This window comes from Diadema setosum, chromosome 1, assembly GCF_964275005.1.
Source record: "Diadema setosum chromosome 1, eeDiaSeto1, whole genome shotgun sequence".
NCBI classification, from domain to species: domain Eukaryota; kingdom Metazoa; phylum Echinodermata; class Echinoidea; order Diadematoida; family Diadematidae; genus Diadema; species Diadema setosum.
The window spans coordinates 45,795,021-45,925,500 of record NC_092685.1 but is presented as its reverse complement, the minus strand read 5'-3'; the positions used below and the strand labels follow the sequence as shown (position 1 = coordinate 45,925,500).

At 38.2% G+C, this 130,480-nt stretch overlaps 4 protein-coding genes across 4 annotated transcripts; 2 read left to right on the top strand and 2 right to left on the bottom strand.

The window, feature by feature from the left end:
- The first annotated feature begins 10,004 nt into the window (after nucleotides 1–10,004).
- On the top strand, nucleotides 10,005–32,400 carry LOC140231316 (proton-coupled folate transporter-like). Its single transcript, XM_072311469.1, has 6 exons — nucleotides 10,005–10,923; nucleotides 17,850–17,915; nucleotides 18,342–18,515; nucleotides 19,007–19,090; nucleotides 21,106–21,265; nucleotides 31,512–32,400. Exons 1-6 carry the CDS (start codon nucleotides 10,014–10,016, stop codon nucleotides 31,600–31,602), a joined length of 1,485 nt encoding a protein of 494 aa, XP_072167570.1. The 5' UTR covers nucleotides 10,005–10,013; the 3' UTR covers nucleotides 31,603–32,400.
- A 13,335-nt stretch (nucleotides 32,401–45,735) lies between these two features.
- LOC140231306 (large ribosomal subunit protein uL4m-like) lies at nucleotides 45,736–85,634 on the bottom strand. The gene is made up of 9 exons (XM_072311459.1): nucleotides 85,524–85,634; nucleotides 82,530–82,635; nucleotides 81,895–82,072; nucleotides 81,089–81,140; nucleotides 79,991–80,108; nucleotides 78,830–78,987; nucleotides 76,160–76,218; nucleotides 52,035–52,114; nucleotides 45,736–47,363 (listed from the first exon to the last, which is right to left on the bottom strand). Exons 1-9 carry the CDS (start codon nucleotides 85,593–85,595, stop codon nucleotides 47,146–47,148), a joined length of 1,041 nt encoding a protein of 346 aa, XP_072167560.1. The 5' UTR covers nucleotides 85,596–85,634; the 3' UTR covers nucleotides 45,736–47,145.
- A 250-nt stretch (nucleotides 85,635–85,884) lies between these two features.
- LOC140231295 (differentially expressed in FDCP 6-like) lies at nucleotides 85,885–87,476 on the top strand. Its single transcript, XM_072311448.1, has 2 exons — nucleotides 85,885–86,236; nucleotides 87,258–87,476. The coding sequence occupies exons 1-2, from the start codon at nucleotides 85,985–85,987 to the stop codon at nucleotides 87,474–87,476; spliced, it is 471 nt and encodes a 156-aa protein (XP_072167549.1). The 5' UTR covers nucleotides 85,885–85,984.
- A 21,391-nt stretch (nucleotides 87,477–108,867) lies between these two features.
- Nucleotides 108,868–129,404, bottom strand: LOC140231286 (adenylyltransferase and sulfurtransferase MOCS3-like). The gene is made up of 12 exons (XM_072311435.1): nucleotides 129,286–129,404; nucleotides 126,754–126,904; nucleotides 126,130–126,222; nucleotides 124,438–124,558; nucleotides 123,606–123,680; nucleotides 122,681–122,798; nucleotides 121,512–121,620; nucleotides 119,922–119,984; nucleotides 118,706–118,869; nucleotides 114,508–114,658; nucleotides 113,886–113,990; nucleotides 108,868–111,559 (listed from the first exon to the last, which is right to left on the bottom strand). The coding sequence occupies exons 1-12, from the start codon at nucleotides 129,376–129,378 to the stop codon at nucleotides 111,408–111,410; spliced, it is 1,395 nt and encodes a 464-aa protein (XP_072167536.1). The 5' UTR covers nucleotides 129,379–129,404; the 3' UTR covers nucleotides 108,868–111,407.
- Nucleotides 129,405–130,480: the final 1,076 nt, after the last annotated feature.

Sequence of the window (130,480 nt, the reverse complement as noted above, 5' to 3'; positions counted from 1 at the left end):
GCCAATATTGTTCATTTGAGACAGCACACCAGGCCAGGGAAGGAAGGTTCACGGTCTCGGTCGACAGGCACCGTTTAGCAGATCTGTAAGTAAAATGACGGCTAAAATCGAAGAGAAGACCTGACGTGGGTCATTTGGTGGCTAGCTGATGCCCCGGCTCCGCTGTCTCAACCAGGCATGCTCTCACGGCACTGGCGCTGCTGTAACTCGTTACACTTGTTTTGAAGGGTAGATAGATCCGATCCTAACTACCAGACCTAGACTTGATGCCGTCAGCCTCGCAAGGATGGCATCGCATCCGCTGCTTCTATGCTGTTCCAGTATCGAGTTGACAAATACCGGTATATTGGCCTCGGTGAAGAGCTGCAGACTACCGAACTTCTAGCTAGATGGAGCAACGGCTGTTGCCAAACAACCACTTCGGATCCTTCGACAGCTAGCTGTGTGAGCTATAAATGAACGTGGATTGTGGGACGTGTGTGTGCGATCGCATCGCCCATCATTACAGTGAGTGATAGTGATAGGCGCTAGGATAGCTAGCACGCATGCATGTGGAGCGCGAGCAGGTTCAACTCCGCGATATTTGAGACAGCAGCACCGCGCCGCACGCTTGTTTATAATTGCGAGTACGTATTCCGATGTGCGCGTACGTAGTGGGATCCCGTATTCACTGTGGAGCTAGCTACAATGGACCAAGGGTAAACTCCCCGAAACCAGGGAGGTATCTGTGTGAGACGAAAACCTCCTTTTCGAAACCATCCTCGGCGTGTTGAACGTTCGTGTTCGCTCGCAGAACTTCTCGCACTTCTATCCTGGTTTGGGGTGCCCCCTTTTAATTCTTAGAAAGAAGAAGAAGAAGAAGAAGAAAAAAACAACAACAACAACAACGCAAACACGACCAAACAAAACAAAAACCAGCTGAAACATAAACTGGAAAAATGCTAAAAATTACAATGAAACAAACCCGTGGCTTTCCGAAGCCGCCGGGAAGGGGGAGGGGAGGGTATGTTGGCTCCTTGACTCTCTGGGATGTATCCACCCCTCCCCGTGCACTCGAAAACGTTCCGCCCCCCCCCCCCCTTGGCCCCTGGACTCTGATACTAATACATGATCTCTAACGTTTTGCCACATCCAGTCTCAGTAGAAGTGATAACTTGATTTAATGGAGTTCATTTCAGTTTGTTATCATTCTTCCTTCTTCTTGCAGAGTTTCAGTAATTTTCTTGAAAGGTGATCTGTGTTTAACCCTATAAAGTCCCTTTACCCAATTTCAACCAAATTTGGTAACTTTTCCTAAAAATTTTATTGCAAACATTTTGATATATAATTTAGCTATGTCCGATATTGCTGGTTGCCATGGCAACCGTAAACTGACAACCATGTACGTCAGATTTTGATTTTTTTTTTCTGTTCCAATTTCAGTTAACAATATAGTAATGGATGAAATGGCAGGTTTCTTGGCTGTAAGTTACTGAATGACCAACATGTGAAGTAATTATGGTTGTGAATTACCCTGATATGATCCTCTTATTGTCTCCTCTATTTTTATACGACATAGGCATCAAACAATAGATATAATAGAAATGATTGAAAATACAGAATTTTTCAAAGACTGCCCTTTATTTTGTGTAATTTTACACAAGTTTTGCATTGTTTATCATATCAATCTGGAAACTAAAAATTGCAATATTATGGGAACACAAAATGTAATACCAATCCATGTAGCCATACCTATAAACAATACATCAAAGGTCTCATACATTTCTTTATATTGTAATGAATAGTGCCCCCATGGGTTGACCTTGAAAATTTTCAGCCATATAAATTAGTGAAGGTTGACTTGCTATTCATAAATATAAAGAAAAATGATTCTAGCATATTTCCTATGTATTTCATTATATTTTCGTGAATAGTGCCCTCAATATGTGACCTTGAGAAATTTCAAACGGTGGGTCATGTAGAGTATGAGTTGCTCCACCCATGTGCCAAATATGACGGTGATGCATCTAAAGAAGTTTTATAAGGGCACAATGTGCCCCCCCCCCCCACCCCCCTTGGGCCTGGAGCTGGAAGCTTGAGCTTTATAGGGTTAGCCTAATGACCTGTGCTTTTCTAACATACCACCTCTTTCCTGGAGTTTCAATGTCTTTTGAACTTTATGAATTTGCGAATAGTGTAATTGTTCATAAAAATGTATACTAAGTAGTCCCCCCCCCCCCCCCCACTCTGTGGGAGAAAAAAAAAAACTTGATACATGTACTTAGAACTACACTGAATACAAGTGCACTCACGGGCGCGCTCCCACAGAGAGCAATGCATGCCCTTAAAAACTTAGGTGCTACACATGCAGAGAAAGAAAATTGTATCTTGATATTCAAATCTCTTTGATCCTACTACATATCTTGAGCACTATCGGATTGAATGTCAGGATACTGTTTTCACCAGACGCCCTCTGCGGCCATCACAAATTACCGTTCGGTAGCAATGTCACTCGCGTAAAAATTATTTTTTTTTTTTCTGTTGCGAGCACCGCCATCGGACGGTGGTACTTGTCTAAGGACACAATCAGGGAGTGTGCTTCACTCACACGCAGCACGAGTAATTCATTTTGTTGAGAAAACTGTTACAAGAGTGGGAAAAGAAAGAGAGAGGTGGGGACGGGGATTTAAAAAGAAAAAATCACCGAAGAAAGTTTGCAAACACGAGATTTTCTCTCCATGAACAGATATAGTTGGACGATCAATGTGTATTATGGTAATCGACCCAAATCCCTTTAGCATCTACTAAGTATTTCCACTGCTGCTTGAATCGAGTGGATCGTGTTTATAGTTCCCTATACAGTTTCCTTCCACATGCTCACTTCGTAATTCTCGAAAAGACATGACCCAAAACAAAACAAAAAGGTGTAGAGATTGTAAGACCGGAATAAGTAAGGATCTGACCCTATTCTGATTTTTTTTTTAAGGTTCATCTTTAAGACTTCAGACAGCTCCACAAGGTAGAAACCAAGACCCCGTTTTTAATGCATGCTGCAATCGATGGTATTAACGTCGTATCAACACTTACCAATCAAAGCCAAGAAATCATTGATGGTTTGTTTGTTTGTTCATTTTTCATCTGAAAAGATGGCTGGATAGCCAATAAACAGCTACACTAAGCTGGTCTTCTATGGGGCCATAAGGATGTGAGGTGAGACCACTTCACCGGGTTAAACACCTTGCTTTTTATGCGATAGAATGAAGCGGAATCTCATTACGCTTGAGTTGTGACTCTCTCACACACGGGACCTCCATCTTAATGTCCTATCCGAGGGGCAGAGTGTTTTGCCTCTTGTTAGAGGGGACGGTATGGTTACACACACCGGGTATCGAACCCGGGTCGCTTGGGTCGGAGGCAGAAGCGCTACCGACGGCGGCCAACTCACCCCCCTACCACTGGCTGTCATTGATTGTAAATTTACCATAATTTCATAACTCGCTCGGTCGTGATAACAAAATTTTCAATATAGACCAAACACAACATGATAATTGATGGCAAAAAAAAAAGAAAAAAAAAAGAAGAAACAAAATTATCTCTGATGTATTTTGGTTCTGGAATATGCTTTTACCTAGCTGTATGTGCCAAAAAATAATTTAACAAAAAAATGCTGAATTTCATATATAACATAGGCCTACATGAAAAACTGTGAGGACACGATATCATCTACTCGCTCATTTAAATACTAATAAGGATTGGTCAAGAAATGTTTTTCCGGGAAAAAAAAAAGAGAGTTAAATATCAATATGTCATAAAGTATCTTTCTTGTTTCTTATTAGATTTTTGCCATTGGAACGTTCTGTATGGATTTTAATTTCTTTCTTTTGGAGTTTATGATTTTTTTTCTTTTTGGATGGATTTCCTCTTTAATATAATTCCTTCCTAAAATACCATAAATGTTGGTTATGCACGCCCAAACATTGTTACATTTAAGATAACTGGCAGACATTTCTTTTTCTTTGGGGGCGGGGACTTTTCGTATTGGCTAACTTATTGGTTTACGGGTAACGAAGGGTAAACATTTCGTTTTCATGATAAATATGTCCACATTCAAATCATCTGTGTCATCGTGTCCATAAACTATTGATAACCAATATAATTTTTCAATTTTAGGGTAATTTAGCATACAAACTGGTTGCCTACACTAAGCTAAATTCTATCAGAGATGTAAGTGCTTGATGGCAGCAATTACTTACTACTAAAGTACTAGTAGTAGTAGGCGCCTACTCCATTTACCAATAGGGCCTACTTGAATCCGTTTCATGAATTCATCACATGAAAGTCTTTACATAAATCTCAAAATGGTCAAAGTCACTCATGTGTAGCTGTGTAGAGAAGTAAAATCCATTTTACGAAGTCACTTATAAGTACACTTGTACTACAGTATGTCTGATGACTTTCATTAATCGGACCCTGGGGTTTTATTCTCGGAGTGAAGATCGGCTCTTCTGGCTCTCATCCAGGGACCACCCAGTTTAGCGCCGGATAGCAGATACTGGCGCGCTGCGCAAGTCGTCATTACAATACATACATGTGCTGCATGCAGAATCCGTTGCTCGTGCCTAAGCGCCTGCGTGGCCCGTGTCATGCCTAAGGAGAAAAGCCGTGTGCCCGTGTGTAGTAACTGAAGAAGGTATGATATCAAATAGAAAGCCTATTTAGAGTATGGTATAATGATCTGTGACATGATCTGTTGGTAGTGATGATGTTGTCATGTAAAAGCTTGTATTTTAAATGACCGAGGTCCTCAGTGAGGAGTGTTTATCAACCGCTTCGCGTTTATAGTCCCATACGTTTACATTTGTGTGTGTATTGCATGAATCGGAGTTAACGTCTCCGTCGCGCGGCGCCTCGTTTTGCAGCGCGCAGCGATGAAATTATACTATAGAAACGACTTTCTTTTACTCTGCAGGCTGGTCAGAGATGCGGGACAAAGCGACTGATGTCCTTTCATGAAATAATGCGGCGTAACTGGCTGCAGAATACCCCGTCACGATTCAGTACTGACAGTAGTCAGTAGTATGACTGGATCTAGTATGTAGTAGGCCTAGATTCTAGTGACGTAGTGTGTATGTAAAGTATGTTAGTGACCCCGCCGGGGCACGGGCGCTCCTTTTGGCTTAGCTCCTTGAAGTTGTACACAGCAGTTTAGCGTTGGGGCTGGTCGCAGTTATATGACTAGAAGTAGAAACATGTAAACATGGCAAGTTAAATTACCATCCATGTTCAAAGGTTAATTTTACTACCAACCATGTTTTCAATGATATGATATCCATATTATTGCTAATATTGGTCAACCAACGTCGCGTCAACGACCTATAAATTAAAGTGAAGTGTCACACAAGCAATTTGTAAATTGTAGGTCAAGGTTGTTGGTTCACATGTAAATTTACATCATAATTTCAAGTATTTGTAGGTACCTACAGTGTAGCTACTCGATAGTTCATAGGTCGTTAAACAACATGCTGTCATACGATTTTCCTGACGTGACGGGGTATTCTGCAATTAGACCCCTATTCCATTATTAATGCGCAATCTGCATATGAAACTGGTTGCATTTTAACAAATGCCAGTGCAGAAAGAGAGAGAGAGAAAAAAAGTAAATTTAATGGTGTGGAAGTTTGATTACAAACCTGAGCTCGGTGAGTTTGATGCCATTTACCCAGGCATTAGCTATTTGGCAATTGTGCACTTTATACGGCCCTATTATCGGTACCTCATTCCCCGTACGCCAAGGTGATATCCCAAGAACCACCGCGCACTGAGCAGCTGGCAAGCTTCTCTCTCCGTTTGACAAGTGATAAGGTTACTAGAAGCCCACCTAACTCACTGCGCTTCTAGCTGCGCAGCTGACACATCAAACACTGTGCGATCGCGATATCGCGTGCCTTTGCTCTCTGTTGCAGGATTATTGAGCTTTACATTTGTAATGTTACATCGCACAAAATTGCCATGATCATGGCGCAAAATGTGAGAAAGTTAGCAGTAAGTCTGTGATACAATAGCTTCCATTTCTGAACATCCTGGCTAGCCACAACAGTTACATTATTTTTATGCCTCCGTCATCCATCCCGTCCCCATCACAAATCCCACAAACCACCCACACTGGTGAGGATTGTGTGTGTGATACACAACCCTGTCACTGTACACAAGTGCGTGCTTTGCACGGCTTCTGGTCGGGGCCGATTGGGCGAGTAAATCGGATAAGTCTGTAGACGATATGAACACAACAAACTGACGAATTGGGATAAGATTTTGTATTTTTTTCATTATTTCACAGAATAGTTTCGCCAAGGCAGTGGACATACATGTAATGTCCTCTGCGATAAGTTAATTATTGATCCCCTGCTTGAGATAATAACGCAGCGTCCATTCATTTAAAATGATGAATGAAGGACGAAAGTTTACCACTGGTTGTGTTCTGTTGTGTGCCAATGCACAGCACCCTGTTTGTCTCTTCTCAATCATGCTGCGCAGGGAAGGGCGTTTGAGCAACTATGTGGCATGCCGTAAGTGCTTTCATTAGGCTGGGTTCACAGAGAAGTATACGGTATTCGCTATTCGTTATTCGCTATTCACTATACGCTATTCGGGCATGGCGGGTCATATAAGGTATCCCGCGTGTCCTACTTTGAATATTCTTTTGGCGCCGTCAAGTCGACCCAGTACACCATCACCCGCACCATCAACTCCTTATCCCATGCAGGGAGGATTTTTTCCTCCTACACAATCATCCCAGCAATCTTATTAACCGTTTCTAAACTGAAATTACATTGGAACGTACCATTTTTGTTACAAGAAAGCTATAAATTGAGTATATGAATAAAAAACTGACCCAACTCCACTAGGGGTCATTTTGGGTAAATCAATTGTAACTGATTTTTTTTTTTTTATTATTATTTGTTTCATAACATTATATTTGATCATGATACACAACACTGCATCAGAAAATCAATCTACATGCTTAAATATTTTTGCTAAAGGGCAAATCCAGACCAAAATTTTCATCATTTCATAAACGAGAGATGGTATACGCTGCACGAAAATCAAACAAGCACGATTCCCACTATACTATACTATAGGCAGCTATACGGCATTTTCGAATAGTGCCCTCTTATGTGACCCGGTATAAGGAAATCCTATCGTTCGATTCAAGCTGTTGGCGTGCCCTCGAAAACGTGCACCATATACCCGAAGAGTATACTCCTGTGTGAACCCAGCCTTACGCACACTCATGTTGACACATACGCACACTGCATCCCAACGCGAAATCTCACACACATGCACACAGCACAGTACCAGAACTGTCAAACCTGTGGTGCTGATAGGTACTCAAATTTGCACGCACTGCTCGATTAGGGTAAAATCTCGCACCGATAATATAGGGCCATAAAGCGCACAATTGCCAGGTTTTCCACCTGCAATGATCCAGCCGACTTAAAATGTAGACCGAATTGGGATCTGAAAACAGAGGCAAAGCCTGCATTTATACTATAGGTATACATAGGTACAGTAGATCTAGACTTCATACAACTTACAGGTTTATCACAGAAGGCTTGCTTGTGCTGCAACAGTAACACATTAACACTCAGAAGGGGAAATCCAGTCCAAATATAAGTTAGTCTGATAGGAAAAAGTAAAATATTACAAGTTCAATAGTATAAGTTTGATCAAAATCAGATGAAAAATAAGGAAGTTATGACATTTGAAGTTTCCCTATATTTTCGGGAAACTGTTCTTGAACAGTCAATATGAATATGCAAATGGCAAAGTGAGCATGTAATTCCCTAACAACTTACCATATAGTTTGTACGTAAAATTGTGAAATTTCCCATTTTTTACTCAAACGCAATTATGATCGAGGCTCAAATCCTCATATATCTAACTGATCACTATTCTGAAGTTATTCAAATAGGAATAAAATCATGTTTCAGACTTCAATGACACAAACATTGAATTTTTGTCATTTTTTTTTTTAATGCGATCAATGGAAAATTGTGAGGTTATGACATGGTTAGCTCACTCATTTGCATTCATTCATATCCACCGTAAATCCGATTTCAGTCAAATTTTTACCATTGAACTCATAAGATTTTACTCTTTTTTTTATAATCAGACTAACTTATATTTGGACTGGATTTCCCCTTTAACATTGTGGATATATTCCGTAAAGTAGAAATATGTCAACCTTAAACTCTACATCAGTCGACTCTATGAGGTTCATTATGCTCATAAATACCTGCACCAGGGTTTGACCTGTGCCAAAATTCAACCCCGTGCAAAAGCGTAGGTTTGTACATGTAGCCGATGGTCGAATTTCGAATTTGCTTATGGTCAAATTATGGGCAGCTTGCTTATATGTTTGTGGGATATATTTCTTAAAAGCTCTTATGTGCTACATAGATTTAAAACTTGTTGATTGTTGGGGAAGGTGACTTAAAGGACAAGCTAATATACATGTAGATTGAGTGAATGCAGCAATATTAGTAGAGCACATCTTTGAAATTTTGAGAAAAGTCTGACAATTTATTCATAAGTTATGAGTTTTTAGATTTTTTGTGCAGTCACTGCTGAATGAGAAGATTACTACACTTCATGATGTCACATGTGTAGAATAATAAAACAAAAATATAATTCCACAAAATTTAATTTAAAAAAAAAGTACACTCTCCAACTTTTTACTGATGTATGTTAAGGGCAATATTATTTCCCCTTCATTCTGAAAGAGGAAAGTCAAGTGTTCTTTTATTGTGGGAGAAAAAATTACTTTCAAAATGAAAATATGTTGAATTTTCTTTATATTTTCTTTATATTTTGTGCATGGGACATCACAATCTGTGGTATGTAGTCTTCCCATCCAGCTATGGTGGCTCTGAAACTCTAAAAGTTCATAACCTTAAAATTTTTCATAACTTTTGAACAGATTGTCTGATTTTCCTCAGACTTTCACTGATAGGTTCTACTAAACATTGCTGCATTTTCTCAATCTGCATGTATCAATAAGTGACATTGTCCTTTAACATTCACAGACACTATATAACTTAGGATATATAGACCTTAAAATGCTATGTCAGGTTTCCTGTACAATACAATTATGCTATATAGGGCGTATAGTCTTTCCAACACATTCAAGAGGTGTAATTGGAGAAAGTCCTGTACTACTAGTATGGTCTATGAGGCTGCTGCCAAAGTCTGAATTCAGTGGATACTAAAACCTTTTTTTTTTCTTTTATCATCCATACATATGAGAAGAAATGCCAAAGTATCTTATTTTTTTTTCATTGTCGATTCGGTACAAAAGAAATATAAAGTCAAATGTTTGCACGTGCTGGTCGGGTCAAAAATAACTTTATGATTCAAATTTAAAAAACAAATTTTGAATATGAAAGCTTTCCTTGGACACAGCAGCAAAACTATCATATCACTCTTTCATAATAATATCAATATTGAACTGCTATATTTCCCTCTGGTCCTCGGGCTGTTTATTCTTATTCTTATTTATTTTTTTTTTGTGTGCAAGTTTTCCATGAGATAAAACGGTCATCATATCAGGAAGTTTAGCCAATTTCTGTGGAATAAATATTTGGTGAAGGAAAGGTGCTACATGTAATTGACTTACAATTTGTAGTTATGTATCATTGGAGTGAATTGTAATACAGGGCTGCACACTAACCCATTTTTTTTTCTACTGACGGCCAACCTGTCTGTCCGACCAGTAGGTACCCGGTTTTTCAATTTTCTACTGTTCCATTCCTGAAAATGTGACTGGTCCGACAGTGATATTTACTGGTCAGGGACCATTGGACAGTACCAGTGTACAGCGCTGTGTAACATTTGAAGGCTTACAGTGTATAAATATAGTCCTGGAAATAGAAAAGAAGTTAGAAGCTGATTATAAATAGATCTCTTTTTTTTTTCTTTCTCTGTCATTGTCTTCTTTCTTTGTAAGTTGTCCAGGAACCAGCTCGGCATCTACCATGATGGAACAGCTGCGGAGGATCATCACTGTTGAGCCAGTGCTGTTCTTCTTCATGCTGGGGTCCTTCCTGCAGTACTTAGCCCTGCAGCAATTACTGTATGAAAAGGTGTGCCTCTTTGAAATCAATGACACATACGTGTGCCAACACCTCCCAGCATTCAAAGATGAGGAGAGCATTGTGCAAAAGTCCACATCGTACTGGTTAATCATTCTAAATGTGGCACTCGCTGTGCCAGCTATTTTTTCCACGGTCATGCTGGGATCTTGGTCGGACAGAGTTGGCAGGAGGGCACCCATGATTTTGCCGTGCGTTGGCTCCGTGGTTAACGGTGTCTGTCTCCTGTTCAGTGCATTGTACATGGACCTTACCATAGGCATCATGATTCTGGGTTCGGTGCTGATGGGACTGCTTGGCGCATACCCAACCCTCACCTCGGCCGTGTTCAGCTACCTTGGGGACATCACCCAGGAGAGGTCGCGGACGAAGCGGTTTGGCTTCCTGGAGGCCATGACCTTTGGTGGCAGCTTCATTGGTGTTTTGACCTGTGGGATTGTCATTGACCACCTGGGTTTCGTTGCAGTGTTCATCTACTACATCGTGTGCAACATCTTGGCAACCCTCTACATTGTCTTCTGGCTGAAAGAATCCTCTGAACTGATCAAGGACGATGCCACGCGAGGGTCCAGCATGAAAGATGAGGTCCTCCATTCTGGAGGGACCATGGATGGGGCGCCACAGGTGCAGGAGGATGGGACACGGTCGTGTGGCGACTCGTGCACGCAACTGTGTCGTCTCAGAAATCTGGCAGAGGCATTCAAGACTGTCGCAAGAGAAAGACCGAACACGCAAAGAATGCAGCTCATCCTTCTCATCAGCTGCTTATTTATCTTCCAGGTGATTGGTACAGGTAAGTTATCAAATACCAAATGCCATCATCCCCCACAAATAAAAAAGAGAAAAAAAGAAAAGAAAAAGAAATTCAGCCCACAAAAGTCCCTGATGATAATTTGGAGATTCTACCCAGATATTTCAGTGAATGTTTCCATCACTCAAATGCTGGTTTTGATGAAAGCAATCAAAATTATTATAGACGATTGAAGGGAAATTTGATAAATGATAAGAAAGTCATTAATGAGTGTTGGTTAATATGCATTATAGACTCAAGTTGCAAATGTTAATAACAAACAAGGGTATTACTTGCAACCACATGTAAATTAGGTGAGTTAATGATGCATTGCCTTACAACTCAGCCATTTTCCTGTCCACACTTCTTGAGTAATTTTTATTTTTGTTACACAAAATGATGTTACAACTCTATCTTTTTTTTGTCAAACTGTTGAGTTTTTTGTAAGATACTGTAAGAGCTGAAATTTTCGCGTACAGATATTTTCGCGAATTACTACTAGGAGGACATTTTCACGTGTTGTTAATTTCGCCGTTGCGAGGTCTAACTGTACTTATCTATTCGCACGTTATTTTCGCGTGTTGTTATTTTCGCGGTTCAAAGGCGATTCGCGAAATTCGCGAAAATAAAACCACCGCGAAAATTTCAGCTCGTACAGTAAGTGACCATCAGTAGGGAGGCAAGGGATATATATTCAATAAATTATCGACATATTTTTGTCCCCGCCGAACGAGTTTGAGCAGGGGACTATGAAACGGGCTCCATACGTGTGTGTGTCCGTGTGTTCATCCGTCCGTCTGTGTGTGCGTCCATGTGTGATCAAAATGTTCAATTTGCTACTTCTCTGTCATTTACCAGCCAACTTTGATTCTGTTTGCTTTATATGATTGCACTACATGGGAGCTTTGAAACTTCAACACAGAATTTCAGTTGTGACCTTTGACCTTGACCTTTGACCTATATTGTACATTTTGCTTCAAAATGCTACTCCTTCGCCATTTCTAACCCGATTTCGATTCCGTTTGCTTTATGTGATGGCAATAGGCGAGGGCTTTAAAACTTGTACACATAATTTTGACCTTTGACTTATTTGACCTTTGACCTTGACTTTTGACCTATATTGTACATTGCTACAAAATGCTACTCCTTCGCCATTTCTAACCCGATTTTGATTCCGTTTGCTTTATGTGATGGCACTAGGTGAGGACTTCAAAACTTCTACACAGAATTTTGACCTTTGACTTCTTTGACCTTTGACCTTGATTTTTGACCTATATTGTACATTTTGCTACAAAATGCTACTCCTTCGCCATTTCTAACCCAATTTCGATTCCGTTTGCCTTATGTGATGGCACTAGGTGAGGGCTTCAAAACTTCCTCACAGAATTTTGACCTTTGACTTCTTTGACCTTTGACCTTGATTTTTTACCTATATTGTACATTTTGCTACAAAATGCTACTCCTTTGCCATTTCTAACCCGATTTCGATTCCGTTTGCTTTATGTGATGGCACTAGGTGAGGGCTTCAAAACTTCGACACAGAATTTTGACCTTTGACTTCTTTGACCTTTGACCTTGATTTTTGACCTATGAAGTACATTTTGCTACAAAATGCTACTCCTTTGCCATTTCTAACCCGATTTCGATTCCGTTTGCTTTATGTGATGGCACTAGGTGAGGGCTTCAAAACTTCTACACAGAATTTTGACCTTTGACTTCTTTGACCTTTGACCTTGATTTTTGACCTATATTGTACATTTTGCTACAAAATGCTACTCCTTTGCCATTTCTAACCCGATTTCGATTCCGTTTGCTTTATGTGATGGCACTAGGTGAGGGCTTCAAAACTTCTACACAGAATTTTGACCTTTGACTTCTTTGACCTTTGACCTTGAGTTTTTACCTATATTGTACATTTTGCTACTAAATGCTACTTCCGGCGGGGACATATATTACGCACCGCGTAATTTCTACTTTTCCTTGTTAACAGATAATTTTATGCACAAACCAGTGGGAAGTTAAAAACGTGTGATGTTTATGATAGTCCAGCTTAGGGCTTGACACTAGTAGTGGCTCGATGGACCCGGGGCCACTAAAAATTGGTGTTATGTCAAGCCCTGGTATTTTCTTTTATCAAATGTATAGAATGTCTACTATTGTCCTTGTTTTATTCTAATTGTCAATTTCAGCTAAACATGAAATGGCAATGCACTTTGATTTCCCTGACTGATGACAATTTTCTATGTTATATCATTTATGTCTCAATTGGGACAGGTAAAAAAAAAGTTTATTGAAATTTCTACTTTACAAATGGATGAAATTTCTATTATTATCTTTGTACAACTTTATTCAACATTTGTTAATGTCCACTTGAGCATGAAGTTGAAATGCTGTTTAATTTTCTATGAATGATTGTGTGTTTTCTTACTTCATGCAATGTATAGTAATAACGGACAAATACAAAAGGTAACAGTTTATTGAATTTTTGCAGACCTGACATATAAACCAAATGTTAACCCACTTTGTCAAAACAGAACCTTAGAGGACATCAGTATCTAACATTGTCTTGAAAAAACAAAAACAAAGCAAAACAAAACATTTTTATGCTGTTGTTGGCTGCTGTGTGAATGTACCGTACACTACCATTTATCTACTGTGTTATCATGAAGGACTTAAAATTACATGTATTAGGACAAAACAGAATAGTTGTAACCTGATGATTAAGGCTTGTTATATTTAACGGAAGTGACATTCAAAAGTTGCTACATGCAAACTAAGCACTACATTCCATCATGTTTTCATAGTCATTCAATCACAATTCATACTGTAAAATCCAGGAATGCAGCTGTTGGTTGCTCTTTTTAACTTTTGATATCATATTGCCTTCTAGGCTGCATTTCATTAGAAAAAAAAAGTTGCTATGATCTTAGCAACTCTTGCTGCAATGGCAAGTATCATGGTTTTGACAAGAATCCTGCTTGCTGATTTTGCTGTTGGTGCAAGAAGTTGCCATTCTAGCAATAATTGTTGTCATAACTTTTATGAAATGAGACCCTGGTGTACAGTATGAAATAAAACCAACAACCCTGTTTCTTGTGATTGTAAAGAGATGCTTCATTATTTCGATCGTTACATACCACCTATACAAATGGTGTGTTGAATATTTATTGTCTTTTTCATAGAAACAAATTATGTAAAATGGGTTTATTGTAAAAGTCTGTGTATCTGTACATATTTTATGGACTTGATTTTGTGTTATTATGGGACAATGCCACAGATTTCTGAAATACAATTTTCATATAGAAACTCCTGTTTTGTCAGTGTTTTGTTCCAGAATTAAAATATGATATTGCTCTTGTGTAATGTATAGACTATTTGTGCATGACATGATTCCACTGCTTAATTAGGAATCTGTTTGGTCAGGGGCAACCAGTGTTCACATGTTTGCGTTGAAAGTGTCCTCTCTGTGCAAAGCAAAGTCACTTGAAAGTGATTGTACATTGAATGCAATCTCGTCTCTGTGGGAGAGATACATCTTGTACATTGTATATTGCAATCTGTCACTGCTTGTCATTACTCATACCCGATGATAATGGAGTGTCACAGGAATGGGCATTCTATGGGCCCATCTCTATTTTCTAGCTGTGAGCAAAATTGAACCAATTTGCACCCACAAAGGTGCTTTTACAGGGCCAATCAGACAGACCCTCCCCCCATCCAGTTACCCAAGGATAGAGCCTGGACTATCCTCAGCCGAATAGTGTACCATTCTCCCACTATTTGGCGGTCAGACTGATTAGATTACAGGCAGTCACAAAAGCTTGCTGGAAGGAGAACCAGGGAACCATTGTATCACGCTTTTCAAGGAAAGGAGATTGCCCTATTGGCATTATGGCAGTGACTGAATAAAGGTAGAAATGCAGTCAGCTTTTCTCCAAATGCATACATTCATTCAATTGTTTTGACCTTCATTCACTAAAATATAATTTGCATGATGACATAACCACAGCAATCTGACGCATGCCGCTACCACGCCAATGGTAAATGCATTTCTCCTTTTGAGTTATTGATCATGGGTGAAAGGTCAAGTCAGATGCTGTTTGCCAAGTTTTTGCTTTTCTTTCTTTGAGATCGTCATCAGAGGTCAGCTTTGGGAAACCGAACACCAAAGTTTTTCTTCCCACCTCATGTTTGCGCCTTTTCATCTGGCAGAGACCGAGGGTATCCAGTTCATGAAATCGAACCCCTAAACTTGGAGGGAGACATTGAAAAGAGTGGCCAAAGGGGATGTGTTGGCCCCTGCGTGTCCTGTCCTTGGGAATAACCGCAGAATTAAACAAATGTTTGGAGGGGCATTGGGAACAGAGAAAGGAGATTCACTTTGGTCAACCTCCTTGGCCAAGATGAAAGGGCCATGATGAGAACCAAGCTCATTTGATGATATGTGACCGTGCACCTCAAAACGAACATAAAGTCGCACACACTGATTTTGCGTGAGGACTGAAAATAAGTGAAATGGGTCAACCTAGCCGAACTTGACTTTTTCATATTTTCTGAAAGAGCGGGTCTTCTTTACATTATGCCAAAATTTGGTATCATAAAACGGGCAGGAAAGTGTGTTTTTTAGCAGTTTATCTCAAATATTTTTGGTAGAATAGTGTGATTAGGTGTGTCTTTAGAATCCTTTTTTCATTTCTGAAAAACCTTGTCCATTCTCTTCACTTGCAACTCTAGTAACTTTTGAAAGGATAATGCTACTGCTTTGAAAGTTGGCATTAATTATGGACAGAATGTGTTAATGAGGCATGCTCAATTTCAGTTTAATCTGATAATCACTTCATTGTTGTTGCTCTGGTGGTTTACTTCCTGTTTTTGCCCCATTCATCGCACAGCCAGCACGGTTTGGTAAAGATTAAGCGCTTGAATAGACACTGTACTTCAGAGCCTCTTTTCTCAGTTCACACTTTTCCTGAGTTTGTGCTTTGTTTCTAATATTTAGATAGGTTAGGAGAGTCCATTTGATTTGAGTTATACATCATTTTAAAGCTAAAAGTCTGCTCTTTCAGAATATGGTCTTAACTAAAAATTCATGTCTGGCGACTTTTTGTTTGTTTTGAGGTGCAGGGTCACATGGGATAGTGTCAAATGTTGCTGATTGGACACACAGGGTATTTACTCTCCTCTGCCATCTTTCAGAGGTGGTGCAACCCTGTACGTTGTAGCTGTCAGTTGATAGTCATCAACTATTTCGACAGCATTTACATTTTATGGTCATTTTCTTCAGGATAGGATGAGTCAAATTTTCATTAAAATATTTGCATACTTTGCCACTGAATTGCAAGTATTCTGTGGATTCCTTGAATTGTAACTTTTAAAACAGTGCTTGTTTTGGATGATAAGACATTTCCTGATTTGCTTACCGGGGTATGCCATGGAATCATCTGAATTTACATAATATTGTGCAGTCATGACAGTAAGTTAAAATTGTGATGTAACTTTCATACTTGCAACGGTTTTTAGTTGTATACATTGATTTAAAAAAAAAAAACATTTATAATACGTGACCATGCATCACAAAACCAACAAAAAGATGTGTGCACTGATTTTATGTGAGGACTCAAAATAGTTGAGATGGGCCAACATAGTCAATATTTAAGTTTTCTGAAAGAGCAAGTCTTCTTCTACATTATGGTAAAGTTTGGGATCATAAAACGAGTGGGAAATTGCTTTTTTAGCAGTTTTTCTAGAACACTTTTTTTTTTCTAGAATAGTGTGATTAGGTGTGTATTAGAGTCTCCTTTTCATTTCTTAGAAACCCTTGATAACACACTCTCTACTTTCAGTTCTAATAACTTTTGAAAGGATGATGCTACTGCTTTGAAAGTTGGTATTAGTCATGGATATAATGTTTTGATAGAGCATGATCAATGTCATCATAATCTGATAATCCCTTCATTGTTGTGAATTGTTTTTTAATAAGAATGATAAAAGGATATAACTTTTAATTACACTACATAACAGTTAAAAGTCAAAGATCAGAAGCTGACAAGAATTTACCTTGATATACAATATCATATATATGCTTATGTTCATGTGATTGTGATTCTTCAAGGTTCTTCAAGGAAAAAGTTGTAGATTTTCCCCATCAGTCAAGAAAAGAAAAAAAAATCACATTTTGGTTCCATATTTCTACAGATGATATCAACTTTGATGCTCTGAGTAAGACTATTAATACATCTGCTTTTTTTTTTATTATTATTTCTTTATTTCCTTGCTATCCTGTCTCCCAATGATGTTACCTTTGCTGTGGTGCACACATTATAGCAAAGAGTTACAGTTTTAAAGAATCAAAATTTAGCTGTTGGTACTGGTGTACATATAAACGGATGAATCTATGATTTGTACACAGTGTTTCAAAATGCCAGAAATCATATGGTATACTTAATAATATGTAACAAATTATACTTGAATTATAACTGTGATGTTTGTGTGGTGTATGAGAGGTTTCTTCTTTTGATGCAACCACTTCTGTGCACTTCTCTTGCACTAACCAATGTGTGACTTGCCAGCAAATCAATCTGAACTTCAAGATTTCAAAAGAATACATCCATAGGGGAAGGAGGAAAAGAATAAAGATCAAATGCCGATGCCTCTTGGTCAGTTCAGTAGGCAACCTCAACGATTCTAGTGATCCATGTACAGACGAGGGGCAGGGCTTTCACCCTGCTGGCCCCAAGGGTTGAAGTCATTGATAGAGGCGCTACTACCATCTGACACACTTGGGAACCAAGTCTGTCATTGTTTTCTTTTGTTGTTGTTGTTTTTTGTTTCCACCTGGTTTTGATTACCCAGATACTTTCAGCGTTGGCTCATAACACTCTGCCCCTGCCATGAAACTTCTCTCTCGTTTCTGTATCTCTCCTGTGCAGGTGAAAATGACACCACGGTTCTCTACCTGAAGAAAGAGCCGCTGAACTTTACTTCGTCGCAAATATGTGAGTTTACAAGATTAAAGGGAGAATGGGGGGATAGTCTGTCCCCCTTCTCAACCCCTACACACCACTTTAGGATCATTCTTCAGAGCTTGTCAAGTAGAAAACTTTAACAATAAATTCAAGTGCTGCTGCAATGTGGGATATTGAACTTGGTTCAGGGTATAGGGGCTGACATTTCTGGTCTGTACTTTTTTTTGAACATGAATATAGATATAGAATTACTCTTGATGACAATTATGATCATCTTACTGAATACTGTGAGTCTACTGCATCAGTATCCTGGTTCCTTTACAGATCATGTGAACTGTCACCAGTGTAAACAAGCATTGACCTGCTAGTGCAATAGATGCAGATGCAATTGTTCATCCCATGGTAATGATCAAAATGCTTTCACTTCCCTTCTCGTCTTCTTTTACCTCGCGGCAGCGTACTACTCGGGAACTAAGAGTGGACTCCAAACCCTAACACTCTTCACCCTTATGCCATGTCTCCATTGGCTTAGTGTTCCCGACTGCTTCATCGCCGTGGGAGCGCTCTGCTTCCGCATGAGCGGCTACGTTGTCTTTGGTCTCGCTCGCACCCTTTGGCAAGTCTTCATTGGTAAGATTAGCTTGCCCATCACTTGTCCCTCATTCCCCACTGGCAGTCCATCCTAAATGAGAAGGGAAAAACATAAGACATTTTTGTGAAGTTTGTTTTATGTTTAACCTCTTCTGTGCCAGGGATTTTGTACAGTGTATGCAATGCTACTAGTGTTCTGTGTCAGTTCACAGCCAAATCACACAGAGGATTAATAACTTCACTCGTAAGGTCATTCTGGACTTACGATGTTTTGAGAAGAATTCAGATATTTCTATAGACTCTCTTTTCCCTTTTCTTTGTGACTACATTTATAAAATCTCTGACAGTAATTAAGAATCCCCCCCCCCATGATCTTGATATTTCTGCTTTATTGTGTCATATATACTATGCTTTCTTTAAGTGAAATGTGAGTTATAAAAAAAGGAAAACAGAAACATTCTTTATTTTTGTTTGACAGCTGTCTGTACAAATAATTGTTCGTGTGAGATTTTGTTTTGTTTTCGTTTCAGTGACCTTTCTGCTGGCTCCATCTGGTCTTCCTGCTGCTACGACGAGGGCCATGATGTCCAAGATTGTTTCCCCAGCTGAACAGGGTAAGCAGCCCTCCAACATGCTCATGTTTCACCCAGAAATGACCTCTACCCTAACAGAATTTAAATCAAATCAAATCAAATTTAAGGCCTCATGTTTCAAAGACCTAGAAGTTTTTACCAACAGGTGAGTATTAGGCCAAGTTTTTGACAGAATGCAGCAAAAATAGGATACTTTGTAGTAAGAATGAACCAATCATCTTCAAAAAAGGACTGAAATCATCAAGTGTGACACACTGAATGAGCCATCATAATGTTTTGTAGGATCTCCAGGATTCTAACTTCCAGTTGAATTCCATCGTAGTTCATACATGCTAAAACTCAGAGAGCAAAACATCAGTATTCCATACTCTCCCATCAAGTTAGATAGATAGATAGTTTGTATAGTCAGCACATTTCCAGTGCTAGACCATGACTCACTTTCACATTTCATCATCAACAAAGTGTTTCATTTACAACCATTTTGTTCCTGAGATCACAAGTCTAAATGCATTACATTATCTTAAATTTCAGAGAGTTTTGTGCCTTCTGTAAGCACTTCATTCTTGGTTTTTCTCTCTATTCCTAGTGCATAACTCAAGAACAGCCATCTTTGTGGTTGCACTGGAGTTATGACACATTGAAATTGATCATGTGACTTTTTTATGATTTTAGGATAGATTAGAAATCAGTTTGTAATATTTCAGTATTATATTGGATGGAATATTTAGTACTTATTTGTAAAACTTATAAATTTATTTAAACCTGCATTTGTGTAGAATTTGAAAATCGATATAACATTGATGTTGACTTCAATCAATGTAAGTGTCCCCCATATTTTCTTCTTTTTTTTAAACATATTTTTTTTTTAATATATTTCTCTTTTGCTCAGCTATCTTTACTCTCCCTGTTTCTTGTGTGCATATATTTATGTATGTATGTGCGTGGCATGCAACATTGAGATATGCCAGTGACAGTATGAAGTGTTTTTATAGATGATGTATCTAACAATGTGTGGGATGTGTTTGGTAGAAAGGGGCCTCTTCATGAGGCCCATAGATCACGTCTGCGCAATTCTCCGTGCGTGTTTCGCGTTCTTCTCAATTCATGATTCGAGAGCTCGTAAACCCCCGCAGTAGTTAAGTGATCGGCGTTTATTTTGAGTTTCAGTGTTTTCAACCCCCAGTATGAGCGGGCGTGTTTAGTTTCAAGGAATGAAGAATCCTCTTTCTCTTTCTTTTGGGGAAAGACTAGAAGTGAAACGGGAGAGTATTGCCAATGCCATGACAGTCATAGCAAACATTTGGGGTTTAATAGAACAGAATTCTTTTTAATGTGTCTGTGAGGGCAATGAAATATCGGCGCTCAATCCAAATCGCTGTGAGTGATTATATCACCGACAGAACACGACACTGTTTGCTTTTGTTTTTATTTGGTAATGGGTTCGACTTGAAAGAAAATTTACAGAAATCGGTTGTGTTTATCATCAGCAGGGATTGGTGGGGATCAGTGGTTTTGTGACTTGTGTGCCAATTTGATGGCGTCCAGACGTTAAGTTTGGGACATTACAGAGTAGTAGGGCACATAGAAGCTTATAAATCTCTTGAACAGGCAAAAATGTGACATGGAGGTATCAGTTCTTATGCATTTCTATTATTTTTTGAAAATCATTTCAAGAATTGCAACTTCATGCATCGCATCTGTTTTATCTTTTGATAATTTTGTGAAGAAAAAGAAAATTAATTCAGTATCAGATCTTTTGCATTTCATTTGTCTAATCATATCAGTGAATTGCAACTTCCTGCATGGCATATGTATTATCTTGATAATTTTGTGAAAAAAACCAACAACGATCAAACATGCATTTCTTGACAGTTGCAATGATGAAGGTGAATATTTATGTATATGATACACTATGTACATCATGCTGTAGTATTTCAATACACATCCCCCCCCCCCCCAGAAAAAGACAAACAACAACAACTTCTTTTCTCCTGTTTTTGATCATTTATCCTTGTCACTGACTGCTCCACTTTCAGGGAGCCTATTTGCCCTGACGGCTGCCCTGGAGACGGTGACCGGCGTCGTGGCAACCATCGTCTTCAACGCCCTGTATCCGGCCACCCTCCACATTGTTGGCGGAGGATTTGTCTTTATCCTGATGGGAACCATCCTTCTTATACCAGCCTGCTTGCTGTTGTAAGTCGCCTAACATCTTTATTACTTCAAGGGATATAGAATACCAAAGTGTGGTTTCATAGCCATTCATCACCATGGAAACTGGTTGTAAACAACCTCACCTGGCCTGAGTGTTTATGCATGCACCTGGTTCTAATACAAGCTATGACAAAAGATTGTGACATCTTTGGTATTCTGTTTACCCCAAACATATAAATGTGAATTCAGTAAAGGAAAAAAAAAATCGAAAATTAAAAAAAAAAAAAAAGAAAGTGGAAGAACTCATCAGTGAAGTCTGAGGAAATTTACACAATTCCATCTAAAGTTACACATTTCGAAAGTTGTTGTTGTTGTTTTAATCTGTGTGTTGTCATCACCCGACAAGAAGGTTACAACAATTTGCAATATGTGTGTCATGGTAGTGGAATGACAGTAGCTACAGATGTTTGTGAAATGCTATTAGCCGGGTTCACACGTACACCAATTAGCGGGATACAAATCTCGAGATTTGCATCGCGATCGTCATCCCGAGTTTTTTGCACGTGTGGACAGAAAAAACCCGAAAATTAGCGGGATAAGCATCGCGATGCTAATCCTAAGAAATCTTGCGCTGGTTCATCAATTAGCGGGATAATTGGCCCCGCGCTGGTACGTGTGAACGGTCGGGATTAGAATCTCGAGTTTTTATATCCCATCATGCAATGCGCACATCACAGCAGCGAGGCCTCTGCGAAGGACAAAGGGAAGTGCGCGCAGGTAGTGATAGAGAAGGGCGCTGTGTGACCCAGTTTGCAGGCTTTGCTGTTATCTCTATCGGCAATTAGCGGGATAATTCGGTACGTGTGGACGCTCGCCAAATTAGCGGGATACCGATCGCGATCGCTATCCCGCTAATTTGGTACGTGTGGACGCTCGCAAAAAAACTCGAGATGTGGATCGCGATCTTCATCCCGCTATTTTGTACGTGTGAACCCGGCTATTGAGTGAGTGAGCAAGCAAGCAAATGATGGAATTTTTCTTTCACATATTTCCATCATGACTATTACTTATTTTGCAAGGAAGACTATATTTGTTGACTAGAAATGTAATCATAGCTTATTCAATGTGTACTTACAGAAGGAGGGAAAATAATAATAAAAAAAAAAAAAAAAGGTTGGGAGAAGAGAGAGAAGGAGAGAATAGAGAAGTGAAACAGGCATGAGTATAGAATAAAAGATGGACATAAATCATCGAAAAAGAAAAGAAACATATAGACATTTATAGCAGAGATAGACAGGTATACAGGCAGATATATAGACAGATGAATGGATGGATGGATGGATGGATAGATAGAGGTACTTACTATATGGAAGGATATATGTAGAAAGCATGGCAAAATATTATTTATCAACTTCCATGTAATTTTATCCACTGACAGTAACCAGATATAGTATTACTGTGATGTATGAGTGTGCAGATATCATTTTTTTTAATCACTCTTTCCCTCCCACTGACTATATGTGTATTTATATCTAATATGTAGAGTTATATTGAAATATACTTATCAGTGTTTGAGAAGTACCGGTGGTTCTTCTGAACTACTGTCTACCCATACTTCCACACCATCCTTTGCAAAGGGGCTACAATACTACCACACCTTAGAATGCAGTTCAGCATCTGTAGGACTTCTCTTGGCACCCTGCGCTGTTTTCACAGGATGTTCACTTTGCTCACAGTAGGCACAGGTCACTGTTCTGATGTTTATTCTCAGGAGTATGTGGGATTCCAGGGGATTTGGGAGTGGTGTTGCCTATTGCAAGGGACTGGGGGATGGTACTTCCAGCTAGGTTTAGAGATGAAATCTATACCTCTCACGCCTGTAAATAATTCTCTGTAGGCAAGCATGTGTGAAAAATAAAAGAATAAAACAATTATTAAAAAAATGTACATGAAAGTTGTGGTATCTTTCATGTTTCATATCGAAGTGAACCAACTTGTAGAATGTTATATTTTGGGTCCATGTCTTTTTGAAAAGATTTCTCGGTGAAGGAAGTCATCATTTCAAAACAGTGGGGGAGAAGATTTGTATGTGTCATCATGTCAATAATTTGCCAGATGTTTACCCAAGTTGCTCTTATTTCTATATTTTGAAATGCAAGGAAATGTTTGTATCTATAGTATCTACTCTATACGGTCAATATTTATTGCATTTTCCCCCTATCTTTTTATTTTGTTCAAATATCTATTTGAAAATAGACTAGAATGCAAGGCAGCTGTAACAAACAAGCACCTGAATGCTTGTGATAGTATGCTAATTGTGGTTACCGTAATAATAGTATTGAGTCAAGAACAGTTTAAGGGATCTTAAAACCAGTCATTTTTCTTGTGTTTGTGAGAGAGTTTCAGAAATCAAAGCATTGCATGGGATGTACTGTGTGGAGTAGATGAATGGCTGTTACTTGTATTTCACAGGTTTTCTTGATTTTGACTGGAGACATTCCCCAGTTGAAATATCTGCAAGGGAGCAGTCAACTGTAGTTTAAGTGGTTGTTCTATTTAGTACTGTGTTGACAGGTGAAAAGACAATTTAAGCAAGAGTCAGTGTCAGCCACACAGAGAGTATTTCCTTCATGATAAAACAGTTTTTTCCTTTTATGCAGATTGATATTTAAATCTAAAACAACTGCATTTATGGCTTTGTTGTCTACATGAAAATGCTAACATTAAGTAAATTTGTAGTATTGATATATTTCTACTCTGACAATATGAAGGATATAAAAAAAAAAAAGCCTAAACTGCCAATTCCCAAATCTGTGATGACATTTCATTCAAAATAGAAGCATTCGATAATGGAATATTAGGATGAAGTCACACAAAGTATTTTGCTTGTGCTTCTTTTTAGTGTTGTACAGTGGACTCCTGTTATAACGAAGTCCTCTGGACCAGCAGTTTTCTTTCGTTATATCGAAATTTTGTTAGAACTGAAGAAATAAACAATAAAAAAACACAGAGTGGATAACGTTGCGGCTCTTATTTTTACTTCGTTGTAACTGGAATTTCGTTATAACCGTGTTCGTTGTAACGGGAGTACACTGTATTTGAAAAAAAATATATATATAAAAAATGAGTGTGTTTAATCATAGTCTGTTTTATCAAATAGCCAGGGATTATATGATTCTGTGTCGGGCTGTCCGTGCACTGTCATGCATGATGGGAAGGTTGCGTGCATGCCGCCACTGAGCTGTTAAGAATCACGCTGACAATTGACGAGTCAATCAGTGATACTGTTGGCCGCCGGACGGTCGGTGGCGCCGCTACTCCAGAGCGCAACTTTCTAAATGATGGGTGTTTATTGAGAATCTATTACCACAGGCGTTACAAGATATTCGCTGTCCTGCCCCCTTCCGAAGTTAAGTAGCCATAAATGTCCGAATGCCTCATCACCCTATATTATATTTATTATTCCCTTTTTTAGCAACAAGCCCTCTGTCAAAATATTTAGCCAGTGTCCACACTTACTTGTGCATGCCAGCCAACCTGACACTGTTTACAAAACCCTGGCAAATTATTGCCCCATGAAAATTGCGCAAATTTTTGCGTGAACAAGTTGCCATTCATGATTGATAGTCGCTAGTGCCATGGCATGGAAGAAGAATTACAGACACCTAAAATTTTCTCCGCCTTAAAGGACAAGTCCACCTTCATATACATGTGGATTGAGTGAATGCAGCAGTATTAGTAGAACACATCAATGAAACTTTGAGGAAAGTCAGACAATCCATTCAAAAGTTATGAATTTTCAAAGTATCTGCACAGTCACTGCTGGATGAGAAGACTACCTGTACTGCAGTGTATGATGTCACATGGGTACAACGATATAAAGAGAATTTCACAAAAATTTCACTTTTTGAAAAAAGTGCATATTTCCTCGACTCATCACTGACGTATGTTAAGGGTAATATTATTCCCCCTTGCCTTCTGAAAGAGGGAAGTCAAGTGTTCTTTTACTATGTGAGAAAAATGAAAATATCTTGAATTTTCTTTGTATTGTTGTACACATGTAACATCACAAGCTGTAGTAGTCTTCTCATCCAGCAGTGACTAAGCAGAAACTTCAAAAATTCATAACTTTTCAGCAGATTGTCCAATTTTCCTCAAACTCTTGCTAATGTGTTCTATTAATATTGCTGCATTCACTCAGTCCACATGTCTATGAAGGTGAACTTGTCCTTTAAGTCTTTTTTTTTCCATCTTTCCCTTGCCCCAACACATTTCTTTTCTTTATTTCTCTCTTTCTTTTATTTTAGCTTCTCAATTTGTGACTGTGACTGTCTTTCATCTTGTCTATATTTCACTCTTTTCCAAACTGCACATTTTCATCTCTTGAAAATAAGATTGCCCAAACAGAATATAAGCTTGCCAAGGGCTATCAGCCAAGTGTTACAATAGAGTCCAGAGTACACTATGTCAACTTCCCATTTGTTGGTTTGAATGCTTGCTTTTTAAAGCAGTGGCAGGTTTAGTACTCATATGCCTCTGACCGAGTGGAATTCCTTCCAAGACCCGTAAAGGCAACACCACTACCGGGATGCTGAACTCGAGGGATGAAGGGAACCATTTGAAAAAGTGACTCCACCCGCCCCCACCTCTAACCTCCGTTAACAACTCAGTCCCCCCCCAAGCTCTCGGTACACCCCCATCTATTCACACCTCCTCTAATTTCTCCCCTCCTACTATTTCTTTTGTCGGAAGGGATAGATTAATACCTATTTTGCGAAGTTGACCCACCGGTGAGGGACCACATTTCAGGATTGTTTTATTTGTTGAAAGTTTTCCTCCTCTGGTTCTCTACCTCACCTCAGCAAATTGAGTTCATCAAAGAAGGAAAGGTGGAGGGGGAGGGGAAGGAGAGGGCGAAAACATGTTGGACCTTGTAGTCACTTTCCTACCTCTTCCTTCACCCCCTGTTTGCTGAAATGACACCCACACTGATGACAGGAACTGTTTAGGGGCTACCCCCTCAGTGGCCTGGTCCGAATCTCTGAATGGCAAACTACCGTCCCCGTTGTTGTACCCCAGTCCCTCCCCCTTGTTTGTATCAACTAAAATATTGCTACGGAAGTCGTGGTGTCAGGATCCACTACTGGAAGTGTTTGTGGGGCGGATGCCTTCCAACTGTGTGGTCCTTCGTGGCTGCCTCTTTTTTTTTTTCCTTCTTGTTTTTTTGGTGTTTTTTTTTTAAATAAAATTGTACCTCTGTCAACATCAAGTATACCAAAAGTGGCTATTGAGTGTTTCCATTGCAATCCTAAGTGTGTAGTGTATGTTTTGTTAGTTTGACATGGGGGAGGGAGAACAATGATTTGTTTTCTTCTTCTGTTGAGTTTGAAAGCAATGAATCACGTAAACTAGAGGTGTGCATGTGAACAGGAGATATATGAAATGCAGACCTTCACCTTTTCAAAATATGGAGTGTAATTCATGTCTGATGACTTTCATAGACATGTCTGAAGTCTTAGTTTTCTCTCTCTCTCTGTCTGGTCTTCTCATTCATTTATGGAATGCAGACTTTATTTTTAAGTTTGTGTTTGTTTGTTTTTTAGAATGTCGTAGATATAGATTTTAGGTAGCACTTTAGACAGTGCTTTACTGAAGCAAATTTTTGTTTCAGTGGTCAAAATGGACTGACAAAATGACTGACATTATTAGAGTAGATTTAAGGACAGACATCAGGACGAAAAGAGGCTGAAAAATACTTTGTACTGTCATTGCAGCTAATTAATGTAAATGTATGTTGTATTTCATAATGATGAGGGACTTCACAATTAGTCAAGTAAGTCTAGCATGACTATAGATTTAGTTTAACATAATATGTTACAATCATAACAAAACACAGACCAAACAAACATTTGTGACTGATCATAGAGCATTGAGACACTCAAATTCTAAACAGGTTTGAGCTGTGAGAAAGTATGTTATTTTACAGTGAAAAAAGTTGAGTTTTGTAAGTTGAGTTTTACAGAAAAATAAACTGTTCAGAACAGCTATATAGGAAGAATATATTGGATATCAATCATTAAATATTTAAACTTTGCAAAGTTTATCTTATTTAGATTTTTGGTTTAAAGTATTTCAGTGTCATATTGAGATATGCCTCTTGTCTCTGAAGTACTTAGAGGAAATTTGCCAATGAATGGTTGTGATGGTTGCCATAGAATTCTCTGTATTACAAACTAAACTTTATGTAATTGCTACTGTTCTTGGACTTTAGAAAATATAAGCATAGAGAGTACTCATTACTGTTTTTATGTAAATGATTAAAGACATGGAAAACATGGTTTGTGTGTGTGTTTATTGCGAGGAAGGAATTGTATGCAATGTTTTAATATCAAGAAATGGTTTACCAGTATGCCAAGCCATATCATACAGTCATGTTTGTGTGACTCTGATAATTCTAGGACCTCCAGAGTCTTTGTGAATTCCCTTTAGATTCACATCATTGGTAATTTATATCCCACAGAAAGTTTATGTTAAAGTTTATAGGGTAGTTTTGAAATGTGCTCCAACAGTTGCAGGAATGTATGACAGAAATTGTATTAAAAAAAAAAAAAATTCCCATAGGCTGTGATGGCTGCCTGATACATCAGTCTTCATTACAACCCAAATATTCCCAAAATGTGATGGTATGTAGTTGGGTAGGAGAATTAAGGCTTCCTTCATATTTTCCCCCATTTCTTTAAGAATTTAGGAATGCCAAACTGCAGAGAATCAAACTTGTTGTCGTCACTGTTACATGCACACACGTGGTAACGATTGACCAATGTTGCATGCCGAGTCATAGTTCATCACTAGAGGTCGCGTGTGCTGATCAAAATCTTATCTTCCCGACTTTTCCTTCCGCTGTGCAACATGGTGTGTCGTGCTGGTGGTAGATTGAATAGATTTTGCCCAACGATGAGCCCCCCCCCCCCCCCCACTTTCACTTATTTTGGTCACCTCAAGGGGGTCATGGGGTCATGACCTTACCCCCAACAGATGGAAGGTCATGAGGTCACTGTGAAGAGTTCATCAAGGTTTATGGAGATGGAGAATAGTGCACGGTTAGGTCGCTGTGGATCTAATCATAGCATGAATCAAAAATACAGTGATTGACATACAACCTGTTGATTGATAGAAGCAAAACATGGAAAAATGTTTGTTGATTACATCATAGCATCTGTCACAGAACTTGGTATTTTGATTTGATTTACCCATTGACCTCAACTGACTTAGATCCTGTGTTGAGACATTTAAAGTAGCGATGAATAGTTCCCAAAAATTGTGTGGTGTTTGTTAGATATTGATACTTCCGTGGCATCATCACTGTCATAAGCAAAGATAAAGGTGTAGTTGGGATGGCTTCTTAATTTTCCCGACAGAAGAGTAAATGTGTCCAGGGGAAAAAATATCAATATTAGTCAAAACCGGCGACGGATTGTTGCACCAATGCAGTCTCATATCTGGTGATGGAATTCATTTTTGAAGGATGTCATGAAAGCTTTTAACACTCCATATTTACAGGTATTTGTAGAATGAATGTGTGAGCTTATCAAAAATACAATTATTAAAGCAAAAAGGAAATGCTACATGTATGTATTTGTGTGCAGAGTTACTCCCACCATAAAGAAAATGCTTTGATGGTGTATTTTAAGGACCAGATGAGGGGGATAGAGACTCCTTATTTGTCTGCAAGCTTTATCAGCACAATTATTTTAGGATTCTTTTTCCCTCTCTCTCTCTCTCTTTATTATTATCATTTTTTTTTTTACATTGTGGGTTTTATTCTCGTTAATTTGGGACAAATTTGTTATGCTAGGATAGCCAGAAGGTCTCTTCTGGGTGTTTTGATTGACACGGTCCCCTGTCCTGGCAAATGAAACTCATCCAGTGTCTTAATCAGCTCGGTGTGACGCTCTCCCATCCCTCGCCCTTGGGAGGACCAAATGCGATGTGGCAGCTAGCACGATCTGGGAGTCCACCCCTGGCTGGGCTCCCCGCTGGTCCTGGGTCCCCTAGCTGACCGGAGGTGGGGGGAGCAATGGATCCTTTGTCTTGGGGACACTCTCTTAGCATAGAGCCGGCAGAGATAGGGTTTTGGGGGATGGTGGTGTAGAGAAGTGTTACTCTTAAAAAGAAAGTGAATGTTATTTTTAGAATGTGGAGATGACATGGAGACATGTCGCTCATCCAAAATGTCTTCCTTTGATCCTGTGCCGCGTAAGGCAATGTCGTGTTGAAAAAGATTTAGTTTAAAAAAAGAAGAAGAAAACAAGAAAAAGATTCAGTCTACTGCTTACTACTACTGTCACTTAGAAATGCTGTCACTGTAAAATTCACCATGTCTGGCCTTGTTCCGTCACACTGCAGTGATATCTGACAATGTAACAGCACTAGAGAAACTTCTAGGGGTTCTTTTTTTTTGTGTGTGTGTGTATTTTTCTCAAGTACAAAGTATTTGCCAATATGCCGGTAATTCCCATGTGCAACAGTCTGAGCAGTCTGCCTCAACCACCTATGTCACTCAAGCAGCAGCCTCAATCCCAATATCAAGTGAAAGTCACTTGACCAAAGTTGTGTGTTCTCTGGCGCGAGTGTTCTCACCGCCAATCATCACAAGAAATTTCAGGCAAATTGAGAAAAATCACCGTCTGATGTGTGATTTGTTTGTGTGTTTGTTTGGTATAAATGTTGTGCTCTTGAGTGTTTTCTAAAGGTGCATTTGCTCTTCAGCTTTGACTGCCATGTTTTCTATTATCTTGAATTTTCACTGTCAGAGTGAATAGCCTTTAAGAGATGTATTCTCTTTTTTCTTGTTCCCATTCATTGGATGTCTTCTAGTAGTACGTGTGGGCCATTTATCTTCCCATAGCGTGTTAATATGTCTGTCGTCAAGTGCAGATATGTCAACACCCATGTCGCAGGAGTTTTGGCCATGATTCCAATGTGTTTGTTTTTTTCTCAGATGTTTTAAACAATGGAATCAGAAAGATAGAGACAGGCAAATTGTGAATGATTTTGTTTTTACATTTACTCAAAATCGTGAGTTATTCCTGTCAAGGACTTGTTTTGTCAAGTTGGAATCCACGTGTGGGGCTGTGTAGTACTTGTGATTATTGCAGTTTTGACGTATTTATATCTCCACATTGCTCATGCTCTCTTGCTATTTCATCCGACATTGTAGGCCTATACGGTCTTGTTACATTCAGTGAGCTAATGAATTATAGCTTTTCATACCTTTTTAGTCTTATTTTTTTTACCTGCTTCTGTATTTGTATGTAAATGTTATCGTTGTGGTATTTGCTTTTCTTCAGGAAAATATTCTCTTTCAAGAGGGTAGTTCAGAGGGTAGTGTGGGGGTGGGAATAATTGCAGTATGGGTAAGTAAATGAATATACCTCTTCCTGGGATATAGTATTAGCAATTTTAATCCTTTGTATATGTTCAAGGGGGGGGGGGGCTATTTCTAGAGGAAAAATAGGTAGAGAAATAGAGAAAGTATTGTGAGTGACATCGCAATTGTTTGTTTCTTCAACCCAAACGGAAGGATCCCATGGGAAGCCATGTTTGATATTTTGTATTATACTGGTACCATTTTGATCAGATACGGCATTACTTTTTCAGTTGAACATACTTAACTTTTAGCATAGATTGCCCATATTTGAGGTGGAAATGAAATTTTCTGCAACTTTACTCTTAGTTTACTGTGTAAAGGCATCTTGAAATCTTTGTAGGATGATGAAATCTAGCCCAGGTCATAAATGTAACATTACAATCATGAATTTAATATTGTATGTTTGTATCACAAAAAGTTGTCTTCCAAGTAATAAATGAGCTTTTTGTATTTCAACTCACCTCTCACCCCCTTCCTTTATTTTGCAAAATGGGGGATGTTTGATTGAGATATATAACATACATTAGAGTTGAAAATGAAATGAGCAAAGATAATGGGATTCCATTGGGCTTCGAACTCAAGACCTCCAGATTGCTAGACTGGTGCTCTTACCGACTGAGCCGTGGAAAGCCCTAGTGCATTGTTTGTCCATGAAACCACCAAATTTTAATTACTCGTATACTCAGAAGCTATTATAAAGCTTGCATCAACACAAAGGATAGAAATCAACTTTGGGATAAATGTGAGGGATCACCAAAGTCATGCAGCTTTTTGTATTATATTTGTTTGAATATGTAATATATGTCAAAAGTTCATACCTGATTTATTGATATCTTGATGATTTCTCCTTCTTTGCAGGGTGATCTGGTATGTTCAGAAGCAAGGCGTCCCCTACCAAACTTATCAGGAAGGTAATGGATCCCAGACTGACTTATATGGAGACACATAGCTTGAGTTCCCCTGCCATCCATTTGTCTGTGTTTATATGCACCATGTGAGTCAATATTACACCGCGCATCCCTCCTCTGCATCTGAACTCTTTATGTGCCACGTTCGCACGTCCGACTCAGTCGTCGGCATGCCAACTTCGCATATTCTGCTCAAACGCACAATCCCGCCCAAACCGATCGATAAATTGCCAAATGCCATAGTACAATGAAAGCGTTTCTCGCGCTTCTGTTCCTCTCACATATAGCTTGAATTTTATGTGGTGATTGACTAATAAGTGGTGTTACGTACTGTATGTGGGTGTAAATTCTTAGTTTCTGTCACTATTTTGTCTGCAAAAGTCATGCTTTTACAGTAATTTAGATACTATAGTCATTAGAAAGAAAAAACAAACATAGATTTGTCATACAAATTACATCAAAGGAAAGCTTGGCATTTTCTTCAAAACTTTACTAACTATACATCCAGCTTAACAGAAATCTGTAGAAATTACATAGAGTTGAATAACAGAATGTTTTCTCAAACCATGACAACGTTGTTGTCTCAGAATAATGTGGCACACAGGGGGTTTCCACCATGGCACCTGAAGAGTTAAATTCCCTTTCAGAATATCTGTTATTTTATGTATATATCTCTTTTCTTTGCTTTTTTTGCCTCTCAATGTATCACTCTGTTTCTATCTACAAATATATTCTCCACCTAGTCTGCTCAACAGTATTGTCTGCAATCCAACTTATCATGCATCTATTGTATTTCATCCCTATCTGGATTTTAGTTGACCATTAAATTGATCAAAATCTGCATTGCTATTCTTCACTCTTGCTTGAATATGTCTCTGTTTTCATTTTATGATTCTTTCTTTAAAAATTCTATATTTGTGCCACCATTACTTCTTCCTTTTTTTTTTTCTTTTTTTTTTTTTGCACCATGTAGACCGTATGTGTGTATTGTAATGTGAGTATTGTGTTTGGTTTAGTTTATTTTGCTTTGTTTGTTCACCTGTCACACCATTTCTCTGTTTGACAGGCTCTGTAGTTCTGCTCCTTTTTTTCCCCTACAGATAATGTTATCATCCTCGTGTGTGTGCTTCACTTCCTGAAAGCAGAGTTTTAGAGAATTTGAAAAGCTGAAAAGCTCTCGCACCCAATGGAGTATGACGTTAAATTAATCAACTCAGGTTTTTGTACATGGTAAAACCAGCTTAGAGCAAAACACATGAGCTAGATTAGCATTTTAGTCCAGCCTATAAGAATAGCTTTTCCTGACCCCCTATTTGAAACTTGCTACCTAAAACTGACTGACAATGTAATTTATGTCGATTTGACATCTTCTCTGACAGCTCCAAAGCTTGTTGCCAATTTTGCAAGCCCTCCCAATTTCTAGCAAAGCTCACCATAAAGTGGCATTTTTGTCCCCGCCGAACGAGTTCGAGCAGGGGACTATGAAACGGGCTCCGTACGTGTGTGTGTCCGTGTGTCCGTCCGTCCGTCCGTCCGTGTGTCCGTGTGTCCGTCCGTGTGTCCGTCCGTGTGTGATCAAAATCTTCAATTTGCTACTTCTCTGTCATTTATGAGCCAATTTTGATTCTGTTTGCTTTATATGATAGCACTACATGGGAGCTTTGAAACTTCCACACAGAATTTCAGTCATGACCTTTGACCTTGACCTTTGACCTATATTGTACATTTTGCTACAAAATGCTACTCCTTCGCCATTTCTAACCCGATTTCGATTCCGTTTGCTTTATGTGATGGCACTAGGTGAGGGCTTCAAAACTTCTACACAGAATTTTGACCTTTGACTTCTTTGACCTTTGACCTTGATTTTTGACCTGTATTGTACATTTTGCTACAAAATGCTACTCCTTCGCCATTTCTTACCCGATTTCGATTCCGTTTGCTTTATGTGATGGCACTAGGTGAGGGCTTCAAAACTTCTACACAGAATTTTGACCTTTGACTTCTTTGACCTTTGACCTTGATTTTTGACCTGTTTTGTACATTTTGCTACAAAATGCTACTCCTTTGCCATTTCTTACCCGATTTCGATTCTGTTTGCTTTATGTGATGGCACTAGGTGAGGGATTCAAAACTTCTACACAGAATTGTGACCTTTGACTTCTTTGACCTTTGACCTTGATTTTTGACCTATATTGTACATTTTGCTATATTTACATATATTTACATATATTACGCACCGCGTAATTTCTACTTTTCCTTGTTGGGTAAGAAATGCCTGTGTCAAACTCTGAGACAGAAAGTAATACTTTTCAATTAATTGCTGCTGCTGTTGCACTAAAAAAATAAATAAAAAATAAAAAGTAAAGAATAAAAAAACCATCACAATGACATGAATATTCTACCATTTGTTCACTATTATGTTCATTTGATATGAAGCTGTCTTTACATGTGATACTTTGCGCTTTATAGCTGATAGAATTTCATCCCAAGGATGTAAGATATACATGTACATTCTTCTTTTCTTTACTGATTTTTGCTGTCTTTTTGCTGTTCTGTCAGTTCCCAAGTATTTAGTACAGTATGTTCATTTACTGCAATATAAGAACTCACTCAAAAAAGGTGAAAAGAGGTGAAAAAATATCATTAAAAAAAATATGTCAGTTTGCTATTGAAATGCTCCAGCTGCATTGCACTATTTTTTTGTTTGTTTCATTTTATCTAATCACTCATCTTGAGAAGTGGTGTTTGAATTTGAGAATGTCTGAATGATTTGGGGAACTTGTATTTTCCCACAAAGAATAACTTTTCATCAGCGTGATCTGACGTCTTTATCATTGTCCAACTTGCAGAATTATTACTATGCTATGTTACTAAACTAAGTTATTTTCATTCAGATGAACCTTCTATTTTGACATCTAACAAAATGATGAGATTTTCCACATCAGAAAATAAACTGAATTAAACAATGAATATGGACAGAAAGTCAGAAATTGTGTCTTTAGCATTGAATTTATACAAAGTGTGGAGGAGCGGGGCATTGTAGATGAGGATATGACTAGAGAAGTTGAAGGAGGCAGAGAAACTGGTTTCATGGCAGATCAACTTCCTGTCATATCCATATTAAAGGGAAGGTAAACCCAAAGAGCAATGTGGATTGAGTGAAAGCAGCAACATGAGTAGAACACATCAGTGAAAGTTTGAGGAAAATCGGACAATCGATGCAAAAGTTATGAATTTTTAAAGTTTTGGTGTTGGAACCGCTGGATGAGGAGACTACTAGAGGATATGACGTATGAGTGGACAACAATACAAAGAAAATATAAAGGAAATTCAACAAAAATTCACTTTTCTAGAATTATGAAAGAGCAGTGGACCAACCGCTTTCAGAAAGCAGGGGGAATAATTGCTACCCTTAACATATGTCAATATCAAATTGATGGAATTTGTATTTTTCATGAAAAATGGATTTTTGTAGTGTTTTCTTTATATTTTCTTGGTATTGTTGTCCACTCATACGTCATAACCTCTAGTAGTCTCCTCATCCAGCGGTTCCAACACCAAAACTTTAAAAATTCATAACATTTGCATCGATTGTCCGATTTTCTTCAAACTTTCACTGATGTGTTCTACTAATGTTGCTGCTTTCACTCAATCCACATTGTTTTGGGGGTTTATCTTCCCTTTAACACATCCCATTAGTCATAATGGAAAGAAAGAGACAGACAGACAGACAAAGAGACTGACAGACACACAGACATACATACAGACTGATATTTAAACAGAGATGAATAATGTTCAGGGAGGAGGTTTGAGCAGGAAATGAAACCAAGCAAGTGATAACATTTTGCTTTCAAGCAACCTAACAGTATGTTCCTGATTTTTGTAATGGACATGAAAGTCAGACTAAAGGTCATTTCCACCTTCCCTTTTTCCTCCCCCACTTTCTTTTTTTTTAATCATTATTACTATCATTTCAGTGATGATGGTGATGTTTGAGTGTACTCCAGGAGTTTGTTTCCCTTCCGAGCTGTTAGAGAACTAATTCACAACATGTGTGGTGTCTGGATTCCAGGGCATCAAGGGAGTATGGACCAAAGGCGAGGGGTGGTGTTAGTTGTGGGAATGCTCCCTGTATACCATATCGCGGATCTCCCTTGGGTACTTGTTGTTTCAGTTGTCAGTGTTTCTTCCATATCTTCTGTAGTGTCTGTCCCCCCCCCCCATGAAGGCTTGAATTAATAAGATAATGCTATCATTGTCATCACACTTGTTTTTGTGTGGTCTTTGGCTGCACAATTTTTATTAATTCTTTATGTGCCAAGTTGGCACACCCGATTCAGTCAGTGTCATGCCAAGTTTGCATATTCTGCTCAAACGCACAAACCGATCAATATATTGCCAAATAGTGTTTCTCGTGATTGTATTCGTATCACATGTAGCTTATACTTTATGTGGTGATTGACTTTCAAGCGGTGTATGCTACTGGATTTGCAAGTATTAAATTCTAAGTTTCTGTCACTGCTTTGTGTGCAAAAGTCATACCTCTTCGATACTGTAGCTACTGGTCATTTGAAAGAAAAACAATCATAGATTTGTCATACAATTTTCATCAAAGCAAAGCTTGGCATTTTCTTTACAATTTTGCTCATTACTTGTCCAGGTTTACACAAATCTATGAAAGTCACATAGATTTGAAAAACAATGTTTTCCCAAAGTGTGTCTACATTGCTGTCTCAGAATGATATGGCACACAGGATGTTTACACCATGGCATATAAAGAGTTAATGTAATCCGGGGAATTTAATTTCTCCTCCAAGTGCATCTGAGGTGAAGGATTTGCCAAAAATTTTCTCCAGTGTATTACAGATGAAAAACTATCCTGCTAAGGTCCAACAAAACCAGTAATATCTGTTTGGGCAGTGACATCACAAACTGTCCCAGTCGGCACTATTGTGTTGGGTTTACTCACACATTAGCACAGTAGCAGATTCCACTTGAAGCATCTCTTTATTGGACAACAACAACAACAAAAAGACAATCCCCTATTTTATCTTTACTGGCTGGTACTCTCCTCCAACTTGACTGTACTTTTTCAGTGGTCATCATATCAGTTTGTGACCTTTTTTTTTTTTTTTCAAATCTTATTCTATTTAATTTTTGTGTATCTCTGGATGTTCCCCAAGACAGACTTTCTGGATGAAGACGAAGTAGTGATCCAGCCGGGACGCTTGAAACTTGAGGACCAGACGGAGTGCTGAGAGGAGATCTCATGCTGCTCTAAGAGGAATTCTTTTTCTGTCTGTCTGTCTGTCTGTCTGTCTCTGTGTTCTCTTCCTCATCTTCATCATTATTATCATTATCATCATCATTTTCCTTTGTCGTCTTCATCATCATCATCATCATCATCATCTTTTGTCACCTTTCTCATCTTCATCATCATCATCATTATCATAATATTCATATTCATATTCATTATTATCATCATCTTCATCATCATCTTCTTATCTTGTTCCTACTTGTCTTCTCTCTTTCCTCCTCCTCTTGTGTTATTTTATTTCTTCCTCTTCAAGACATGAAAAAAAAGAAAGAAAGATGGATGTTACTTCCATTTACAATCACGCAACATCAGTACTGAATCCACTTGATTTCTTTGCCTGGCATTGTGAGTGAAATCTCCCATTTCAACTCTCTATGAATCATTTGTGGTTTTATTTCTGTTCGTGAGTTTACAGGTATATGCACAATAAATTATGATACAAGACAACCTTCTTGTGAAGTTAGAAAGCTTTTTATTTTATTGCTAACTGAAGTCTGCAAGGTCTTCAATGTAACTTGGAGGTTTGGTTAGAGTTATTACTTTTTCTTGTAGTAAAAACAAAGAGTTTATTTTTTGTTATGAGTTATCAAATGTGGCTACATGGAGGATTTTTTTTTTTTTTTTTTTGTGGTGGTGGTGGTGGTATTCCTACTTGCAGATACAGTTCAGAATCTATTTTTCTACGTGGTTGTGACGAAATATGGACTTACGTGAACAGTATGGATGGACTTATTTGAACAGCAGTAATTTTTTAGATTCTTTTGTATGAATTTGCCATTTTTTGACAATTGTTGGTGAATCCTTTGCAAGGATGTGTTGAGGACGTGAAATATATCTGTGGATTACATCAGTCAGACTGGGTAAATCTACAGGACTAGTGCAACAAAAGGGGACTGGCAACAACAACAAAATACTAGAAGACACCCATTTTGCAACATGGCTCTACAAGTGTGCTTGTAAGTACAGTCTATTTGTCTGCTGTTTATTAGCATTTACGAAGGGCATTATTTGTCAATCAGGTGCAGTGAAAACAACTTGATGCAGGAATAATTAATTTAAACAGTAAATATGTAGCACCCGCTGCTATGAAAGTTAAGAACCATCACTGGCTATTGGGTGGAAGCTTGGTAGTCTACTGAATGCATGATGTCTGTCTAGCAATCAGGAGGTATGTGTTCAAATCCCACCTGTGTATGTATGTATGCCTATGATTTTTATCATGGCTATTACCTGTAGGTGCTCTACACACTGAATAATTAGTGTTTATTCATGTTGATGAAGGGCAGTTTGTCAATAAGTTGCAATGTGAAATAATGCAAGAATCATTCATATGACGTACAGTGTTTGGCTTTCTCTGTAGAGTTGTGAACACAAATGACATTAAATATGAAGCAGTGAATTCTGCGAAAATGGACAGCTCCAACAAAAGATTCCAGAACATTCTAGTACTGTTGTTGACTACCAAAAGGCAAACTTCTCACAAGAGAGTAGATTTCAGAACATTCGGCTCTGTCGTCGACTCCTGGAAGGCAAACTTCTCACAAGAGACACATGATGTTAATTATGATAAGGTGTCATTCAGTATCTACTCATCACGGCATGTATGTGGCTTCAATTTCCACACCGAGAATACTTTCATCATTTTTAAAGAGTCGTGCAGTTTATTCTACAGAATTCATCTTCTTCTTTTGCATACCCAAGAATGTTGGTGAAAACTCTTGTCGTTTGAAGACTCAGAAATTTGTATGTGGTGTTGTTACATGTAGGAATCAGGATAAAAAAGAAAAGAAAAAAGGGGGAAAAAAGCCACATTGTTTGTGCATAGATCTGCTATCTTTTGAAGTTTTAAAATCATGTCTACTTGACTGCCAGAACATTTGATATCATTCGTGTTTGAATATTGGCTGGGACATGTACATGAATATTCATTGAATGACAGTACTTGAACAATTTTTGGAAATATTGCTAATCCGTTGTCTCTGTCTGCCAACTGAAAGCATCAACTTCTTTCTGAGTGTGATTTTAGTGTTCCTTGCACAGGGTAATGATGTCTGTCTTTCTTCTGATATCAAGACTGCATCTACATCTGTAACAGTCTTCCATTTCAAATACGCCAGGTGTTAGAGAGTGAAATAACTCACAATCGTGAAGATTGATATGAATTGTTGCCACTTTGGCCATACACACCTGATAGCATAGTATCCCTAGGCAAGAAATGTTACAAGTTGTTTTGAAAAGAGATATCCAAGTTTTGTACCCCAATAATGATGTTAAGGGGTAGATATACTGCCCAATTGGCCAGGGAAAAAAAGTAGTTTAGTTATAATGGTAGTGATGATAAAACCAACAAAATAATCTCCTGAAATGATATTCAACTGTATCTCTTGCAATTCGTTTTAAAAAAGGCAAACAGTATGTGAGGGTGCATTTCATTTTTTCTTCCATTTTTGAAGTATTGTAGTAGTATGGACATTGATAATGATAAAGAATATTGTTCTAAACACAGAATGCTTCATATCTTTATTTTACTACATCTTGTTATTTTAATGTGATTGTTATTAAATAACAAGTACTCAGGCAAAGTTTTTCTCAAATGGTTGTGTATGTAAAAAGCCAGTGAAAGAAAATCTGAGTTAACCAAGTATTTTGAGCTTTTCCCAATATTCAGTGCCTCTTCATTTGTTTGATCGTTGTGTATTGATAGCAAAATGTCTATTTTGTTAAACTGTTCTATAATGTAATATCTTTCATTGACAAGAAATGCTTTTGGACAGACCACGTTGGACATGAATGACATTGGAATATGAGATATAAATATATAAACTATTATATTGAAGTACATCGATATAAAACTCATATGTATTAGTATTTTATTGGCACAAATTACTAGAAATGCATTTTTATCCATTTTGTACATCAAGTGTCTGGATTGTATGAAGCTGCTTATTCAGACATATTTTGCATATAATACAACTTACAGTATCATACATGACAGTGTAACATTTATTGTATCATTACAGCTACCATCATTTCTAATAAAGACAGCCCGTCCTTATTGTACTGGAAACTGATCATTGTGAAAAGATTTCAGCAACAGAAGTTTTCATTATTTGATTACACAGTATATTTGTTTCCTGATTGCCACATCATCATTGTTGCTCTCGCTGCTGTGTGATCTTTGAAGTTTTGATGTATAGATAAATATTTTAGCCTGTTCAATACTTCCTCAAATTCAGAAACGCATAGACAGGTTTAAAAGCAATTTCTCACTGAAGTGTGTATTAAAGAGAAGATGTGGAGGATAACTTTACCAAAAATGGAAGTTCTTTGGGCAGTGAGATGAAGAATGATGAATCAATGATAAGGAAAGCTTGAGTAAAATCTACATTGTAAACAAGCTGTGGTGCTACATGTGCCTATTACATTGAATGTCAGTAAACCCTTTCATATGGAGTCAGATGAATGCATCAAAGCACTAGTATTTCGTAATTTGTAAGACCATTACCCCACCCATGGGCATTTATCAATACCTGTATATGCAAAAAGAAAGTGAGGAAAAAACAAAACAAAACAAAACCCATAAATGTCATGGTGCTTGTATGTATCTCTTTGGATGAGGAAGTCATTCCCTGTTGTGCCAGAGCACATGTGAGATGATTTTTATTGCATGTTCTGTCAAAATGTTTGTTTGTTTGTTTTGCATGTTTATGTTTTTGGAAACTGCAGAACTTAAAGAACCTGCAAATATGTTTCGAGCTGCTCAGCATGAAAATTTAATGGTGCAAAAATAGTGACGTTGATTGTATTAACATTACACTGCCAATTTGTATTTTAAATGTGAACAGTAATACACAGGTGATTGAACAATAATAACTTTCAAATGGTGACTTTCATGTTTATCCAGTTTGCTTGAATGATCAATTTTCTGCCTTAGGTCTTGCGTCGCATTGCATTCAGTATTAAGTGCTATATAAATGTTATTCATTATCAATATTATCATTATCATACATGCAAAAGTACAGACAAACCCTGTAATAAAGAACTTGCTTACAACAAGGCTCTGCTTTTAACCACATGAATTTGGCCGTTCCTGTTTTCCAGTATTGTATTTAGCTGGTTTCTTTAATAGTATGTTTATCAGGTATCCATTATAACGAGGTAAAATCGGTGACCTTGTTATAATAACAGGGTTTCTCTGTAAATTGCTCTTTCAGGATAATGATTTCTCAGCTTAAACTGCAAAAGCAAAATTGCCAAAACACCGGAAGTTTCATACAGTTATCTTCAATATGCACAGACTAGCTTCATGACTTAGGAGCATTGCTTGCCCATGTGCATACTGTAGAGTCCTTGCATTGATACGCTTGTGGACATCCAGGGGCTAATGATTTCTGTTGCTGAACTGTCTTGATGAAATTCTGAAAGAGGAGTGAATAACTTGATCACAAAGTAGTGGTTTATTTTGGATAATATCATTTCATGGAATGCCAGAAATCATCGTCCTCATACATATGACATTTTCTGGTTTCCCATTCAATACCATCCAGTGTAATTTACCTCGGTAATATTTTTTTTTACCGTTTCCATCATGTGATATTCAGGAATTAATGGAAAATGTGGCATTATAATCAAAGAAAGCTTTCATATTAAAACATTCAGAAAAACAATGCCTGATGCTGTCCATGGACTCCACTTCTGTCAGTTGAAATATGAAGTGCAACTGAATGTGCAAAGGCTGTATTGGTGTCCAAGGTTATGTGTGTTTGTGTGTGTGTGTGTGCATGTGTGTGTGTGTGTGTTTGTGTGTTTGTGTGTGTGTGTGCATGTCGCTATATATTTTGTGAGTGTAATTCGCGAATTGTGACTTGTTAGACAATTATGCGAGTGGTTGCATTCGCGATGGAGCTCCACAGTGACGGAAGAAAAAATAAGTACTTTTTCTTTTCAGGAGAGGAGTTAGTGATTTCATACTTTGGAAAGGATTTATGTATGAAAGGTAATATTTGGAATATCACCAATATCAGTTGAATTGCAAATTCACTAAAATAAAAATAAAGCAAAACATATCATGTACAGGGATACAGTATATTTAAGGACAAGTTCACCTTAATATACAAATGTGGATTGAGTGAGTGCAGCAATATTCGTAGAACACAGCAAAAGTTTGGGGAAAATCAGTCAATCCGTTCAAAAGATATGAATTTTTGAGGTCTAATTGCCGCCATCGCTGGATGAGAAGACTACTACAGCTTGTGATGTCACATGCATAGAACAATGTAAAGAAGATAAACAGAAAATTCAACATAATAAAAGAGCACTTGACTTGCCTCTTTCAGAAGGCAGGGGGGAAAATATTACCCTTAACATTTGTCAGTAACAAGTTGAGGGAATGTGTACTTCCCCCCCCCCCCCCAAAAAAAAAAAAAATATATTTTTTTTTTTGAATAGAATTTTCGTTATTTATTTTCCTTATATCGTTCTATGCATGTGACATCATAAACTGTTGTAGTCTTCTCATCCTTGTCCTTTAATATGTTTCAGTATGTTTTACTTACTTTCCGTGACAACTAATGAAGAAAGCACAAAGTACTTGCGAGCTGACTACCGTGGATGACAACATTGATGAGTCATTCCGCACCATGTTCAAGGTCTCAAGACTTTACTGAAAAGCTAACTACATGTACGCTAGACTGTTTAAAGTTTCCTGCATTTTTAGTGATACTTAAATACATCTTCATTAAACTCCTCATTTTTTACCTAAAATCAAATAGGAATGTGATCTTTCCTTCACATCAACTTTTTTTTTGTCTTGTAACTTAGCAACAACAAATATTTAAGGAGTTTTTAAGGGTTTTTTGAGGGGATAGAGTTGTGAGGTGATGTGATCACCTCTTCCAGTTCATGACCAATGTTATTAATCAGTGAAAATTTGAAGCTAATTGTTAAATTTCTCAACTGCGTTTTTGTCTGATTTTGATGAAACTTAATGCCAATTTCTGTTTATGTGATCTTGCTCTTTTTATCAAAGCTGACATTAAAGGGACTGTACAGTACTGGTTGAGGTGGGGATTCATGTTTTGAACATTCGTAAGTGAGGTAATGAAAAACCTCTTATGAAATATGAAAGAGCATGTAATCTTACCGATCAATTTTTAATTTGATGACAATTGGGTTTTCAAATGGCTGAGATATCCAAAAAGTGATGATAATAAAAGGCGACAGGCCATGCCTTTTATTAGGATCTCTTTGTTTCATCTTGTTTTTTGATATCTCGGCCATTTCAAAACTAATTTTCATCAAGTAAACTTTTGATACCCTTTAGAATTGCATGCTCTTTGACATCTCATAGAGTGGTTTCTGAATATCTGGCGAAACGTTAAAAGCTAAATCCTCACCTCAACCAGAACTGTACACGCCCTTCAAAATAGGAAGAGATTGCACATTGAGTTCCCTCCAAAGAACTGCGCAATAAGGACAGAGCGCCTCACATCAAGGCACAATCTCTGCTGCCAGCAGGACTTGAACCAGGGACCTAAAGGTTGTGAGTTTGTGGTCTTATTCACCGAGCCGCAGAAAGTGGGAATACAATATGTACTTCTGCTATTCTTCGAAGTGTACACAAAAGAGAGAAGGGGAGAGAGAGAGAGGGAAAAAAATGGCTTGATGGGTGTATGATAGTACCAGATAGAATATGCACAAATGTGGGACAGCTCAAATAGTTCACGCGGAGACTGGATGGTCGTAAATCGGCACCGCAATTTTGAGATATTGCCTTGGGGAAGTGGGGGGGGGGGAAATGGGCACTACGATTTTCCAGAAATGTGTGGCAGAATGGCTCATTAAAACTTTAGGCAAAATGAAGTAGAGTGTCAGCAAACATTGCAATATTTTGCTGTCTTTTGGAGTGGGCATAGTATGGGAAGAACAAGGGTCAAACAGGCAAGGTTATCAGGTAGAGGAATTGTCCAGGGATATTACAGCTTTGGAGACTGAAATATGCATGCTGTGTGTTTTCAATCATTGTTGCTCCAGCCGACATAAAAATATGTGTATGGGGAGTAGTAAAAATAAACATCCAGGCGAGTAATAAAAGAATTAAGTTGGCAATTCTAATGGCCCTGGAGGGGCATTTTAATTTGTTACCCCCCCCCCCCCTTTCAAATATTCCTTCTTACCCCATTTCCCCTGCAACCTACAAAAAATGAAAAAGAAAGCAAACAAAAAAGAAAATGTTTGTCTGACTGGTCTCTGTAAAGACTCAAACAACTGATTAGATTTGGTACTATCATTAATCAGTGGCTGCTACGAAAACTGCCCCTAGATATAGGTTGGAATTTTTAGCAGTTGTACTGGGAGTTAGCAAAAAAAGGCAAATGAGTGAAACACAATTGTAGGTTATAACCAATAGAATATATTAAAGAAACACACAATAAAGCCAAGTTATGAGAATAAAACACTTGCTTCACAGCTTAGGTGTGTTTAAATGCTATAAATAATGGTTTGAATTTTCATCTGTAATACTGCCCATGTCTTGGAAGATCTAGTAGCTTTGATCATATCACAGGAAGAAAACTCCCATGCATAAAGTGTTATAAAGTGCATAGAGTTTTCTGTGGGTCAAATTGTTTTTCAATAGTAAGAGAAGGGTTTTGCAATAATAAATAATGAAGTTTCACAAATAACATCATAAAATGTTGCTTGTTTTGTGTGTGCATAAGCCCTACATATTGTGATAGCATTAAAGCTCATATGATTGTTAGAACAGAAAGTAGTAACATACATCTTTGCAACCCATAAATGTAGGCCTAGGAGTAATGGCTTGTTTTTATTTCTACCAGGGCAAAAGATCAGGATATTGTTAACATGAATGATTTATAGTGCATTGTTGCCATTCCAGTACTAGGTGGATAACGTTCCTTCAACAACACTTCATAATGTGGCAATGGTAACATACAAAAAATCTTACCAGATATGCTATACATTGTATATACCAATCAAGTGTTTGGTATATAAGACTTTCTTCTCAAGTTCATTCTCTCAGTAATGTCTGCTCTTCTTTCTCTTCTGCCCCCCCCCCCCTCTGAATTCCACACCTCAAAGACACACACTAGCACACACACACAAACACACACACATGCATACACACACATGCATACACACACACACACACACACACACACACACACACACAAATATACAGATCCTCACACTGTGGCAACATACTAGTTTTTAAAGGACAAGATCACCTTCATTAACATAAGGATTGAGAGAATGTAGCAATATTAGTAGAACACATCAGTGAAAGTTTGAGGAAAATCGGACAATCCGTTCAAAAGTTATGAATTTTTGAAGTTTTTGTGCAGTTACCGCTGGATGAGAAGACTACTGCAGTGTATGATGTCACATGCGTACAACAGCATAAGGAAAATATAAAGAGAATTTCACAAAATTTCATCTTTTGAAAAAAGTACACATTCCCTTGACTCATTACTGACATATGTTATGGGTTATATTATTCCCATTGCCTTTAGAAAGAGGCAAGTCAAGTGCTCTTTTATTATGTGAAAAAAGTGAAAATATGTTGAATTTTCTTTACATTTTCTTTACACTGTTGTACTCATATGACATCACAAGCCTTAGTAGTCTCCTCAACCAGCAGTTCCAACACAAAAATTTTTAAAATTCATAACTTTTGTATCGATTGTCCAATTTTCCTCAAACTTTCACTGATGTGTTCTACTAATATTGCTACATTCTCTCAATCCTTACGTTAATGAAGGTGAACTTGTCCTGTAAACCAGATTACAAAGACATTCAATTTTGTAAATCAATGACAGACAGCATACGATTCTCAACCTCAAGTATAAGTATAGTCAATTGTCTGCATCATTTAATTGGCATATTTCTCCATGTAACTCCTCAGCATTTAGTAATATACATTGTATGTGTAAATAAACTGGCACATCATCAACTCATCTTACTTCTTAACTACTTAAAAATTTCCACTTTATGACTCACAAGCAAATAAACCATGAATACCATATGGTATATGGTTAAGTAAGTAAATGTTTTAATCCCCCCTCCCTTTTCCTAAACGTTTTTGCAGATGAATCAATCCTTAGCAAAATTTACACAATTGGTGGGTATTTTCCTGCAGCTCTACACTACCATTAAAGGCAGTAGCCATCAAGTGCAAGTCCTCATTATTTCTAAAAACAAACTTGTATCAAAGGAAGTGCCAGCTATATCATAAATCAGACTGCTACCTGGCACGTCTTTGAGAAAAGCAATTTTCCCTTCACTTTGCCCTAGACTTGCTTTCTTTGAGTGCTCCAGGGGTCTTCTTGTATCTTTCAAAGGTTACACAATGTAATACACTGCATAAGCACACTAGACAATAATCATGAATTAAATGTGACATGATATTGAGAGATGATCCCTCATTACAGATCCCAACAGGTTTTCACTTTCCTACCTCACACATACGGCCTTCTTGTCCTTAAAGATACTTTTTCATTCTACAACACATCAACTTGTATGGCTCCTACGAGTGCATCAACATCATATGACGATTCATATCCATTTGGTTTAAAGTGTGTTGTAAAGGCTTTAGGATGAAAGTTTCTGACCACCAGTGAGAGAACTGCTTGTCTGGAACCATATACATGTAAATGATGGTCTACAGTCTCTTTGATCTTTTGCCTGGATCTTCCAACTCTGATTTTGTTCTCTTTTAGATCTTTCTTTTCCAATCCATACAGTGCAATGTTTTGCTTTGGGCTTTCCTTCAACATTCTTTCACTTTCTCTTTCTATACTGTAAAAGCTGTTATTTTTGCGAAGGTTTTATATTTGCAAATCTGGCAAATCACTGTCGGGCTGCGAATTTAACAACAAACGAACACTTGATCTTTAAAGTGTTAAATTTTCAGAGCAAAAGTATCAACAAGCCCATTATGTGGCATTTGGCACCTTCCGAGCTGGAGCGAAACCACGACCATGGTTGGCGGGATATACTGGCCTCATACTAGTACTACGTACATGTACAGAGAAGACGAAGTGAACACACAAGGCATTAGTGCACTTACTAATAGCCGCAGTGTCAAATCACGATAATGCCTGTGACCTCATTTGCAAAAATATCTGTACGCCAAAATAACAGCTTTTACAGTATGTTGCGTAAAAAGCTATGGATATGGAATTGGCCACTAGTCACTTTCATCTTTTTCCATTCTTTGCCTTATCTTGGGTCTCGAGCCAACCCCACTTTACACCTCGGTCTCCTGTGCCGCAAACCACTGCTTGCGCTTCGCCGCGTCCCAACTGGGGTCCATACCGAGCTGGGCGTTCATGATGGGTAGGTTCTTGTTGAGGATGGGGTCGCCGTAGCTATGGAGATGGTGTAGCAACCTCCTTTCCAGGAGCTCCACGGTGTCCAGTGTGAGGATTAGGGTCTTGTGCTTCAGCATGCTCCAGACGTTCAGACCTGCCAAAAGAAAGAGATAGACAGGGAGCAGGAATAAATTTTTAAAAACAAGCTGATACAGATTGTTACAAGGATAGTCCCTCGCTGCATTACCATTGGGTACCTACTTGATTTAAGTGTCAATAGTTCCATTCACATAAACCCAAAATTAACATTTTTTGAAAATCAATGTTTACAAGGCAAAACAAAAATCTGTTAATTCTTGTGTGGACACAAAACATTGTTAACTCTTGCGATGTACACTGTGATGCAAAAATTCAATCAAGCATAACTTTTCTAAACACTCTCACAACAATTTGCCCTGCACGGCACATTTAATGGAACACCAAGAAACCCCTAGTATTTTCAATCCCAGAATGCAATTTGCCACAACAGATCCTCACACTTGAGTATCCAGGGTCACGCCTTGGTCATTGTTTAGGCAAGCACCGTCTGAACATTCAAAACATTTAATTTGCAGCCGAGTTATTATCATTATCTTCTTTTTTTGTTGGGGGGAGGGGGGCTATGTGTAAAACATGTTGCATAAAATTAATTTTTGTATGAGCCAACATTTTTTTACTGTGTTGTGTTTTTTTTCTTCAAAAAAAGAATTATCACTGGGTCCAGTGCACACGAATCTCTGATCCATATATCTTTTATGATTTATGTCAATTTACTTATGTTGAAATGCAGCCTCTCTGGCTATTGATTGGTGATGAAGCCGAGACTGGTCCTGAAACTCTACGACTCTGGGTCCTCATCTTGAAATTGAAAAAATAACATGTGACTAAGAGACAGGTTATTCTTTTCAATCACAGTCTTATCTTGGACACTATGATGCTCATTGTATCCACAAATAGGTTCATCCATCACATTAAAAAAAAAATGTACTCAATAAACTGTGACAGACAACAACACACCGTGGCTAAAAACCCCAGGCAGAGCAGGGAGCGAGAGTTCATCCTTTCACTTATCCACTCAACCTGTGTGATAAACACATTTTTTTCTGAGATGTTATTTATTTTCTATTTTGTTTTGCCAGGAAAAAGGGGTGGGGGTGGGGGAGGAGAGAGGTTTTCTAGACTTAGAACCTTGAGAATACAAGCTGCCTTGTTGAATAGCATCAGGCATTCCAAAGTGTTCTTCCTGCCTTGGCACGGACTCTTTTTCTCTCCTGGGAGACGTTAGATACCGTAAACGATGAATTTGCCATAACAGTAGGAACCGATTCATCACTGCACCAGCAAGACTCAAGAAGAGAGAGAGCCGAGAGTTAAGAGGTAATTAAGATGTGGTAGGGACACATTTGGATTCTGGCGGGGCGTGATGCTACCAGAACTTTGCACTCCTCAAAAATAGTCTCTGCTATCTTTCTTTTCCTCTTCTTTCCCCTTTTTCTTGGCATCAATCATCAAGGAAGACTCCACGGAGGACTTCCGCTGTATTCAGATACCACGAGATGTCAAAGTGGGAGAAACAAAGCGTAGGAGATGAACGTGCCATTCCTCAGAGTAGAAGTAATAATGCGCAATCTGTTCTTAAAGTGCCACGGCTATTCTCTTTTGGCAGAAGAGTGTATGATGTGGGGGTAGGGGGCGGGGTCATGATGGATCAAGATGCTGAGTGCATAGATGCATAGGGATGGATGGGGGGGGGGGGGTGTTCCGCAATGAGGATCGTAGGTCCAAGGAGAGGAATTCAACTCTTTAGTACAAAGGGTTCACGGGTACGGTCCATCATTCCCAAGTTAGTCCATGATCCGGGAACTTGACAGTCGCAATCTTATCCAGGAACGTCCATCTCTCATTGGTCCGACGAATGTGCAGGAGGTGGGCGAGGAGTCCCACAGGGATTCACCGGTGGTCCCTTTTGGGGCCAATACATCGGCCTCAAAGATACTTGCCAAGGAAATGTTTCATCTTCTGCAGTTCTTTAAACCCCCATTACCAGCAGAATCACATCCCCGCCATACACATGGGACATGACATAAATCTCAATGGCCACGCTAGACAGCCTTGATAGTGATGACTTTGGAAATGAGCCCCCTTATAAGGTCATCCTATCTGTATCAGCGCACTTGAGACAATGATCAAACATGCAAAAATACATGAGTGATGGTGTAGCTATGTATCTATAGTAGAGTAACTGTGTATCTATATTACACACTCTTGACATTGCATTCATCAACAACAAAAAAAAAGAAAACAAAACACTCCTTGAAGGAGATATACAAATATTTGTTATATATTGAAGTTACCACTCTATTCAGAGAAAAGAACCTTTCATTTTTTTTTTTTTCTTAGAGCACATGGAGAAGTTTGGGGGAAACTGTCAGGAAAGACAAATGTGGCAAACTTGCGCTCTTATTTCGAAAGAACACGAGCGATGGCAGAAGATGTGTGCAGGTTGGGGTCAGATGGGAGAAAATGCAGTTGACATCAGAGGGAGCTAAGTTTTGTTCATGGTAAGTCACGCTGCATTTCTTAATCCCTGTCAGTAGCGGGTTCAATCTACTACATAAACCTTCGATAAATCTTTGCACAGTGCCATAATCATGTCAGCGAATATCAACTTTTACCTCGCCCCTGACTTCAAGACAGACAACTGGAAATATCATCCCAATTTCATCGCAGTTATCCTTGAACTGTTTTGTATACATTACCAACCAGGTAGTGGCTATTGTATGATTTCTCATTCATAAGATACGCAATTTGGGTATGAATTTTCATGTCACATGATCAGAATACGCAGCTTTGTATTCTCCATGCTTAAACATGATATGCATATAAATTTGATTCATAGATCTGTCGAGACTGTTTATTGTTACAGTCACATTTATTTTGCGTCCCATTTCGATGTTCCTTGCAAAGTCCCATCACAGCAGGTAATTTTAAAAAATGACTCTACTAAGGGTTGTATTGAAAGATAGAAGCTTCAATCGACTCCTTAACACCCCCCCCCCCCCCACACACACCAACATTTCAAATTCCTCGATATCAACAACATAAACAGAATAACAAGAAATATCTTTTAACTCCGATAATGGATGTAAAAGGTTACGCCAAATTACTGGCGTCACTAACAACAAACAGGCTACCCAATAAATTTGGTACAAAGGTAGCCGGCAAATGCACACACACACAAAGCTCCGAAGAGGGAACTTCCATGTTCCACTTAAAAAATGGACGAATGAATCCCAGTTTTATTGCATGGCGTGACTTTCAAAGGGGGATTAAACGTAACCAGGTACAGCTGGGGGGAAGATTTATATCTGGACGTGATTTTTGGATGAGTGGGGACGTGTGCTGGCACGACAGCCCTTTAAGAGTTTGTGCTGACAGACAAGATGCAGTATATGAAACATATTTAGACTCCTACAATGTTGGATGTGCAGATAAGTTTCAAGTTGGAACACACGGTTGTATATATCTTCCTATCAAAAGCTATAATATTCAAATAAACAGATGGTGAAGGGATGAAACCATATTTCCATATATCTCAAACATAGTACTTCATGTCAATATGAATTGGAATTGCCATCCATTTATTTACATTTTTTTTTCTTTTGCTTGCTTGCTTGCTTGCTTGCTTGCCATAAAAATAATATGACAACTTCATCCACTTACCCAATTTATCATAATTTAATAGGTATGATCAGAGATATGGCGGTAGGATACCGCTGCGGTACACGGTGAAATTTCTGGTTGTGCAAAATGTGTCTCGCATCTGCAACATGGTGACATACGCTACTTCATGTTTTCCACCAGATTAATTCTCAAACTCTCTCTCCTGCTCAGATTGCGGGGCTCAAAACATGCCGACAACCTGATGTTTGTGCTTGGAGAGGAATAATTATGGCAAATCTAAGTTAATTGCAATTCCATTTCTTCATGACACCAGAAAATCTGGGTTAATGGAATGGTGCCTCGTTCATCCTTACTCAACGAGAGGCACGAACGACGGGATTTCTTACACCCTCCCTTGAGGCCGAGCTGGTAATTGAGCAAGTGAGCCGGGCCTGCTTGGGGTTTTTCGTCAGTCATGAGCTCTAGAGGGCACTACTTACTTGCAATGGTTGTCAAGTTAACTGTTAGACTACAAGAAAAAGAGTACACAAACCCATGCTTCTGTAAAACAGTATACTTACCTACACATACATCTTTTTTTTCTCTCTCTCTATCTTGTGAAGTTTCTTTTTTATTTGCTTTTTTAATTCTTTGCATTTGATTTGCTAAGCTAATTTTAAGCTTTGCATATACTGCTGAAACGGGTAAATTCATTTTTTCTTCTTCTTTCTGAGTCTTTTACAATCAAATTACACCAGGCTATAACTTTTTGCTTGAAAGTCAGATCTCTAATTCCCTTTGTAAAACTGGATACCACAATAAAAAATCTTCCAGAATATTTACATTAACTGTTTTTTTATTAACTCCATTTTTGAATATACAGTTTTTTGCAAAAAGCAAACCCAATTTACTGTTGGTTTGTTTTGTAACATTTAATAACAAGTGGCATGGGTATCAAATCTTACAGTTTGCACAGATTATGGAATGACCTCTACATACACAGCACACTGTATAGAGCATAATGAAATACTGAAAGAGCTTTCATACTATACACTGTGTAGCAGTACACATTCAAGCAAAAATTGTTACAAAGATTTAGGAAGAAATGAAACATTTGGCTTACCTTCCGCTGAGAGTACATTGAAAGTCTTGATCCCATTAACAGCTTCAAGGAAATTCATTGGCATTTCTTCCAAAGGCTTACTGAAAAACAAAAATATTAGAATAGTGGAAAGAATTAATGAGGAAACCAATAGAAAAGTATGCGATCTACACATTATGATGTATGACAAACATAATACATTACATCATGCCTGCATCACATTATAACAGTACTACAGTTGTCCTTTTTTCACACTTTCTATAATTTTAGAAATATTCAAGTGAATTTCAAGTTCAAAGAAATCAGAATTCTAGTATCACTGTCAATATGAATGCAACTTTTTTAATACAATATATGCAGCCAAATATTTAAAGTTTCCATCCATGACACCAAGTGATGAGCTTTTCATTTCATCTCATTCTTAAAAAAAAAAAAAATGCTCCTCAGTAACTATAATTCAATAGTCATGTCTAGGATGGGCAAGCCTTACATCTAAAGAAAGTTTTGCCATTGTCAGTTATATCTTCTGTGAAGAAAGCATGCAAAAAGTTTGACTAAAATGATGATCTGGCATATTGCATTCAGAGAAAGATATACAAAAAATGAAACAAAAAAAAAATCATGAGAAAAATAACGAGAGAGGGAAGGAAAGAAATAGAAAGAAGGAGAGACAAAAGAATATGAAAATACAAAGAAAGCAAAAGAGAGAAGAGTGACAGAGACTGGTATGATCTTACAGTAGGTGAAAGACATATCATCTGCTAAGACATAGAAAGGGATTAGTTTCAATATGTTTTATAGAGCATTACCACCCTTCTTGCTCTGACTGAAATATGTACTGAAGATATTGCCACAGCATCAGTTATATCGTCTTTCTTTTTTTTTTTAATCCAAAAATATATTCTTCACTTGGGATCCGTTCTTTGAGAACAAATGGGGCATAAATTCTGACACAAGCTAGTCTGGATGGCTGAAAGCGGCAGTCCATCGTCGTTGAATTGGATGGAAAAAGTGATAGGCAGTCGTACGTCCTCGAGGGCTGGTTCCCATCACTAATTGTGGCATGTTTGCCCAGTTAGGCGCGGCCCCTTGTTATTGGCACATGGGGAGATTGGACTTGTTTGTCCAACAGTCACCTGAGTGCTAAATGAAGGAAAATACGATGCCTTGGAATTTCTCCCTGTTTTCAATCAATATGAAATTTGTTCAACCCTTTCTTGCTTCCTATCTCAATTTTACCCTTATGGTGTCTTCTTTTCTCTCCCTTCTCCTCTCTCTCACTCTCTCTGTTCTTTTAAGCTATCTACTTATCTCTATCTTTTAATCTATCCATCTATCTCTGTCTATCTATCCATTAATCTATCTCTAACTACCTATCTCCATCTATCATCCATCTATGTATCTGGACTTTATTTATTTATTTATCTATCTATCTATCTATCTATCTATCTATCTACCTATCTATCTACTGTAAATGTGGATATTTTCGCGTGACTAATTTTTCGCGGTAGGCCGGGTCAGAAGAGTTTCACGTGTTTTTAATTCCGCGGAATCAAGACATCACGCACAGGAACGTATGGCAAGCAAAAATATTCGCATGTTTTTATTTTCGCGCTGGTTTCTGGTTGCGCGAAATGCGCGAAAATTTCCACTTTTACAGTATCTATCTATCTATCTATCTACCTATCTATCTATCTATCTATCTATCTATCTCCATACATCTATCTCCATCTATCTATCTATCTATCTATCTATCTATCTCCATCAATCTATTTATCTAGATCCATTAATTTCCTCATCTCTGGCTTCTTCATTATCCTCATTTTTCACTTACATTCAGGTGACTCCCATTATAACAAAGTTCTTGGGACTGGCAGTTTTCTTTCTTTATATCGAAATTATGTTATAACTGAACAAATAGTGTATACGAAAACATATAGATGATCATTTGGAGACCTGAATGTTTACTTCGTTGTAATTCATACTTCATGATAACTGTGTTTGTTATAACAGGAGTGCACTGTACATGATAAAGCTTGATTTGGAGAAGTAACTTCTCTTTCATGAACAGGCATGCACTCTGACAGGTGAACTAAGTATGGAAAACAAGAGTGATTTGAATTGTGATCCACATTGGCTGGGATGCCTCTGTCTTCTCAAGCAATCACCAATCAGTATCATCAGTAAGGCCTTCCTTCCTTAACAGATTTTTAAAAGTTCATTGGTTTTTAGCTTTGGCCATGGAGATTGACCTTTGACCTCTTTGAACAAAAAAGGAAAATATATTTCTTAAAGCATCTTTATCCTGAGAAAATCATATTTGCAGTGGTCTTTCCTAGCAGAAGTTTTTGCTAAGAATAACATTTTTGGCATTCAACCCTGAGGTTTCAAGACCTTTCTATTCCTGTAATTTCATAGGAATATTGTATCAGTCTATGTAAAAGTGGCTTCCTATCAATTCGTATCACCACAGCACTTTCCAAGATGAAGCTACAGCTGAAATGTGACTATTTTAGCTGAAATTTTATAGTAATCTTTGAACTTTGACCTTAGTCATAAGGATTTGAAGTACTGTGCATGGCGACAGCTTCATTCATGACTCACAGTAGTAATATGATACCATGATGACCAACAACATGCATCCTGCTTCATCTCATCTCATTTTCTCCAATATGTGCTACTTGAGGACACCATCATCCCCGAGCAGACACATAAAAAATGTGATTAACGAACATTACTTTCACATTTCGAGCTGACTGGATGATCAAATTCATCTTCGTTTCACCAAGAGAGCTTTGTCAATGTGTCCCACTTGCATTCTGCATCATTCCACAAAACTTATGTCAAGCACTTACTATGAAAATGCATGCTGGAAAGGGGTGGAAGTGTGCAAGAAATTTGACCAACAGCACAAAACACAAATCTGACCCCTACTAGACAATTGCCTTAAAGGGAGACTGCCTCCTACATGAAACCGGAACCCTCAACCTCCCCTTTCTCCCTCCCTGTGTCTTTTTTTGCCCGCTCCCCTCCTGTTTGCACTTGTTTCATTTGAAGTCAATTTACACCCTTTTGAATCAATTACCTGCCAATTTCCTGTCTTCTATTACTACTCCTTTATGCCTGGTTTACATTTGGGGGAATATTGGAGTGTGGCTACGCTAAGGCATAAAAGAAAAGGAGTGTGTATTGGGGGTGCGTGGGGGTGGGGTAGGGTTGAGTCAGCATCAAAAGGGTTAATGTATTGCCTTTTCTCACCACCGAAAATGTGATAAGTGCGGTATGCTGAAGTGTGCGCTAAGAATAGCGAGTGAAACCGGACACAGAACATACAATTTTCCCCCCTCTTCGGCACGACGCTCCAATGTTGTGGGTGCTTGACGCGCTCCAAACTTGGTTTGCGTTCCCGCGTGTCTTTGGTGGTAAGATAAACTGTTAAGTCACTGAGGGGTTTCAGACGTACAAAGGAACTCCTCCATAATCACGTTTCTGAAATGAGATTCTAAACTAGTCAAGCATTGCGATGTGTTCATATACTGAAATGAGTCATCATGCAGACCGCTTAGCTGCAAACGACATTTTGCCCATCACAACATTCCACACATATCTAAATAATCCCCTCTAATGCTACAGACACATTCTGAAATCACTTGTTTCTACTCATACACTAATTGTTGTTGTTTTTTTTAACATTTCCCCTTGTTTTCTATCATTACACCAAGGAGCTTCAAATCATACTGAGGAAAAGCTCATCGAATTGTTTTCTTTGCATTCCTGATATTCCTGATGTCATTCCCTCCACCAGATTCTCATTCTGCCTATGCTTCCCTCCTCCTCCCCTCCTTCCCTGTGCCCCCCCCCCCCCCCATTGATAAACTTGTAATTCCATCCCTTGCCTCTTCTTCTGTCTGTTTGTCTGTCCATCTGTCTGTCTATATCTCTTATATCTTTCTCCGCTCCTTCTCTATTTCTTCTTGCTCACTATGGGGTCTGTAAAGAGCTTTTGATGCCACCTGGTGCTTTCCGTCAGGCCATGCTGGCCTCTACTGCTGGCCAGAGAAGGATGCCCATCATTTTGATGATTAATACGTCTCTATGCCAATGATGACAATTTCTTCATGACATTTCTCCTTCTTGTTATTTTGCTTGTTAGTATGATGGTAATTTCAATCACATCAACTTTTTTTTTTTTTTTTTTTTTTGCGAGTTTGAATTGCCTGCCACAGTTTTGTCATCAGAACCCTTCCCTTTTGATGGTAAGTTCATGTGTGGGTGTGGATGTAGGTGTGTGTAAATGCAATGGTTTTATCCTCCATATTGGGTGCATGCCATTTCATATATGCCTCTTCCGAGCAGGGTATATGCAGAGAATATAGAGCTGAAACTCAGAGCTCTGAGCTGCTTCCTTTGTGATGGTGGTATCCATCCTTGTGCAGACATAATCATAATCTTCAAAGCCTTTATGAGTTCACATCATTTCAAGAGTCCCTTGAAGAATTCATGAATTTACAGCAGACTTGAAAGATACAGATTACAGAAACAGTTTTTCACAGTCCTCTACATATCACATTCTTCCCATAATACAGACTGGTTGAATTATACATTGAAATGCTATGAGTACTTACAAAAACAAAGGTTGTTCTTGGCATCTAGAAAGCCTGCCTGTGGCTTGCCCAGCATAGCAATAACTAATACATGAAAAGTCCATTCCAAGATTTGAAATGCATTGAATATGTACAGGCAGACAGAAAAGCTCTTTCCTAGGTTCTCCAAGGAAAAACTTTCGTAAGCTTGGTATAGAGGTAGACCAACTCATTGATGCATTTTACTATCTACGCCGAATATTTCGCGAGGTTTTTATTTTCGCGAGTTTCGCAAGTCAGGTGCTATTCGCGAAATCAAAGACACGCGAGAATATTGACTCTGTACAAGCTATGAATGTGACGTACGCCCATACATTTCTCCATTCGGTGCAGGACTCCACGATCATGAATTTAACCACTCGTGAAATTGTCGGGAAGTTCCATTTCACAAAAATTTAGACTCACTATATATGGCGTATACAGTATTCTTTATGTGAGTTGAGGAATACAATATATTTCAGCCAAGATGACTGAAGAAATCTTTCCTTTTTTCTTTTTTTTTTCATTACTTCTGAAGTGGGTAGCAGTTTCATCTAAAATTTCATCCCATGAAAAGTAGAATCTGCCATCTGCTGTTGAGTTGTGACAGAAATATGGATATTAGGTGACTGACAGCTTTGACATATCTTTTGCTATGCAGCTTTAGCCACACGTCCCTATACTTGTGTCAAATGCACTTCATTCGTATGGTTATTGCGGGACTCATTTCTCTTACCTTTTTTTTGGGGGGGGGGGGCGGGCAGGGGCTAACACATTCCTTTCCCATGGGAATCCAACCCTAACTACCACAGAATCAACAGGCAAGGTATTTTTGTTTAGGTTTGAAAGGAATTCACCCTTGTTTTGTCATTGTACAACCTGCATTTCAATGGAACTCAGCTATACTATGTAGATGAAGGTCTATGAAGGACTAGACCAGGGGGTCCTCTTGCTCATATAAATAGCCCTATTGATCATGATTATTGTTATTGTCCACTCAGTACAATCATATTTTTTAAAGACATATATATCATTCTTGTTATTCTAAAACTGCCATGAAATGACCCAAACTACATCCCTTGGCAAAATCAAAAAAAGAAGAAGAAGAAGAAGAAGAAAAAAAAGAAACATAGCCAATGCCCCTGGCTGCATACTGTACAACAGTTGAAATGAAGACAGCCTGCTGCAACTTCATGCTCTACTTTCTTTCTTGGTAACTTGCTATCCTTCAAATTCTGAAGTGAAGCACACCACAGCTAACCACAACAGCTATCCTCTGAACAGGAAATAAGCTACCTTTGGAGTAATAGGATAACATAAATGCATGTAGCTATTTCCCAAAAGTTTATTAGAATGACAGTATGGCCCGAATTCACGAAGGTGGTACAAATTAAACCATGGTTTAAACCATGGACAAAAGCCATGGAGCGCCAAGTGTCGCATGGAATATTTCGTTACGAAATCAGTCATTTCGTCGTCGAAATGATTATTTTGTAACGAAATGACAACATTTTGTAACTAAATGAACATTTCGTCCACGAAATGATAATTTCGTTAACAAAACAGTCATTTTGTCGACGAAATGACTAATTTCGTAACGAAACATTCCGTGCAACACTTGGCGCTCCATGGTTTTTGTCCATGGTTTAAACCATGGTTTCATTTGTACCACCTTCGTGAATTCGGGCCTATGTGTCTATAAATGTCTTGATATTGATATCACAAAACATTTGTATGCTGGAGTGTGCTTTCTTTTTCTTTTCTTTTTTTTTTCTTGTGCAAGTGAACATTAGCATACAACTAGGCCAGCACACTTAGTCAGTTTCTGAAACTCAGCCATTAAAATGTTATACAGCATCTTCAAACAAATTAAAAAAGCTAGGGAAACTACCTGTAAGATGGAGTCTAGATACAACAATTTATGAAATTTTAAAAATCTAGTACATTCTGCACTCTACAAGCTTACATTTTCTCTTTTTTAAGTAGAAAAAAAAGACTAAATCAATATTTGTCCAAACATTCCTAAAAGAACCATACGACTGAGCTTTCATACCCCTCCATCCCATTCTCATACTTGGACTTGAATCAAACTATGCACCCACGAAACATGATCTCATCACTCTCAAAGCACCTCCCAGCTCCCAGTACGAACACATAACTCCGTAGACGTGACTGTAAGCACATCATTCTCTCTTCCTGTGTCGCAATCTTTCCAATACGTCCTTCTTGTATTTGCTCACGTATCTGCTTGTTTCAAACACTCGCTCGCTGTTACCTGGACAAGTTTCCCCCCTTCAAATCTTACCCATACCTCCCTGCACTCCCACCCCTAAAAAAAAAAGGGAACTACGTGGGTCTGGGTGGGAGGTTGGGCTTGGAGGCAAAACGCACGAAACCAGAGTCTGAGGAGAGAGGGACACCAAACACCAATCTCATTAAGGTCGGGAGACGGTTCTGATTGGATCTCGCCCTACATACAAATGCCGTCCACAAAAACAAGTGACAAGATTCTAAAGCATATATATGAAAAGGAAGGAATGGTTTAAAAGCAGAATACACACCAAAGCCCCTCACTGGGTGCCAATGTTATGAGAGGCTTGAAAAATAATAAGAAAAATGCAATGCTTTTTTTATCATGTTTGTCAAAGTTCATGAAAAAGGTCATATATCTAATATGAAACACCTGGCAACAAAACAAACAAATCCTAACAATATTAAAGTCATCATATTCACTAACAACCACAAATAAAGGATAATCATTTTTTTGCTACATCAAACCTGCACAATTTTGGAAACATTGACAATATAAACTGCCTAACTTGTGTGTATTTACTGCTGACATTTGGAAAATGTCAGCGATTCGACTTACATATGGCAGTATTTTTTTTTTCATGATTTTTCACAAGGTGATACTGACCCTAGAATTCATGTTTTGTTTTGCAGGGTAACAAATCTATGTTTATGTGTATCACATGTTATTTCCATGGTTATGAAATTTTCACTTTAATTCAATATAGATAATGATTTCTACTACATCATTTTATGTAATGATTTTGTAAGAGTAATCCCCATGCCACATTTACAATGTACTTCGGTTGTTAATGGATAGTGTTGTTGTTGTTGTTTTAAAGAACGAAAGAAAAAAAAAAGAATACAGTGTCAGACTCTTTTTTTTTAATGTACAAAGTATGGTAAGGACCCCTGTAGAAATAGGTCCCAGGTTGGAAGGGCAATGCTCTCTATGAGAAGAGTAATCAATAAAAAACAAACAAACAAACAAACAACAAAAATAAGATTTACTAATGATTACAAATTAAAGGGATGGTATAATTTTGGTTGAGATGGGGCTGCAGGTTTCCAACATTTTTTTTTTTTCTGTGTGTGTGTGTGAGATAATGAGAAACCTCTTATGAATTATAGAAGAGCATTTAATTCTGAGGGAGATTCAAAGTTTATATGACGAAAATTGATTTTGAACTGGCTGAGATATCAAAAACAATGCAATCCTAATAAAAGATGAGACCCATCTTTTACTAGGGTTGCTTTGTTTTACTTTGTTTGTGGCTATCTCAATCCTTTCAAAACTGATTTTCATTAAATAAACTTTGAATTCCTCTTCAAAATGTATGCTCTTTAATATTTCATAAAGTGTTTTCTAGGTATCGTGCAAAAATTTAAAAGCTGAATCCTCATCTCAACCAATACCATACCATCCCCTCTAACTACAAGAAAATCTAGTCAAGTAATATTTGGACGACATTTTTTTGTTGTTGCAGAGAACTTACCAGGCTGCTTTTTACCAGGCTCAATTTGTGATAAGAAAGTCCCTCTTTATCTTAGAGTGCAATTCTGTTTTTAACTGTGGAGCTTGATTTCCATGCAATAGCATTTGATCTTGAAATGCATTATACTTACACTGGATCGATAGGGGAGAAAATAGCAGAGAAAAGAAAATTTGGAGGGGGGGAGGGGAGACAGCTTCTGGTGTTTGAAACCTTAATATCCAAGCCGTTACACAAGGGCAGAGGACTAAAACGTGATTAAAATAACAAAATGATTGAATGCCCATTGCAAAAGCAATTCAAACAGTCCCTGAACAAATAATGACATATACCCTTGATGGAATCACCCATGAAACATGGAGAAGTCTGACATAAGTAGTTCAAGGAGACTTCGCGGTTTTGGTTTTGGAGACTGTTGGTAAGGGAACATGAGGGCCAAGGCCACCAAAACAGATGAAAAATATCGAAATAAGAGTAAATTACCTCCTTTTTCTGGGTCAAATCTTCTGGTCACCAGTTGGTCATATTGGAAAGGTTACTTGTACATGCAAAAATGCTAGTTGTGAGTGGATATCGCATTCCAATCATGACGGGCGTATAGATTTTGATACACTGGCCTCCGCCAAGCTTTAATTCTCGACAAAATTACAAATGTAAACTTGAAACTTTTATCCTTGCGTGCTCTATTTGCAGTGCAGATTTTTTTTCTTTTTTTTTTCCACGAGGAATGAAGAAATTGATCTCACCTAAATGTGAATAGAAGAAAACTATATCAATCATGTGCAAAGTGTGATTTAAAAGTTATGATTCTTACTTCTTCACACAAGCAATTCACAATGCTATTATTCTTATCACATGCCCGAAGGCATTGTCACATTTCAACCAAATAATGTGAGCGAAATGGAGAATGTACTTATGTGTTAAAGGCATCATCAGGTGTACAATATGGGATTTTACAAAACAGAAATAATTTGACCTTATTCTTGAAAGTTGAATTCACACTATATCACTGTTGTTGGCTTGCTTTGTCTTTTTGAACACAGTTTCAAGAGATGCACGTCAGAAGAAATTCATGGCAAACTATGGAAACTGTACAAAGCAAAAAATTGTTGGCTAAATTTCCTGTGTCATAATTTAATGTTCTGTAGAGAAGTCAAGTACTTATACCATAGTATTCACTATGGTTAAATTCAAATGGAATGACAACTGTCACTTGGAACAAAGTAGCAACCATTTGCCTGAACAAAATGCGTGTCCTCAGAAAATATTCAAGTCACTACGTCTTCACTACATGGAACACAATGTGTTTGATATTTCTTTGGAGCCTCTGAAACACTGAAGAATTTCCTTTAAAAAATCACTTAGTCACTAGCATCTCTCATACCCTTGCCCACAAATTAAAGGGATGGTATATTTTTAGCTGAGATGGGGATTCAGGTTTTAACTCTTTATGAGATAATTGGAAACTTCTTAATTAAATATTAAAGAGCCCACAATTCTATGAGGAATTCAAAGTTTATTTGATTTGACCAAACTCAGTTTTGAAATGGCTGAGATATCCAAAATCAAAGAGGTCCTAATATAAGGTGGGTTCCATCTTTTATTATGACCACTTTATTTTGTTTTGTGTTTTTTTTTTGTTGTTGTTGATATCTCAGCCATTTCAAACCTGATTTTCATGAAATAAACTTTGAATTCCTCTTAAAATTGCATGCTCTTTTTTATTTCATGTAAGTGGTTTCTAACTGTCTCATAAAAAGTTAAAAACTGAATCTCCATGTCAATCAAAACTATATCATCCCTTTAACATCCCTCATTATCAGGATCATGACTGGTCAATCCAGTACTCAAATGTCATGTTTGATTTCTAATTTCTATGACTACCATGGACTCATTTAAAGTTGCATGAAGTTTGAGTCTCTGTCAAGGGAATCACTTCCCTCAGGCAGTCAACATAATCACTGCGAACATGGTTGCCAGTACTAATGGGTGCAAAATATATACCAGGTATTTCATTTTCATACTTTTGAAGGTCCAGAATGGAAGACTATTGAAGGAAAATGTCTTTATGGCATGTCTGGGAGAGGTAATGGCTCATCTAAGCATGGAACTGCAACTCAAGATGGAGCTAGATGGTCATATCTATTTGAAAAATTAATTGGTTTCACATTAGGCAGGGAAGGGGAAGGGGGTGGGGTAGTCCTGAATACTTGATTATTTCAAGTTACATCTTTCATCAGAGCTCCTCATTTGCATTTCTTTGTGCTAAACCTCAATGCATACCATCCTCAGATCAAATCCTGCTTTCAGATGAACTTGGAAATATGGCAAAAGCATGAAAAAATAAACAAACAAACGAAGGTCATCACCTGAAAGCATTCTTCCAAAATATCAAAAAGGATGTATACAGTCCATGTTTCAGTATACTTTGATGACAGGAGTTTAGTCACATATGAAAAATCATGAAGGCTTTTATGGAATCACAAAAATATGACAAACATTTTAGCATCAAAGAGCTGAATATTGTAGGATAAAATCTCTCCTTTGTGATACTATTACATCATCTTATTTGCATATATGTGGTTGTACCAAATATCACTCTTTGTGAATGCAACCAAAAAAAAAAAAAAAAACCCAAAGATTCTTTACTATTCTTTATTTTGGACTGGTTTTAATACAGCTCTCATGATTCTCTTCCTTAGGATCTTTTCTACCCATCAAATGTCATCTTGAATGTCATCCTGAACATGGGAGTACAGTTTACTGAAGAAGAGCAAAGATGGTAGTCAACATCTGATGTGGTCCCTGGGCATGGCTCTAAGAACATCTCCCGTCTCCAAACACATCACTTGGCCTGCAGCCACGGAAAGGAAAACACTTCCCTTGGATAAAGTTGGTAAAAATAAACGGGGGCCCATCAAAATCCATCTCGCCGCATCCGTTGGACGACAACGACAAAGACGACAACATTTGGCGCGCGCTCAGGAGAAAAAATAGGACGTCATTTTCAGAGAAATCAGATAAATCACCCATCTGCAAGACAGGCTGGAGGAGGGCACTTCAAGTGCTGTCATAGTAAATCCAATCCAAGATTTTTGCTCTTTCCATGCTTTCACATAGACTTCTGTTATGGAGCCCCTGTGCCTTGCTTCGCTGCAAGTAAAATAAATCCCCAAACTTAGGAATGCTATATTCCCTTCTCTTTTTCTTTTCCAGTTGCATTTGTGATTTATTTGCACAGCTCGTGCCCAGGCCTGGGTTTTCTGGGGGGCTCCAGGAGTACTGGTCCTGCCCAAACATGGGCAGGTGTTGAACCAAACAGGGCAGAGTCTCCCCAGCACATCAATCAGTGGAAACTCACCTTGGTATTTGGTAATCATAACACAGCAAACATGATGGAATGCAGGGACTAGGAGGAGCACGTTCGCACTTTTTCTCCAAGAGTCTATCAAGAGCGTAACACTGCATGTTACCACACAGCTGACTTTATAACTTAATTTCATAACTACATATTTTGTAGATTAAAACAAAGAAATTTTAAAAATATACCTGGTTTACAACTTAAAACATGACACCATTCTTTCCCTATTCAACAAAATAAATTCTTTTCCATGAACTATCAATTTCTCGTAGAACTACAAATTCAATCTCAATACTAGAAATTCTGCATACTTGACAAGGTAATCTGCACAATGTCTGTGCACAATGAACTTATCATTCTTATGAAAGTTATTAATAGTGGGATGTTTTGAATAGTAGTACAGAACATAATTATCTAAAAAGATAATGTAGAATTTTATGGGGCCAAAACAGTACATCTCATGCTAAAATTACTAGTAATGACTAAATTCTACTAATACTTGGTAGGTATATAAATACAGTTAGCTTTCTAATTTTTCATCGGTTTTACAGAGCTCTCCAACACCCTAGGAGCAACCAGGTTCTGTATTGTATGGACAAGCCTGTGTTTTTGGTAAACTTTTTTTTTGTTTTGTTTTGTTTTGCTCTTTCTTAGTTTGTTTATGTCATGCAGAGTATGTTGTTCCCCAAGACATTCCAGTGAAACTGCACCGATGATGCCCTGTGTGGATGGATGTGTGGAAAGCGTTAGGCTGGCCTTACTTTCAGGCAGTGGGCTGCTTTTCCCCAAATGTCTGTCTTTGTAGTTCAGAGGGTGTCTATCATTAAACAGCCTTGAATTAAGAATATAACCCCCCCCCCCCCTCCACAGTAAGTACGTATCAGGTAGATATAATATGCATATTTATGATTGTAACAAAAATATGATTAGTCATATAATTAATGCTATGAAGAAGTGAAGGAAAAAGAAATAGAGAAGAAATTGAAATTAAGCCGAGAGCCTTGAGGACACTGCAGAATTAGAAATATTCGTAGCATGAAACTTTTGTGAATTGGAGCTGCCGGTCTTTTCGTAGCATGAAATATTCGCGAATTGCCACTGGCATTCAATGGTGATTGTGTAGGCAAAAACTTTCACGTACAGTTTACTTCCTGGCAAATCTTGGCTCCTCGCCAAATTTGCCAAAGTTTCATGCATGCAAAAACTTCTGGTTTTACAGTAGATAAATGTTAGCCACATCCATCTCGGAAAATACAGTGTTCATGCAGAAAAAAAGAAAAACAAAACAGTTGTTCAAGTTTTGCAGTAAAATTCATATTCAGTCAATGCTCGCACCACACTTCTCTAAAAGTTTGGGTCTATTGTGAGACGACTTATACAATTCGTAAACAGATAACAAAATGGACAGGAACCTACACAAATATACAACACATACATGCACATGTTTATACTTACAATGTAGTAGTATAGTACCAAGACCCTCAAAGGAAGAATCTACAGACAAGTACAGAGACTCCAACCCCAAGCACCTTCTGATCTGGAGATTCTCCCGCCCGAAACCCCTAGCAAACGGGAGACTCCAAGTATAGATGTGTGCGAACCGCGAAGTTCCTAGGGTTCTAGATGTTCTCTGGTGCTATCTAAGGCTTATTTTTTCAACATACGTTAGCAATAAGTAAGAAATCCTTTCCACCGGGAGACACAGAGCCAGGACGGGAGAAATCAAATCTCAAGCGGGAGAACGGGAGATTTTGCAAAAATGGGCTTTCGGCGGGAGATCTCCCATCGAAAACGGGAGAGTTGGAGTCTCTGCAAGTAAATATCAAGCTACAAAACAAAAATCTCCCCCCCCCCCCACACACACATACACATAGAAATGATAAATCTTGCCATGGTGTATGCTAACAATCTACCAACATTGACTTAGTGCATAACTAGCAGTCACTGTAACTGTGTTTTTGCTTGTTTGCACAGTATCTTCATATCAGTGTCGGATAGCGGAGATGTTGGTGAATTACAGGGTTTCTAAGCCATACAGATTGTATTTGCATAATTGTGTGCATGTTACAGGGCTGCCAACATTCAACCATTCAAATCAAGAGCAATTAGAGAGATTCTTGCATGTTACTTTCATCTCAACTGGCAAGAATAATCCCCAAATCAGGGAGATTTTGATATTCTATTGTCAGGACATGAAGAGACAATATGACAAAATTATTGTGACTTCGCTACTCTGGCATTGTGTGCCATGTGTTTGGGGAATGATTTGACTGTGACATAATGGCTTTGTGTCAAAGGATGTTTTTCAAGCACTCGTTTGAAGCATACCGTACTGCACCAAACCAACATGATAGGAGTGCTAAAACGCTCCAAAAGCAAACTGAACCATAGAGTGCCAGTCCAAAAGTGGACCACCTCATGATGCAGTCCAAAAGCGTACTGCAGTACCATATCTGTGCTGTGTCAAGAGAGTGCTCAAAAGCAAAATCACTGTACTGGAAGCTAACATGGAAAGAGCATGCACAACAAATGCAATACAAGGATTTGATTTTGTGCATTAGTGATGCAAGTACAAAATTGTAGGTAGCATAAGAGTGCAAAGTGATTACCTTTTACCTACTTTTCTTGGAAGATAATACAATCAAATCTTTCAAGGATATTTTAGTCATGCATTATTTATCATTGATAGCATTTTTGCTATTTTTTTATACAAATACGTACTAAAGCACCACGTATTCCATCACTGCTGGTTTGATTCTTCATCCTGGAACATATTTCCTCTTGTTATCACATATTCTACAGAATTATTTTCACTTAGAAAGATTTGTAGATATGCTGCTATGAGTAAATGATGGTGATCAGAAAGAATCTGTCTAAAAATGAGAATTTGATAAGTTTTTATGTTTTAACTTCATCACTATTCACTGGAGGTTCTACAGGGTCTTTTTTTTTTTTTAACTCAGTGAGATCAATTAATTGCCACGTTAATCATAATTTTGGCCAGGAATTTGAGATAATAATATACTGATTGGGCAGCTGTCACATTAATCTGGATGTTTTAAGTTCTTTCTATTTTCTGCCACATCTGCTGGAATGCAAACAGGGGCCAGCATCTTGTACACCATGCTGTCCGAATGTGTTGCACTGTCATCGCTGCTATTAATAGCGTCCATCTTTGTTGGCGTAACGATAATCTGTGCATCAATCTCCATTACTGTCCCCATTCAGATGCACTCTTGTCATCTCGTCCATCTTCCCACGTCGTAATCATTGACGCCATTACTCTCCGCCAGCCCATGATTCCTGGTGCTACAATCATCCTTCTTCTCTTCCTCATCATCACAGCCCTGAAGTCACCATCCTCGTCGTTAATTGTCTCCGGCAAACCGGTGACGGGGAGTGAGGGCACCGGTTCTGGCAGAGGGAGGGTGATGGGAGGAGGTATCGAGCGCCAGCCTCCTCCAGTTATTGATGGGAGGGTGAGAGCATCCCTGACAAATTACACGATTACATCAAATCCCTGATATAAGTGGGCACTGATGCGGGGGATGGGACTCGGAACAAGCTCCGGAGTAGCCGTCATGAATCAAAATCACTGACGACGTGCGACGGGAGACGGGAATTTCCGAAGCGCATCTCCTGGCTCTGAGAGAAAGATCTTTCTCTCTCTATCTCTCTTTCTCTGTTCTTTAGGAACCCTCTCCTTAAAGGCAAGTGCCTCTTTAACAAGCCTCCCTGATTACTGCACTTTTTCATTTGCACTTTCATTTGCGCTGAGTATACATGTAGCATGTGAAAATTTTTTGCATGAAATGAAAATTGAGTTGGTAACACAATTGAAAATACATTACTTGAAAGAGAATCTACTGCATAGGAACAACTTATGATGAGTTTTTGCAATGACGCCCAGTCTGCACTGCAGACTTATGAAACTTTGAATATTCTTTATACACACACACACAAAAAAAAAAAGATCAAAGGTATAAAAGGACTTTGAAAGAGAGTATGTCTTCTATCATGTCTGGTTTGTGTGATTGAAACATCACCCTATATATGCTTTGCTGAGAAAATAATTTCTCATTTATTGTTAAAAAAATATATGTATTCCTCATGAGTTTGCCCAGTGCATATCATGGTCATCTAACATGTTCTCATTTTATCCTCCAAAGTCAAAGAAACAATATTTCCTTCATACCAAAATTAAAGAAAGTAAAAGTACGAGGATTCAATCAGGAAAATGCCAAGTTCATGAGACCAATTGCTCACTGACATTCAATTAAAATGATCGACCGCGAATATGAAATTTCTTTCTTAGTTCCCTCTATCTCGCTCTCCCAGTTCAGTTACAAAATTGCTAAATTGCCAAAAGATCCCTTAAATTGCATCATGGCTGAAAGCTCTCATCAACAACAAATGAGGAGTGGGTTCTCATTAAAAGCAAGATGCACTTCAAAATTAATTTGACAAATCATGATGTACCATCTTCTCAAAAACCAAATCACTGTCTTTTTAATTCATCTGATGATTAACATCCTTGTACAGCCCTGTAAATGCAATATTTGCAAGTACTTACAAAGACCAAAAAATTGTGGAAATATATTTTTTTCTCGTTTCTGACCTAAAACAACATTAGAGGAAAAACTCACGCATCAGTCCTTTTTACAAGCTTTAGGAAGGATTGAGCAACAGCCACTTAACTAGCTTTATTAGGGACACAGGCTCGTTAACATGATTACAAATTTCATATTTAATGATAATTTAACGACTGTGAAACATGCACGAGACAAATGCAAGGAGCAAAAATTCACGCCGCAATGAGCAAACGTCTGTTTGACACCCTAAATATGATGCTGCAGGCTGATGAGTGCTACAACCCTATTACCTTTAAAGCCCGCTACATTGAGGAAGAGGGGTGGTGGGGGGATGAGAAGGAGATAACATGATTCCGCAATATTTATGAGACGCTCGGCCAGAGCTGGCAGGGATGAGACGGGACAGTGCGGCCAGTCTGTCATCCCGCCAGCCAAATTGTGGCGACGAGTTACAACAGACTACTTCCCTGACAAACATGGCTAATCATCTCGGTGAGTGAGGGACCTTACAACCCCCTGTTTGCCAGCTCAAACACCCCACTTAATATCCGTCAGGAAAGTAGCCCACAAATATTTTCAGACTTGGGGGATGGAGCTATGGGAACAGTTGACTTTAGGTCTTCTGGTCAGGAGTGGTTTAAACTCCAGAATACATTGCTATTCGGAAAATACCAGACAGATGTTGTATTCATTTATTCTGCTCTGATAATCTATGAAAAAAGACATAAAATGATAAGTTCAAGGGAATTTTAGAACACAAACACCTCTAGCTTGCATGTTAGATGACTGAATTACTGATGCGTTTTTGGAGACAGGAGATACAGCTACACTGATTCCCATACAGATTCAACTTTGACTGGGTACTAGTACAAATAATCTCCAACACATTCTTGTCATGTCATATTCTCTTATCAAAATATTCAAATTGGTATGGGTGTTTGCATACCAAACCATTTTAAGGAGAACTTATCCTCCTTCTCTTCAAATATCGACGTACCAGCGAGAATAAACTGCAGATTTGGGGCTTTCAGAAACGACAAAACAGCTACACTGGCTACATACTATAGCTTTTCTTTTTCTACCACATTGCCGCCCCCCCCCCCCAATAAAAACAAATAAATATAGATTGAGTCCAGACTCCACATTTATCCTAACCTGGAGACAAAGTCAACATTCATTGGTCAGGGGAGAGAGGACAAAAATAGAGGGAGGAAAATATATGGGTACGACTGTTTCGATGAGACGAAAGCTGATGAACATCCTGATGTCTCCCGTCAATGGAGACATGCGGGAGCGCCAGGCCGTGCCACTGATGGAGGTTGGTGGGAAGAATGGATGACATCGCTTGTCTCCGTGGCGATGGTGAGATGAGAAAACCCCGCGGGCAGTTTCTAACATCCTCCCATGTGATGCGTCAATGATGTAGGGAGAGCAATTCAGATCGAATACCGCCCTCGGAGCCCGCTAGAGTACAAACACCACGCTGGCACCAGATAACATCCCCTTTGACAACTTGCAGGAAATATTTAGAATAAATGGGTTTATATCAAGAGAATGTCCTCACTTTCTATCTTCTTTTATCCCCTCCATTTGATGCCTACCTCTTAATTCAATGTCACAGAGGAATGGTAGAAGGGAATAGTCGCTTTACGACACACTCTAAATTTAGACTGCTCAGTCTCGTACTATCCCAGATCGCAGTACACATCAGATACATCACATAAATCAAGTATGCCGATGCATGTGAGCTGTGTATGATTTTAATCAAAGTTACTGAAGTGTTCACAGGCTCTTTTAGTTCTAACCAAGGCACGTGAAAAAATATGCTTTGACAGTTGAGAGCCATATCTGTCTTGGATATTTCGAAAGTATTTGGTAAGAAAGGTGTTGGATCATCCACTGTCCAAACATAACCTCTCACTTTTACACTGGGAAAACGTCTGAAAATATTGTCTTGCCAGGCCCATTTTTCTTTTCCTATTTTTCCTATCTCTTTATTATTTTGCAGAGATTGTGGACCTCACAATTATTTTTGTGACAGGTTAATCTCACAATCCAGAGTCATCCACGACGAATTTGACTTGGTTGAAAAGTAATATGTACTTTTGTTTTCGTTCATCTTCATCATGTTTTTCTAGCTGGTTGTTGATCCACTTTGATATGATTTGAGTCAATATTAGTGTTTTTTGAAGAGTTGTGGGTGACAGGGATCATATAAGACTGATTTATGACCAGGAAAAGGGAGGGGGGGGGGGGGGGGAAGGATGTCCATGCCTGACATATTTATGGAGTACTTTTTATCTTTATAATCCTTTCTCCAGCATGAAAGGTTAAAGACCCAGTTAACACTCAAAAATTGAGAGCAATCTTGGCCGGAAATCCAATTTGAGTTTAATAATATCTTTAGATGTGTTACCCAATCCTTACAAATAAATCAACAGCAATGTTGGCAGGACATCTGTTCGAGTTGAATATCATCTATATTAATGATGATGCCCCATTCACATACGTAAATCAAGGTAGATCTTGGCAGTGAAGCTATTGGTAGCAACATCACTATGTAATCCTGTTAAGATACAGGCCCATCTGAAAGCTCTGTGTCATCTTCTCAGTGTGAACTGGTCCTAGAAATGCAAAAATATAATGTTTTTAATACTGCTATTACTGTACATACAGCACAATGCCATAATAAAGATTCCAGTTTTTAGTCATTGGATGTAGCTGTAGTCACGATTATATTGTGATCTACAATGTAGTTGAGCACGAATTTTACCAGACTCTTGCAAGTGAAATCTTCCCTAAATACAAATAAGAAACACACATAGCAAATGTCATCGATGACCTTGTAACAACAAACTTTGCCTCAACCTATGGTATAAAAACTAGGAGAGGTTCTGATGCAACATCTGCAGCCAGTCTTCCATACAGGATGTTCTTAATTTATGAGTGTGAACAGGGGTCAATGTTACTTAGACTAAGGGGGGAAAGTCCCCTTACATACATGTACCATGGGTACCTGACAAAAACATGTTTTTGTAAACATTACGATCAGTTCTGCTACTGTTGGTCCTGCTGTTTGCTTGCACTGGTCATAATTCTTGTTTCCTTAAGACTATGTGCATTCCGAAAACACATCCCCCCCTAATTGAATCCACGACGATTTCCTGTTTTAGAATTGAGAGTTGCCGGGGAAATAGCTTCTCTTTTTTCAGATCTGTAACATCATTCAATTGCGCAAACATCCACATTCCTCATAATTCAATCTGTGTTCCACAAATGGATGACATTAATACTTCCTGCATTTCTTTATAAGATTCTGACATACACTTCTTTCCAGGGCATTGCTGCATGTCTATACACTGTAGGTTGTCTTGGACACATAAGGCTGCTGCATCTGACTAATACGTGTATTAAGCTCGAAAAACAATTTGATTTCATCACCAAGAAGAATCAGAGCTTACATAATAAAACCTGAATTTCAAATGACATATTGACATTTGGGGCAATTTTTTTATTTTTTTTTTTTTGTATCATTTTATATATGCTATGTAGTGAAAAACTAGGCTTATTAGGAACATCTTTGTAGATGACATGTATAATGTTACTAAATGATTAACACATAATACGGCCAAAATGGGATATTATTGCCGTTCAAATGTTACTAATGTAACTGACATATCTGACTCAAGAATGCAGACGCACCCTAAAGGTGGAATAAATTACTCAAATCATAGGATGTGCGTCTAAGTGCAAGACACATATTGTGGTATATAAAATGTCTTTTTTATTAAGACTGTTTTTCATGTTGGCCTAGTCCACTGCATAAATCACTGGAAGCCCTATATTCTGTCTTTCTCTTTCTTTTTCTTCATAGATTTTTACGTCTAATTAATTCAAACTATTCCCTTAATGACTGCAATAAATTCGAAGACGTTTTATCAAATGCTACAGCGATATGTATTCTTTTTTACTGATTTCCAACACCTGTTGGATGGTGCATACTTCTTTGCTCTTACTTCACACCTTTCCACCCTTTAAAAAAAAAAAAAAAGAAAAGAAAACACCCCAAAACCAAAGGAAGTAAAATACAGAATTGGGATTCTATATCGGCATTCAGGGTTAAAGCCATCAGAGAAATAGATATCAAAAGAAAACAAAAAGAACTCTGAAAAAGCAAAGGTTCATCTTACATGGCACATCGTACAAACCAGAATTCCTCATCCCCGCAAAATCAAAAGTGGCAAAGAAATTCAAAACCAGGGGAACACATATTTTCATGAATAATTTCCAGTTGTTTGGTGCAGAACCCAAGCTGCTAAATCTCAAGAAGAACAAAAAGCAGTAAGAGTGGGCGTTAGACTGAGGGGGCAAAAAAAGGGACGGAACAGGAAACCCACACACCAAAAACAAAATAAGAAAGAAAAGAAAAATAAGACTTTTACAAACAAAGAAAACTAGCAGGGCCCTTCTCTAACCAATCACATGACTGGAAGCTGGGGGGTCGCGACCCCTGAATTCCAGCATGATGCCAGAGTCTCAACACTGGCGTCCACCTGCTGTGTGATGTGTCCCAGGCCACGAGGTTGGGGTTCAGTTCACTGAAACTATACACCAGCTGCCAATGGAGGGCACTCTTTCACTATGGTGAACAGATCACATTCCATATAATCTAGCTCATCATATTTTGAGGTGTTTCCTTCCCCCCCCCCCTCCCCCGAACCTATGGGTTTCCTAAACATGTGGAAAATATGGCATTTATAATGACACGAGGTAAATACATTTTTCTCTTGCCCACAATTAATACTTCACTGTCATATCACTTCTTCATCAACTAACACCTTACAACAAGCATTCAGTTGGTAATATAACATCCATCTTCAATTACTAATTGTAAAACCCTCCTTCCTTCCAATTTTTCTGTTAGGATTTAGTGGGAAAATATCCATCAGTGGATGATTTTAACAATGCAGAAGCGGCATCCTTCTAGTCTTTTCTTTAAAATACGTAGAGACCTTGCAAAAAGGCAAGATTCTCTACATACTCTAACCGCTGATATTTTCACATAGATATTTTAGCCAATGGCAGCTGATCAGCTGATTATTTCAAGTTGTTGATTTTGCATTTTGTGGTCTACTATTCGCAAAATTCATGAAAATAAAACCATCATGAAAATTTCAGCCTTTACAGCAGATTTGAAATAGAGCAACATCCTGAAATATAATTTTGCTTTTGAACAATAAAGAATTCAGAATTAACAAGTGGATTCTATGTTCAATACTTCAAAAGATAAATCCACACACATAAGGGCTGAAATATTGGTTGCTGCACGTTTCCTAACTTACTTCCACATGATATGATCATATTAAGTTTTCTGACAAGACATAAAACCACATGTGTTTAAAATTTACAAAAGTAACATGAATGAGTATAAAGTAAGACCTGTACAGTTACTCTAAAACTGAGAATAAATGTATGTACACATACCATATAGCAAAAAAAAAAAAATCATAAGTGTACAGCTAATGTTTGACTAAATAATCTGCTGATGACTCTACAATGCAACAACAGAAAGTCCTATGTATGCAATTCAAGTTTGTTTGTTTGGGGTTTTTTTTCATATTGTATTATTGGTAAGATGTATGGGTACACAGCAGATGTAGATGTATACTGTAGATGAATTTTATCTTGCTCATATGATCGTGAGAATGACCTGTTTTCTGGTATAGGAGTGTTCAGTTGAACTTTTATTCATTTTTTGATTTCATAATATCTGCTTGACTAAAGCACACCAATAATTAGGCATTTTTTTATTGCTGTGTTGTGTCTCTACTGAGATGCTTACATCTCTCCCCCCCCCCCATTCCCTCTTTCATATATTTCCTTTGTTTGTACATTGATAATACTGTATACGCCGAATATTTCGCGAGGCTTTTATTTTCGAGAATTTCGCGAGCCACGTGCTATTCGCTAAAATTAAAGACGCACAAAAATATTGACTCTGATCATGCTATGAATACGACGTACGCGTATACATTTCTCTGTTCGGTACAGGACTCCACGATCGTGAATTTAACCACTCGTGAAATCGTGGGGAAGTTCTGATTCGCGAAAATTTAGACTCGCTAAATATATGGCGTATACAGTACTACCCCACTGCATTATCATAAGACACTCATTCTACCAGATATACAATTAGATAAGCTTGAAATGAAAAAACAAAACAAAACACACAAATCAACAGAAATCACTGACCATCATAAAAGTGCGCAAACACAAAATCTGAGGAAAAAGGTCAAAGGACATATCAAATATCCTTTGAACATGTATACATGCTAGCCCATGCTTTCAAATCTCATCAACTCAATACCATAAACTAATGAGAGCTATCATACATACAAATTCCAAGTAATCTTGAGGGAACAATAAAAGAACTCAAGAGCATTATTGGGCACCGGAGAAAGACAGTAAAATGCACACATGTAAGGTCTAAGAGGAATTCAGAAATCATTCAATGTAAGCACTTGTTCACTTAAATATCACTGCAAATCTTACTCTGCAGTCACAAAGTTGTCAGGACATCACAAGCAGTATCAAAATAAGTCAAGGAGGCAACAACCCTCCAAAGTTTCTAGACAAAATGGAGTAAAAAGTAAATTCACAACAGAATTTTGATTACTCACCCCCAAATACTCCTGCAGAAAGTATTTTAAGACTATGGGCTTTTACTGAGTATGGTACATGGCTAATCTGCTCCACTGTGTTGAATCCATGCAGCAAAAATTGGCTTTGCAGTAGCTGCTGCCCATGCACACGTACTACCACAGTCTGTTTAGAACTGTATGCTTGCTAAATGTGCTCACTCGTCGCTGCATACAGCGTTTGGCTATTTTGATTCACTTGGGCATCCTTACCATAACACAATGTATAATTGGGAATGCAACGAAGAATGGCAATGCTCAAGGCAAAGGGTTCTTCAAAATGCATTTTAGGCTGGCCTAAAGACTACTAGGTAAACAGATCTCATACAAAAGCATTTTCTTCTTCTTTATATTCATAACTAGAGAAGCACTCTGAGAGTGCAGGCCTCAGCCAAGCAGCTCATTTCCACCACTGATCTTGTTCTCTAAATGATTTCCACTCATATGTATGCATGCTGAAAATCGCTTGATTTCCCAATAATAGAAGCCTTTTGCTATCTGATCAGCTTCCAGCTACGCGGCGCCTCGTCCGAGGAAAGCACGCACTTAAGTGCGCGATTGCAACCCTCAGAAATGAGCAGCTTAAACTCTTAAGTTCATTGACCCTACCTGCCAAAATATTGACAATTCTTCATAAAATCCATAAAAATTCCTGCATCACTCGCAAAATTTAATAATTTCTTCCTTGTGTCATTCTCAACCTTTCCTGTAAGTTCCATCCAAATCCATTCACACGTTTTTGAGTTATATTGCACACAGACAAACAAACACACAAATGCAGATGAAAACATACCCTCTTTTCTACATAGCGCAGGTAATAAAAGCTGGACATTTGGCATCCCAACCTAGGTAACATGCAGCTTTTAAATGGCACCACACGTATTGCCCATATGCTGAATGGCATCACTCTGACAGCATTTTGTGGACATTTGGAAACTCGGAAATGCTGAATTCTACCTTTAAGCTGGTTGAAAATTACATCAGGTAATGTTTAAAGGGAGAGTTCCTTCATCTCGACACTGAGAAAGTGACAATCAATGAAGCCTGTACAGTTGTATGTGAGGAAGGAGAATATGTGATTTTGCACTTACTTGTCAACAAAGAGGACGGATTCTCCCCAATAACGCTCCTTACACAGGTCCTGGAGATACTGCACAGGGAGAAATGTGAACAAATTTATAAAACTTACTAAAATTTACTAAAAAAACTTTATAAACCTCTACGAGTTGATTACAGCTGATGTCAGTCTTCAGACAAAGATGATATCAAATGAGGATAATCAGTCCATCCAGAAATATTTACAGATTCAGCTACTAATTTGCATGTTGAAAGTTTCAGGAATGAAATAAAAGCTGACTTAAACGAGTTGAGGATAGACTAACATTTACAATCTTAGAGATTCTTGGAGAAAGGTGACATATATCTAGGAGGGTAGAAACTGGGCATGGTCAGGCCAGATGAAGAATTCATGCATTTCTTCCTCTGTTAAATAACACTTACATGCTCTGACAGGCCAAAAACTCTACAGGCTTGAAGAGTAACCTATACCCCCCTTGCACAGTGCTTTTTAATCATTGGTCGCCCAGCAGAAGCAAAGTTTTTTCTTTTCATCACCCAATGAAATTCATCATATCACACAGTCTGATAAACTTGATTTGTGTTGGTCGACTATCGGGTCAGTGTTAGATTTGCTGGGCATGATCTGATGACGCAACATTGTCCGATGAAGGAACTAGGCTCAGAACTTGGTTCATCATCGCATGCCATTTCCAGTCGCAAGTTCAGTTAGTGGTGGATAAGTGCCAAGTCAGTATGATAAGTGTCGAGTCAGTCTGATGTGTGTCAGATCAGGGTTATCAGGCTATCAGGCATGTCCAGAGAGTTCTGGAGTTCTTCTGGCATTGGTATCGCCCTTGGTGAGCCCTGGTGTGAGTATCTGGAGCTTGTCAGATCAGATTTCATCAGAACGCCAAAACTTTTGCATTTTGGGGATCAGATGAGCTTCTGATGGGCAGTGAATGGGGAGAATTACAGAGCAATCACAAGTGTCAAAGACCTGGTGAATGTTTCAAGTAGGTAATTCCAGCGCAGTAAAAGTTAGTCTGAAAAGAGGGAGTAAAATTTTCTTAGCACATCGATGAAAATTTGATCAAAATCTGAGGTAAAATAAGGAAGTTATGACATTTCAAAGTTTCGCATATTTTTTCAGGAAACACTTCTCGAACAGTCAATATCAATATGTAAATCATGAAGTGATGATGTCATTCCCTCACAACTTGCCATAGATGTTTGTACACAAAATTGTGACATTTCCGGTTTTTCATACAAACGCACCTACGCCCCAGTCTTAAACCCTGACATATCTAACTGATCATTATTCTGAAGTTATTCAACCAGGAATAACATGTTTTACACTTTAATAAAAGAAAAATCGAATTTTCATTTTTTGTACATGACCAATGGAAAATTGTGAGGTGATGACATCATCAGCTCGTTCATTGGCACAACCATATCAACTGTACGAGAACTGTTCTTGAAATTAGCAAATCTTCACAATTTTAAAACTTCCCTATTTTTATCAAAGTTTGATCAAATTTTCACCGTTGTACTTGTAAGATTTTACTCTTTCTCATCAGACTAACTTAAAACCAGGATGGCACGAATACAAACTCCCCTGAAAGGAAGAAAGCGAGCGAAATGAGTTTGACTGCTGCCCGTAATTATAAAATGGGTTCAAGAATGTAAGCACTGAAATGAGTCACGTGTACGCTCTTGATTTTCTTACAAACATGCATGGCCGTGCAAAAAGTGTGCAAAATAGTGAATGGTCACGAGTGCGACGGTACAAGATTTTGCACAAGGTGAAAGGTAGAGGCGCTCTATTCAATGAGGCAAAGCCGAGTTGAATAGTGTGCCTCATCTTTCACCGAGTGGGAAATCTTGTTCCACTGCACAAGTAAAGACCATACACTATTTGTTTTATACAACACCTTGAACGTCAACAGATGTGGTCCACACAGATTTTGAATTTAGCACAGAAATGGCAATCATTTTCCATGAAAGACGAATGAGCACAGTCACAGTCACCGTTTACGTACGTATGCAAAGCTGATTGGTTGAGTTGTTTCCAAAATGAGTAACAGAAGTATGCGCTTGAAAGTGTTGAGTGCGTGCGGCAAATGTTTGTTTATTGTGACATCAGAGCCGTGCGACGGAACAAAAACTTCGAGTCAATCGTGAGTTTAATATGGGAGTCAATGGAAATGGGTGACGTCAGCCATGCGCTATCCATTTTTGCTCAAAACAAAATTGCACAGCTGACAGCCACAGCGTGCGATGGAACTTTTAATCAAATGTCATGTGATGGGCAGTCAACCAAACGGATAGCAACATTCTTTTTAGGTGTTGTATGAATAGTCATAACAGCATGGCATGTTATCCTACGGGACATTACAGAGAAAGCATAACTACTTGGTCACTGACGTCACCATGTCTACACAGGCAATACGCACTCAATCAGTTGTTACAAGCGTGTGAGCGCTACTATACGCACTCCCAATCCTGTAAACAACTTCCACTTTGGGCCGCCTGCCAGTCTTTTTTGTGCATGTATGTGGCATACATACATACGCATGTACTGTGATGTGTGCTGGATTTCCGAGTGCGTAAATGTTTGGAACCGTCTCTGTGTTTACATGGAGTACATATATCCTGACTCATTATTTCTGCCAAAAGTCAATATTCCCACGGGTACGTCATACCTGGGGGCTGGAGGAAGGAATGTCCAGTGTGTCCACTATGTGAAGGTCATCCTGGGTGTACTTGACGGTCAGTGCCACCCTCAGCCCCTGGGCCCTGGTCTTGGTGGGCAGCACATACCAGTAGCTCTTTGGTCCGCGTGGACCGTGGGATTTGCCACCTACAAATGAGATGGGAAAATCAACATGCAGTTGTCGTTGTAATATAATCCTTGCATTACACCTGTATATCATTAACCTTTTAGCAAGTCTAACAGCAATGATGTTTAAATGTTGAAGGGATAAATGTTGAAGGGATGGTACAGCATTGGTGTAGATGAGAACTGGGCTTTTAACTTTTTGCGAGATACCAAGAAAACACTTATGATGTAGTACAGAGCATACCATTTTAAGAGGAATTCAAAGTTTATTTGATGAAAATCGGGAATTGGAATGACTGAAACATCCAAATACAAAGTAAAACAAAGGGATCGTAATAAAGTGTGGGACCCACACTTTATTAGAATCGATCGTTTTTGGATATCTCAGCCATTTCAAAACCAATTTTCATCAAATAAACGTTGAATTCCTCACAGATTTACATGCTCTTTCATATTTCATAAGAGGTTTCTCATTTTCATCTTCATTTTAAGAAATGGAAATTTGATTTGTAAAACCCAGTAAAGGTTTAACATAGACTGTATTTGTTAGGGTAGAACCTGCAAGATGTTATACTGGTAACTACCTCAATAATTTTTGTATTGATCAAAATGTTACTGCGTTTTTTTGTCTTATTGATCTTGTTTTTATTGTTTTTTATTTTTTTGTTCTATATGTTCATAATTATTGTGTAATCTGTATTGCTTGTAATCAAGAAAATCAATAAAAAATACAAATACAAAAAAAAAAGAGGTTTCTCATTATCTCACCAAAAAATGTTAGAAACCTGAAAGTAGGTCTCAACCAAAACTATAAGATCCCTTTAACATTTAAACTTCAATGAAAAATGAGCAAAGAAAATGGGATTCCAGACTACATTTTCTTTGCTCATTTTATACGTATATATATATATATATATATATATATATATATATCTTTTTGGTCAGTTTCCATTTATTTGCATTTATCAAAGTTTAAACTTTTAGCTATAAAGGAGTTTATCCCGTGGCCCTGGGTGCAGCTCACCTTTAATCCAGATGGGCGACCTCCGACTGCCGTGTCTGGCCCTCCCTGTCCCCTTCTGTCGCCATGGTTTCCTGCCCCCTCCGCGTAGCTCCGCCCTAGTTTTAGCCAAGGCCATACTCTGTCAAGAGAGATTTTTTTCCCAGTTTTCATGGTAATATTTATACGAGCAAAATCTTACATATATATGCAAAAACAATAATTTGCAACACGCTCCTTGTCTCTTCCTTATATAACAGTTCAGGTAATTCATTATTAGGTTACAAGCATGCCATGAAATGTAGTCTGTGTATCATGGGGTGAGAAATGCCACGGGTGTCACCTCGGTGCAACTTTCTTCTTTGTCTTTTGAACCATTATGCACTATTCAGAGTGAACAGCCATTCCACATTCAATATGACTTGAAGAACTGGGGTGAAATTAGACAAGAGCAGTAGAAATTTCATGACAATAGGACAAAAATAAGAGTAATGGAATCGTGAAGATTAACCTGTTTTCACAAGCTGTGATATTGGTCAAAAACCACATCGGCAAAGAACATGATTCCACAGCATCTTTGTTTTATGTCAATCTTAAATTTAAAATTTCTTCTGTTCTGTCTAATCTTATTCTATCTATCAAAGTCGACCTATATGAAAATGGGGTGGCTTTTCACATTGAAGAGATCTTCTCAACTAAGCTTTGGTGCATTACAAAATAATCATACACTAGTGACTAAACTAGCTTTGATCTGGAAGCCTACTTTTGAGGTGGCAGTATTATCACAAGATAATGCCACTAAAGATATGAAGCACACACATATAATGTAGCTGTTTAGAATACAGTGCTTTGTTATGAGGAAACTTCCATTTTTCATTTAGCACAGAAACTTACTCAGGCAAATGTACAAGAGGAAAAAGATAAAGAGGTCTTATTGAGAAAGAGAGCAGCAATATCAGTAATCTGATATCAAACATCTATCTTCACAAACTGTTGGTTAACATTGCTTTTCAATATGTGTTTATCATATGCACTTCTAAAAAAAAAATATTTCAAAAAAGCACTCATCATGAACATGATGAACATACTCTGACAAAATTTCTAATGTGAATAGCTACTTACAATTCGCTTGTAATTTTTCTGCCAGACAACATTTTGGTGTAAGATGTCTACCCTGCAAAATGAGAAGAAAACAAAATCAATTTATGACCAACATCAGCGGAAAGCTTCAATACAAAGAAGGGTTAAATACAAGAATTTAGGTTGTAAGATCCAGAGCAAAAGATTTGTCTCTACCTTTGAGAAAAACTCTGAACAAAATGGAGATATCAGTTTTAAAAAATGCTGAATAAATGCTATCATTTTTGATACAATGAATCACCATGATCTTGTGTAGATTAAAAGAGAGATTTCAACTCCCTATAACTTGCTCTTTATGAAAGAAGTGAAAACATGCAATGTTTTATATCATATGACAAAGAGCCTATTAGCAATTTGTCTGGCACAGCAATTTAAATAGAATCAAAGGGTAGAAATTTTGTGATAATTTGTCAACTGTTGCTGATACTGTGCGTCTTATTCACTGTGTTTGGCTGGTAGTTTCTACTTTACTGTAAAAGTGGAAATTTTCGCGGTGTTGAAATTTTCGCGCATTTCGCGCAACCAGAAACTAGCGCGAAAATAAAAGTACGCGAATATATTTGCCTGCCATATGTTCATGTGCATGATATCTTGATTCCGCGGAATTAAAAACACGCGAAACTCTTCTTACTTGGCCAAGCGCAAAAAATTAGTCACGCAAAAATATCCACTTTTACAGTACTCTCAATTTCTGTGCTCATATCAATATTTTGGTTGCAGCTCACAGTTTGTATTTACAGAAGTTATAAAGTGAAACAGGCTTTGCACATTCTGCTTCAGTGACCCACCTGGGAAATGTGGCAAATACGTCGGGATGAAGATCGACTAGACCGAGCTTATTGTCCTCCACTGACCTCAGGGACTCCAGCCATGCCTGAGGGATCTCTGTCCAGGGGTCAGGGTCGAAGTGCGTGAGTGGACGATGGGTGATGACTGGTAGCTGTGGTGTATGCTCCTCCGAGTATTCTACAACATCAGCAGAAACAAAAGTATGAATACCCTGCATCCAAACACATGTGATGAAAACCACCTTTAATGTCATGTCCATAATTGCACTGGATAGTTATGTAGTATTTAAGCTTTCTGCATTAGTAAGGCAGATGTGACCAATGGCTTCATGTCAAATCTTAAATAGTTTATACTTAATTTCATAATACAGGGCACATCAATTTACTAGCAATTTATGAGTTAGCAGTAAATTTAGTAGATGAGGCTCATTCAATAAGCACATATTGGTGAAATTGAGTGAGTAATCTTCTTCTTGGAGATTTAGTGCGCACATTGGCTCATAGATCAGAAGCAAACCTGAATTAGCATGTTACATATATCCTGGGCTGTCAAGGACCAAGAACGGAGCAAGGATTCCACATTTTCAGAAGACAAAAAAAAAGACAAAACAAAACAAAACAAAACACAAACTCACGTCTGTAGGCGGACCATGCTGGTTGTGCGCTATGAAATCCTGACAGCTTTGGCCAATCTTGCTGCAAATGTTGGTGGAGTTTTCTTCCTGCAACTATCCCAGGGCTCTGCACGGGAAACAAAGACATGTATTTCAGCTCATTGTTTCACCACTGCTTCACACCATGCCTCAGATGAAGACAACTCTAACATGTCACAATATCTCTGACGTGAAGTACTAATGCTAGTATCAAAAGATATGTTCATTTTTTCTGTGTGTATTCACACAAAAGTTGTTTAGAATGTAGGGAAAATAAGACCATTTCTTCATGATGGTAGTGTGTGATATACAATGCATGTTAATGTGGCTGTATCCTGCTACTCAGGCCATGGATACAGTTAAATGTGAGCAGCAGGATGGCAAAGACACATGTGTATGTGTGGCTGTATATACTGCCTGGAAATTCAAATGATGGACAAATTTTAGGCCAAGCAAAAAAAGAAATTGTATTTTCTTGTTTGGATTTTTTAAAGAAAGGTGTTAGGGGAGGTTCAGATTACTATTTCAAATGTTACTATTTTTTTCTGATCTGAAGCCACTGCATGTGTGCACTAGCTTGTGTGATAGTGGGCAACGAGTACAAACTGCAGTACATACAGTAACCTTTAAAACCAAGCCAGGTTCATAAGGATATGAACAAGACTGTGCGTATGAGAGCAAGAGCCTATCAAGATACACAATGTACGTGCCAATACTTTCTTGTCGCTCATTAGGACCCATAGCATAGCTGGTTTGTAGATCATTCTTGCCTATTATTGAAAGTGCACACATACTTTACTACACTTGAGGAGATTCTAATGCAATGCATGCATGATACCACAGTCGGTAAGTGAATTTCTGGTGGGCATTTCATCAGGTGTTTAAAGACAAATTTGCTCTCAGCCAGTCAGGCTCAAGGATTTCAATAGCAGATGTCAGTGACTGACAAGTTTCATGAAACACTGCCCTGATGTGCTTTTTTGGCAGCCCCAAAATAGTAAATATCCTCAAAAAGGATGCAGCTGGGGATAAGATGCAAACACTTTTGATATTTCATCATCATTATGAAAAATAAAAAAACAATAATAGTAATATGCATAATCATATTTATAGAAATACATGAAATAATAAAGATGATAATATGATCTTCTGTTTCCAGGGTACCCTCTTCACTGTAGCTACTGTTCTACCAGAGGGCCTGGCCATTATTATACTAGTTAGTATTGTCAGGTACCCACTATAAATTACACCTTGGTCGAGAGGGTCATGTTGGTTAAACATTATATCCAATCCACTCCAAGGACTTTTACTTAGATCTAGACCTAGTCATTGGATATGGATGGGATTCAAACTCAGGACCTCCAATTGACCCAAGGAGTCATTAAATCTGCTACACCACAGTCCCACCATGCACCACTCATCAAAAAACAAAAAGACAAAACATAGCGGGGTCCAAATCAGATACATGAGAAAACAAGCAACTTTCATTTACTTCCTGTTTTTACTTGGCCTTCGAAGCTTAATAACATTTTGACCCCGATTCTTAATGCGGGACTTTGGAAAGTTACACCGTTTTTGACAGCAAAATTTAGGATTTTAGATGGATTTTTCGAGGTGACTAAGGACCTGTAAGGTACTTTCCTGTTGAGAATGACAGAGTGTGAATGCAAGTAAACCTTATGTGAAATGAGGTGATATGCGTGTGTTGAGACGGTAGAATTTGCTGGCTTGCGATAAGTGATATTTAGTGTCCGGATTCTGGAGTCCGGATTCTGGAGTCCGGATTCTGGAGGCCGGCCGAAAACTGAACTGGAGGCTTTATTCTAGGCCTATCACTATCAGTGTAGATCTATGTAATATGTTAGATGAGAGAGTAACGTTAGGGGCCTAATGCAGTTCGGGAAACCCACTCACAAGGGGGGCCCCTCCTTATAAGTAACCCGTCCCCCTTATAAGTAACCCCGTCCCCCTTATAAGTAACCCCCGGGGCACCCCTTATGAGGAGTCTCCACGCGTTTTTGCAATGCAACGCGAAAATGAAAGGACTGCGGCAATTCGCTTGATTATGTCCATAAAGCTTCACAAGTTTCCTAGTTACTCACGAAATTTGAGCAAAATCGGTTTGAGGCATCATATCTAAAATCATGGATTTAAATGCGATGTCAAACGACCCATGCGAATGCTGAAATGCGAGCGATTACTGGCGTGAGTGTCGCCAGGCGCGGCGGCGCGGCAATGTTTGAGTGCAGACGTGGCGACTGACCTCCGTACTCAGTCGCCACGTCTGCACTCAAGCATTGCCGCGCCGCCGCGCCTGGCGACACTCACGCCAGTAATCGCTCGCATTTCAGCATTCGCATGGGTCGTTTGACATCGCATTTAAATCCATGATTTTAGATATGATGCCTCAAACCGATTTTGCTCAAATTTCGTGAGTAACTAGGAAACTTGTGAAGCTTTATGGACATAATCAAGCGATTTGCCGCAGTCCTTTCATTTTCGCGTTGCATTGCAAAAAAGCGTGGAGACTCCTTATAAGGGGTGCCCCGGGGGTTACTTATAAGGGGGACGGGGTTACTTATAAGGGGGACGGGTTAAGGAGGGGCCCCCCTTGTGAGTGGGTTTCCCGAACTGAATGCTAGGCCTATAATCAGGATAACCATTTACACTTGCTTTTATTAAGTTCACGAAATCCTTCTGCACACATAAAATGATCACACATGCACACACATTCACAGTTTGTAATTTAAGGGGCTAGGAATGAAGCAGCACTTTATTGGAAAAAGAAAGGTGCGCTCAAACGTGGTCACTCTCAGAAAAATGAATGAATGGGACCACACAATTTGTGCACAAAGTTAAATTCACAGCATACAACCAAAGCAACACACCGCACCGGCACCACATCGCCAGTGAGCTGATAAGTGAACGTTGTGTGAACCATGCTCGTGTAAGACGCTCGCAATGTCTGTGCATTACCTTGCAAGATATTGTCAAACAGGAAAGAGCCCTTGTGGAAGTGCTAACAAGTCTCGACATCGACGGAAACATTTTCTTTTTCGACTTCGCTCGCTCCCACTCAGCCGTCGAAAGGCCATGCACATGTTATGTACATGCATGCATGTGATGTGTGTGCTAATGCTGCGGGATCGCACAGACCTCGACATACTTTGCTCGTAGATGGCGCTACATACGTAAACAAAGAGAGCGTTGGGTGTACAGAAAGTGGTACAGCTAGCTAGCTAGCTCTAAGACGCACCTGTACCACACACACTTGTCATTACCTTCCCCGCTAGCCTGCGAGGCGTGTGCATGCCCAGCCCAGGATCAGAATAGTGTAAAGGTCGGGTACTGCACGTTAACGTTACACAAGGACAAACACACAGCAGCAGAAAAGAGAAGAGAGAACGCGTCCAGTCCCGTGATGAGCTGATGCAGCCATGGCTGACAAATCTGAAAGAAACGGCTCCTGTTCGTCGACAGACACCAGTACCATGTCATCGTCTGCCTCGTCGTCGAATTCATCGGAATCCAAGAGCAATACGCTCAGTACGAGGAGCAGCTATGATATCTACGACACGGACGATACGAAATCTGGCTGGTTATGGAAGCGATCGCGCGTGTCAAAGAAGTGGAAGAAGCGCTGGTTTACGCTACGTCGAGCGGAGCTGATGTATGGTCACGATGCTGAGGTAAACTCGGGACATTCCCTTATTGCTGAAGAATGCTGTTTTACACACCAATTGGGGCAAATATGAGATGTATGATGAGATTCTGGCAGAAATCATTCCGTATAACTTACATGCTTCTTAGTTCTCTTTAGAATAGTCATGTCAATTTTTTCGCTACCCTCCTCCTCAGCTCAGCTTGAGTCCTGAGTCAATCAGAAACAGCAACAAGAGGAAGGAATCCGGAATCAAAACATGGAATGCTTGAATTTAAAAAAGCACAGTCTTCTACAATCCTCATTCACACAATTTAACATAATTGCTATTCATTTTTTCCTAGGATGACAAAAATATGTATAGACTGCTCGATGGCAAGTTCTGTTCATCATATGGAAAATATGACCGATTTGACATGTCAATAAACATAAATGTGTAGCCGAAAGTTGATTCAGATTAAAATTATAATTCATAAACAAGACAAGTGTATAGAAGGATTTCTAGGCCCAATGCCAAATGTATAAAATCCAGTGAATATGAATCATCCTCCTGACAGTTTTGAAACTTAAGTTTATTTTGAGAACAAATGCCTTGAAATACTGTTAGTGTTTGTCTTCATTGATCTACAGCTGTATAAATTCCCACAGTAGATTTTGTTTTATTTGTGAGCATATCAACTTGCAACATGTCCATCATCGGGGAAATGAGAAACGTTCTCAGAGCTTGTGTTGTAAGTAGCAGACTAAAAAAAAAAAAAAAAAAAAAAAAAAATGCAGTTTTGTTGCACTGACTAGTCCTATAGTTCTTGGTTGTCTCTTACTAGAACTCTAAATATTTTTGTGCTTGATCACACTTCCTTCCATTTGATACAAGTTTTAATGTAGTATAAACTACATTTGAGTGATATAAAGGTAATTTTTTTTATGGTGGGGGGGGGGGGGAGGGGATTCTAATTTGTATTTTTTTAAATATCTTTGTCCATGCTACCAATTTAATCAACACAGTAAATTCAAACAACCTGTTGCCAAATAACTTTTTACCTGCACAGACACTGAACAAGAGAATACCACTGGATGGGACAGCGCTCTCGGACTCCTGCGTGGACCAGAAGTCACATGTGTTTAAACTCCAGCCAGAGAACAATAACCGGACATTTTTCTTGCAGGCATCGAATGATGCTGACCAGCTGGAATGGATGTCGGCCATTTGTTTTGCCAAGGCAGCGTGCCAACAGCCGGACAAGTCACAGTCGTGCGTCATTCAGTGAGGATTTTTGGATTTGCTTTGGAACAAATCCATGTGTACAACGAGGATAAAATATAACCATGAGCTTGATTGAAGCCTACAATCGTGTATACCACTGTCATATGAACAGGAAATAAAAGTATCCTGTATGAAATGAAGTTGTGCCGTAAGGAACCAACATGTGGAGTAATTTGATATGTTGTCAAGTGTTAAAGTCAGTTTGTTTACAACTCAGTGGCAGCCACATTTCACCCTTGTCCCTGAGAATTGTGCGGAATTCTGCATGTGCTCTGGATGTGCTGGAAATCTTGGATGAATTAGGAATGCATCTGCGGACCTGAATATACCAGCATATTCTTGTCATGACGTGGATAAGAGTCACATCGAACTTACTCCAGTGTGATATTTTGTTGGTATGTCTCTATGGCATATTCACAGCAGGCTTTACCACAGCTTGTACAGCGAAAGAGAGCTTCAGACGATCCTGTTGGCAAGTAGATTTCTACAGGAAATTGGAATGCTCGACAGAAAACTTGTAGCATTATTGATCTTTTGTTGTACAATGTACCCACCAGTGTTTGTTTGTTTGTTTGTTTGTTTTTTTCAAAGCATTATGACCATGTAATTTCCCATTCATTTAAAAGCCCACTTTTTTTTTAACATTGAGCCAAGCTGCTGATGTATATTTTCATGATTAGTAAAGAGAGTACTAAATGTGATGTCTCGTAGATCATTTTGGGTGCAATGCTAGCTGTGATAGAATTCGCAAGTGACTGTCAATTTGCCCATCCTGTCCAAGTGTACATGTACATTGTATGTGTGCACGTGTCATGGAGGAACTTGGTGTTTGAAGCTCCTTGGTATCATTATGGGATAAGGTGATTTTTGTGTGATATTCTCAGCAATGGCAATACAATAAGAGCATTGGAATAGAAAAGGAAGTAAAGTATTCAATTCATGATAAAAAGTATCTATTGAGTTAAAAGAGAAGTGTATTATTTTGAACAGAACTCAAGAGAATGATAAATGTAATAATGGCTGAATCAGAACATTATATCTTAAAAAAGTGATATGGTGTCCATGTTGAGTATCAGAATCATGGACTGTGATTGTCTTAAAAATAAATGATTGATTATGGCCTTAAACGCACTGCCTGGAGATTCTTACCTGATATGTGGTACTAAATTGTTATTATTATTTTTTTTTTATAATGGTATTGAAACCATGTACCTAGTTGGAGGTACATATTGTATCTGAAATGGATTCTCACAAATTTGCACAATGACTCAGGTGTTGTCAAATCTGAATTGCTTTCTAAAGATCAGTCTTAAATCTGCAGTGTGAATGGGGGCAGACTGACTGCCCCGTTGATGGTTTCTATTGTACGATTGTCCACGCATATGGCTGGTTGTTTATAATATTCTGTGGCAGGTCATGTGTAAAGTCATCCGTTGACATACATTGTAGGACGTGCGTACATCAGAGCTGAAGGGGGAACCTACTGTTAAGATTTTAGGCTGTTATAGCAACATCTGCTGGAGAGGAGATGATTAATTCAGATATAGATTGGCGCAGGCAGGTGCTCAAAGTTCATTGAGGTGTCCAACTTGTTTACGGTGCATGCAGATACCACAGCATGAGTGGAGAAATTTGTCAGTTTTCCAGAGCTTTCATAGCTGGATTATATGATTCATCCATAATGACATGGTACATGTAGGGCCTACCTTTTAAAACAAAACAACTGAAAGAGTATAAAAGGGAGAGAGTGTACAATAGTGATATGTAAAGATGTGTAGTCTACTTAATGAAGACTTAATCCTTCACCGTTCACGTAAAAATTGTCTTGAGGAGATTAGAGCGAAATTTGAGAGAAATTAGAGAGAATTCTATTGCTGCAGTCTGGGACATTTGAGATACACTGTATCTGTGCCAGAAGCTTATCATCCATACGCTTCATCTTATCACGTTCCACGTGCTCTATGCATTTGAGAATGTTATCTGTATCGTTCCCATTTCATTTGACTGCTTCATACAGTGTACTCTACACACTGTGTGAAGGAAATCTGATGCAGCCATTTAAACCAAATGTTTAATTGAGCAGACCAGAGCTGTTATTTATTTCTTCATCCCATATGTTCATCATCAAACTTCAACTCATTGATTATGTTGCCCATTGATTAAGTTTACCAGTATACAGATATTTTTGTTGTAGTTGTGATGCCATAGCAAGAGTAAAAAGTAAAACACAAAACACAAAAGCACAGCAACAAAAGTAGAAGGTAGAGTTTTTTATTTTTGTTTAAGAATGATCAACTGCTATTTGTGTTTCATGTGCATTTGCAAGGATAATACTGGGCTCCTAAAAATAGGAGCATTCTTTAGAGTAAAAATACATAAACAACCACAAAACATTCAGAATATTTATGACCACTGAGGGAGCTTTGCTTTAAAAGCTTGAACAGTGATTTTGACTTACAGTATACGTTTTGAATGTGTGTCGAAGTCGTAATTTATCAGGCACAGACTCTGTGCTGTTTTTGGCATGTTGAACTGTCGTTGAACTGTATTTTCTTATCAGTGATACTTCAGCAGCATGCCTCCATGTTTAATGTACATTGTATCAACCACACTTTGAGAGATAGGAGTGCCCTGTATTCCATAGGAAATATTGCAACTTCCGTCTCTTGTTGACAATGGTCAAAATGGTCTAATCATGCCTGTGATAAAAATCTAGTCGTGGTCTTCTCTTTTACACATCCAGTTCTGGGGCTGTGGGCTCTTTGAATCCTAACTAATTGATGTAATGGCTTGATTCATGTGGATGAAAACATTTTCCAAAGTACACAATGTAATGCAGGGCATGGCATTGAGGGATGAGCCCCACTTGCTCCAAAAATCACACATGTACCAGACACATGTTCATTATACAAGTACTGTACAATATGTATACCCTTATGGCATCATACAATGTATTTCTTGAGGTTTTGATTTTTGCAAATTTTACAAGTCAGATCTGGATGCTATTTCTGAATTTAACAATGTGCAAAAACATCAACTCAGAACCTGACCCTAATGCGACAAGCACACATACAATTGTACATTGCTCCATTCATTACTTTATTCCCCAGTTGTAAATTTCAACGCTCATGAAATTCTTGGGAAGTCCCAGACTCGCTTTAAATTGCATCACAGTAGCATAACGTACGATGAGATGCACAGCCACAAAAAAGAATAAAATGAAAGATATGGAATATTAGGGAGAAATATTAGAAATATTTTTGTATGAATAGAACTATATATTGATATGCAGACTTATTGGGAGAAAGCATCACAGTCCATGTTCTGTCTAGTCTCTTGTTATAAAATGCAGCCATCTGTAGGCTATCTGGCATGACTGTACAAATTATAATTACAATGCCTGTCTGTGATTCTAAAGAAGTATTCACAGAATGCAAATTCAAAGTCAAAAGACATTCATGCCATGCAATGTAGGATTAAAAGAGCCCACAGTCCGGACATGAGACTAGTTTTGTGACTTGTAGTTCAGTGCCTTTGTCATTTCCTGCCTACCACATTACTACTTGTAGTCGAAACGATGGCAATACAATATGTTTATTTTTACACTCTGCACGTGTGCTGACTGGCCTTTTCATGAGAAACGGATTTGATCAAAAAGACTGATAAATGATTGATATTTCTGATCTTGACCTTTGTGCATGCAGTTGTATGTGTTGGTGAAAGATGCACAAATGAATCTGCAATTAGGTCCTCTGTCCTTTTGTTCGTTCAATATTTTGTAGCATATGTGCAGATGGTAGCTCATCAAACTGTTTAAAGTCTGAGGGAGAATTTTCCCACAAAAGAAAGCTGTGCTATGAGAATACTATTGAAAAGGAGCAGATCGGTGGATATCTGTGTGGTATGGGACAATTGTTGAGAAAGATTTTGATCTTGGTAATGTTTCTACATCATATACTGTACAGTTGGTTGCTGTCAAACAAACTGTGTGTAATAACCAGCTTTGTTTCTGGTGACAGTGACATTTCAATCTTACTCATCTACTGTATATGCCAAATATTTTGCGAGGTTTTTATTTTTGCGAATTTCGCGAGTCAGCTACTATTCGCGAAATTAAAAACATGTGAAAATATTGACTCTGATCCTGCTATGAATGCAATGTACGCGAACACATTTCTCTGTTCAGTACAGGACTCCATGATTGCGAATTTAACTACTCGCAAAATCGTAGGGAAGCCTCAATTCGCGAAAATATATGGCGTATACAGTATCTTGTGCAGTAAGAAGCATACTGTAAGTTTGATTTAGTAAAAATTATGAGATGGACTGCATTAAGGCATTGATATATTAATTTCATTTGTATGTGTAGGCCTACAATGTAATCACATGTACAACTTTACCTCAGTTTTCAGAGGTGTGTATTGTGTATATATGTAGTACATTCTCAAGAGATACAAGGAAAGGGGCTTTTTTTAATGAAAGTTGAAATTGTGCAAGTCATTTTTCATCTGTAGTAAACATTGAGTGTGATATATATACAAGTAGTGACATTCATGCATTGTCTTTTTGCTCAACTTTGATGGAGTTATTGCACATACAAATGTATTTTGCATCTTTCATATATAATAGGTACAATTTCTCTTTGGGGTTCTTTCTTTTTGGGAGCCACTATTGTGGACATACAGTGTACAGTGTAGCATTCAAGCTGTTTTGACCCATACAAGCATGAAACAAATTAGTCAAGTACAAGCGTACCCTATTTTTCACTAAATTTCAGTGTTTCTTCATCAAGACTTGTGTGGAAGGGGCTGCACTTATAATGTATGTTTTCACAGTGTATTTATGCTTGTTGGAGGTTAAAATGATGTACACTTACACTCTGTCGGGATGCGCCGCACCACAATGCGGGTGTAACATCTTGCGTCTCTTCATTTTGAATTGTGTGAATGATGTTTTTTTTTTTTGGGGGGGGGGGGAGGGAGAAGGGATGTTTAATGCTTTGCTTCATACCAGGCAATGTCGTTTATAAAATAGACAACCCATGCAGGAACCACGAACTGCAGGCAAGCTGAAGGGTTGTCATGGAGACCTTTGTGACAGAAGCATACAATAAATCTGACCCTCTTATTATGAGCTGGAGTATTCTGTCTGTATGATATACAATGTACATGTATTTATATATTTAGACAGTTTCTCCTGATTCCTATCCCAGCAGCTGCACAGGAAGAATGGGGTCAAAAGTACAGCACAGATTAAGTCTATTGTGAACTGACAACCCCCAAAATGAAAAAAAAAAAATAGTTTAACAGATGAAATGCTATGTCCTTGTAGAATATTTATTTTATAATGCCAGGGATAGCAGAGGATTAAAATGGTCAGGGGACATTAAAGTTTTATAGTTTTCAATGCTGATTTTCAAATAGAAAAGCATTGAAAGTGGAATGATGGATACAAATGACTGGTGACAAATTTGATGCCAGGCAATGATTGATGGTGCATTTCAGGAAGTGAGGACCAAAACAGTTGCTCTTTATTTTTAGAGGGAAGGAGATAAGATTTTAGAAAAAAAAAAAAGGAAGAAAAAAAAAATCTTAATTTATTTAGAGATTAACATTGGTGAAGCTGATGTTATGTAATGATTATTACAATTGTTATGCTGCATGTACACATGAACTATCAAATAATGTTGCATGATACTTTCCAGTCATATCTCTAAATTAATCATAATATCGATTCCATATACATCTATGTAGTTGTGGGTGTTATAGTACATTGTATGTTATGGCTTTTCCTTCAACGGAGAGGTTTCCTGCCGCCGCCCCGCCCCCCGGTTGCATCATCACAGCAGGAGCAGCAACTCCAGACAAGAATCCATTTGAACCCATTGAGGATGGGCTAATTTTGCTATGTGACATGTTTCTCATAGATAAGTGTACCTACCCTATGCGACTAGCCTTCAATGGGTTAAGAAATCTTGATTACAGAGAGGGCTGTGTGATTTTCACCTGCTTACACTGTAGGTGGCGCTTGTGTATTCAGTGAGCAAAGTCACAATATGCATTGTTTATTGCTGCATCCTTATGCCAACATGCACACTTAGTCACTGTAAGGCAATGTTAAAAAACCAAGGGACCATTGAACGCTGTTGGTACAGACAGTGTATTATTTGCATTGTATGTCATGTAAGTATTAGGTACTCGCAAGTACACTAGCTGCGGCATGCATTGTGATGAGCAAATTAGTCTAATTCTTGTGTCACATGGAGCACAAATAATATCTCCTTTGGACCGCTGCATTTGATTTTCTTGGTGAAAGCATTCAGCTGACTTTTACGTCGGCAGAGTCAACAGTGAAGGCATACAGGCTAAGTTGAAATGCAGCACTTGGCAGTGCTCCAGTGAGTTTGACATTTTAGCAGATGTAGAATATTGTTCATGAACAGACATGCATAATATTTGACTACCGGTATATGGTGCTGACATATTGCACAAGTGTTACCGCATGCAGATATACATGTACATCATAATTATGTACAACAGTTGTACACTCCGTGTGAGAGTAACTGTATATTATACGTATGCAACTGTAATGAAATATTGATTGTGCATCATGGGGCAAACATACAGATGTTACTCCCATGTGCACTCTCTTCATGCTGATACCTGTATTATGTTACACAAAATAGCCTACCGTTGATGTTCAGATCACATGAAAGAAAAAAATGAATTAAGCCTGCAAAGCTTGCCATATTTTGTCCATTAGTTTCTGAAGGGATGTCACACTGTGGACTGAAAGCTCATGATTGCAATGTATGCATGGTTGATGTCGCAAACTTCAAATAAAGGCAGACAAATACCACAAAGGACATTGGGGTATCTGCTGTAGAATCAATTCCATGCTCTGAACTGACTTGGTTTAGGGTCTAATATCATGCTCTTGCCTTGATTGGTTTAGGGTTTAATGATCGGCCGATTACAGACAGGTCCACCATGCGAGACGACATCCTACATGAGCCAACCAATCAGGGCCCAATTCAGCTTCCATATCTCGCCCAACCAATTTCATCCTAATCTGGTTTCATAACCCGAGTCTTTGTCCCTGCCCATGGCGATGAATGATGCAGACCAACATAGCCTTCTCTTCTCCTGTACATGCAGATGACATTTTATAACCGCAAACTTACGGAATGTGAAGAGTACAGCCATTACTGATTTGCATAAAAAATTAAATAACAAATGCCTGCATACCGAAAAGTACATATCTTCTTTGATGATGGCTTTCATTTTAATTTTTTTTTTTTTTTGGGGGGGGGGGGGTATGGGAGGGCTTGAAGTAAACATCCAGGAAGCCAAATATGTTCATTCTCAATCAATTATACATTTACTGCAATCTATTATTCATTTTGTTATGGAGCGAATATAATTGCCTCTGCTCAAAAAGCTCTCTGTCTTACACAATTAGTCCACCTGATATGACATTATTTGTTTAAAGCAACTGTAATGACAGTCGAAGGGACTTGGGTAAATACTGGCTTTGATGTACGGTATTGCGTTCAGTAGCTATCTGATTGCTGCTAACACAGTGTAGTACGAGTGCATGATGCAGCTACATGTATGGTGGGGAATTTCCAAAGAACAATTTAGACTATATCTCTATGACAGAATTTTGTGACAAACATGCCAAAACTGCAAACTGTTTTTTTTTTCTCTCACTTAAGGTCATTCAAAAGACATGATCCATGATATGTATCATATTGTGTATGTACTACTTACTGTATATGAATAAATTGTGAGTAAAAACAAACAAACAAACAAACAAACAAACAAACAAACAAACAAAATTCCAGACACCAGGGCGGTGAAAGAAAGAGAGAAAATGTGAGACAGAAATTAATCATATCTTTAGTCGGAAAAATCAAATTCCTTTCCTTCCTGCAGGAGTCTGCAGTAATGGATGTTAATGTTGTTCATTCAGGTTCTTTAGCATACCGGTACACAAAAGTATCTCCCTGATTTTTATGGATGAATATTTGCATTACTGGTAATTGTGATGGCAGTGCTATCATTTTATGATCAGGGCTGTCTGAAGTATCCACATTAAAGAATTGAAAAAGATTTTTGTGTGTGTGTGTGTGTGTAATTTTCCATAGAATACCAAGAAATTTTGTTTTATGGAATAATTTTCTTCTTTTTTCTTCAACCAGACCACCTGGGAACTTAGTTCATTCACAGTTATAATGTAAGCTGCAATAATTTCTATAATTGTGATAGTAGCAAAGAAAAAACAAAACAAAACAGTTAACTGTGAGTATTTATGTTCTGCTGCAGTAAAAACAATTATTGCAACTTACATTAATGTACACAATATGCACATATCAAATTGCAAAACAAGCCCAGGATGTTCATACTGTATTATGTCTCATTAAATTCTCAAATTGAAAGTACCATTGTACACAATATGACATCATGGCAAAGATTAGTGTTTAAGAGAGAGTCCTTCACCTTAACCGTCAGCAAGCCTCTGTTGAATAGATTCCACTTCTGTTGCATACAGTTGCTGTCCCTTTGGCTGTGAAAGGGTTAATTGTCTGTCACTTTCTGATTGCTGTCAATGAGTACTTCCTCTAACAGCCTACGACTTTGAGAGGGGATTTCTTTTTTTTTTTCTTTTTTTCTTGTTTTCAAGAGTGGGCAGGGTTGTTTTTGTTCCAGATTTTCTTTCCTTCCTGTCTTGGCACGTCAATCCATCTTTAGAAATGATGTAAATGTTTTGTTTTTTAGAGGAGCTACATTGGCTAGATTTTAATAAGAGAACTGCTTTTATGACAGGATGTGGTTTATAGGCTCACCAAATTCATTTCACTCTCGTCGTAGCATTGTTTCCTGAACTGTCATAGAAAATGCTAAAAAAAATTGTTAGGGAAAAAAATTATGAAGAGATAAACAAGCTTGAAATGCTGCTGATGAATAGACACAGTAATTGATTGCCACAAATAGAGCCCCACATGTCATAGGTTAAACCAGAAGAGTTGAGAAAATGCATGTTGTCAGCACTTATGTGTGTTGTACATGTACAATTGTATATGTCATGATGCAAAAGTTCATTCTGGAAATGACAACAATGCAGTATCATCCATTTCTGTCACTCTCTAACATTTTAAAGTAAGTCACTTATGTGAGATTTTTTATACATAAATGTGTCCTACACGTGTATCTTTTTCAGAGCTCTTCAAGGAGGAATTAAAGGGATTATATAGCTCTGTTTTGGATGACCATGGGGATCATGTCTTTTTTATAGTAAACATGCAAATTGTGTGGTATCTTTAAAAAGTAGCAGTGACAATGAAATGTAGAATAGAATTCATTGAATTTCCATTTGTCACTCATACAAATGTACAAGGCAACAGCCCAATACACATGAGCTGTGTTTTATATACACTGGAAACACTAGTGACAGGACAGATGGGTTGATCTGTTGTTGTTGTTTTGTTTTGTTTTGTTTTTTTTTCAGTTGGGGCTCTGGCAGGGTAATGGATGTTTGGTATTGTGCAGATGGATAAGATATACATTGCTGTCAACCAGAATGATGCAGATCATAGGGTCCTTAGTTGAAGCTATAAAAAAACAACAACAACAACAATGCAAAAAAACAACAACAAAAAAACAACTGTGTGCAGGATATTACAGCAGGAAATCCTGAGGACCATATGAGCAGTGAATGAATTGCGGTTTGATTTCATTCAAATTTGGTATTGACTGTCATTGATGGTACACGGAGGAGGCTCATCAATTGATTAATAATTATCTGTGTGCGCTTGCATTTTACTGCATTGTGAATGGCTGAAAGCCTACGACCGGTCGTAGAAATTCAACATGTCAAATCTCTCGACTGGCGCTAAGACCCAGTCGTATGACTAGAAAATGGCAAGACTGTGACGTCACACTTCTAGTCTTAAGGTCTTAAGACCGGTGAATCGGGGCAAAATCGTGTAGTGTGCAGCGGGCTTTACTTATACTGCTGTCTGACAGCTTAATCACAAAATGAACAAATTAAGCACCCTGCCTTTGCAATACCATAGCACAGCTAATGAAATTTGCCAATGGTAGCCACTGTAGGTATTTTTGTCACCCCTGGGCATATCGATGAAATGGACATTGATATCACAGGTGCTCTCACCTACCTAGAGCACACTTCATTTTCATGCCACTCTGTCTACGTGCACATCCAGGGTTACAGTGTACCCCCGCCCCCACTTCTAATACCACCCCACCCTGCAGGCCACGTACTGTGCAGTGCATAGCATTTTAGTAATGTGATTGTGTAATGGATGCACGTGAAGCTAAATCTCATCACATGGCTATCAAAATTCCTTTTTTTTTTTACCCCCTCTTTTTTTCTGTAGTGTGACATGCATGTCTCATACATAAAACCACCAAACCGTGTTGGATATGTGCACAAAATTTGTAGACGACATAATCTTTTCAACCCCCCCCCCCCCCCTTCAGGGATTCATGTGTTATGTGGAAGATATGAAGTGTGGATGACAGAATTGTGCTCTTGATGCGCATCAAATTAATAGCGACACATGGCTACAGTATGCTTCTTGAATCCCCTCTTTCTCTAGAGCTGTGTTTAGTGAAGGATGTGAGCTCTCACTTCCAAGGGGAGATAGCAGGAAATCGAAACCAAAAGTTGCTACTCATGACTAACAACATTGATTCATTGAGTGGACTTATACAGTAAATTACAAACCATCAAGATGACATGCAGTAGTAAACTGGTGTTTTCTCCTCTCTCAAAGGAAGTGAAAAACAAAACCAACAACACCAAGCCACTGGCAAGACAGTTAATAAACATAAGTTCATCTGCACAAACTGCTTCAAATAAGGAACTAAGGTCAAAACATTGATGATTTGCCATTGAAAGGCCAACAACTTGTGAAGAGGTGATCATCCCCCCCCCCCCAAAAAAAAAAGAGATAATTTCCTTCACTTTTTTTTTTTTTTCAAGTTGCACAAGAGTAGTATTAACTCTAAATTTTGATTAATTGCTCCATTTTTGTGAATGTTTCTTAGAGGAGTTATGATGAAATCAAATCAGTAAAAGCTAGTAGCCGACTGACATTCAGATGCTTCTATGTGACTGGAAGATTTTGTGAGTTGGCATGGCTTCCATCTGTGTTGCAATATACCTTTAAATGGATTTTCTAATTTGGTCATGTGAACCCGTAATAATGTACCTGTAGGAGTTCATGCATATATTTTGCAGGACTTGAGTGAAAGAGGAGTCAGTCATGTGTAAAAGGAAGCTGATCGTGTATCTATTTAGTCTGCGTCATTGCCTTCATAGTTGATGATGTAGTGGGGAAAATACCATATTATTTTCGTTATGTCCGGATACAATGCATTTTCAGGAGGCAAAGATTTAACCATGCTGTAGACATTGCGTGACGTCAGTAAACTGTTGGCTGTGTTACACTTTGTGCACAAATAATATGGTGAGCCATTAAAGTTTGATGGAACGTCACACCTATTTTAGTAATAGCCATCTTTCTCTTTGCTGGTATCCAGTTATTCACAGCATGTCTGTAAATTTCCACCAGAAACAGGTTATTAATCATTGTGTGCATATCATTGCCTGAGTCGCTAGCTCCTACACAATTAACTGATGATATTGTGTACCTAATTGGCTTTATACCCCAGGTGGTGATGAAATAATCAAGGCTGAATCCATGGCTAAGTTTTGTAATGCTAACCTTTGAACTAGAATCTTCTCTGTGAATGCCAGATTGCAGTTGTGTCCTGGAAGATGTGATTCTTATTCCATACTTACACCGTCTGAAGGACTGTCTTTGTCGAGGTTCATGGTTCCTGCTATACAGTGTACATACCTTTGTTAAAAAACTAGTGAACCAGGTGAATAGCTGTTGAAGAATCATGTTTTTCAATTCTAAAAAAGAAAAAGAAAAAAGAGGAAATGAATAAAAACTTTTGGAATCGTCTCTCTTCCCACCCTTTTGCACAAATGCTAGGGGAGGAGTTTTGCAACGCAGGGCATTGGCGGTTCCAGAGGGGGGCGTACCGGGCGCACACCCCCTCTTTATTTTTTGTTAAAACAAAAGAAATAAAAAGAAAAATCCTTTAATCTTGTGAAGGTGCCTCCCCTTTACGGAATTCCTGGATCCACCCCTGCAGGCACCACAAGATTGATGTGTCATGGGGTATTTCTTTTAAGTGAGTGATTTGCAATGTTTCAGGAAAAACAAAAACAAAACATGTGACCAAAGATACATATATATGGCTATGAGACAGTATGTACAAGTAGGTATAATTGTTATCATAATTGATGGAGAAGACAACCAAATTCGAGATAGAATCTTTTGTACATGTTGATTTCTTCACATTTGAAAACCACAACATTGTGTTGATCACCAAGAATAGTGAACCTGACTAAAGTTCTTATTCTAATAGTCGGTCATTCAAATTCCTGTACATTCTTGGTGTAGAAAGACCAAAGCTGTGATGACTTTGCGGAATGTTGCTGAGAACTCTCTCAACTGGAAAAAAACAAAAACAAAACTGCATAAAGAGTAGACTTTCTGTTGGGAGTAGACTTTCATTCTAGAGTACAAAAACATCGAGAATTTAATCGGTCAGGACTCGACTCTAGATTTGAAGGGATTTTGCATGTTTGGATCTTCCTTTATTTAAATTTTTTTTTTTTTTTTTTGGGGGGGGGGTTGCATATCATACAATAGTTGTGGGAAAGAAGGTGAGGTGATGCAAGAATTTCAAAGTCAATTGTTTCAGTTATGTGTAGATTACAGCGCTGCCAACATTGGAAACTAGTTGAGAGTGAGACTCCCATAGGCCAGTGCTATAATTTAGGAGTCAAAATGAGTGAGATCAATAGAAATGCATGCAAATGAAATAAAGTTTTAGAGTGAGAAAGGACCTCAGTGAGTGAGAGTTGGCAGCCCTGAGATTATATAAGCCACATGATATTGACATTAATGTAAAAATGTTGCGCTGGAAAGTCTTGACTTGATAAGGGACAAACACTGTCAGCATAAGACACACTTGCTATAATGATTCAGTTCATTGTCCAAATACAGCACTTTTGGACATGAACATACTTGTATGTTTATGTAGAGTTGACTGGAAGATGATTTTAACATTCCAGGAAATGAATGCAGAAAGAAGATGTATGTTTGTAAACATTTCCCGAATAAGAAATGGCCCAACGGAGAGGATAGCTGCTTCGTCCAAAAGTTTGTTCACACCATTCCCGAGTGCGCTTCATTTCAAATTGCATCTAAAGTAGGAAGAGCTTGCACAGCAAGGGGTTTCTATGCTTAGATCGCAATGTGAATGGATTCAGTTTTGGGCCTGAGTAATTTTCACTGTGGTTCATTGTAGATGTAATTGCTCTCCAGCCATCTCACCTCCCCCACCCCCTCCCTGATTTGAATAAAGCTGGCCTCGGAATACAATGGAATGATGCCTTTAACCCCCAATGGAATTTTACCAGGATTCTGAGACAACATTCTGGTACCTGGTTCCATAGTTCAGCACTGTTGAATCATAGAGCTACGGTAACCTCTCCATGCTTGAATAGAGGTCTCTTTTTCCCTTGCGCTTCAGAGGCTATTTATAGAGCTTATTTCAAGCTTCATGAGTGATTTGTCTGTGAACTCCATTTTTTTTCCCCGCCCTCTCTTCTTTGGTTATAAACATGCACAACATTATGGGGCTTGATCATATATTTCATTGGTACTATACAGTGTACATCGGCATTTTAGCCACTGCATTGTACTGTGGTGGTTATACTACATAGCGCACATGTATTTATTTAACGCTAATATTCGTGATAGGTAGAATTTGCACCATATAACACTCCCTGCTTTCTGTAAGATGTATACAGCTGTGCCCTATGATTATATGAATGCTTGCAGGGGCGGATCCAGGGAGCACCGCAACCGGCGCACGCCCCCCCCCTTTATTTTTTGTTGAAACAAAAGAAATAAAAAGAAAAAAATGGGGGGAGGGGTGCGTGCGCCCCCCCCCCCCTTTAATTTTGTAAACACGCCCCCTCTTTACGGAATTCCTGGATCCACCCCTGGCTTGTGAGGGGAATTGAGGTTATAAGTATTTATTACTTAAGTGCTATGGTAAATGTTGTGTGTTCTGTCATGCACTGTTCGAACCATTATTATGAACTCCAGATGTACAATTCAACCCTCATACAATTCAGAGTTCACTTCAGGCATTTGCCTTTGTGGAAATAAAACTGCACTATGGTTAATGCTGTATGTATAAAATATAGTACATTGAAATCATGTGCTTGTTATGAAGTCCCCCCAAAGATTTCCTGGTAGTCTATGTGCAATGTATGATCCTGGTTACACATTGATGGTTTGCCATGCAACATACAGTAAGCATATGATGTGTATATATGGTTTTCCTGTATTTAAGGGGTTTATGAAAGGCATATTGTATGTTGACTACATTGTACAATGTAATTCTTCTCTTACCATTCGTGTAATCAAACAGCGTCAGTGGATTGTGGATTACACTCGAGACAGTGCTGCAGCGCAGACACACAGAATTTGTATATTTTGCCCATCTTGGAGGTGAGACGAAATTTGTAAACATTTCTCATGCTACTCTCTTGCATATATTTATAGTTCACAGGGCATCTTGCATGGTTGTAGTCTTTGTTAAAAGGTGTTTGTGAGATTTGGCAACTGAAACTGTTCATGCATTAATCAGAAGGCAGTGCGTTTGAAACAATTTTGAAGGAAATGGTATTGCAGTTGTATGCACTGTATTAACTTCATGTTTGAAGAACAGTCTAGAGAAGCTTCTTTTTTCTTTCTCTCTTCTAATGTCATGCTGTAAGATGTTCTTAGTACATATACATGTGTATGTAGGAGAAGATGCTTAATTGTTTACAAAAGTAGTCAACCCTAGCTTCAGTTGACAAAATTACCCAAGAAACAAAGCAGAATCGGTTGCCATGATGCCAAACCATCAGAGTGTGGGTTTCAGCCACCAGTTGCGAAACACAATTGTAGCAGCCTACAACTGTACGCAGGGTCTGGAAAGCAGACTAGGAATATCCATTTAGATTTTTTTTTTTCCGTTATCTATTTATTATTATGTTGTTGTTTTAATGGCGTGCACATGCACACACATACACCTAGAGTGAATAACCCTTGAAGCAGAAAGATGGATATGGTGTTCATATTGCCGGATGTTAAAGATTACATCACATCACATGATGCCTGACCGGGACCATGTTTGTATGCATTGCTTTTGTTGCCATGGAGTGATTGGGTCACAAGATTGCATAGGTTATACAAGACATCAGACCATAGGTCTCGAGCTAGCATCCTGCCATTGGAAGCATAGCAACAGCACACCTCCAAATGCTCCAAACCTTAAGGTTTAAAAAAAAAAGAAGAAATTGTGTGAGATGAGAAATAATATTTGCATACATATTTGCTATTTATATTTTTGAGGAGAGCTTTCGCATTCCAACCCTCTCGGTAAAATAGATGATGATTTTTTTATGATATATACAATGTAGATTGTGCAGTATGAGATAAAAGTGTTAGAAAGGGCATTCTGAGGGAACAAAATATTATTGTACCAAATCTGTAACAAGCAACATCTCATTTGAAAGTACTGGTACCACGGTACTCAATTAAGTGCCAGTATTTGATATCAAGAGGAAAGAAAAGATATACATGTAAATCAAGATTTTAACAAGTGAGGTTGATTTCAAAAGCAAAGATATATATTTTGTGTAATATCTCCACTCACTTTAGGCATAGGCCTACATACTTTTTTTTTTTTCATTATTTTAGGTGACCACTTTGATACAAACCTCACATGTTTGTATGTTGTTTTAATGGCAGAAAATAAAGTCAGTGACATGTTTTGGAGACCCAGCTGCTTTACATTTACTATTACTCTATTACCTATGAAGATCTACAGTAGTATCTTATTGATATAAATCTATGGCAATATGACCATTAGCTTGGAAGCAATATTAAGTAGCATGTCATACTTTGTAAGGAGTATTTCCTTGAGATAGACACGGTGGATATATATATGTTTGTTTTCGTGGCAACACAATGCCTTCAGCTTTATGGATATGATAAATTTCCTGTGAGCTAGGGAGTGGAGTATGCTACAAGTTGTGCAGATGAAATTGCAATGCTGCGTTCATTGTGATCTGATTGCTATCACACATGTCGTGCGAATGTCTTGACAAAATGTGGAGTAGCGCTACCTTCCTCAGCCCAACCATAATGCCATGGCATGTCAAAATACGCGTACAGTTGATAGCGGAGGAAAGATCAGGGAAAGGTTTTGTTAGGGGTTCTCTGTGTAGAACTAGAAGGGCATGTTGAATGTATTAGTGCTGGAAATGACTTTTCAATGTACGACCCTTAATGAATGATGGTGCAGCAGTCACGCTTGGTATCTGTACTGTGTCAGAGAGCAGGGCGGATTGGACTAACCCCACCCCTCTTCACACAGATTAATCAAATTGACAGACAAGATTAGTAACGCCTCCTGTCATACATGTGTCCTCCCATGTGAACTGCCCTCCCCCCCCCCATACAAATTGTACACACACTTACACACACACACACACACACACACACACACACATGAGGTGTGCCATATCAATAGCAGTGAGATGTTTTGGAAGAGGTCATCTAGGGGTTTATTTGAGTGCTCATTGTCATTGAGGAATTCAAACAATGTGAACAATGTCGGTCTATTTAACAGGCATGATAGATGAGCAGTGTGCTCCTTTCAAAGTTCAGCCACACAGCTTGTGAGTTAAAAACCATAGTTCCTTTTTCTCCGGTCAGAAACTATTCACATCTACATGTACATGTTTGTAACTTTAAAAAATATTATACACGTAACAGTTCTGTATTTTGCAGATATATGTGTCGAACAGAATGTACACATCAGTGCAAGTAACAACTACGTTTTCTAATTTGTGTTACAATTGTGAGATAAAACAAAATATGAATATCAATAACTTGTGACTTTTAAAGGAGACTGTACCCCATGGCAAGCATCTCTAAAAAGAGAAGTGTGGTGTATCTAGTGTATCTGTAGTAAATGTCGGTACATTTTCTCAATATGCATTGTTCAGTGTGTTCCTGAAAAAAAAGGGGGAGCTACACTGTACAGGTGTTCTCCACATGGCTGTGACTTGGCAGTTGTGATACTCTTCATTCAATGTGTGCCTGAAGTTTCTAAAGTTTCATATTTTTCACCAAAGACGTGTTTCCTTCCCCAATACTACTCTTCTCAGGATACAACCCTAGATATGATATTACCTATATTCCAAGGCAGCAAAGTTTATCCATGTAGAATAATTGTAAAAAATATCATATTTTGGTCATTTTTTTTTTTTTTTTTTTTACAAAACAAATGAAGTTTTGTTTGGCAACACTGCCGGATATTCGACCAAAGCAAGGCGGCTGTTTCAGGGTCCCCACCTAACACCACGTCAGATTACTTTTTCATTTAAGGTTTGGCAAATTTCACTTGCCAAGTACAAGTTCAGATTCTCTTTGATTTACAGGGATTTCAGTCTTTATTTACCAGTGCTGTGATGTAATGCCTCTTGTAGAATAATCTCTTGTAATCTTGTGTCACAGTTTATCTTGTACCCATCTTATTTTGTATATCAGAATGAAATGTCCATTTCAGTTACAGTATAACTAAATTGGGATGGGGGAGGGGTATAAAATGAAGAAGTCTATTCTTATAAATACCTCCAGTGTATATGTTGCCATTGCATGAACATGTTCTGGGGAAAGCTTATGTTGTCTACATGTTGAGAGCTAGGCTTAAAAAACTTATATACAATCTGTTATGTAACTGTTTACACATCTGTGATTTTGCACCGTCATGTCTTTTGTGATGATATCTAACTGAAAGATGCATAGTAAAACTGACTAGAGAATTCCTTATCTAAAGGTTGTGATGTATATGTACCAAGTTGCCTGGTAAGTGGTGTTTTCTGATTTAGGAATAAAACTGCAAATTTTCTCTCCTTAGATCAGATTACAATTGTACCAAGATGAAACCATCAATGACCACTATTTTGTTGTTATTGTTGTTTTTATAGTGTGATGATGGTGGTTCTGTAATTTGAACTCTTGTATGAAATAATCTGAAATCTCAGTGTGACTGACTGCAATTGTAATCATGTCTTGTAAATTAGGAAGATATTTATATTGTCTTGTACACTTTTGTAAACCATCTCTATTTTGACAACTGTCTGGAAGAAAAGAGTACAAATAAAGTCCTTTTTTTGCCATTAATTCTCATGTCAAAGTGATTGTTTACTTTCTTCAAGTGTCTTTGGGCACTGTGGATGATAAGTTATCAGTGATATGTCTCCTCTGTTTACTTAAGTGTTGTGAGTCATTGACATTGTGATATATCACAGGTTTGAATTCCTACACGGTGTGCTTCTCATTCAAAACTCTAGAAAAACATTCGGAGAGCGCAGACCTGCTGAGCAGCTCATTTCCACCCATGCACACATAATATGCTGAAAATGCCCACATTTTCCAACGATTTAAAAAAAAAATTCTTTCCAATGTATCTACATGTACCTTTAATACTGTAGCTTCCTCTTGCTCAGAGCACATAATGCGCATGTGAAATATGAATTTCCTTGTTTGTTGGCCCTATTTGCCAACATGATAAGAATCCTTTAAAAAATATATATATTAAATCCTGGATCTAGACTGTGATCTGCACTACCAAAATTAAAACATCTTTTTCCTTGTGTCATAGTCAACTTTTCCTGTGAATTTCATCCAAATCTGTGGGCACAACTTTTTGAGTTATTTTTTCAAACAGACAAACCAACCCATGCCAGCGAAAACATAATCTCCTTGGCAGAGGTTCAAATGAAATCAAACAACAATAGATGTCCCTGCCTGTGTATACATGTTACTCACATTCAGTTTTAGCAGTTACACTGTACTCTACATGATGTATGTTCTGTTACTGCTCTCCCTAAGGTGTCTAATGTAAGTCTTATTAATACACAGACACATACACAAATAAGCATTGTTTACATGTACTGTGGAAAGTTTAGGCATGCATTCACAGTATGAAAGCCCGTGTCTCGGAAAAAAAAAAAAAGTGTTTGTAAATAATATATCCATATTTCTATCAGTAGAGAACAAACAAGCAGACAGACAAACAAAACACACATACATGATACATCTCAATCCCTGTGTGTTTAGTGTTTCCATTGTATTAAAATCATTGGCCAAGGATATCAGGTGAGCGATCGAGGACTGCCCCCGTGTGTTGGAGTTGTCATGAAATTCTCTGCCATGAGCCTGCTTGCCTGCTTTGGACTCCGATGTGATACTGTATACGCCAAATATTTGTGAGGTTTTTATTTTCATGAATTTCACGAGTCGGTTACTATTCGTGAAATTAAAGGCAAGCAAAAATATTAACTCTGATCCTGATATGAATGAAACGTACACTTATACATTTCTCCGTTTGGTACAGTACTCCACGATAGCGAATTTAACCACTTGCGAAATCGTCGGGATTCGCGAAAATTTAGACTCACAAAATATATGGTGGATACAATATGGCAGTCCATTAACATACCTGGGGGGTGTTTCATAAAGCTGTTCTTAAAGTTACGAACGACTTAAGAACGACTGGTGATCAGTTCCTGTGCTGAATTATTGCAATTCTGATAAGTATAGCACATCCTAACGTGTTCCAGTCGTTCTTAAGTTGTTTGTAACTTCAAGAACAACTTTATGAAACACCCCCCTGGACAGGTGTTTGGGTAAAACCTCAAATTGTTGCACAGGTGAAATGGGGGGGGGGGGGAGGGAGGGTGTAGACAGAGGGAAGAGAGAGAGAGAGAGAGAGATAGGGAGAAAAGACATCATTGTATTTCAGCAGCAGGAAGTAGAGGCAATACCACTGATGCTTTGTAGCGGCGATACGTATTATGTGATCGTGTGCACGTAAGCTAGTTTGTGGTCATTACTTGCAGAATTGCTAGTTTCCTGTTGATGGATGGGGGTAGGGTGGGGGGATGGATGAGGTTACCATGGTGACATCTTGATTGGAGAAGCAATCAGTTGTCATGACACTACCTCGAAGGGCACTCGAGCGTTGCTCCGAGGCTGCACCACAATGACTGGAACGTGTGCTGCACATTCTGTGTATTGACAAGCATGGGATTGCATGTGCTTGTGTATGTGTGTGTGTGTGTGTGTGTGTGTCTTTGTATTGCCTTTTTTTTCTCTCTCTTTCTCTCATCTCTCTGTCTCTGGTACATGTATCTCAACATTTCTGTATCTCATTTTCTATTTGTGTTATTTTCCATATTCACTTCTTCTGAACACTTAGCACACTTCTGTGAATATAGCACTATATATAAAGTAACCATTATCATTATTATCTCCCCTCTCCCTCTCATGCTCTTATGACCTAATATTCATAAACTTTTGTCATTCCTTCCGTTAAGCTTTATTCCGCATCACACCAATTACACGTATGCAGGACTTGTCTTCCCATTTCTCTACATGCATGCACACACACACACACACACACACGCACACACCCACACACGCACACACCTGTGAACAAACAAACCTACACACAGCATAAACACACTCCATAACATTAATCTTTCAGTCGCTGTTTGGTATGTAATATCCTGGATTACGAACATAGTATTCCAATTTATGGATCCCTCCCCCCCCCCCCCCCCTTTTCACTTACTGCATTCCAGTACAAGGTATCCAGTCTGCACTGATTAGGTGTTGCTATGATGGGCAAGACTCTGGCAAATTCCATACTTGCCAGGAACAGCATTTGTGATAAAGGTATTATACTCTTGAGTACTACATGTATGTACATGTAAGTGAAAAAATATGCTGCCCACTATCCCCTCATTCCTGAAAAAGAATAATAAATCCATAAGCACCGAAGCATGGAATCACTTTCTACTACTCATAAAATGATATTGATACCAACATCACATGCTTCAGCTTGCATTAAATATTTTGTTGGAGGACCTTTAATCCTGTATACTGTAAAACGAGGAATTTTCGCGTGCACTTTAATTTCGCGAATTTCGCGAGCGCCAAGATTCACGAAATTAAAATGCACGCGAAAGTTCTTGTTTACACTATATGCATTGAACGCCAGTGGCACTTCGTGAAAATTTCATGCTACGAAAAAAGCTGTCAGCTCCAATTCGCGAAAATTTCATGCCGCGAATATATCATGTTTTACAGTAATTTCACAATGATCATATTCTCTATGACATGTTTCAAGACAGCATTTTTTCCCCATATGTATATATACAAGTATATGCATTATGAGTGTTGTTAATTATTATTATCATTATGACATGTAATCTTCTCTATCTTCATATGGCACAACATGCCTGATTGATAGTCCTACTGTTTGCTAACTATTGCTAGTCACCTCCAAGGAGTCTACATCATTCATTCGTTTTCTGGTGGGTGAATGATGTGGTGGAGCAGACCACTTCATCAGGTTAGCACCCTGTTCTACCAGCGAAACCACCTCACTACCCCTTTGATGTAATGGATCGATTAGGCTAACACTGAAAACACTTCTGGAGTGTAAGCACAGTGGTGGATATTGTACAGGCCTCTTTCAGAGTTTTTATTATGGATATGAAAAAGCGTAACATGTGACTTTCTTGCTCACAATGTAACAACACTCTGACACATTCGCATATGACATACATTGTACCATCCCACGATGCAAGCCAAATCCCTTTTGATTTCTTCTAAAGGGCCTTTCTTCTTTTTGTATTTTGTTTTTTGTTTTTTTGGTTGTCAGCCGATGAAACCCAGAAGTGGCACCAGAAATATTTTTTGCACCCCTCCCCTTTTCAGAATTCCTGGATCCGCCGCTAGACGAGATGCATTACTGCACTCACACCAACCTCGTATCATTTTAGCTGGAAGGAATTAATAAACCATGATTACCAATGCACATTGCTCCAGGGGTGGCCACATACCATCTGACAATTAAATTGGAACATGGTTGCAATTTCCCATTTAAAGTTCACATTTTCCAAGAATGGCTATTCTGACCTCCAAAATGAGCAACTAAACACAAGTAAACTTGACACGCCCTACTTCCTCATTTCAAACACACTGAAAATTCCACATTTTGGGGTTCACTCAGGTTCTTCATGGCATTCGGCCCAGAATATTTGCATGGTTCTTTGGCCATGTCTTGCATGGCTCTTTACACATATAATTTGTGGTATTTCATAATGATTGCTCTGGCTCATGACATTAATCTTCAATGTTTAATGACCTCAGTTCTTCCAATCATTTTCTGTGGCATTTTTTTTTTTTAATGCATACTAATTGTATCTGTCTAATGACCCTTTGTCCTACATACACTGAAGTAGTAGCTACAAGAATTTTTGTGTTTACCTCATGAGTAACGAGACATTTATGTTTTTTATAGTTGAGACAGCATGAAGAGGTGGGCGTTTCCCCGACAAGACTTTAAGAGGAAGGCTGTCATTTTCTCTATCCTACGAAGTTTTTAATGCCATGAAATTGTTTCAATTACTAATTAGCACACCATTTATTGCACTCATCAAGTCTCTGGACAACATAACAAATTTGATACTTGTTGACAAGCAGAAGTAGCATCATAATTAAATTTTGCACAGTCTTGCACAGGACAAGCCCACTTTGGTGAGCTATAACTTTGTACTGCTATCTTCTCTATTGACAATTACCTGCCTGATTCAATAATAAATGCATTAGCCTTGTACAAATCTGTCTCATATGACAATGCCCTGACGACACCTTAGTACATACTCTCCATGGTATAATAGATGCAACAGTCTTACATCAAAGTTAATGTAAACCATTACTGCAAAAATGGGGAGGGGGGGATGTACACAGCCATTGAGCCAAGCTTATCCTTTGACTGGACAAAATTTTATTAGATGTACAGTATATAGAGATGAAGTTATTTTGATATATGAGACCAGTTCATATGGATTCATACTGGTATGATGTGTCATCCAAAAATTCAAACAAAGCTAGCAAAGAATTATCAATCACAGTTTAAAATTCCACATATTTTCCATTCCAGTTCTATTTCACAAGACAAGCCCCATGTACGACCTTTTGCTTGGATTTTGTTGTTGTTGCTGTTGTTCAAACAAATCTGATGACATTTTTCAGTTGCCAAGGCAACACTTGAAATGTCATCATATCATCATGATGCAGACTTCAATTTTACAAAGTTTATTTGCTGTTCCCTAGGCACTCTAAATTAGATCAAGCTCTGATGTCACAATAAATATAAAAGTCAGTGCAAAGTACTTTTGGCTAAGAGCCTTGCCTCATATCGATGATATCTTACAAGGTCATAGATGAAGCGCAAGAAGGTAAAATGTCCAGGATTGAATAGCTCCGAAAAGTTCAGGAGTGAGGATAATTCAATCACGCCACCAGATGCCTTCACAAACAAACCTTTCAGGAATTCCCTGGCCTTCTCCTTTTTCCTTCTCTTTTTCTGACATTTCTTTATTTTTTTTTTTTTTCATTTGGTTGTGTGTAGGTGGAAAATCAATTTTACTCAACATCTCTTTAGAGCTTTCACAGAAAGTATGAATCCTTGAGAAATAATCAGGAACGATCACACACATACACACATAAGGCATTTTACTTGTGCATTGGAATACTGAGTTATCTACCGATAGCTATTCGTTTATTTATTATTCATTTATTTATTCATTTATCTATCAGATGCAGCCTTCTAATCTTTGTAAAATAAAATCATCCACAAGTTGTTTTTGCATTCTTATGCACATACTGGAAAGAGAGTCAGTACTGAGGAAAGTTTGGATCAACCCGAGTCGCCCACGCTGTCAGTCCTCCGGACAAATCCTTAATTGTGACTGGAGAGGAGGATAGCAGCTCACGCAGCTGGAGAACGGCTTTCTGGGAATCGTTGCCTCTTCTACAGACAACATAGACTGCAACAGAGAGAGCAAAAGAAAAGAACAAAAGTTGATAAGACAGCGACATCCAAGATCAGTATGTTATGTACATTGTATGACACTGAGGAGCAAGCCTCATTCTGTGTAACTTGAACAGATGATATTTTCTGTGCATATGTCAACAATTACCAGGAGAATAATCAACTAGAAAAGCACTCTGAGAGCGCAGACCTCCGCCAAGCATGCAGCTCATTTCCACCACTGACCTTGTTCTTCCATAGCAGTGATTTCCACCCATACGTACTTATAGCATTGTGTGCTGAAAGTCGCCCGATTTCCCAATATAGAAGCCTTTGTTACGTCATAAACCCTCAGCTGCACTGTGCGCCTCGCCCTAGCAGAAACTAGAGCACGCACTTTAGTGCGCTCATGCAAACCTCAAATACGCGCAGCCTGAACTCCCAAGTCCATTGACCCTACCTGCCAAAATATAAAAAATCCTTCATAAATTCCCCAAAAATTCTCGGATCACCACCAAAAGTTAATCGTTTGTTACTTGTGTCATTCTCAAACTTTTCTGCAAGTTTCATCTCGATCCGTTCACTACTTTTTGAGTTATTTTGCACACGGACAAACTAACTAACAAACACACAAACACACAAACCAACGGTAACGAAAACATAACCTCCTCCCTTGGCGGAGGTAACAATAGAGTTCACAAACCCTTCCACATTGTCCAAGATGGTGGAGGGGGATTTGTGACATGCTCATTTGCTATTCTTCCCACCACTCTTCCAACATATCATAGTAATTACTTTATCAGTCACATTTTTTTTTTTTTTTTTTTGGGGGGGGGGGGGTAATGCCACATATAAGATATATTTCTTCAAGAAATTATATGAAATACATAAAATGAACTGAACAGAATTGAAGAACAAAATGATTTGCCAGCAGTGCACTACAAACTTCATTTACATTCACTATTTCACCACTTACGTCAACTTTTACACAGAGACAATAATAATAATAATAAAAATACAGAGACAATACACTTTCATTGGTTGTCATGGCTACTGCAACCTTTCTTATAAACTATCACCTTGTTTACTGATTTCTATATCATCACCTTTTTTATATATATTAACAATGGTAATAAATATGATTAACTGGCTAGCGGTCATTTCTCCATCACAAATTTTTACATTTTGTTCACTTCCAAGAACATTCCTTTCAAGCAGTGATGGAATGCTGACAGGAAGGTAGTTGGTTGATCTGTATTCTAAGCTCCTAATCACAAATTATGAAACACTTACATTTCCATCTGCATAAATGACAGAAGCTATTTGGATCATGAGTGGTTACCATGGTTTCCTCTACCCCATCACGGATCATTACTCAGTTAATTTACTTGCCATAGCATACTTTGTTTATCCTGTTTGAGTAAATTTTGGACTCACCAGATCGTGCCTGGTAGTTGCAACTTCAAAGCCCTCATCACAAATCATTTAATGCTTCACTGATTGTTTCTTCCCCTGATTTGTTTTCAAGAAAATAAACGCAGTATTGATGGAGTACTGCTTAGTTATTGTGGTTTCCTACAACAAATTTAATTGCTTTTTCAAAGCATTCCCATCAATTATTCTAACACCGACCAATCAAAGACTTGTCATTGTTGCTTCTCTGGACATCATATTCCTTTATAGACAAATATACAGCATGCAGTTTCATTTTTTTTTCTCCTTTCCAGTATTATGATTGAAACGCTCACTAGGTAGTGGTAAGTTGTCATGATTTTTTTCCTACTTTCATGAAGTACTACATGCTTCACCAGTCTTCAATGGCATTCTATTCATTTTTATCAAGAAATATAAGAAATGCTCTCTGGACAATGACTGCATTTCATTGCTTTCCCCTACCTTATTCAGTCCTTTTAAGATATATTCACTTTTCAAAGTACCCTACGAAAATTTCGACATATATGATGAAATTTACGGCTCATTGGCTCTTACCATTGACAGTGGATTTTCTAGGACCGTCTCACCATAGCAATCTTTAACATGCAGTATTACATGCATTAAAGATACAGGATATAATATATATATGTATATGTATATATATATATATATATATATATATATATATATATATATATATATATATATATATATATATATATATGTTTTTTTTTTTTTTTTTTTTTTTTTTTAAATCATTACAATTTTATTTGTGGCTTGATGCCAACACTGTGGCACATGTCACTCAGTTTTTTATTTCATTCACTATTCTTTTTTTTTTATTGGGAAGGGGGAGTAGAGGGGGTGGTTTATTCATTTCAATCTGAATGAATGATAGAAACACTCACTAGGTAGTGGTTGATTATCACGGCTGGCTTGAGAGTGGCGTTCGAGGATTGCTTCTTCTAACGTTGAAATATCCTTCTTGTTCTCTATGTCAGGGAGTGGTAAATCTAAATTGGTCATGTCAAGGTTTGAGGTTTGAGTCAACTTTCAGTTTTCATGTCAGATCAAAACATATTTACAAACACACAAGGAAGCGAATATTATAACATTTTGTAGGCGATATCTGTGTGTAAGAGTCAAGATGATACAAAATGCCATCATGGATGGATATCCAAAAAGGAATAAAAGTTAGTGAAAGGCCTGGGGATCCACAAGTAATTGAATGCAAATTATTATTTCCAGACACTTTAAACAAATTTAAGAGAAAAAAAAGTGCAAAATGTACATATCTATAAATACAGCCCGACAGGTGAAAGTCCAGTGGGGCAATATGGATTAAATCTGTGATACAGGCAAACAATCATTTCACAGATATTTAAATGCAATCTTTGCAAATATGCAACACAAGAATTCAAAGTAAGTTTTGCAAATACACAAAACAAGAATTAGATAAAATACTCTTTTACATGACAAACAATTTTAGAGATGGTGGAAGACAGCTCTTTATCTGCTGATAAAGGATACTGATGCTGTTTGGCAGCCGGCAGATTTCAAACTCTATCTGTGATCGGCAGTCCAGGAGCACACAGGAGGGTGACGGTGTCTGGCCCAATTCGGCAGCGAGAGACTCGGCCGAGATTCTGTCCTCTGCTTTCAGAAGATGCACTCTCAAGCACTGCAGTAAAACATTCACCAAGAAAGATTACAACAGGCAGCAGACATAGCCTAAAGCTTTACTCGTATAACTACCTGACTTTCTTTAAAGTTTCCACAAACAAATTTGATATAATCACAAAAACAGAATGAGAGATTCAAATTTTTGAATAACAAAGCAGTACCCGCTGCATGCTATAAGGATTAGAACCAACACTTGCTGTCGGGCGAAAGCTAGGTGGTCTAGTGGAGATGATGCCTGTCCGGTGATCAGGAGGTCGTAGGTTCGAATCCTGCTTGAGTATGTACGCCCATGATTTTTTATCATGGCTACTACTAAAACACTGATCAATTCAGTGCTTATTTACGTCGATGTAGGGCAATTTGTCAATCAGTTGCAAAGAATGAGAGATGTTTCATCAAAATCTGACCTGATAAAGAAACTTATGGAATATTTACATTTCACCTGTTTTCATGAAGCAGCAATATACCAGGTAGTGTACACTGTAAGTAGCAACCTACAAACCCGTAGAGGACTGGGCTAATTTTGCCACAACATGCATTTCCCATAGACATCTGCCCGAGTATACTCAGGACTCGTCCTCAACAGATTAAATGAGGCGATAACATAGCCTCACAAGTATCCCATTGCCCTACATGCAATTTTTCACTAAATGTCATCTTTTGATAGAAAATAAAAGAAAAAGAAAATGCTAAGTCTTTTGTGTGAAATCTTCGTTGCATTGTAATAAACTTGCAATAGTGGCTTTGCAGTCTTGTTTGTAGTTGTTCGATTATTTACCAAAAGCATGACTTTTATCATTTTTGTGCAAAAGCCAATGTGAGAGTTGTGGAATGGATGATGTCTTTACTTTAGACAATTTGCACATGTGGTTGTGATATATATCACAATTTGGTGATACACTTTGGGAAACATAAAGAAAACTGAAATTTCACATGTGTCCTGTTCTAATTGACTTTAATGATGACTCCAGATCAGTCTATTTCTCTGTCTATGATATATTCATCAAATTTTGCATGATCATGGTGTGAGATTTTAACAGTCTACCACAGTACATCATCCCTGTTTACTAACACAAGACTGGGTATAAGAAATATGAGTATTAGAAATAGAAAGATGTAAAGTCCTGGCAAGTTTTGTTGAAAGAAGTTTGACAATGTCAAAAGAATGCACCCAAGACAAACATCATTCGTCACAACATATCCACACATACAGGTTTTTCTAATCTCTTACAAAGTAATCTTTATTTCTGATTTCATGTACCGGTAAAGCTACGGTCACAAAGGTTTGTACGAACGATGCATTCCTACGAATTCTGGAGTTCATACGGCCGCCTTACAAAGAGAGGGTTTCGTACGAAGTTTTCAAAAATCTTGGACAAGACCATCGACCAGGCTACGAACTTACGAACGGTCTACCAACGGTCTGGTTTCGTACGGCCTTCTGAAGAAGATCTTTATTGTCTAAAAATCGTTCGTACGGCGTTCGAGTTCTTAATGGCATTTGTGACCGAGCCATAATACATATGAAATTTACACAGTCACTTTGAATGTGTTAATAGAATGAACTCAACAATTACACAAAATTTGGGGCTCTTTTGTTATTGTTTTTTAAGGTACGATCCTACATGTCAACTAATTATGAGAAACAAACAACACTACAAAGAATTTCTCAGAAGGGGACAAGGTCATTTTTCTGTGATTGTTCATATATAATCATTGATAATAAATGCCTCACGGTACCAGCATATATGTGACTGTATTGCACTTAATTAAAAAAAAAAAGAGAGACTCTTGCAAACAAGAAAATGTGCAAGACTAGGAGATAAACAATAAAGCAGTTACTACTCTCACAAGAAGTTTGTTACCTCCATTCTAGAAAATATGCAGGCACAGTTTAAATAAAAGTATATATTCCACCTAATCCTTTAGGATATGAAACTCGTGATCAAATGACTCTTTAACAAAATTTGGCCTTGAAACCTGGTATTACACTATTTGGCAGCAGCCCAATTTTCAAATAATAAAGATAAATCATTTTACCTTAGTGTGACACACACATGCTTACGAATGTACTTCAAAGTTTTCTCCACTATCAGGTAACACTATAAATCCCCTTTGTAATTACTGTTGTTCTAAAATGCTATCCACAGCATGATTGTGGTAATAGCAAAGTCACAGTTTATCACACAGAGCATACCATTCTAAGAGGAATTCAAAGGTTCTTGGATGAAAATTGTTTTGGAAGGGCTGAGATATCCCAAAACAATGTAAAACAAAGCGATCGTAATAAAAGGTGGATCCCACCTTTTATTATGATTGCTCCGTTTTGGATATCTCAGCCAGTTCAAAACCAATTTCCATCAAATAAACGTTGAATTCCTCCTGGAATTATATGGTCTTTCACATTTCATACAAGGTTTCTCAATATCTCACTTAAAAATGTTAGAAACCTGAAGGTAGGTCTCAACCAAAATTATACAATCCCTTTAACTTTCTCTGGAAAACACTGAGTCACTAGCAGGAAGAGCACTTTCACACCAATGTATTCATGTCACTTCTGAAACCATCAATTTTGTTTTATCCTGTTTCTATCTATCATGCGTAATCAAATTCTTTCAAGCACCTCACAGGTTCTGCATATCTGAAAGCTACTATTCACTTTCATTTTGACCACAAACTCTTGAAAGTGGTATCATCAAGTTCATCAAGATCAAGTGGTCTAATAACTCTGTCAAGAGTTCATGTCTGAACAAAGTTTGATAAAAATCCCTTAAAATATAATTTCACCAACTACATCAATATTGAAAGATTAGAAGACTGCCACTTCCTTATTTCATTTTTGTCAGGTCTTTCCCAAATCATACAAGGAAGTTTTCTGCCATGGTTCTAATGCATCTACTATTACCAAGCATAATCAAATTTCACAGACTCATTGTGAAATCACGTCACATAATATTAAAGAAAAAAAATCATTATTCTAATTTTGACATTTGACCTTTCTTAGATCTACCAAATATGGAACTGCACAGGAAGTGGCCCCTGGAATCTTTCGATAACACAGGCATAGAAAGAAAAGGAGTTACTTAGAATGTTGTTGCAATTAGGCAAACAATAAGCATAAAAATCAAATTAATCAAACCCAATTGTGCAATCAAACAAAGTCTTACAGCATAAAAATTTTTTCTATCATTTGCACTCATGTAATACTTTCATTTTCATCTTCAACAAATTTCAGTTACCCAAAACTGAGCCTGTAAGTTGATCATTCAATTAATACATGGTACTTAAATCATTGGTACAAAACTCTGTATTGAACTCTTAGTTACTACAGGCAGGACATTAAATCACAGTTAGTGCAAATAGGTCACCCTGTCTATATGCAATTAAATGATAATAATGGTGGCAGAAAAAGTGTTATTACCTCCACCAAGGGGGGAGGATATGTTTTTGTTACCATTGGTTTGTTTGTTAGTTAGTTCGTTCGTTTGTCCGTGTGCAAAATAACTCAAAAAGTAGTTAACAGATTGGGATGAAACTTGCAGGAAAGGTTGAGAATGACACAAGTACCAAACGATTAACTTTTGGTAGTGATCCGAGAATTTTGGGGGAATTTATGAAGGATTTTTGATATTTTGGCAGGTAGGGTCAATGAACTTGGGAGTTCACTCTCCGCGTATTTGAGGTTTGCATGCGCGCACTAAAGTGCATGCTCTAGTTTCTGCTAGGACGAGGCTCACCGTGCAGCTGAGGGTTTATGATGTAACAAAGGCTTCTATATTGGGAAATCGGGCGACTTTCAGCACACATACTGTAAGTATTATGGGTGGAAATCACTGATATCTCTACGGAAGAACAAGATCAGTGGTGGAAATGAGCTGCATGCTTGGCGGAGGTCTGTGCTCTCAGAGTGCTTCTCTATTTTGGAATAGGATTTGGAGATTTTAACGTTTCACACTATAAATGCTATCTCGATGCAAACTAGTCCAGGACAGCAACTAGGAGACAGCAACATGGTCGCTTCTGAAAGCAACATTTGGTAACTCACCTTATCAGTAGCACTGGCCCCACAGAACTCCTCATAGTCGATGAGTTCGGTGACAGAGGGCGCTTCACTGCACACCGCGCACGTCGCTTTCTTGGGCCGCAGTCTGATGGTGCGGAAAGAGCCATCCAGGCCGTCAAACACCAGCAACTTTTGAGAGTACGATGCTGGTTGTCGTTGGTTGCGGGTCAAGGAACAAAGTATGCTCTTTGCGTATAATTGAACAATTATTAAAGGCATTATTTACCACTTGCAAATGAAACAAAAACCCAGCTTTAGTGCTTCAAAATAGTTCTAGAATGTGAGTTACGGATAGAAACAACCAATGTAAAAATTTGAATCAGTATTATCAGTGTCAAGTATTGTTAAATATACAAAATGTGAACAATAGTTATAGTAGAAATGTTTCTTGACTAAACCATCTAATGTTATGGTATATTGAGAAAAATAGTGATATCTCCCTTTGTTTTAGGAATTATTGCAAACTTTATATATGGTAGGATGTTTTGTGATACAACTGACCTACACATATGCATCAAATGTGACATCTCAAACATTTTTAAAATCACTGCTCCCAATGGTAAACAGTACCTTTAAAAAGACTGCATCTTTACAGCACTGCATTTTGAGTGCTGTGACAGCCCCATTTCCTCAAATGTCTGACTGTACAAAGCTGCAAAATACCTCATGCAGTGATGTTAATATAGCCATCAACAGGCACAGACATTGATCTCTATGTTTGAATGCAGTAAGTTGAAAAATATTATATATTAATGCACGATCCAGGGTCCATGAAGAATTCAAATACATATTTAAGTATTCAGCAAATGTAAAAAGTGGAGTAAACAGCCTTTATATCAAAGCTTGCGGGGAATGCTTTAAAATAATCCCAGAATCACATGCAAAATGTAGCTTCTCTCAGTTCCAGAAGATAAAGTCCCACCCCAGCTCTCTAAATTTACGCCATGCCTTAACTTCTTCTCTAAAAAGAAAGAAAAAACAACAACTCTTGGACACTACAAACTCTGTAACACCCTTCCTCCTGTATTCTGTATGCTTTCTTACTTGTCATTCGAGCACGATTTGTCATTCTTCAGTAGATATTTAGTAAATAAGACCATCAAATAAAAACATAAAACAATATCCCACAGCACAAACATCCCCTTCTGCCTATCTTCTATCACTCTGGCACCACACAAGCCCAGAAAGCCAAGGATACTGCCCAGACCGGCTGCCATTTTGATCGCTTCCAGACCTTGGATGCAGCCAATGATTCCTGGAACTGTGCCACAAAATGAAAAAGAAAATCATAATGATACAGTAACATGGAATTATAGCTTTGTTGACAAATGTTTTATCAATACAATGAAACAATAGGGCTACTTTGTTTTGGTCGACTTACAGTGTAAATGGGTTAACATTATTGATTTTGATCTCAGGTGTTCATAGGCAATGAGAAAACATAGTAAACTTTGATAGCTCTTGGAATCTGTGCGTGATCATGGCCACAATAAAATCCAGCCATTTCTGCAAATATCAAAAGTTAGGACAGACAAAGGATATGAGGATTGCTTTGTTTTGTAAACATTATTTCAAAACCAATTTTCATCAAATAAATTTTGAATTCCTCTTAGAATTATATGCACTTTCATATTTCATATGAAGTTTCTCATTAAATCAAAAAATCATCATCAAAGAACATAGGAAACTTGAAGTCCCATCTCAACCGAAACTGTACCATCCCTTTAAACCTCATGTCGATTATTCCAATTATTATTACGATTAGTCCCTGTCATTATGCCAAGATGTGATGACACATGTGAGAGATTACAAATGATACTGACTACACTGTTGCATTATTCCTCGATAAACAGTAATCTTATTACGAAGGGGGGCGGGCCCCACTTTTTTTTTTAGCCCGGAAGTGGCACTAGAAAAAATAAAAAATAGAAAGAAACCTTTGAGCGCCGAAAGGCTTTTGTTTTTGCGCTGGAGACCTCTTTTTTTTTTTTTCGCTTGACAGCTGCAGAAATCCAAAAGTGGCACCCGATGTTGCACCCAAGGCCTTTTTTTTTTTTTTTTTCCTGTTAGCTCATGAAACCCGTAAGTGGGTCCCCACACCCCCCCCCCCCCCCCACTTTTGAAAATGTGACACCACCCATGCTGATTCTTGATGATGTACTGCAGGAAGAGTTTCTTCACTCCATCTTATCCACTTTGTTTGCTTCTATGAACATGATATATATTGCAACCAGGTTTGTGCATTGTGGTCACTCCCAGCACCCTGTTAGCAGGAGTAGGGAAGCACATAGCACCTATTACCAGACTGTGTGTAGAGATTCTTATAAAATGATGACATGGATCCCAATTACAGGATTGGTCAAGAACTATGCTAACAAGCTGCCAGACTTTTAGTTTGTCTAAAAGCCCAACTTTACTTTTCCCCGGGCATTAGTATTCTAATGACCAGCACTAGTGACTGCTCACCTGCACTCAGCTGCATTGTCTGTGTATAACAAATGCATTGCAATTGTTTGTGTGTGCAGATCTGTTAACTTGAAGCTGGTGCTGGCCTCTGAATCTTGTAATAATGGCTGTTGCAGAATTTAAATTATGTCACCATGTTATAAAACAAATAATGCACTTTACTTGGTCATACATAAGTGCACTTATACATCCTTTTCAACTTTTGAATAGTTCAAAGCACACTCAGCTTCATCTCATGTTTCCGACTGTTCCAAAGTTACTATTGGGTGGATAATTCTTAGTAATGCCCTGTGCAATGTGCACGATTTGCACACGAACTCACCTACTCCCACAACACCGCCCTCGGAGCAGTTGGTGACAGTCTCTGCAGGGGGTGGCTTGGGGTAGAGACATCGGTAACAGGGACCCCCTTCGTGATTATACACAGTGAGCTATAAATGGATAAAAAGTGCATATATTTCCTCACTTCAATACCCTCAAATGTGCCAAAAACATCTTTATACTCCAAGTGCTACAACTACTCTGTAATGCCTGCATAGGTAACAAAAGAATAATAAGCAAACAAAACAAAACAACAAAATTAAAAAAAAAGAACTTGACACACAGCAAATATTAAGAGAGTAATTTGCGTAGTTTTTTTGGTTTGCAAGATATTTGTTCACCTCAAATAGGCAGCACTTGTGAACACTTTTCACAATTTGATAAATAGCTTCTCAATTTTAAACATTGTCACACATTCCTATTAAACTACCGGGTACTCATACACTCCTTCTGCATAAAATCTCATGTACATGTATAATGGTATCCTACCTTGGTACTTTATCAAATTGTAAACCCACTCGTAATAGCTTCCCCTCCTTACTCATCCTTACAAAAATTTGTACCTCCATCAAACACTGTCTCTTACTCAAATGTAATACTTGATACATGTTCAGACATTCTGCAATAAACTCATTGTTTTTGTGTCAATCACTTTTTCTTCACAAGCTTCAATGATGCAGACAGCAATCAAAATAGAGACAATGCTCAAAGGCATGTTTATATTTCCTTTAATTTTTCAAGACAACTATATGTCCCACATACTATCTTTATATGAGTATTTTCTCTATAACCTCCATGCATGTCAAGAATTTGACTTTTATCCAAGTAATTAAAAAACAACAACAAGAAGTCCTAACTCAACCCAACCTCAACTGCAAAATCAAAGTCAAAGCATCAGAAGAAGGCAGGACAGGAAGGTCTCAGTAAGATGAATAAAGCAACAGATTGACCTCTTATACACTCTAAGAGTATCAAAGTGTGATGTCATAGTCATTTATCGCCATGGAAACTGGTTCTAAACAACCTCATCCAGCCCGAGTGTTAATGCGCGCACCTGGTTCCAATCCAAGCTACAACAGAAGACTGTGTCATCATCACTTCGGTAGACTATACCCTGATTTCTGTTTGATAGAAAATTAGCATGTATCGTGATATATCAGACAATCTTACCTGACCCTCGAACCGCAGAGCACTTCCTGAGACGAGTGGCTTTCCCGCCAACACACACGCATCATTCAGGAGATATCTGGTAGCCACATTGTCTGTGCAGTCCAGAACAATGTCATATGTGGAACAAAACTGTTAAAGAAAAGCTGCTAAAGTAACTAGACAGAGTCAACTTGAATTTTCAATCTAATAAAGTTGTATTTCCAATCTAATAAAGTTGTATTTCCTTGGTTATGAATAGGGTTACACCATCTCTGATGTACATGGCAATTCAACAGGGTAAAACAGTACAAATGAAAAACTTGGTGTGAGAAAAGTGCTGAAAAAAGCTCAAGGCATGTTCTCTGTTTCAACACATCAAAAGCAACAACCACACCTTGCTCCAAAATTTAAACTTACATACTCTGTTGCTTCTTGTTGTGTTATACAATTACTGTACAACACTCAGGACGTCATGCAAGTAAAATAATATATCGGTACATACTATACATAAAATTACTTGAAAGTGGAATCAATAGCCACCAACACTCATTCATGAGGTTAAAGATTTATTTGAGCAAAAGTAGAACAAAGAGTTAGCAGTCAACAACAGCCTGAATGAACTTCTTCATTCTTTTTTCAAGTTAAAGATTGTTTTAGGAGAAGAGTGAAAAAATGAAGGTAAAAATGCTGAAAAACAAACACAAAACAAACAAATAAACAAAACTGATGAGCACACCTGAAGTGTTTTGTTTCATTCCAGTCCTGGTGATAATAATCTAGACATTGTGATGACAGTGTTATTCTAAGTTAGAGACAATGAAGCACTCTGCTGACCATTTGTTTGACTGCATTCAAAGAACCTAATGCAAAAGTTGGATTCACTTTTTTTTTCTTTTTCTTTTTCTTTTTTTTTTGGGGGGGGGGGGGGTGGGGGGTAAAAGGATATTGTCTGATGATATCCAGAGCATTGTGTCTGTCCAGTTGAATATGGTATGGTGTACATCTCACTGAAGAATTAAGGCTGTAAAGAATTAAATGAACACAGAGAAATATGTTCATGATAACTTGAAACATTGGCTACATACACCCTGTATGATGACATTCAATATTTGGTTCTGTTTCGCCTTGGCTTAAAAGAGAATGAAGGAATTGCATCAACTCAGTCTGAACATGACTATTCATACATTGTAACTTCCATGTGTCTTATGTGTTTGCCGTCTATCGACTTCATGATTGCAAACAATAAAGTTACACATAATACATTATCATCTGATTCTTCACTGAGAAATCAAACATCTGTCACTTGGTGGCAAAGCCATCTTCAATAATGATTTCCATGATATCTTCATGTTAAGCAGCACATATTTCACCACAACATCATATTTTGGGGTCACATCCATAACATAGGATTTAATTATTTTCTCTAAGACTTTTGCAAAGTGTAATCATTCTGGAAGAATAGTAGAAATTGGTTAGAATGTATGGCCTGTATGTCCCCTTGGATATACTGTTCAAGGGGAAATTTCAACAAGATTGCCTTTGCTCCACTATCAATACCTGAGTGGAATGATCTACCAAGCTCTGTGGTTAATTGTGACTTAGTTGAAAAATTCCAAAATCTCCTTATTGGCCATTTCACAACACTCTCTGAGTAGGACCATGTTCCTCCTCAAGGTAAGCACTCAGATTAAGTTCATCTTCTTGATAGGCTACATAGCCCTTTGAAGATGAAGAAAGAAGAAGAAAAAAAAGAAGAAGAAGAAGACTAGACTGCCCACCTGTTCACACTGGTCTTGATGGAGTCTGACTTGGACATCCCAACTCTTTGTTCTGTATGAAGGATCTGTCTGTGAAGATTGCTAAGCTCTACCTCGTCATAGTCTATGACTCCCAGTCTTCCTACAGGTGAAAATCATGGTGAAAAAAAAAGTAAAAAAAAAAGTAGTACATGAGAATAGATACAACTCAAACTAGGCCATTCATTATAACCACACTTTCACTGGTGATTAGGTCATTCTGTGCATCAGTTCATTTGTCATTCACAATGACTTGAATTGAAAACCATTGCAAATTTGGCAAATCAAATAATAACTTAGTATGGCAAAGTAGGTCAGTGTCATACATATTTCAAATATATGTCTTTGAGAGAAAACTTGTAATTTATGCTTGATAGGCAGTTTATTCATGGTAAAAACTACACAAACCTTGCAGACACACACTAAACAACAGCGACGTAAATCAGTAATATCAAAAGAAATCTAACCCACAATCAAAACACACAATCACACAAACACAAATAGTCTCTTGATATTTTGGGATTTGCAGACAAATCTGACCTTACTCTTACCTAATCCAGAAGAAATTTGTGCTTATTAGACAGCTCATTCATGGTAAAGCTGCCAAAAAACTGAAGCAAACAAAAATCATCAACAGCAATATCAAATCTACAATCCAAACTGGGATCAAAATGACAAAACCAAAACAGAAATAACAAGGAAAAGTAGAAATCACGCGGTGCGTAATATATGTCCCCGCCGGAAGTAGCATTTAGTAGCAAAATGTACAATATAGGTAAAAAGATCAAGGTCAAAGGTCAAAGAAGTCAAAGGTCAAAATTCTATGTAGAAGATTTGAAGCCCTCACCTAGTGCCATTACATAAAGCAAACGGAATCGAAATCGGGTTAGAAATAGCGAAGGAGTAGCATTTTGTAGCCAATGTACAATATAGGTAAAAAAATCAAGGTCAAAGGTCAAAAAAGTCAAAGGTCAAAATTCTGTGTAGCAGTTTTGAAGATCTCACCTTGTGCCATCACATAAAGGAAACGGAATCGAAATCGGGTTAGAAATGGCGAAGGAGTAGCATTTGGTAGCAAAATGTACAATATAGGTAAAAAATCAAGGTCAAAGGTCAAAGAAGTCAAAGGTCAAAATTCTGTGTAGAAGTTTTGAAGCCCTCACCTAGTGTCATCACATAAAGCAAACGGAATCAAAATCGGGTTAGAAATGGCGAAGGAGTAGCATTTTGTAGGCAATGTGCATTATAGGTCAAAAATCAAGGTCAAAGGTCAAAGAAGTCAAAGGTCAAAATTCTGTGTAGAAGTTTTGAAGCCCTCACCTAGTGCCATCATATAAAGCAAACGGAATCAAAATCGGGTTAGAAATGGCGAAGGAGTAGCATTTTGAAGCAAAATGTACAATATAGGTCAAAGGTCAAGGTCAAAGGTCACAACTGAAATTCTGTATAGAAGTTTCAAAGCTCCCATGTAGTGCTATCATATAAAGCAAACAGAATCAAAATCGGGTAAGAAATGGCGAAGGAGTAGCATTTTGAACATTTTGATCACACACGGACGCACGGACAGACGGACAGATGGACACACGGACACACACACGTACGGAGCCCGTTTCATAGTCCCCTGCTCGAACTCGTTCGGCGGGGACAAAAAGATAAATCTGTCCTCGCTCTCACCTATTCCTGCAGCAGCTAAATAAATGGCTGAAGGGCATCCAAGTCCTCCGGCTCCAACTATCAATACAGAGGTGTTGACTATTTTCAGCTGACCTGCAAAACACAAAGAAACATAATAAATTATCTACAGGAAGTCTGAAGAACTGAAGACACATGAAGAATTATTATATAAACCAAGACAAATATCAGGTGTTATTACAATGTCTTTCTCTTAGAAGGTCAAATAAAACTGTTTCGCTCTTGGTATTCTGTGCGGCATCTCAAAATACCATTATATATGCACTAATTCTCAAGATCTACTTTCAGGAAAGAACATTCTTCAATTTATGGTGTGTGTGTTGTTGTTTTTTTTTTCAATTTTTTTTCTTTTTTTTTTTTACTTCACACCAGAAACTAAGTATCTGTCACAGACAATTTCACATACTCGCTGTACTCAATAGACTTCAAACAAAAACAACAAGTTTTAAAAATGATAAAAACAAAGAATACTTCAGCATTCGCTAGTTGCCTCATGTGAAATACGTTTCAATCTCTGTGACCTGGAATCACTCAGTGAAAATTCAGTACAATTTGAAAAAAAAGAAAGAAACAATTTAAGTTGTTCAAAGACTGATTGAGTAATACCTTGCACTCCGATTTCTGGAAGAATGAGCTGTCTGCTATAACGCTTGATACTGGCATTGTCAAGTTGAGTTACTTGAGGATGATCCTTTGGAGACTCATCCCTGGAGCAGTCATAAGGTGGTTCTTGAGATGAACATTCTTTCTCTCTGAGCTGTAATAAATAACAGTCACGCAAAATATTCACTGCAATCATGATCACACCGTTTTAAATATCTGTAGTCATTTGATTATAATAGCACTTGTGCTGGATGGAGACCAACCTTCAAGATTAGATCTATCTGCCTTTCAACTCAACTATCCAGTCATCTGCTGCCTCAAAAAGTTAAATCATCCCCATGATCATGATGTTGTGTGGCTGTGTGTGAAGCACAGCACCATCCCATGATCAGATATTTGCTGCTCACAGCTACCAAGGATCTTGTTGATTGGGTGGACCATATACTGTAAAAGTAAATATTTTCGTGCGACTAATTTTTCGCGCTCAGCTGGGTAAGAAGAGCTTCGCGTGTTTTAAATTCAGCGGAATCACGATATCAACTTATTAATGCCATGGAACATATGGCAAGCAAAATCATTCGCGTGTTTTTATTTTCGCGCTAGTTTCTGGTTGCGCGAAATGCGTGAAAATTCCAACACCGTGAAAATTTCCACTTTTACAGTTCAGTAGTCACCTTTTTCTCAAAACAAAATGACACTTAAATTTTATCTATTTTTCCCCCAGGCTGGCCCTGGTATAACTATACACAGCCCAGTCGCCGCTGTACATACGTAGCGCGACAGGGCTGTACCAACGAAGCTCCAAACACGAAGAGGGTCCAACGATAGCATGCGATCGGATTGAATTTTGATACTTTAGATCATTTTTTTGTCACTTCAAACTCATCTGACGAACAAAATGATAATGAGACTTCATATCTATGCTATGAATATTGAAATTTAGATTTGATAACTTACCTAAAATGATGGTTATATGCAGCATGTGTGAACGGTTCACGAACGGTACATCGTCTTTCACGCCAGGCCATTTCCAATATCCGGGAGGTCACATGATCTGAATGACCTTTCAAAAGGTCGCGCTGTCGACCGTGCTGCTACACCAACACTCAAGCAGCGCATCGCACGCACGCAAAAGATTTCCGCAGAGATCAAGGCGCCATTTTGAATTCTGCAACGATGAACCCCGACGGTGTTAGGGAATCCGCCAGAAAGTATCATTTTTTGGTTCCACGGACTTATCACGAGGGCTCTCAATGGACTTACGAACCTTCTGTAATACAAGCATGCACTTAAGGTGAGTAACGTTTGGTAACGTGTACATTGTTTATAAAGAACGTTAACTATACACAGCCCAGTCGCTGTACATGGTACGTCGCGACAGGGCTGTACGCGCGCGACCACCAATCACTAGGAGAGGCGACGTAATCGTACACGATAGCTTTGACTTTTGATACTTACGATCATTTTTGTCACCTCAAACTCATCGAGTATACTCTTCAATATTTACTCTACATCTGATGCTATATATATTCAAATGTACGTAATGAAACTTACCGAAATTGATCATCATATCCAGCATGTCCACACCGTACACAATCTTTCACGCCAGGCCAAGCTCAGATATCGGGTGGTCACGTGATGTGAATGCCCTTTCAAGCAGCGTACGCACGGTTACTAGTATAAGGTACTGTATACAGCTATAAACTGTACTGGGTTATTGTGTCGCAGACGCCAAGGTTTGTTCGACACTTTCAACGCACACGCGCTCGCTCTGGAGCACATCCGGTCACGCATGCGCATAAGTCAAGGCGCCATTTTGAATCCTGCAACGACGAAGCCCGGCGGTCAGGAATTGCGCCAGAAAGTGTCATTTATTTGTTCCACGGACTTATCGCAAGTGGTCTCCATGGACCCAGTGTGGCGAACTATTCTTCTGTAGCATTTAACGTGAGTAAAGTATTCTGTTTAAAGGAGAAAAGTATACATGTTCCTAAGTTTTGTAGTTGTGTTGAGGTTCCTCACTTCGAGGCTGCATGCCGTGCGTGTCAGACGCTGTTTTCGCATAGCGTAACAGTGTCTGGTCGGGCTAAAAGAACGTATAAATTTTCATAAGTTTTGTAGTTGTGTTGTGGTTCCCCACTTTGTAGGTGCCCGCTCGTTGGTCAGACGCTGTATTCGCGTAGCGTATTAACAGCGTCTGGTCGGGCTAGCCCTGGTAGAGTCTATAATTTAGAGCTAAACAAAACATCATTCATTATTTAGACTCTATACCATAATCATATTTATCATAACCCATTAAATTGCAATGTTGTCCTCTTCTTCTTCTTTTTCTTCCAGTAAAGTACAGACCGCCGTTGGTGGAGTTCAAATCAGTGACAGCATGTAATATAGGTCGACGTCTAGAATGATATGCAAAGGAGATTAAGAACTAACATAACATACCACGCATGGGACTACCATTTGAACATTGGCCAACCAACCTAACTTTTCATTGAATTCTAACCTACCAGTACTATTCCCACGATTCCTCATTACCTTCGCTTCACATATGTGTAACCTTGCGCGGAGACGAGAGTTTTCTTCTTTCAGGGTACGAATTTGGAGTTCAACGTCACTTTCATTATCCATTTCAACGATCACATAGCAGGCCACCACGTTCGGTAAGGCAAACAAATCCCTTCGTTCTAACGCAGCATTCACACGTGCACATCGCACATGATTGTGACTCCCGGCAGCTGCTTGTTTTGGTTAGAGGCCGAATCAGGTCGAGCCGAGTTAAGTCCTTGTATATTTGGGGGCGTTTCATGAAGGAACTTGTCGGATAAAATATCTGACAAGTCAATATCCGACAAGTTTTGAGAAATTCTTTAGTCTGATTGGCTGATTTCTCTGAACTTGTCGGATATAATTGACTTGTCGGACATTTTATCCGACAAGTTCCTTCATGAAACGCCTCCGAAGGAGGCTAACGTTAGAACGATCAGATAACGCTTGCTCAATAAAAAAGATTTTGTTTAAGAATCTACTAGATCAATTTTTAAATGTTGTTTGAAAAGTATTTCATGGTAGGTAGGACCTATGCATCTACTGAGTATTTGATATCTCGTGTTCAAATCTTTATTTTTGCCATAAAATTCTGTAGGCCTACTGAATCTTTAGTGTTCACAGTTGCATCGATTGATGTTGAGATTTGTGTGTGTGTGTGTGTGTGTGTGTGTGAGCTGGTTGGTGCTCTTTTCCTTTGTTTTCTCTTTTCTTTTTTTTCTTTTTTTAAAACTAGAATTCCTTTTCTTTCTCTCTCTCCCCTCTCTTGCTTTCTACTTTTAGTCTCTTCGCTTACATTATTGTCCCGTTATCCCACGGTAATAAAGGAGCTTTAGTATCTTTAAACTGGTTCTGAATTTTGTGGTCTTGTGCATATAAGCAAAATATATTTTGGTTTATTCTCACCAATATATCTATTATATATATATATATATATATATATATATATAATATATATATATATATATATATATGTATATATATTCTCTCAAAATGTGAGGGTTTTTCGTCGGTGGTTGGAAATCCACTTTTTATGTGTGTGTGTGTGTGTGTGTGTGTGTGTGTGTGTGTGTGTGTATTTTGCGTTTTTTTTCTTTTGTTGTTGTTGTTGGGAGGCATGAGAAAAAGCTTGTCATTCAGGCGTGCGAGTGTGACTGACCCCTGTATGAGGGATGAGTCTCACGCC

What these genes read in the sequence shown, in the direction of transcription:
- LOC140231316 (XM_072311469.1), top strand. Translation starts at nt 10,014, where the DNA reads ATGATGGAACAGCTGCGGAGGATCATCACTGTTGAGCCAGTGCTGTTC. An exon ending in CTTTACTTCGTCGCAAATAT is followed by an intron (nt 17,916 to 18,341) that starts GTGAGTTTACAA and finishes ACCTCGCGGCAG; the next exon opens with CGTACTACTCGGGAACTAAG. An exon ending in TGTTTCCCCAGCTGAACAGG is followed by an intron (nt 19,091 to 21,105) that starts GTAAGCAGCCCT and finishes CTCCACTTTCAG; the next exon opens with GGAGCCTATTTGCCCTGACG.
- LOC140231306 (XM_072311459.1), bottom strand. Translation starts at nt 85,595, where the DNA reads ATGTTTCCGTCGATGTCGAGACTTGTTAGCACTTCCACAAGGGCTCTT. An exon ending in GTTTGACAATATCTTGCAAG is followed by an intron (nt 82,636 to 85,523) that starts GTAATGCACAGA and finishes TTTCCCGTGCAG; the next exon opens with AGCCCTGGGATAGTTGCAGG. An exon ending in TTCCTTCCTCCAGCCCCCAG is followed by an intron (nt 76,219 to 78,829) that starts GTATGACGTACC and finishes CTCCCTGTGCAG; the next exon opens with TATCTCCAGGACCTGTGTAA.
- LOC140231295 (XM_072311448.1), top strand. Translation starts at nt 85,985, where the DNA reads ATGGCTGACAAATCTGAAAGAAACGGCTCCTGTTCGTCGACAGACACC. An exon ending in TGTATGGTCACGATGCTGAG is followed by an intron (nt 86,237 to 87,257) that starts GTAAACTCGGGA and finishes TTACCTGCACAG; the next exon opens with ACACTGAACAAGAGAATACC.
- LOC140231286 (XM_072311435.1), bottom strand. Translation starts at nt 129,378, where the DNA reads ATGGATAATGAAAGTGACGTTGAACTCCAAATTCGTACCCTGAAAGAA. An exon ending in TACACATATGTGAAGCGAAG is followed by an intron (nt 126,905 to 129,285) that starts GTAATGAGGAAT and finishes TATTTATTACAG; the next exon opens with CTCAGAGAGAAAGAATGTTC. An exon ending in CCGGCTGCCAAACAGCATCA is followed by an intron (nt 113,991 to 114,507) that starts GTATCCTTTATC and finishes TGACCAATTTAG; the next exon opens with ATTTACCACTCCCTGACATA.